The 138,122-nt window shown below is 36.9% G+C and overlaps 17 protein-coding genes and 1 pseudogene across 33 annotated transcripts in view; 11 read left to right on the top strand and 7 right to left on the bottom strand.

Annotated features, from left to right (window-relative positions):
• LOC113762414 overlaps positions 1 to 1,781 on the bottom strand; it is a 2,031-nt gene extending 250 nt beyond the window's left edge. Inside the window, exons 1-2 of the mRNA XM_027305863.1 lie at positions 1,712 to 1,781; positions 1 to 1,580 (exon numbers count right to left, since the gene is read on the bottom strand). The exon at positions 1 to 1,580 is cut by the window's left edge and continues 250 nt beyond it. Of these exons, the coding sequence (XP_027161664.1) occupies positions 63 to 1,577 (1,515 nt within the window). The 5' untranslated portion in view covers positions 1,578 to 1,580; positions 1,712 to 1,781 and the 3' untranslated portion in view covers positions 1 to 62. The remainder of the gene's footprint in view (positions 1,581 to 1,711) is intronic.
• Positions 1,782 to 2,527: 746 nt separating this feature from the next.
• On the bottom strand, positions 2,528 to 6,381 carry LOC113761773 (uricase). Its single transcript, XM_027304902.1, has 8 exons — positions 6,077 to 6,381; positions 5,904 to 5,996; positions 5,379 to 5,454; positions 4,468 to 4,577; positions 3,877 to 3,968; positions 3,528 to 3,701; positions 3,232 to 3,325; positions 2,528 to 2,845 (listed from the first exon to the last, which is right to left on the bottom strand). Exons 1-8 carry the CDS (start codon positions 6,284 to 6,286, stop codon positions 2,762 to 2,764), a joined length of 933 nt encoding a protein of 310 aa, XP_027160703.1. The 5' UTR covers positions 6,287 to 6,381; the 3' UTR covers positions 2,528 to 2,761.
• A 6,962-nt stretch (positions 6,382 to 13,343) lies between these two features.
• Positions 13,344 to 17,700, top strand: LOC113763871 (apoptosis-inducing factor 2-like). 3 transcript variants are annotated; one of them, XM_027307849.1, is made up of 4 exons: positions 13,344 to 13,820; positions 15,067 to 15,323; positions 16,210 to 16,655; positions 17,320 to 17,700. In XM_027307849.1, the coding sequence occupies exons 1-4, from the start codon at positions 13,702 to 13,704 to the stop codon at positions 17,587 to 17,589; spliced, it is 1,092 nt and encodes a 363-aa protein (XP_027163650.1). In that variant the 5' UTR covers positions 13,344 to 13,701; the 3' UTR covers positions 17,590 to 17,700. The 3 variants fall into 3 exon arrangements, with proteins under 3 accessions (XP_027163650.1, XP_027163651.1, XP_027163653.1); XM_027307850.1 differs by lacking the exon at positions 13,344 to 13,820 and adding an exon at positions 14,237 to 14,338; XM_027307852.1 differs by lacking the exon at positions 13,344 to 13,820 and adding an exon at positions 14,376 to 14,508.
• Positions 17,701 to 18,233: 533 nt separating this feature from the next.
• Positions 18,234 to 22,876, top strand: LOC113761566 (vacuolar protein sorting-associated protein 60.2). The gene is made up of 7 exons (XM_027304620.1): positions 18,234 to 18,617; positions 19,543 to 19,694; positions 20,513 to 20,606; positions 21,316 to 21,387; positions 21,524 to 21,635; positions 21,878 to 22,032; positions 22,564 to 22,876. Exons 1-7 carry the CDS (start codon positions 18,549 to 18,551, stop codon positions 22,615 to 22,617), a joined length of 708 nt encoding a protein of 235 aa, XP_027160421.1. The 5' UTR covers positions 18,234 to 18,548; the 3' UTR covers positions 22,618 to 22,876.
• Positions 22,877 to 23,027: 151 nt separating this feature from the next.
• LOC113761565 (basic leucine zipper 61) lies at positions 23,028 to 28,271 on the bottom strand. 3 transcript variants are annotated; one of them, XM_027304618.1, is made up of 5 exons: positions 28,001 to 28,271; positions 26,414 to 27,828; positions 24,418 to 24,493; positions 23,939 to 24,065; positions 23,028 to 23,553 (listed from the first exon to the last, which is right to left on the bottom strand). In XM_027304618.1, the coding sequence occupies exons 2-5, from the start codon at positions 26,959 to 26,961 to the stop codon at positions 23,387 to 23,389; spliced, it is 918 nt and encodes a 305-aa protein (XP_027160419.1). In that variant the 5' UTR covers positions 26,962 to 27,828; positions 28,001 to 28,271; the 3' UTR covers positions 23,028 to 23,386. The 3 variants fall into 3 exon arrangements, with proteins under 3 accessions (XP_027160419.1, XP_027160417.1, XP_027160420.1); XM_027304616.1 differs by having other exon boundaries at positions 26,414 to 27,090; XM_027304619.1 differs by having other exon boundaries at positions 26,414 to 27,086.
• Positions 28,272 to 36,420: 8,149 nt separating this feature from the next.
• Positions 36,421 to 37,135, top strand: LOC113763064 (probable caffeine synthase 3). Its single transcript, XM_027306755.1, has 2 exons — positions 36,421 to 36,513; positions 36,739 to 37,135. Exons 1-2 carry the CDS (start codon positions 36,436 to 36,438, stop codon positions 37,072 to 37,074), a joined length of 414 nt encoding a protein of 137 aa, XP_027162556.1. The 5' UTR covers positions 36,421 to 36,435; the 3' UTR covers positions 37,075 to 37,135.
• An 18,337-nt stretch (positions 37,136 to 55,472) lies between these two features.
• On the bottom strand, positions 55,473 to 56,876 carry LOC113755820. Its single transcript, XM_027299717.1, has one exon. The coding sequence runs from the start codon at positions 56,874 to 56,876 to the stop codon at positions 55,473 to 55,475; it is 1,404 nt and encodes a 467-aa protein (XP_027155518.1).
• Positions 56,877 to 59,302: 2,426 nt separating this feature from the next.
• LOC113754916 lies at positions 59,303 to 61,397 on the top strand (annotated as a pseudogene).
• A 7,218-nt stretch (positions 61,398 to 68,615) lies between these two features.
• On the top strand, positions 68,616 to 69,713 carry LOC113755809 (cytosolic sulfotransferase 5-like). The gene is made up of 2 exons (XM_027299713.1): positions 68,616 to 69,560; positions 69,693 to 69,713. The coding sequence occupies exons 1-2, from the start codon at positions 68,616 to 68,618 to the stop codon at positions 69,711 to 69,713; spliced, it is 966 nt and encodes a 321-aa protein (XP_027155514.1).
• A 3,452-nt stretch (positions 69,714 to 73,165) lies between these two features.
• LOC113761873 lies at positions 73,166 to 76,230 on the bottom strand. The gene is made up of 2 exons (XM_027305033.1): positions 74,745 to 76,230; positions 73,166 to 73,430 (listed from the first exon to the last, which is right to left on the bottom strand). The coding sequence occupies exon 1, from the start codon at positions 75,873 to 75,875 to the stop codon at positions 74,799 to 74,801; it is 1,077 nt and encodes a 358-aa protein (XP_027160834.1). The 5' UTR covers positions 75,876 to 76,230; the 3' UTR covers positions 73,166 to 73,430; positions 74,745 to 74,798.
• A 5,237-nt stretch (positions 76,231 to 81,467) lies between these two features.
• LOC113760639 (pentatricopeptide repeat-containing protein At2g26790, mitochondrial-like) lies at positions 81,468 to 86,981 on the top strand. 4 transcript variants are annotated; one of them, XM_027303293.1, is made up of 7 exons: positions 81,468 to 84,059; positions 84,194 to 84,426; positions 85,176 to 85,281; positions 85,379 to 85,459; positions 85,671 to 85,847; positions 86,230 to 86,422; positions 86,599 to 86,981. In XM_027303293.1, exons 1-2 carry the CDS (start codon positions 81,599 to 81,601, stop codon positions 84,205 to 84,207), a joined length of 2,475 nt encoding a protein of 824 aa, XP_027159094.1. In that variant the 5' UTR covers positions 81,468 to 81,598; the 3' UTR covers positions 84,208 to 84,426; positions 85,176 to 85,281; positions 85,379 to 85,459; positions 85,671 to 85,847; positions 86,230 to 86,422; positions 86,599 to 86,981. The 4 variants fall into 4 exon arrangements, with proteins under 4 accessions (XP_027159094.1, XP_027159097.1, XP_027159095.1 ...); XM_027303296.1 differs by having other exon boundaries at positions 85,671 to 85,860; XM_027303294.1 differs by having other exon boundaries at positions 85,176 to 85,285.
• A 944-nt stretch (positions 86,982 to 87,925) lies between these two features.
• On the top strand, positions 87,926 to 91,560 carry LOC113763022 (dnaJ protein homolog). Of its 8 annotated transcripts, XR_003467296.1 has the most exons (10): positions 87,927 to 88,089; positions 88,220 to 88,388; positions 89,046 to 89,211; positions 89,303 to 89,444; positions 89,535 to 89,811; positions 89,905 to 90,103; positions 90,433 to 90,828; positions 90,954 to 91,079; positions 91,176 to 91,251; positions 91,327 to 91,560. XR_003467296.1 is itself a non-coding variant. In XM_027306703.1 (7 exons), exons 2-7 carry the CDS (start codon positions 88,239 to 88,241, stop codon positions 90,747 to 90,749), a joined length of 1,251 nt encoding a protein of 416 aa, XP_027162504.1. In that variant the 5' UTR covers positions 87,926 to 88,085; positions 88,220 to 88,238; the 3' UTR covers positions 90,750 to 91,013. The 8 variants fall into 8 exon arrangements, 5 of the variants coding, with proteins under 5 accessions (XP_027162504.1, XP_027162503.1, XP_027162501.1 ...); XR_003467297.1 differs by having other exon boundaries at positions 91,022 to 91,079; positions 91,176 to 91,560; XR_003467295.1 differs by having other exon boundaries at positions 91,176 to 91,560.
• Positions 91,561 to 93,209: 1,649 nt separating this feature from the next.
• On the top strand, positions 93,210 to 94,144 carry LOC113763902 (RING-H2 finger protein ATL70-like). Its single transcript, XM_027307896.1, has 2 exons — positions 93,210 to 93,921; positions 94,020 to 94,144. Exons 1-2 carry the CDS (start codon positions 93,445 to 93,447, stop codon positions 94,023 to 94,025), a joined length of 483 nt encoding a protein of 160 aa, XP_027163697.1. The 5' UTR covers positions 93,210 to 93,444; the 3' UTR covers positions 94,026 to 94,144.
• Positions 94,145 to 95,767: 1,623 nt separating this feature from the next.
• LOC113755799 (cucumber peeling cupredoxin-like) lies at positions 95,768 to 97,651 on the bottom strand. The gene is made up of 5 exons (XM_027299703.1): positions 97,480 to 97,651; positions 97,214 to 97,342; positions 96,945 to 97,168; positions 95,944 to 95,997; positions 95,768 to 95,827 (listed from the first exon to the last, which is right to left on the bottom strand). The coding sequence occupies exons 1-5, from the start codon at positions 97,649 to 97,651 to the stop codon at positions 95,768 to 95,770; spliced, it is 639 nt and encodes a 212-aa protein (XP_027155504.1).
• Positions 97,652 to 99,839: 2,188 nt separating this feature from the next.
• On the top strand, positions 99,840 to 101,282 carry LOC113763214 (uncharacterized protein At3g28850-like). Its single transcript, XM_027306961.1, has one exon. It carries the CDS (start codon positions 99,989 to 99,991, stop codon positions 101,114 to 101,116), a length of 1,128 nt encoding a protein of 375 aa, XP_027162762.1. The 5' UTR covers positions 99,840 to 99,988; the 3' UTR covers positions 101,117 to 101,282.
• Positions 101,283 to 109,797: 8,515 nt separating this feature from the next.
• On the top strand, positions 109,798 to 114,843 carry LOC113760555 (7-methylguanosine phosphate-specific 5'-nucleotidase A-like). 2 transcript variants are annotated; one of them, XM_027303185.1, is made up of 10 exons: positions 109,798 to 110,018; positions 110,157 to 110,319; positions 111,022 to 111,082; positions 111,267 to 111,399; positions 111,619 to 111,742; positions 112,188 to 112,244; positions 112,339 to 112,435; positions 112,787 to 112,994; positions 113,458 to 113,518; positions 114,099 to 114,843. In XM_027303185.1, exons 1-10 carry the CDS (start codon positions 109,858 to 109,860, stop codon positions 114,153 to 114,155), a joined length of 1,122 nt encoding a protein of 373 aa, XP_027158986.1. In that variant the 5' UTR covers positions 109,798 to 109,857; the 3' UTR covers positions 114,156 to 114,843. The 2 variants fall into 2 exon arrangements, with proteins under 2 accessions (XP_027158986.1, XP_027158985.1); XM_027303184.1 differs by having other exon boundaries at positions 109,802 to 110,319.
• Positions 114,844 to 114,966: 123 nt separating this feature from the next.
• Positions 114,967 to 136,149, bottom strand: LOC113760553. Its single transcript, XM_027303181.1, has 5 exons — positions 135,499 to 136,149; positions 133,799 to 133,954; positions 132,942 to 133,622; positions 132,770 to 132,804; positions 114,967 to 116,250 (listed from the first exon to the last, which is right to left on the bottom strand). Exons 1-5 carry the CDS (start codon positions 135,826 to 135,828, stop codon positions 115,236 to 115,238), a joined length of 2,217 nt encoding a protein of 738 aa, XP_027158982.1. The 5' UTR covers positions 135,829 to 136,149; the 3' UTR covers positions 114,967 to 115,235.
• Positions 126,320 to 131,132, top strand: LOC113760554 (7-methylguanosine phosphate-specific 5'-nucleotidase A-like). Of its 2 annotated transcripts, XM_027303183.1 has the most exons (10): positions 126,320 to 126,538; positions 126,677 to 126,839; positions 127,542 to 127,602; positions 127,787 to 127,919; positions 128,139 to 128,262; positions 128,708 to 128,764; positions 128,859 to 128,955; positions 129,307 to 129,514; positions 129,978 to 130,038; positions 130,619 to 131,132. In XM_027303183.1, the coding sequence occupies exons 1-10, from the start codon at positions 126,378 to 126,380 to the stop codon at positions 130,673 to 130,675; spliced, it is 1,122 nt and encodes a 373-aa protein (XP_027158984.1). In that variant the 5' UTR covers positions 126,320 to 126,377; the 3' UTR covers positions 130,676 to 131,132. The 2 variants fall into 2 exon arrangements, with proteins under 2 accessions (XP_027158984.1, XP_027158983.1); XM_027303182.1 differs by having other exon boundaries at positions 126,325 to 126,839.
• Positions 136,150 to 138,122: the final 1,973 nt, after the last annotated feature.

Raw genomic sequence — 138,122 nt, 5'->3', positions numbered from 1 at the left:
CAATCATCTGCATAATATTGGGCAAAGGGAACTAAATAATTGTACAATATGTTGTCAAAACTCTAGAGCACGTTATCAACAATCTGCTGTATGCTTTCAGTAACAATCTGGGCAACAATGTCAGGGGAGAATCTACTGATCATGTCTTCCCTTGCCTGCATTCCTTTGGCTTTAGCTTTTTCAGGGTTGGTAATTACATGCCTCATCAGAACTTGCAGCAGCTGGACAGAGGGCTCAGACCATAAATGGCCTTTAAATGGGCCTTCTTTCACTTCACTCATTCGTTCCACAGGTAATGGGTAACTATTATCCTCTGTCAAGTACTCAGTTGGCCCCGACCAGTTTGTAGCAATCACCGGTAATGACATAGCCATGGCCTCCACTACAGGCCTACCCCAGCCTTCTCCTCTCGATGGCAGAACAAATGCATCAGCTGCCTTGTAGAGTCTTGGCAAATCAACCTGAGCTATATGTGCATCAATGACGTAAACTGGAGCCCAACCATTAACAGGTTTTTCCAAGTCTGAGTCCTCTACATATTCAACAATCTTATTACCAAAATCTCTATCAGAATGGTAAGGATTCGTTAACAAATACAAAGCAACATCATCAGCATTTGAAAATTCCTTCAAGTAAGACCTCAATAACACATCCCACCCTTTTCTATACTCCCATTTGAAAACGCTCAAGAACACAAAATTTCTCCCCATACTCAAGTTCTTAGTCTCTGACCCTAACACCAACGACCTTATTGAGGCAAGTTCCAAAGGCTCGTGCTTTACTGGATCAAAAAACTCCAAATCAACAGGCTGAACAATCTTGACAACCTTCGAAGGATCAACCCCACTTTGCACAAAACTCCTTACATGAAATTCAGTAGGAACCCAGACATAATCCATCTGATTACACCTCTTAACATGCTCAGCGTTCACCCTATCAGTCTCAAACATAGTCCTCCCAATCACAACCTTAACATCACCAAAACCGGTTGGTGGGCATGGAAGGGTCTGAAACAGTGGAGGATACCAAGCACCTGGCTCACTATGACAAATTACAATAGTCTCATTCAATCTACACTTACTTTGATAAAGCTCAATAGCCAAGTTCCTCATTCCGAACGGTAAACCCTCCCAAAATTCAAGATTTTCTAAATCACCGTGCTGCTCAATGCTCAATCTAAATTTAAATCTCGGGGGTTCATTCTTTTTCATGTAATTATTTAAGGATAAAATGTAAGACCAAGCTTCAGAGCTGTACCCACCTCCTGAAAGGAAAGGTGCCATCCACAGCAGACAGTAAGGGGAAGTGGGACTAATGCTCGAGGGATTTGGGGCATTTTGGTTTGCAATTGGGTGGAAGGATCTTAGGAGTTTGTTTAGGAAATTGGGGTGTGATGTGAGGGTTGATTTTAGTTGGTGCGATTTGTAGTGGTTCGTTTTGGGGATACTCAAAGAAATTGCCACAAAGAGCACCAAGACTGATAGTAGATAAAAGAGTTTCTGTTTAAAGATAAAGGGGTGAGCTTGGGGGCCTTGAGTTCTTGATTGATGGGATTCTTGGTTTGCCCCTGAATTCATAATCTGATTTCCCGGAGAATGGATAATAAAAGCCAAGTTCAAAAAATGTTGAAAAGAAAACGAAGAATCTAGTTCACAAAATCCAATTTAAGGAATTAACTAGCAAAACATATAGATAATTAGAGGGGGTTTACCGACTTAACAGGTGCTCTTCCTTCGGCGAGGCAAGAGAGACCCTTTGATCGAATTCGAAAGTGCTGCAGCCTTAGCTAGGCGGGGAGTTGTTGGAGGAAGTGTGTAGTGAGCTAAAACTATTGCAGAAGAAAACAAATTCCTTCCTCAATCAGTTCGCTGGCAATGAAGAAAAACAGTTAATGGAGCATCCCTACGAGGTCGTCAGGAAAGCAGTTAAACTTTATTTTCCTTTTTCTTTTTCTTTTAAAGCGAAAAGAAGTCACTAAAAGCGTGGAACATTTTTACCGGCTTTTGGTTGGCTTGCTTATCCTGATTCCATGACATGAAAAGTTAATGGAGCATTTTTTTTTATTTTTTTTTGTCGACACAAGGGGTGTCCGGATCAATCTTTACGGGGCCCGACTAATTCCCTGCGGTCCGAGCCCCGCGCCCCAACCCGACCAAGGCACGATAAGTGCACTGGCGTTTTCATAACGCAGTTTCGAACCTGAGACCTGAAAGTCCCAAGGGAACGTTGTTACCATGTGGCTAACCCCGTGGGGGCTTAATGGAGCATTTACGTTTGGTGAAAAAGCAAGCAAGCAAGCAACCATTCACTCCACTAAGTTGAAAAACTGATTAAGAGGAGATTGAATGCTTAGTGCCCGGTCATAAAGAACGAAGACATTGAAGTTATTATAACCTGAAGGAAACATGAGAATATAGCCAATAGTTGACAAACCTCGTTTCGGTGTCTTTTATTCAGGCACAAAATGCTGCAGAAGTTTGTGATGGAAAAAACAGTTAATTATCACTTCTGCTGTGAGTTGGGATGCTGAGGTTACAAACTGTTCTTTGTACCATTGCTGACCAAGTACTAAAAGCTGACACACACATTTACATAATCGTTAATAGAGAGCTTATTCCGGTGATGATTATTAGAGTCATGTACAATTGGATGGCTAATGAAAGCATCCTGTTGGAGTTCATGTACAACAGTCAGAATGACCATATCTACAAGCACAAGTCCTCAGCAACGTAGGGAAAACTTTTCCCCAGGCACTACACATTTACATCTTCGAACGAATGCGGCTTAGACTCGCTTCAATTGCTCCATGTGGTTCATCAGTTGGTAAATATACATCATCTTCAAACTGCAAAAGTCAATTACAAACAGCAGTTACAGCTTAGCATATCTGTAGATGAATCTAGCGTGCATACTATCAGTTCTCAACAGAATTTCTCATTTCTATCGTCTCATCCAGACTGCCACTGCAGTGTTACAAAGTTCAGAGGAAGCACTGAAGTTAAAAGTTGGACTTCAGCCAAAGATAACAGATGCATTTTAGTATAAGATTCATAAAACATGACCTCCTATACAACTTATGACTGCTTTTCACAACAACTGTCCAAGACTAGTTCCTCAGTCTCTTCACAAGCCTGCAATTTTGTTAATTTGCTTTATCACATAAACTATGTGCTCCCAAGTGCATGTCTGACAATAGTTATCGCAATCAGTATAGAAAGTCAGTGATCTTACTTTGACAATGACCGGATTATCTTTGCTCGACAGGTTAACTGGTAGGAAATGAATGTTTGGCATCTTCAAGTCAACTGATGATAAATCATGAAACCTGAGATCATGAATATCAAGTGTCACTCAACTCCAATAATAGCATGTAAAAACAAGTGTCATGCCAAATATGAGTGGAAGATTTTGTCTCAAGGTGGAGACACCCACCCATCCACCCAGACACACACACACACACACATAGAGAGAGAGAGAGAGATAGGGAGGGAGGGAGGGAGAGAGAGAGAGAGAGAGAGAGGGAGAACCTTCCCAGAACAGCCTTTGCCATCTCGTATAGAGTGTACTGAACAGATGGACTGTATACTCGCATTTTAGGAGTGCCAAAGAAAGTGTCGACCAAAACCTTTTTCACACCAGTATAGCTATTGAAAAAGTAAAGTGGCTGCACAGGGATATTTTCAAGAGAATCGAAAGCATATCTGCACAAAGCAATGTATTCAGGACCTTTAAGTACCACTATTAGGCAGAATTTAAGTACCAAACTCTGTAAAACAGAAAGAGATGAGAATCTTAGGGATTGCATAATACCCAGAAATTGGACAGTTCACATAATTCCTAGTGTCACATTTTTTAAGGTAAAAGGGCATGTTGTACCTCCATGATGCAGTGACCTCAGTTCCCAATAATCTCTCCTGTGTATCTGGCAGCATCGTGTATTTGTCCCTTATAAATCCTTCAAAGCCTGACTGTTAAGAAGGCAAATGAGAAGCCTGTTGCGCATGTGCTACATTTTATTGTACAACTGGCTGCTTTTATTTGAAATCAGATTTCTGAATAAAAAAAATCAAGAAGTTCACTTTGCATTTTTCCTTTTTTGCAGCATGAAAAGGAATTTCTATTTCCTATAAGTTTGAAAAAATAATATTATGCTTTGTTGTCCAACAATGCACACTAGGGACATGTGGAAGTGACCAAGACAGGTTTGAAACATCTATCATCAGCCTCACTGACCTTAGTCATTCTCTACTGAACATGCAAGGCAATTTGACTCGCAAAAGGAGAATAAAGGAAAAACTTTAAGCACAACCAGAAGAAAAAATCTGTAAGGAAACGCTTTCTTCCAATTTCAAGGTGTTTCAGACAATGATGCTTGTCAAAACCAAATATGTTGCTAATTAGAAGATGACAGAACACAGATAGAATAGACATACAGCAACAAATAGATTGATTCCATGAATGACTTACTTGAGTTGTCTTAAGCAATTTCAGTTTTCCAATACCAGAAGTCACCTGCAAAGCTCCGCATTTCTTTACTACAACTTCTGTCGTATGCTCCTCAGATCCAAACTTAAAACCTATCGGCAAAGAAGTAGCAATGAAAATTTTTATTCGCAGTAAATGCAAATTCAATTTTGTTATGATGATGAAATGAAAGCTAAATTTTGAAAGCAGACTGTAGCTTGAGCTCTCACCAGGGAAGGATAAGTAGATTTTACAGCACATGATAGGAAATTCATACATCATTTTCACAGTTGTTTGTGTATATGTGCACAAATATTGACATCATTTATGCTAATAAGTCTATCAATAACCATAGTTTGTGTGGGAAGAATTAAAGCAACTGTACGCTTGCTATTACTCACCAACACAGATTCTGAGATTAAGCAAGTAGTACCAAACTTAGATCTCAGCTCCAAAAATATGACAATAGGCTAAAGCTTGAAAAGGAAATAGTCAATACATAAAGCAGTTATTGCAACAGTACAAAACTGTTGAATAGCATCCTCAAATGAGCCAAGAATTAGTAGATGTTGCAGTTTGATCATCATGTCTTAAGTAATTCAATTAGTCATCAAGTGAGTACCAAAACGTGTAATTTTTGAAGCATGGCATCAGATAGGAACACCAGATCGGGTAATCTGCTTCTGATGTAGCAAGATTTTGATATATAATGCAGGAAACCAGCAAAAGAATATGATGCAAAGGAGAAGTTGAACACACAAACATAAGTATTAAGCCTTGCAGCACTTCCAAGTAAGAACAGGTCAAGGAATAGCTAATTGGTAAGTTCAGAAACAAGCAGAATTGTAATTAACCCGGAAAAAAAAAATCCTCAACTGCTTCGTGTGTTCTTTTAATTGATTCAAAAAACTTACCATGTTTATGGGATTGACCATCTACAGAGACACGCTCCCATTGCTTTTCCGCAATATTGACAATTGCAGTGGTGACCTACATTGGAAGATTGGAAGCAGAAATGGATGTCAGAACTACTACACAAATTCCTGTCAGTTAAGCAGCTTGGTCAACGCACTAAATTTGTTCTCACCCATAAACCCCACCTCCCCCAAAAAATTTTTTTTTTTTGCTTAACAAATTTATAGCCCTTCTGGAGAGGAAGAAACCGAAGCAGATCATATTGCTTAATGTTCCAGAAAATGCATATAAAAGTCAAAACCTTTAATAGTTCTTTGGATCCATAGCAAATAAGCAAAAGATGAACTGTTTTATTAAAGATGCATCATACGGCATGGTGACCATCAAAAAGTGCAGGGCAGAGCTATAAACATCAAAACTGAATTTTTTAACTATAACAATTTAAGATACAAGATTCATATAATATCATAATCGCATAATTGTATGAAAGATCAAAATTGATATATTTGATAGTATGAAATTACCGGGTCGTAGAAAGTAGAGAAGTGGTTGGCAAGTTTAATGGCAAAAACCTCCACTGGGATCCGTTCAGAACATTCCTTGGCTTTAACATACACCTGTTTCAAATGGTCCATGAATACCACAAAGAGATGATTGAAATACCGTCTCAAAAAATTTAGTTTTTTGACTTTCATACGGTGTTTTTCATGGTATCGGTGGCGACGATGTTAGAATTGTCGCCCGTGACATATGCAGGGATACAATCGGAGAGGAGGCGGATGCTGACGTTCCACTCGACGAAATGATGGGTGCCGTCAACATCTCTCCACACTCTCCCAACTCTCACTCTTTCCTTGCCGTGGCGCTGCTCTAGCTTCAGCCCTTCAACAACCGCCCCTTCTGCCATGCTACGCTGCAGATTCGTCCTCTGTTTTGGTGGAAGCGTTACCCTTTGCAGTTAGGAGTGGTGGAGTGACCTTTGCGTAGGCTTCATGTGCGTACTACATATAGGCAAGATCCTGTTTGGATTGCAATTATGGAGAATATATGTGTGGATTAAATATGGCTTTATCTAGATTTTTTTTCAAAAATGCTTTTGTTATATATTAAATACATTTTCTAATTACTTTCACTTTTGTTATTATATCCAAAAAGTACTACAAATTGGCTCTGTTTGGATTAGCTGTTTTGGAGGTGTTTTTCAAAAACTTTATTGTAGCTGTGTATATGAAAAACTTTTACTATAAATGTTTTTTGGATTGTTTTTAGAGGTATTTTTAAAATATATTTTTGAATATTTTTATAATTTACAATCTTTTTTGGAATTTTTTTAAAAAATTTTACACGACCCACCACTATCCCTTCCCTTTTCCTCCTCCTTTTTCCTTTCTCTTCCTCTCCTCCTCCTCCCTCTTTCCTCTCCCTTCTGCCTTCTCCCCTCTCCCCTCCTTCCCCCCAACCCCAAACCCCTCTCTCGCTCGCGGGTGGTGGCTGCGACTTTAGCCACTACTCTAACCACGACCGTCTTGGTTGCGGCTTCTAGTCCCGATCAGATTTGATCGTGACTAGGAAGGTTGCGGTCAGTCAAGGGGAAGGAAATTGAGGGGTGGGGAAAGGAAAAGAAGAAAGGAGGAAGGAGAAGGAGAGAGAGGAGGAGAAAAAATGGAGGAGGAGCGGAGAAAGGGAGAAAAGATGGGCGGAGAGAGAGAGGAGAGAGGGTCGTGGGTGTGGGGGTGGTGGCGGTAAGGTGGTGGCCGTGGTGGTGGAGAGTGATGGGTAGTTGTGTATTTTTTTATATATTTGGAGTTGTTTTTGATGTATTGTATGAATATAGTGTTTTTGGAGTTGTTTTTTGTTTGTGTATTACTATAGCATTGCAGATGAAAAAATTAGTTTTTAAAAAAAGTCTAAATCCAAAAAGAGCCATTTTTTTCTGTCAAGAGATAGAAATACACACCCAATTAGATTACCAAACAGAGTATATTTGTTTGGATAGTTGATTATTTGCCAAATTTTATTAGCTTGTATCATTAATACATTTTTCAATCACATTTTTATTTCACACACATCACATCCAAAAAGTGCCACAATAATTTTTTAAAATAATTATCCCAAAAAATCTGCTATCCAAACACACTTTATATTTTAATAATATGGTATAAGATAACAAATAATTAAATATATCAATAGAATATCTAAAAATAGTTTCAATGAAAAAACTAATGTTGAATACACAATTTTTTTTTAAACCAAATACTATATTTACTACGACTGAAATTGAAAACTAGTTTTGTATTAGTTGCAGTACATTTTAAGGTTTTTAGATAAAAAAAAAACTTTTTTCTATAATGTGAATATAAGTTTTTTTCTATAATAAATGCATATTACATGTAAACAAAAAATTAATAATTAAAAATTTTGTTGGAGATTAATGGTTATGCACTCATATCAGTTAGTATAAAAAAAATTCTCATAGGCTTTTTGAAAGAAAATTAAGACTTCAAATAACATACATACGAGGGATCACTTTTTTTTCTTTCTCAAAACTATACACAAGATCAAAATATTTGATTCCACGTATGTTTATGTAGAACATTTTGGTCAGGCATTAGGATTGAGAGATCCTGGGTTTTCATCTCTTTCTTTCTCCGCGCATCTGAAATTCTACCATATTAGAAAAAATTTATATAAAAATTTTTCTATATGAAAATATTTGGATAAATTCGACTCTAATTACGGCCACAGGTCAAAATAAGGTTCTAAAACCATAAGTTGCTTGAAGAAGCCCGAGACCGCAGATTGCTTGCAGAATTTCTGATAAATAGCCCACTAATACAATTCTCATGTTGACAAGGAATTTGAACTACAATTTTTTGTGAAGAAATACTTTTGTTCTTATCAATTCACCTAACTTGTTTTGACGAATGCTCAAGTGTTGTTGCCTGGATGAGACTTGAGAGGCACCAGGACTAGGAAAGTTCGCAGGACATCAACCTAAGATTGTGAAGCCACGTCACCCGAACAGAAAAAAGAAAGGTAATGTTTGCACTCACATTCACATATATTCCAATTTCCAACCTTCCTTAGATTCCATTGTCCACAGTAACGCTCATTCCTGTGGGCATTCCCCCAACTTAGACTTGTGGCCACGTTTGAAAGAAGCAAAGATTTGATTCTAATATTTGTATGTTGGTAGTGCGGTCCCATCATCTGGAAAAATTGGTAAGTCATTTTCCTCTTACGCTGGATTCATGCAAAGTCTGGAACTTGTACAGAGAAAACAGGTTATGTGCAAGCTAAAGAACAACAGGAAATGAGGAAAATCAGAGGCAACACAGAGAATAGCTCCAGCAGAAACAATGGGGATCCAGTGTATGGAAGCAGCTATGGAGTCTAGGCCAAAAAGCACAAGTTGAAACACTTCTTGTGGAAATGCTGTGAAGGAGCTACTCAGGTCCAGAACTGGTAATGGGGATGCTTTGTGCAAGTGCTGTGAGGACAAACTACAAAGTGGAAGCACTAGAACACGTATTGTTCCATTGCAGTAATGCAGAGCTAATGTGGAAAGCCTCCCCCATTCAATGGGATTGGTTTAAATGAACTGAGAAGGTAGGTTTTGTAATTGGTGGAGTGAACTGTTAAGAGGCATCGGAAAGAAAAGAAAAGGAATGTAAATGAGGTTGTATGGAAAGATTCCTTTCCTGCCTGGCTGTTGCAGGCAGCTAAGGATGACTTGTGAGCTGCAGTTGCTCAATGTTGTAGGAGTAACTGATTAATTACTAGTATCTTGCCGTTTGGGGGGAAAATGTTTCGAAAAAAAAGGTTGGCCAATAAAAGATAAGGCCCTTTTTCCTGCTAAATCTTCCCAAACGGAAACTATTCAATTGGAATGGATCGGAAGGGACAAGTGACAAAGTCGGGCTTTCAATAGTTTTGTTTCTGCAGTAATTTATTTACCCAAATGTGGTCAGATTTCTATTTCGGCAATCAAAAAAAAGGATTTTTATTTGTAGTAAATTTTTGGATTAATTGCATTTTGCACCCCTCCACTATGCGTAGATTGCATTTTGCATCTTCAGCTACGCGAACTCATTATTTTTGCATTTTGCATTGAGCTATGTGAAACTTGAAATTTTCTTTTTTTAAAAAAAAAAAAAAATCTCTAAGAATTTTATTTCAACATGAATAGATTAGTGTAATTGATGTAATACGACAGAACCATTTGTTCATTAACGCAAAATGGCTGAGCCTAGCCCCTTCCAAACCGGGCCCATTTTCAAGTCAATCTTAGCATTGATGAAGACCCGAATCATATAAAATCAGTTACATCTATTGGCGGGTCGAACAGGTTAAACTCACGATAAGTCTGAATTCTGAATACTGAAACAATTAATTTGCTGAATTTTAAGCACTGAAAAGAAATATATGAATGTCTGAATTTTAATACTAAACTTATTTATACTGTTTGATAAATATTTATAACTGAATGCTTAATAAGTTTAATTTGACAATTTAGCCCTTATATCTTTTCATTCAAAAAAGAAATAGAACCTATGATTTAATTAAGTTAAAATTATTAGGTATGAAAATGACAATATTTATTTTTAAATCAAATTAATATAAAAGATGAAATATATTATATGAGGAATATGGAAAAGATGTAAAAGTCATTAAAAAGAAAGAAAAGAGAAACAGAAAACCGTCAGATAGAGAATATCAGGTTATTTAATTAGATACGAATTTTGAACATAATTAACAAACAATGGTAGATTTGGTATATAAGATAAAGTAGTTGAAGTAATTCTATTGATTCTTATCAGAATTAAGCATTCAGTTAGGATTTTTGTGCTGAAAAAAATACACACAAGTTCAGCACTGTTTAACAAATTCAGCAGATGGATTTTCATTTATCAAACACGCAAAACATCTGAATGTCTGAAAAGATTCAGTTTCGGCACTTTTGTATGTTATCAAACAGACCCTTAGCTTAATCGAAAGCAACATTAACCAGGTAATTGTGAGATCTTTAATTCAATAATTAAGTTCTTCCATTTTCTCTTATAAGGTTCTCCTCTTCAACCACCAAAAAAAAAAGAGAAAAGAAAGAGAGAAAACCATAAATGTATTACAACAGAATTTATCCGCGATCAGTAGGTAAATAAATCTACTACAACTAAATAAATGTCGTCGGTGATGGATTTATCTTTTGACGGTCAAATTTATGAAGAATCGAAGTATAGCCAATTGTTAAAATAAATCCATTGCCACAGATATTAATGCACTGACTGTTTAAAACTCTTATTACGATTCGATGTAATTTGTATGTCCAATTACAACTTCAATTTGTGCAGAATACACTGTTTTTACTAGTAATACAATTTAAGAAGGCTTTTCTCACATTGGAAACTTAATTAACCCTGCCAAAATACTTCTCCAATAGTCACAAATTTGAAAATTTTGCATTGCATTGGAATTAAACTAAGTAGCTAATAACCTTTTTATATAAGGGATTAGTGTGTGTGTGTGTGTGTTTGAATAAGTCACCGAGAAATGGTGGGAGGTTAGGCGTAAACGGACTTGTTTTTTAAAAAATAGTGGAAGGTTGAGCGTGAACTCTAATTTGACCCGTTTTTCAAAAAGGAGCGGTACAATGGGACGTTTAATCATAGACCCAACTTATTTATTAAAAAAAAAAATTTTAAAGAGTACAAGATACGGAGGTTATACCTCCTTAATTTAGAGTAATTGAAAATGTCGTTGATTTATATTCTTTTGTCCAATGACTCCAATCTAGTCGAATAATGAAATTCTAGTGAAAAAGGTTTTGTAGCATGGAGCAAATAAACTTGTGCTTCTTTTTCCTTTTCCAATTGCGGTTGACTTGTGGAACACAAACAGATGTTTATTGGTGTATGCAACATTTATAAAAGTAGACATCTAAGCTAAAGACGAATTTTTTGTTGTTATTGCCAAACAAAAAAAAGGGGAAAAACGATGATGCTGCAACCAAATTCAAATCAAGAGACCCTAAAAAAAAAGAGAGAGAGAGAGATTAGTTTTTATTTCTTGCATGATTTACAGGTCTCTGGAATATCAGGGACATATTTGAAAAAGTTCACTAGAAGACGATCTGATAAAAGATCAAGATTGGGAATTTCTCCGGGAACTTCAACTTCTGATAGTGGTTGACAGCATGGACAATTTGACACCGGAGATTGATGATTAATTACCACCCGATCAACCGGTACAGGATGACCACATTGATGCAGGCAACGCGAAGAAAAATATCTCTTATTGGGTTTGGTGGAAACTTTAGTCCTAGGCTTCCTCCAAATTGGTTTTGTATTCTTCAAAACACCATTATCGCTACGAGGCCCAATCTCACGAACGTCACCCTCTTTTGGTGGCTTGGGAGGCCTTCCACCTCCACGGCCTCGACGATTATCGGAAACAGCTAGCGGAGGAGACATGGAGGAATTATCAAATCCTACTGGCTCTTGGAGCTGGAGGACGTGAATTGCTTTGTGAAAGGGATTGGTCTAATTATATATAATATATAGTACGAATTTGATTTGGTTTAGAGCAACAATAATAATATTTGGTAGTCTATTTTACTACATGTAATCGGATTAGTGTTGGTGTTCAGATGGTAACTCGGGAAGGAAGGGTTTTGTTAAGTTAACTATTAGGAATGTTAGACTATTGAGAATTTGGTATTATTTGGGGGAGGGATTCATTAGAAAGGCTAATGTGTATGTGCTTTTGGCCGCAAGTCCACTTCCTAATTGTGTACGGATCTTCTAAAATAGTGTACAAAATTACTTTCCTGGAAGGAAAAAATATATTTGGTGCAATTCTTCATTATGCAAGTTTAAATATTTGGTCTTCATTATACAAGTTTGATTCGTTTCAAGTCCCCAAGGGTACGTTGCTAGTTCGAACTCTACCTTAGTATTGCGATTGAATCCTTGGACAAGGCTCTATAAGCCAGGAGATGGAAGTAAAAAAAAAAAAAATTTTTTTTGATTTATTTCATAAAATAGTGTTGGTGTTGGTGTGCATCTCATAAATCTATTTACCAGAAATTAAAAAACACAAAATGAAAATGTCTGTCTGGCAATTCCGTCCATTTCATATTTGGTATAAAAACATGAAAAATGATTTGTAGTTAATATTTAAAGAGTATATAGCATCATGTGATCTGTCAGTTAATTTAGACGAACCTAGGGTCATTATTCATAAACTCCAAATAAGTATCACGTATCAATAATGTAAAGACTAATTAGCATACTGACAGTATGTACAAGATTAATTCATATATTATCATGAACTATGTAACTTTTTGCTCTGTAAATTATTGGAAAGGCATTTAATATATTTTATTCACAATTGATGAGATATTAAATGAGTAAAATCAAATACTATATGTATTTATACATTCGTAATAAGTTCTAACATATCGAACATAAACCTTAAGGCATATCAAATTAAGAACATTCAATGTAAAGATACCACATGAAAAAAAAGAACAAAATCAAGTTTCGATTAAATTTGAAATAGATAAATCAAATTTAATTTAATTCGATCAGAAATTCAATTAATTGATTTCTTACTCACTCCTAATTAAAGACATCTAGGGATAAATGGATGTGACAAATTAAATAAGTAGAAGATGGTGTCTATGGTGTGGAGGTAAATGGAAAAGACAAATTAAACAAGCATTGAAGGTGTCTTGGTTGAGTGTAAGACATTGTATTTCCTTTTGATAATACTCTTTTTTATTTCCTTTTGATAATAAGATGTTGTACGGTATTAGCATGAAAGTTTTCTATACCTTTTATCAATCAAGTTATAATTTTTCTTTTTAATAAATTCTGTAGAGTCCCGTTTAACCGTTTAAGTAACGGATTAAAATCTAGGTGTATGAAAGTTTACACGTACCACGCGGGGATTATTAAACACCCCGCCGCTACAGTCCCCATTTTCATAGGCGAAATGGCTCTTTTTTCTCAACCGGTCCCTGTTTGGGAAACGAGTTCTTGATTATGGTGGCGGTAGTAGAAACGTTGGATCCTTTGCTGCCTTATCCTTTGTGCTTTGTCCTGAGCTCTGCGTATCTCATGACAACAATTCATAAGCATATCATAGAAAATGACTCAACAGCTCATATGAATGAACGGAATAAGTTTATAGAATCTCTTTGCCAGCTTTGACACACTATTTCTTTGTCTTTTGAGTTACATATCTGTATTAATATCTGATGTGAGAGAGCCCAGTTGTTCAATTTGCTTGATTTTGGGGTTTTTATTCGATTTTTGGAAGATGGGTCTGGACGATTTGGCCGTTGAGAAGAAGAGAGTTGTGGTTATTGGTGGCGGAGCTGCGGGTTCTCTGGCAGCTAAGACCCTTCAAAACTATGCAGATGTTTACCTGATTGATACGTAAGCCACACCTGACATCACTCTCTCATTCCCTCGTAGATACTTAATTTTGGATCGGGGCAAGAGGCAAAATTGTTAACTTTTCTCCTCTTTTGTAGAAATATGGTGTTTTTTAATTGTAATTTCCTTTTGTTCTATGAGGACTTCCTCTATTGGATTTTAATTATGTTTCAGTAATATGCATCTGCTGCATGCTGTTTGATTAGTCAAATCGAGTTACATCTTTGGGTGGTATTGCATTAAGTGCTTAATTTACTTTCCAAAGGAATAAGCCTAGGAAGCTTTTGTTTTGTAGTGACATGGACGAACCGCTAATTGATTTCATTTGGAAGGTGATTTAAGGGTAAGCAAGGAAACTTTTTATAATTGACAAGAATTGTATAGTCATTTTTAAATAATTTGCTTAAGTTCTGGAGAAATGTCAGGTGGTTTTGTTAATTTCTTCTCGGTTGAAAAATGCAATTTCTCCTGCACATCCTCTCCATGTTCAGGAGCAATGTCAGGTTCACCAATACCAGGTTCAGAGCAGAGTTTAATTTCCTAAATGCAAATTATGCATGTTTACAGCTTAAGACACTGATCTTGATAATGGAGGTGCTAAATATGGCTCCATCTAATTTGGGTGGTTTTGTGCTTAGGATTGGGAACGGAGGCTAATTATTCTCAGTGTTCTATCTATCTTTGATAGGTATGGCTTAGAAAATTCAGGGATCAAATGCTTAATTACAACGATCATAGTCCTACTATTTGTAGTTGGTTGTCACTTTTATTAGCAATTTGCCAAAAATATATGAGCAAATAAAGTTTCTATCTTCTTTTTATATTCAGATATTATTGAATAGATGTTGGTTTCAGCCCTATAACCAAATTCCATTCTAATTTAGTAGTCTTTACTCAATGTTAACTCCAGAATGTGTAGTGAACTGGCTCTACTTCTTAAATGCCAAATCATTTTACATGTCTACAAGGGCATCGAAGTGTCTGAATTTTTGATCTTCTAAACTAAGGATGCTATGACAGTACTGGAGACAGGGAAAGGGGTAGGGCAAACGAACTGCAACATTAATCTAGTATTCAACCTTTATAGGTATCTAAGATACATAAAACTCGCATCTCTCAAGTTTGAGACTAGCATGAAGTGATCAGCTGTCAATCCATCCTCTACCTTGATAAAACCATTTTAATTCCTTTTGGTTCTATTTGCTTTATTGAAACTTCACTAATGAAAGCTGCAAAATATCAACAGGAAAGAGTATTTTGAAATCACCTGGGCAAGCTTGAGATCAATGGTTGAACCTTCATTTGCGAGAAGATCGTTAATTAATCATGTAGAATACCTGCCTAAAGCACACGTCGTCGCAACCACTGCAGTTGATCTCACAGACAGTGAAGTCCTGACCACAGAAGGACGCATGGTAGCTTATGATTATCTTGTAATTGCCACAGGCCACATGGGTGATGGCCCCAGCACAAAGGCTGAGAAGCTTAATTACTACCAAGCAGGTAAAACAATGGATGACTTAAATGTATAGCATTTGCATTGTCTCAGACTTCATAGTTAAATGATTGATCCATTTGCTTTTTCCCATTGCTACATTCTCTGTCTTTCTATAACTACAGTCCTCCTATAGTTGCTGGAAGGCTTAGTGTTACTTGGGTTGGGTGATACCTAACTTAAAAGTTTTATTTACCAGTCAAAACTCTTGCCCGTGTGCGAAATGAGAAACTGAGGATTAAAAATGTCTTTTAGCCATCAGAACGTGCATGCTGGTCTACACATTATTGAGGTTGAGGCAATTGGTTTCATAGTTTCTTTTACATTCTTGACTTTCTGTATTGCCCTACATTTATCTTCTACAAGATATTCTGATGCTTGCTTCTTCTGATGTTAACATTCATCTACTCTCTGTATCTTATTATATATACTTTGATGTACTTGAGATACATTTCCTCTAGCTCCTGAAAAGGACACTATATGAACTGGATTAATGATTCTGACAAGGCCTGTTGATTGGTTTAGTTTTTGAATCCTAGACTTTCATATGTTAATAGTATTCAAGGTATAAGACCTATCTCTATTGGAGCATAGAGAAATTGACTGCATGCTTATTTCAAATTTTGAATTTAGGAATGCAGATGAAAACTAGGAAACGGCTTAAATATAGACATGAATTAGTAGACTGTTGAAGCCTGCTGTTTGTTCCTAGCAGAAAAGTGATATTAATTGCTGTAAGTTAACTGTTGAATGCCGATTACCTAATATTTAAATGTTTAAAAATTTTCCTTTTTTTCTTTTTCTATACTATCGCTTGTTAAGTTTACAGTGACTCTAAAGAAACTTGCTGTTTTAGTTGCCGGTTGGTCATCAATTTACTTTTTCTTCTTACAGAACATGAGAAGATAAGTTCTGCAAACTCAATATTGATAATTGGCGGGGGGCCAACTGGTGTAGAACTTGCTGGTGAAATAGCTGTGGATTTTCCTGATAAGAAGGTGACACTGGTTCATCGGGGATCTAGGTTGTTAGAGTTTATTGGAGAAAGGGCAGGAAAAAAGGCACTTGATTGGTTGATCTCAAAGAATGTTGAAGTCATCCTGGGGCAGTCAGTTAACTTGAATGAAAGTTCAAATGGCGTTTATCAAACATCTGCCGGAGAAACCATCGAGGCTGATTGCCACTTTATCTGCATAGGCAAGCCAGTTGCTTCATCCTGGCTAAAGAAGACTACTTTTGGTGACAGGGTGGATGTCCATGGAAAGTTAATGGTGGATGCAAATTTGAGAGTCAAAGGTCACAAGAATGTGTTTGGTATTGGTGATGTCACTGATATTCCTGTAAGTATATCTACCTCTTTAAACAAACTATTCTTGTGGACGTGGGGTTACTCTCTATTGCCGTAGTTCTGTCAAAATTTATTTTTTCTGGTTGTAACAAATAGATGTTTCAATTCTGCTTGAAATTGATTTTTGAAACAGCGGCTAGAACTGCCCACAACCCATATGTCCCCACTTTCTACAAGCTTAGAAGAAGAGATTACCATGTGTCAACGGTTACTTTATCTCTCAAAAGAAAACTGGAATCGGCTTTGGAATGTCGTAGGTTTCACGTTAGGGTTAACAAAGAATTCCAGAATAGGTGACCTGAGAATAGCACCTTGTCAGCATTTATGGATTCTACTCGAGGAATGATGGAAATTTTCAATTTGAGTACTTCCATCGAACTGCATCTAGCTAGTTAACTCTAGATACTGATTTTCCACTGACAGTAATCATACAATACAAGAGCTTCTTTGCTCTGGGGAAACTTATCCTGCCATCAAGGCTTTAGTATTTCCTTTCATCTACTGCGGTTATCAAATGCAACAGAAGATGTAGTCATGCTCTCTAATTGACTTGTAGACTCATTTAAATCACTTACAATTTCTTTCTTGCACATATGTTTGCGAGCATTATCCTATCCTGTAGCAAGATGCCCTTACCGAACCGCATCTTCATTCAGGAACTCAAACAAGGCTACCTGGCTGAACAGCATGCTTTGGTGGCTGCTAAGAATGTGAAGCTGTTGATAAAAGGAGAAAACGAGAAGAGATTGGCAACGTATAAGCCTGCTTCATCAGCATTGGCAATCGTTTCACTGGGGAGAAGAGAAGCAGTGGCTCAAATTTTTTGTATAACCATTGTTGGGCGCCTGCCTGGCTTGATAAAATCTGGGGACTTATTTGTTGGGAAGACGAGAAAACAACTAGGCCTAAGCTCCAATGTTGACTAGGATGCTTACTTTTGTGTTCACGTGAATTTGTCAAAGTGCAATCTGTAAGTTTATAAAATGCTCACTGTATAATTATTGCTTTGGGAGAAGGCAAATTCTCCAATTCTGCAACCAGTTAGATCAATAAGCTCTCAAGAAACGCCATAAGTGGTATATTAGAAAGCCATTTTCCCTAAACAAATTTTTACGTTTTTCATAAACACATTTTTCAATTATATTAAATCATTACAGTGCATTTTTCTACAAAAATTTTAGAAAATAGCAATCCAAGCGGAGCCTAAACTACTTGCTATGGAAAAAAGAAAAAAAGAAACTTTTCTAGCAAATTAAATGGTAATGGTAATATTGGAATAATGGAATGTAAACATTTATTTTTTTTCCTCCTTTTATTCTGTATAATACTTGATTTGAAATTCCAAAAAAAAAAAAAAAAACTGGAATTTGTGCATGAGAGTACTATTTAAAGCTGCTTTCCGAATGCGGTGTGGTGTACAACCTGCGGATTGTTGTGTACATTGACACGTGCTGTGCACATGCAGAGGCCGGCAATGGCTTCAATCTGCAAAGGCAGTAGAGTCAAATTTATACTATTAGTATATACTATTAGTACCAGTGTATTTTCTTGGAAGTTCCCATTTGCTTCCTTCCATAACGAATCGTAAGAGTTAAGTCTTTAGATACGTACGTTTCCTTGGATTGACGAAGAAAATACTACAGAAAATTCCCAAAGGTCGTTATAGTAAAAAGCCGTAATCAAAATTCCCCTCAATTTCCCTCTCCGCTTATCTAACTTAACATTCTATCTCTTCCTTGTACGCTTTTAATTTGGGTATCATCTTCGATCTTCTCCTTCGAATTCGGATATTGCCTCAAATTTTTTTTTTTAAAAAAAACCCTAATTTTGTCTGCAAGTAAGAAAAGTTTCACCGGAAAGGAATTGCAGAGAGCCACAGGGGAAGATGAAGAGAGTCTTTGGTGTCAAGAAGGACAAAGAACCTCCACCCTCCATCAACGACGCCTCCGATCGGGTATCTTTTCTTCTCCTTACCCTCTTCTTCTCTTCTATTTAAAGTTTCTTTACACCTTAGTCAAAGTTTTGTTTACGTATATACCAGCATTTCTCCAATTTGTTTGTTAGAGGAGTTGCAGCTTTTGTTGTTCTTTCTTTACGATCCAATTTTACTTAATTAGGGGCGCGAATTGCTTGTTAGCCGATTTTAGCATGGTTGAAGTGGAAGATTTGTTGTTAATTCGAAATGGAATTGTGCAATGATTGTTAACTACTCTCGAATAGTTGTTCGATTCTATTCTGTAGTTAGTTTCATTAATAGATATTCTAGTGTGTGTTGGATGTTTTCATCTACTATTACATTTGGATGGCCGTGTTTTCTAAGGATTTTCTCAATTCTCAGTTTTCTGGAATGCTATAAACAGACTGCATTGATAGAAGATGTAAATCCATTGAAGTAAGGAAACGAAGAGCTTAAAGAAATCTGAATGTGAATGCACTACCTTGATATTTTGTTTTCATAGGATTCTTGTGCTTTGAGAGTTATTTATAGTTAGATCTGTCGTATATTAGCCAATTTAAACCCCAAAATTTTGTGATGCCAATCTTGAATCCGCCCTGGATGTTTGTCTTTGACATTATGAACTTAAAAGACATGAAGAATGACCGGGAGCCGAAGTTGCATCTCAATTTGTTTATATACACAATAAAGGTTAACTCACAAGTGCTTTTTATAATATAGCTAAGTTATATTTTTGGCGTTGGGTTGTGTATTAACTACATATTCTGACAACTTGTGTTGGTTCTCATGAGTGGGCCATTTAATAGCCTTGTTCTTTCATTTGTTCAATTTTATGTTTTAGTGGCTATCTGGCTTTTTGTCATAGCTTCTTATTTGTCCTCAGAGGCGACTTACTGTATATGCACTTGCATATTTTTTCCAGATAACTAAAAGGGGTGACACAGTTGAGGATAAGATTAAGAAGCTTGATGCTGAACTTGCAAGGTATAGAGAGCAGTTGAAGAAAACTCGACCTGGTCCAGCTCAAGAAGCCATCAAAGCACGTGCAATGAGGGTTCTTAAGCAGAAGAGAATGTCAGTGATCTTCTTGGCTTTTTAATTAAATAACAATTAGAATTTGAATTAGAAATCACAGGCTTTTCTGGGGTGTGTCTGTGTCGATGCATTAGTCTCTCACGGATAATCAGACCTTAGGAGAGTTGTTATGTTTTAATGAAATATACGTACAAGCTTTCGTGTTTTCCATGTTAAAATCTTCGTCATCAGTAACTGGGCCATTCAGTCTGCAGTGCAAGTGTTGCCTTTGTAGAACATAGAGGCAGCTTCTAGTGCTTGTTTTTCGATTTTTTAACAGGAAGACCTTTCTGCACTGAAGCATGTTTGAACTGTTTGAGATAAGCTAATCTTGAAACTTTCTGGTTTAAAACCTGTTTGAAGATGATTGCTTCTTCTTTTTTCCTGTTATATAGAATGTCATTAGCTGGATGAACTTCTTTTGGACGTAGCACCATCAGTATAGCTGTTTTAGTAAACCTTTCTCTTATTAAATGTTTAAAGAAGAAGTTTGTGTAGTATTTATTTTACAGAAACTTTGAAGATTTAACAACATGCATGTTATGTATTTCTAAGAGGACATAGTGCTACATTACTATATAAATGCTTTATCATTTTTCTAACTGATTAAAAGTGGCAAAGAAAATAAAGCTTTTAATAAGGCATGCATATGAAGTCTAAAAAGAAGTAGATTCTCAGTCAGTGGACCCTTGGGCACTTTTTGTTGCAGTTGTTTGTGCGACTTAAACTCATTTTATTCTCCACATCTTATATATGCCTGCATATCTTGAAATGATAGTTAAGTGATGCATCTGCAACTATTGACATTTTGTTGACAGGTATGAAGGTCAACGAGATATGCTGTATAACCAGACTTTTAACCTTGACCAAGTTGCCTTTGCAGCTGAGGGAATTAAAGATGCTCAACAAACAGTATGTCTTAGGAAGCTTTGATTTTATTTTATCATTTTCAACCAAATTGGGTCGATCATATCCTAGGTTGCTCTAGGCAGCTGTATAGAGTGCATGTTGGCTAGCATGTTTCTGACTTTGTGATGTTCTAAATTGAGCGGATTCATATGTCATCGTAAAGGATACATATATGAGCTTGTTCTTTTGTCTCTGTTTGTGATTGTTAAACAAAACTGCCACTTCATTGTGATGAATGAGAAGTTTTATATCCCTGCAACCATAAGATAGAGGGTAATGTAAAATTCAACTTGATATGTTTGTTAGCCTACAAGCACGTTAACATTAAGTTTGTGATTAGTGATAGTTTGTATTAGAAATTAAAGATTTATTCCATGTTTAATCAAGTTCATTCCTTTTAAGCTGCACTAAATTCACGTTAGAATGTCTTTTTCTTGGTAGCGCCCTAGCGGGCAGAGTTCAAGACTTGTCAGATGGAGCTTGTTTTCTAACCTGATTGGCACCTGCTGCCTACCTCCTTAGAGGTAGGGGAACCATTTATGTGGAGGAGGAGGTTTTTTAATATTAAATATGTGATTTTCCTTGGGTCAAGAGTTCCTTGTACATGTTTCCTTTGAGTTTGAGATGGGTCATTTCAGGAGCATATTTGGCATTTAATCCAATAATTTAAGGAGTTAAACTACCAATGACCCATGTTCTTTCATTGTTGCAGATGTCAGCTTTGAAGTCAGCTAACAAAGAATTGAAAGGGATGATGAAGACAGTGAAGATTCAAGACATAGATGTTCGTACTTACTAACTACTTTTTTTTGGTTTCATAACTATGCAATCTTCTTTCTTTCTTTCTTTTGTTTTTCTTCCTTTTTTTCCGGTTATCAATGGAACAAGTCTTTTTATCTCTAATGATCCTTTTTCTGCAGAACTTGCAAGATGAGATGATGGACTTGATGGATGTTAGTAATGAGATTCAAGAGACTCTTGGTAGGAGCTACAGTGTACCTGATGACATTGATGAGGAGGAACTGATGGGTGGTAAGATTTGCTCCCCTGGCTTCCTTCCCAAGCAGGAAAGAAGAAACGAAAACTGTTTCTTCTTTTCCCTCTTTTCCTTCTTGTCTGTTCCACTTTGGGTTATGATTTGTTACTTCTCTATGGAGCTCATAGGCTTGACAATTCACTTTTTATGCGAGTTTTAGTGAGAAAGCACCAGAAGTTTAAGTTATATGTAATTGGGAGAATGGTTACAAACAACATTTTGTCCATCTATCATGCAGAGCTCGATGCTCTGGAAGCAGACATGGGAATGGAGACTGAAAGTGATGGGGTGCCTGCGTATCTTCAACCCGACAAGGAACCTAATCTGGAAGAAGAGCTAAACCTACCACCTGCTCCAACTGGGCATGCACCCGTGCCACCTGGCAGAGCACAGGTAAATTGGGCTGAAGAGAAGCCTGGAAATTATTGTTTTCCTCCCTCTTTCCCCTTTATATCTGGGTGAGCACAGACACAGGAGGTATTTTGTCTCTATGAGCAATTTGTTGGAGGTGGTACTTTGTCAGAGAGGGAGAGAAGAAATGGAGAAAGGAATCTTTGTTAGTTAAATTGTAGTTTCTCAATTCGGTTAAGAGGGAAAAGTTCTATTCGCCAATTTCTCTACCAGATATTGTAAAATATATGCTATTACAGGATTAGAAAGGATATTTGTAAGATGCAGATAAGAGATGAGACAAAACAAGGCCAAATACAAGCATCACAGTACAAATAGTTTGAAATATATATATATATATATAGTGACATCTACTTTAACCTGGGTTGTTTTCAATAAAAAATCTAGTTGAGGGTTGAGGGTGGGAAATATTGCTTATGAAGTTAATATACTTGTGTTGGCTTGTGCAGTTTTCTTGTATGCTACGTGTCCTTTTTGTTTGACTCCAAATTTATCTTTAATTGTGCTGGACAGGATGAGGACGAGCTAGGTTTACCTGCTGTTCCTCATGCATCACTTCGTGGTTAGAGGCAGAGCTGGTTGTGGTTAAGAATTGTTGTCAGTGCTTTGACGGTGTCCAGGCAAGAGGTGTTCTTTGGGGGATGACTACTACTGTATACATATGTGCAGCTTTGATCTTTGATTGTCATTTTGCTATTCCAGCTTTGGGATGCTGATAATTCATTCTATTCTGAATAATGGACTCGTATTTGAGTATATTATTGTGTATCTCCTCACGTGCGGAGAAATTGCAGAAAAGAATGAAGATAATCCTTGGATGGCTGAATTTCTCTGTACATACTTTTTTTTTTTCTCAGATTTTTTCACGAGTCAAGTTGAATGCGCCTGACTCTTTCATGCATGTATGCCCTCTTTGGTGCGTGCCTTCCTTTCCTTGCTAATAATAATAATTCTTCGTTTTCCTCGGCTGTACGGTGACAGAGCAATGCAAAGACAATCACAAAAAGGTCAAAGTACAAAAAGCGTCAGCATGAATATGGAGTACAAAGATATTGAATGCATCCCATGATGTCGAACTCCATCAGTCAATGATTCTGGCAGTACATATCACGCGAAATTAGTGTAGACAAAGGCAAAATGTGATGCTCGCATAACAGGGCCATCTTTCGAAGGGGTCTTCTCGGTCACTAAATTCGTTATCCTAGCATAACTTCGAGACTCAAAATGCTGGATTTATGGGTTCTAGTTGGAGGTGAATCAATGACTAGAACAACTACTACATAAAATCCACGTTTGCTACAAAGTAAAGTGCAACTGTCAATTGTACTAACTTTCTCTAGCTAAGATCAAGTTTTCCCATGTCTAACATTTGCCAAGTTGCCTCTGCACTTGCTAACTCCGCAGGAGAGCTTAAACTGAAATTGGTGCTGACCTTGCTGCCATGGGCATGAGCTAAATAAGTTTTTAACCTCTCCATTTCTTTTCTTAGAGACTTGTACTGGCCTGCAGAAGGTAACAAGGTACTAAAATTTAAAAAAAAAAAAAAAAAAGAATTAAGTAAAATCATGCTAAGCCCTCCATCATAACATTTGTATCACCGACAATGATGGCTTGAAGGCAAACCATAGAATCATAGAACTTTTTACATTACAGCCATTTTTTAAGACTTCAAGAGAACTAAAACAAGAAAATGCGATAAATATGTGGGGAGTGCATTGGATGTGGCATCACGATGTACAATCAGAAGAAAACATCCCCCCAGAATTTGGGGTTTTTTGGGCCTCACTGTGTTTGTGTCCCCAAAGCAACCTCCCAACACCAACACCCCCCCCCCCCCCAACAAAAACCCCGGCCCTCCAAAACAAAGAAAAAGAAAAAGAAACCCTACCATCAACAATTTGTTTTTCATGTTGTAGTCTGAGTGCTCGTTGCTTTAGTTTGTTGTTTTCCAATGATAAGGCAAGACGCTGCTGAACCAGCGAGGCAACCTTGGAAGCCATATCCATCTCCACTTTCTGCAACATTAAATGCTTAATCTATTACCAGATGAAAATTTATAACAGCAGGCACATGAGCCTTAAGACAATAATAAATTCCATACAAGTAACGCCATAAGGTTAGGCATGTTGCTAACTGGTCCACCAATAGTGTTTGCCGCAGTTCAGAAACTTATTATCAACTAATAGTCTTTACTTGCTGATTCCACTTAATAAACAATCTTCTAAACAATTCACATTGAGAAACTAATGCTACCATAGATAACAGGAAATCGTTTGACCGTCCAAATATGCTCGGTAAAGACTATATAAGAGAACTAGATACAGCATGTAATATTTTTACAGCTATTTCTTTGCGGACAGAGAGTACCTGAAGAATGTTTACAGTTCTTTCCAGTTCAGCAATATATTGGAGTTTGCGGACCCGAGATCGCTGCCCAGGGTATCTGTACATACATCAATCAACATTGTTTAATCCTCAGGAAGTAGTGTGCCTTGAAATCAGAAAACTAATTCAGAAAATTTGAAGCGGGAATGGCAACTTGCAACAATTTCCACAGTTATGGATGGTTATGCTGCTGAAGAATTACTTACTTCGTGCTCATACAAGAGTGACCGAAAAACATAAGAAAGTTCAAAAAGACAAAAAAGGGGGAAAATTTAAGAATTAGTCTGCTCACAGAAATTGGGCCTTCCGTGTGCAACTTTTGCAGAAAGAAAGACATGACAAAATGCTGCTTTTACATTGGTCCGTTTCAATGGGGCAACCTTTTCTTTTTTTTTTTTGGGGGGGGGGGTGTTCAAGACCTCCTACTTACAATCCCTCCTACCTTACCACCCAACCTTCCCCCCCCCTTTCCAATGGAGTACCTTTATTACTGCCATATCAACAAACACAGAGATATTTTCTACATCACAATAGAAAATATTACAATCATTAGTTGAACAAATAATTCAAATTTTTGGAAAAGCTAAAAGAAAAGAGAAGCTTCCCAGGTAATCAACAGATGAATTAACAGAACTGAGAAGCATGACACTATTTCAGTGCATTAATTTGAAGACAAAGCAAGAGCCAAAACATGGTGGTCAAAATATTCGGGATCCAAATTTATAGTAAAAGTCTACTTTACAGAGTTCAAAGCCTTTGCTGATGATTTACACCCATGCCAAAGATATAGAGGTCACATCACATCTAGTAAAAAAGATCACAACATGAAGCGTGGGAAAATGAGAGTGTCAGATATTTACGAAGTATTAACAACAGTTAGTACTTTGATCATTCTTAAAGCGAGACTGGTTTTAGTCTCTGGTAGATTTAATAATTAAAAAAAGTTTGAGAACAATCAGTTCAACTCAACTAAGTCAACATTTAATCAATCAATTAGGTATACATCATTCTTAAAAATCCTGCCTTGACTCTTATCTGATGAAATTTGTATCACTCCTCCACGTTCTCTTTTCTTAGATGTCTCATGATTGTATGTAATAGCGATCTCACACTCTGTGAGCTTCAACAAAATTAACAAACTTTGATGCAACTTTTCTCATTGCAAAATATTCTAAAACTTCAGGTATGTAAAGAAGAATGAGAAGCTTAAGTTACTGCAAACAATCTCCAAAAGAAAGAATTATGTCATTCATTTGTTCTTAAACCTGCATTCTCCATTGAAGCGGACAGTTATGGATTCTTATCTTGGCTAATCTCAGGTTCTACATTTTAATTCATTGCAAACCATAGTTGGTGGCAGCTATGCATGATTGCAGACATTTTACTTGTCAGATGTTCCATTCATTGTATTAATAAAGATCTCCTCCATAAAATCCATATTCAACTTGAAAATATTTCAACATCCAAGATGCAACAATTTACCATACAAACAAATAGCCAGAAAAGGTATAGAAACTTGGCATATAAATTGCATAGCTGGAGCGGACAACATATAGTATATTATGTAAAACATGAAGTTAATTAAGCAAAAAGTCTAAGTTGCAGGACACGTAGCCCGGTCCATAGTTGACCAGTGACTTTTGCATAATAGGATTAAAGGCATTGCGACGATGTACATAACCATTAGATACAGTTAAACACCATTGCATACAGTAATCAAAATTTGTAACCACTTAGAACCATCGAAACTGCTCTTACGTTGATGGGAGCAAAACTTAGGTGAAAGGGCATAACCAAGTCTAGTGCTTACTCAAATGCAATATCAAAAATAAGTTATGTGATGTAAGTTCTACCAGATGGACAAGATTAAAATGCACCAAGCAGCTTATGTTAGATAATGGTTTGTGGGTGCTGGGGGACCATAATCATAATGGAATTTGTTTCTCTGAAAAAGGAGCGTGTTAGTCCAGAATCAAACCGTTTAACTGGCTTCGTCTCAGCAATCATCTCCCCAGCTGAACCACGAGTATCCTCCACTGACTCCAAATTAGCAGCTCCAGAGGCACAGATGCTGTCATTTAAATGCCACAAATGTTCGTGAGAGACATATTCTGACAATGCAGAAACTATTGCATTCTCAGGGAAGGATATTTTTCCTTTTGCACGAGGAGAATTTGGGCCATATATAGAAGCAGACTCCAAGCTTCCATCACTTTCACAAGAGGCAGGAGTATCACTTCCACTAAGCTGATTTATACTTGCTAACGGAACATGATCATCCAAAAGGGTCAAGGAATCACTAGCTGATCGGCGATGTAATATGTAGCCAGAATTTGAGTCTGAATCATCCAGTAGGTCATCAAGCCAGGCCGGCTTCTCCTCTCCAATGGAGCTTTGAGACACAGACTTGTGGTGCCGAGTATGCAAATAAATGTGATTATCCAAGGTTGGCAAAGCAGGGTCATGCCTGCTGATCGTTTTCTTTTGAAAAGGGCATCGAGGAGGAAGATGAGCTTGCCTTGACATGCTGAACTAAACTACCAGTTGAGCATCACAGTCTAATAGATATTATTCACATTTTAGCTTCTGTTTGCCTCTTAAACGGACTATACAGCATCCCTTAATCCTCTCTTTATGCCATCATCCTACACCTACCTAGTTGGTAAAAAGAATTACAAAAGCAAAAGAAAATTATGCAGCTATAAGAAAAGTGACAAACTGACTTACAAATCCCTAAAGAGTATAACTCTTGCATCTTTATGGTTATTCAAAATGCACGTAAACGACTTTCAAAACCTTAGTAGAATTGTTTTGAAGCTTAAATTTCAGAGATCTTTCTTGTTCAAATCTTTCAATTGAAGGAGGATTGTAGGATAGAAATGAGCTCAAGACAGCTTCAAAAGGTCCGACATCATTACTAAATAAAAAACCTTTGTTTATTAAAAAAAACCGAAAAAATACCTATATACCCCAAATGAAAATTATGTCGCTCGAGTATAACCGTTACAGAAACAAAAGAGATGAAAGAAGGAGCTATGCTCATCATATTTTGTGATTGAAAAATAGAGAAACGTGGGATTAGTTTTTTGGATGCAACAGTTAACGCAGACACCCAACAATTGCAGTGCAGAAAAGAATCTGAGAAAATCGCTAATACAAGTAAAATAAAACGTTAAAAGAAAGGAGAGAAAAGAAAATTGTGAAACCTAACTAGTCCCTCTGATAAAGGCCAACCAACACTCCCCTGGGGGAGGAATGAAAAGAAGAGGAATCAAAAACACCAAGATAATCACTCAATTGGAGGTGAACCCTTTTTCTTTCATGCCAGTAAATTACGAGAAACACTAAAGACCACAACTTTTCGGTTTTCCTTCCCATTATCAAAAGTTCTCTCTGCAATTAAACACCAAATTATAAGAAACAAGAAACCAACAGCAATGATAGAGTCCAAAAAGGAAGAGAACAAAAAAAAATCCACACTAAAGATCTCATTTTTGTTTCATTGCAAAAACATTTTTTTTAAGTTCTACAAAATTGCAAAACTGAGGATTCTTAAACGACGTACCTCTTTAATGGGTTTCTCTGAATTATGGCCCAATAGTGGGATACAGTGACATGTAGGGGGCAAAAGAAAAATTGATGTGGTTGGCTTTACAGAGTAAAGATTGAAACTTGGAAATGCACAAAACAGGCTGGAAGTGTTGGTAGCAAATGTGAGGGAGGGAGTGAGTCCAGTGGCATTGGAGGAGTGTACGGAGTGAATGGTGATTGAGTTGTAAACAGCTCAGCTGAGCTTTCACTTTTTTGGATGCTATGTACGATATTCTACATCTACTACTGGCTATAAGTGTTGCTGAGGGAGGAAGAAAAGAGAGAAAATGTGTGGGGGGCAATTGTGCATGGCGGGCTTTGATTTGATTAATTACTGCAACTAGGATCTTGGAATTGACTATTCAGGCCTACAGTCTCATTCCAACAAGTTTAGGACTAATGATCTCATGAGTCATGTCCTTAGATATTTACCAACTCGTTTTCAAATCATGAGAAATTTGTCCCACTTCGGCGTTCCTTCTAATTTTTTTGTTTCTACTGGTCATCATTATTGGCTGCGAGCCCTGCGACAACAAATTTTCTTGATCATCTGATCTTGACTTTTCCCACATGACATTCTATTGCTCTCATTTTTTATGGTTGTTAAACTTTTACCCTTTGTTTTATTTTTGGATAAAATACGAAGAATGAATTACATATCAGGAGAAGAAAAGGTTACATGGATAAACAGTTATTAACAGTAAAGGTTGAAGAGGAGGAGGAGCTCAAACTCCAGCAACTTTCATCAGTTATGAACAAATGTTGACAGTCTATGATCGGGTGAAACTCTAGCACGTATGTGCTTTTATCCGAGCAGTGTTGCCAAAGATTTCGATGACTCGTTCTTTTCTTTTTCTTGGAAGGCGAATTTATCTTTTGTCATAATTCTCTGACGAGGCTTAGCACCTAAACTTACAGTTCAAATAGTAGTCTGTCTCTCTTTGTTCTTTTTTTTTTTTTTCTCATGAACACATTTTTTTAATAATTTTTTTATATTTTTCGACAAAAAATCTTAAAAATAGCAAGCAAAACACGGATTGACTCCTTTTTTATTTTTTTTAAGCAAATGATAGATGAGATTTAAGAAAAATAATAAGAAAGGGAGTTTAAGAAGCATGGAGAAGACATAGGAGATTTAACACAAAACTTAAGAAATAGGGAGAAAAAAGGGAATTTAAGAAGCAGGGAAAACAAACGGGACTTTCTAAGGAAATGTTTAGAGCTATAGTACTTTTGAAATATAAAATAATTTTAAAGAAAAAGATATTTTAAGAAAGAGACAGATGAGTTTTGCATGAATACTTGAGATTAGCGGGTCTGCAACTTTGGATCACTGGGACCACAAAACTACATATAATATTTAAAAAATCCCACTCACTTTTCTGCGCGAGGATAAGTTCTTGTTCATTTTTTAATTCCTAGGACAAGTAGATGAGAGGTTGCGGTCGTGGTTTTTACCTTTTTCAAGACAGAAGAAAATTGGTGTAATAGAACATAAATCGGCAATTTTTAGATCAGAAATTGTTCAAGAGATGGATATTTGGTTTAATAGCTCCAATTAGTATTCAGTATGACAAAACAATCCAATTAAATTTTATTGATTTTGGACTTTTTTGAGTTGATAAATCCGCCCTCCAAATTAATAGGGAATAAATTGACTCATAATGAAATATGGATCCCAAGAATCGTCATGGACTATATGTTTATGATTTTGTGCCATATTCACTAAAATTATCTGGCATGATTTATTTTTCTCTTTAAAAAAAAGCTACAACACTTTTCAATATGATATATATAAAATAAAAAGATATGTAAAAATATACATTTACAATACAAACAGATAAATTTATATAAATAATTTGCGATCCAAACACACTTATTATCGATCGAGAGCCCCGTCACCATGAGTAATGCAGAAACAATTGTTTGGATAGTGTATTATTTGAAATATTATTTGAAATAATTACTGTAACACTTTTTGTGATGTGATGTATGTGAGATAAAAAGTAGGTGGGAATATAAAAAAGTAGGTTGGAAAATATGTTTGTGATGCAAGCGAAATATTATTTGAGATAATTTTGGTATCCAAACACTCCCGAACATTGACAAGTCGAGCATGCATGGGCGTGGGCAGACCTTTCACCACTCGGCCTTGATAGAGTCTTTGCAAACTTTTGTCTTGTCAACTTAAAAAAGATCAATGCTCCATGCATGTATGTTTTGATGAATCCCGCCATCTTTCCTTTTTCGTCTCAATCTTTGGTTTGTCTTCGTAGGCCAATGCATTTATCTCTATTTCCTAATACTCAATGGCAATAGTTAAATTGTGGGCTATAAATTCATCAATTCATCTGAACCATACCTATAAAACTCGATTTGACCTAGCGGTTGAACCAATCGATCCGATGATCTGGACGTGAGACCGGATCGGATTTTTAGTTGGATCGGATAAGCAATTAACCCAGTCAAATCCGGTTGATCTGGTCGTTCAACTGGAAATCCTCTCGATTTTTCAATTGATCCGATTAACCCTTTTTTTAATTGTGGGTCTTTATTTTTGAGACAAAAATGTATCTATGCTTTTAATAATATTTGTACATTAGATATTCATTTAAATATGTATAGACTTTACCACTTGCTTAGTTTTTATTTGATAACTAAATAATTTTTTATTATACAATTAATCCTTTTAACTTTTAAATTGACAATTATATTTGATTAGTTAGAAAATTATTTTTTAAATAAAAAATAAAATAATGCTATATTTTTAAAACAAGCGATATAAATTTTGTTTTTATACTTGACTATACTATTTATTTATTTAAAAGTATGATAAAATGAAATTAAATCGTCTATTAATATCTATATATTTATTATATATCTTTCTAAGTATGATAATTAGTATTTAAAAGCACTTTATTATATATTTTATGTATATTAAAATTACTATTTTATATTTATAAATATTGAATTAATACTCATCGGTTCAACCAGTGACCCAGTCCCTGTGTCGAGTTCCTTATCGAGCCGAATTTAATAACTTTAATATGAACGGTGTAAAAAATAGCGGTTGCGGGTTACTCCTCCTCCGAAGAGCTCCCACATCTTTTAGTAGTTCCTCACTCAACCACCGCAGGACAATCCCAAACAGCTATCTCCACCGGTGCCACCACGACGACGACGACCACCACCACCACCATGCAATCCATAATCCAGCTAGGACAAGGTCGAGTTAGGAGTAAGGACTACTCCGCTGTAATTAGAGTGTAAATTTGACCTAGTCTTGGATTGCAATTGTTATGGTGTGATTGGGAACAGGTTTTGAAGGAGAAAAGCAATTGGTTTTTTTTTTTTTTTTTTTTGGTTTTAAATGAAGGATTGTTGGTGGGGTTTAATTGATAATTGGCGAGGTTAATGGGGAAACTTGTCTTTTAATTGAAATTTTGCTCCGGCAGCTAATATTCTGCTCTGACAATATTGTCACCAGACACCAGCGAATGCTGTTGTACTCTTTGTTTGCGTGGTTGCTAAATCTATAGGCAACTAAACTCCAATTTTGTCATATCGTGTCATGTCATGTTTGTTGGTTGGTGAGTTAATTAATGCAAGTTGGTGATTATGGATGATTTTATCCTAAGCAACTTGTCATATTTATGCCAACTTGTTACAGAAGTGTTAGCCCCCCCCCCCCCCCGGGGGGGCTCTTTTTTTTTTTTTTTTTTAACTTTTCTATAAAGTTGTTTTTGTTCTGGCAAACGAACTACTTTATCTGCAAATGGCTTTGAAGTTGCAACCACTGTAACATTGAACATCACGAGGGTCAGCATCGTTTACCATGAACGAACAGCATTTCTTTCTTTTTTTAAAAAAAAAATTGTTTGCTTTTTATCTCACGAAGATACGTTTTTGCATCTGAAATCACTGATAACTAGTACTTTAGCTCGTGCATTCGCACATGATTTTTTTTCTTTGATTAATTATAAATCAATGCAAAGCTTGAATAATTTGAGAAAAAAATTATTAGTAATATTCCTACATATTTATTCTAAAAAATTTATCATAATCTAAATTTTAATTTTGAAAAATTTGTATGCAATCAATGTATCATAATGTAGTAATATTCATCAAATAGTACAATCCACGCAAAAGAAGTTAACAGTTTTTTTTTAACAAAACAGTTGGAGTTCTACAATGATTGTACATCTTTGAACTAGAAAAGATACGAATAAAACACACAAAATGCAACAATTCATTTTTTTCATGAACAAATCTTTGATTTTTAGCAATTAAAAATTCGTACGTAACAAATTAAACCGTACTAAGTATTATTCTTTTTAAAGGAAAAAAATTTTGTTAGAAGAGAGACAATTGAGAAGGGTTTGATACAAAAAAATGAGTAAAATCTAAATATCCTAATGACTCATCAATTCTCTTCACTTGCCTGCAAATCTTACTTCATCAAGGTGATGAGATGCTGAAAGGAGAAGGAGACAGTTTGGAAGCAACAATTAAAAGGGTTTCTTGAATGCAGATGGACATCAAAATCCCTATTGTATTGTGTGTATTCCAGTGATGGTGGAAATTTTGATTCATAGAAGGGCTGATAAGGCCCGTCCATATATTACTTCACAAAGTTCAGAAGTTACAGGACATGTTAAGATGAAAACAATTGGGCAACGATTTCTTGTTTTTCTTTTGGGATCCGGAAATAGTACGTGAAGAACGGGACGTCAAATTAGCTGGTTTACTCCATCCCTGCTGCATAAGTGAGCCTAGGGCTTTAAACGAGTCGAGTCGAGTCGAATTTTGGACTTATCTAGCCGAGCTCGACTTAATAACAGGTAAGTTCGAATTCGAGCTTGAGCTCGACGAGTCAAGAAAATTGAGCTCGAGTTCAATTCAACTAAGGAAAAGCCAGGCTCGAAGTCGAGTCAATAAGCCTCGCGAGCTGTAGCTCGATTTCTGACTCGCGAGCAGCTCGAATTGTCAGCTCGCAATGTAACTTAAATTTCTGACTCATAAGCAGTTCATTAGCTCGAGTTCGTTAGTTCGTAATGCAATATTTTGAGCTCGAGTTCGAACTCGAATTCAGTTTGGCCAACTCAAGCTTGACTCGAGTTCGATATTGATCGAAGCGAGCGGGTTGATTCGTTTGCGACCCTAAGTGAGCCTGACAATGACACAAGGAAAAGCCTCAATTCTTATGTCCCTGTCCAGACTGGAGCTGGGATATCTTATTTGCTTTGAAGAAATAATTTGTATGTCGTTATAAATTAGAGGTTGTGTTGGACATAAGCTATTTATGAGCATTATGAATCTTGATCTAAATGACTGTGGATTATTAAAGTACTATGTCATCTTGATAGTTTTGATTTTTTTTATAAGGAAAACTAGCTAATTTTATTAAAAGAATAAATTTAACTTACCATTTTTTGAAATACCCTTACAATTGTTGTGGGACTTGTGGCTTTTGATATGCCAATACATCTCACTAAATTAAATGTTACATCTCATCCAACGCTGGCAATGTATTACTGTTAGGGTAGAAAAGATTAATCCTATAATTAAATAAGATAGTTATATTCATTGATAACAACATACATTACATAAGGGGTGTATTTTAGAGATTTAAAAGTTAAGTATATTCTTTAATGAAAAAGGGACTATAATTTGGGTAAGATGAAAGACAAATATCAAATTTTTTTTAAATAATATTTTACTTGCATCATAAATAAATTTCTCAATCTATCTTTTTATATTTTTAACTACATTTTTTATCTCACATACATCATATTATAAAGAATGTTACCGTAATTATTTCAAGGGATAATATCAGAAACCTCCCCTGAGGTTTCTTGAAATATCACTAAGCTCCCTCCACATTTTGGAAATCTCTCTTACCACCCCTCAAGTGATTGTGGGGTCAGAAGTCACTAGTTGACTTCATCAGTTGCCAATAATACCCTTGTTTCTGCTGTTACCTTATTCAGCTTATAAAAGGAAAAAAATTTAAAGTAAAGAAATTAAAACAATTAAATATTTTACGCTTAAAGCTTTTTGGGGATATTTTACTCTCAAACATTCAATTTATAATAAATATATAAATGTTTTTAAGTAAAATTCAAAAAGTGTTACAGTAATTTCTTACGAAAAAAACTAGTAGGTTATCTATTTAATATAAATTAAATATTTTTTAAAAAAGAAATATCCCATAAAGTACCAACTCTTTATGGCTTTTCTCTATTACATGAACCAAGTATCAGGTTTTAATGGGCATTTTATTCTGAATCATTTAAGTTATGTTAAATATATAAATATTTGCAAATAAAATTCAAAAATCATTACACAAATATTTTTACAGAAATAGCAGTAACCTCCCTTAAATATAAATGAAGTATTTGAAAGTAAAAAAAAATTGTCCATAACATACCAGTTCTTTACGAGTTTCTTCTATTAAATGAATAAAGTACTAGCTATTTATGAGCATTTTACTTTGAATCATTTAATTTATATTAAATACATAAATGTTTATAAGTGAAATTCAAAAAGTGTTACACTAATATTATTACGAAAGGAAAACTAGTAGGTTTTGTATTTAACATAAATTAAATACGTGAAAGTAAAAAAAGAAATTAACCACTTTTTACTAGCTCTTTACGGGTTTCTTCTATTATATGAATAAAGTACTAGTTATTTATAGGCATTTTACTCTGAATCATATAATTTATATTAAATACATAAATGTTTGTAAGTAAAATTTAAAAAGTGATATACTAATATTTTTACGAAAGGAAACTAGTAGGTTTTGTATTTAGCATAAATTAAATACGTGAAAGTAAAAATAATAAAAAAAGAAATTGCCCATAACATATCAGCTCTTTATAGGTTTCCTCTATTACACGAACAAAGTAATAGCTATTTATGAGCATTTTATTCTGAATCATTTAATTTATATTAAATATACAAATGGTTGTAAGTAAAATTCAAAAAGTATTACACTCATATTTTTACGAAAGGGAAACTGATAGGTTTTGTATTTAATATAAATTAATTATGTGAAAGTAATACTCGTAGGTAATTTAATTAGTTACTTAATTAAATGCATCCATTTCATAAACCCTAAAGGATGAGTTTAATTAGTTTAATTGTATGAGTGTCCTAATTAAAGGATGAACTAGCCATTTCTTTGCCCAGTTACCTCTCCATCTGCGCAGCTATTTCAAGCGGTAGTTTCACCTTTTAAAGGAGAAACTGGAAGCACTCAAAGTACTCGTTGCATGTCCAACGGTCAGTGCTCATGCCAGAAAAATACTCTCCAATTCACATTTTCCACCTACTGCAACTTTCTTATGTCACTGTATCAGTCAACCTAAGGGTATGAAGGGAACTAAAATACTCTCCCTCCTCCAAAATGCATTTTCTATTGTTACTTTTGCTTAGAGGGGCTGACATTGTTAAGAAAATGTCAATTCAAAGGGTGGTAAGAGAGATTTCCAAAATGTGGGGGGAGCTTAGTGATATTTCAAGAAACCTCAGGGGAGGTTTATGATATTATCCCTTATTTCAAATAATACTTTATCCAAACAAACGTGGGATGGAGGGAGTATGTAAATTTGTGATTGAAAAAAAGCACTTAGATTATGTTTAACAAATTTGCCAAAAAAGGCAATACATGCTGATTATATTCGAACATTCCACCTTTTTGGACCGGAAAGAGAAGGGATATGGGCATTTATTGAGGATCGTTTGGAGGATGAGCAGTAATGACATCTCTGAAAGCTGTCCAATACTGACACTTGGATTGATTATTTGTTGAAGATGATGATGATGATACCGATACTTGGACACTTGGATTGATGATGATAAGGAAAGGATAAATACTCCTATACAAGATTGTCGAAAATTCGATTAAGTAAGAGATCAGAAATGGAACTCCAACGAGTCCTGCATATGAGTGGAGGCGAAGGCGATACAAGCTACGCCAAAAATTCATCCTACCAGGTCTGTCTGTCCCTCTTTGACAAACACACACACAAACGCGCAGTCACAGGAGTGGTAACACAAGACTGTGATACGCTGATCTCTAACATAGTGTACCCTTTTTTTTGCTTAACTTTAACTTTTTTTTTTTTTTTTGAGTGGTGTATGTAGAAGTTGGTACTGACCAAGGTGAAGCCAGTACTTGAACAATGCATACAAGAATTGTTGCGGACCAACTTACCCTACAACAAGAAGTGCATTAGAGTTGCTGATTTGGGATGCTCTTCAGGACCAAACACACTATTAACAGTTTCGGACATCATACAAAGTATTGACAAAGTTAGCCAGGAAATGGACAATGAATTTGCACTGCCCACGATTCAGGTTTTTCTAAATGATCTTTTCGAAAATGATTTCAATACTGTTATCATGTGTAAAGGAGACGAATTCGACGGCCCAAGTATCTTAGACTTACTTGAGATGGCAATAAACGACTTGGTTGTCGAGGTCTTAATTTCTCTTTCCCTTTGATCATCAGATGCTTGTGATAGGAAATAAACTACTAATAAATAGCTATCTAGCTTGCTTATTCAGAGTTCCTACCTTAGCTAATAATAATAATAAAAAAAAAGGGGGATGCAAATTTATTCTCTGTAACCTCGATAGATAAACTTTGTGTAGACAAAGTTCCACTCTATATCTGAATTGACTTGATGATTGGCATATCCACAGGGACGTCTGGAGGAAGAAAAACTGGACAGTTTCAATGTTCCAATCTATACGCCTTCAGTAGAAGAAGTCAGGCACATAATTGAGGAGGAAGGTTCTTTTGAAATTGTATGCCTGGAGACGTTTAAGCTCCGTCATGATGCTGGCTTCTCCATTGATGATAACCAGTTAGGATCCCATTCCCAGGTACACTTCTGCGATGAACATGTTAGAGCAGCCCATGTGGCATCAATGGTTAGAGCAGTTTCCGAACCTATCCTAGCAAGCCATTTTGGAGAAGCTATTATACCCGACTTATTCCACAGGTTTGCCAAGAATGCAGCAAAGCTTCTCCCATAGGCAAAGGCTTCTTTAATAATCTCATCATTTCTCTCGCCAAGAAACCACACAAGTCAGACATGTAAATATTTGTTTTTAGATATGTAGTACCAAGATGATTTCAAATGTGGCTGTCATTACAGTTTAGCTCGTAAAGTTTTTTTGAAGCAAAAGTTCGCAGATTTAATCTTTTCAAGTGGATACGTATCACAGGATCATCCTGACAACGAAGCACGAGCTAATTGATAAAATGTTTCATCTACAATCGTGAGATCATTAGACTAATGTTTGCTGATTCAAGTCAAACTGACATATTACGTGATACATATAAAAATATCACATTTTTTATGCCACTTAATAAATTAATGAACATGTATATGGAAAATTCTTCACTATACTTGATATGTTTACGTCTCTTTTGAATTTTGTGGTCAATCAAGCGTCGAGGGCATCATTGTAATATTATATTACATCACATTTTTTTTAATTGTTAATGTCATTTAATATTATAATGATGATTTGGATTTTGAACACTTGAAGGATCACAAGGGTAACATGCCAGCCTATGAACCAGATCCATCGAGGAATTTGCAAAATATGAGCCACACTTTTGGACTTTGGACGTTATGGGCATCGGTTCAGCATAATTGTTATGTAATTGGGCTCTAGAAAAACCGAGTTGGGTTTGTCGGCCTCAGGATTTAGATGTCGGAACCCAAACATGACCAGTTAAAGCTCAACCCAACTGTTTGGGCCCCGTACATTCAAGATAACATGCACGAATCAGGATGTGCTCCGACTTGAAGCCCGTCCAAGCTCACTTAACGCTGAAATCCAAATTACGAGAACTACAACATCGTAATTATATGTAAATGTAGAAAGCGAAATAAATAGGGAAATTACAAATGACATGTAATAGATCGTTCAATTGAGAATTGCCTTCTCTTTATGGTAAATTGGTAATAGGTTATCACTGGAGTAGCATCTTATTATTTTCGTCACTTCTCAACTCTCACCATGCTCTTTCCATCCAATTGTCAAGTTCAAAATTCAAACCTTGAATTTGACAGTAGTGAAAACGTTCTCTTTTGATTATTGAACCAACTCTGACGATAAATATATATGTGAGAACCCTGAAAATATATATACAAATATCATTGCATATTTTATTTGCACTTCTAATTCTTTAATAAATTTTAGCATTTAATCTAATTGTTTTTAAATAAGTGCGTAAAAATAATTTTTTATGTGCAAAATAATATAATTTGTGCTAAACTATTAAATTCCTTGGCTTTATTATATTAAATTAATATTTCGAAGGTAAAATTATTTCGTTTAGTTAATAATTAATTCTTCCAAATTTCGATAGCTAAACTTTAATCGTTAATAATGATAAAGGTTAATAGAAACCTTAGTATTAAGATGCAATCAACAAATTATAGATAAACATGACACAAATTACTAAACATACTTAAGACATGAAATTACGATAATTGAAGCCTTGCAAGATTAGTGTATTATTAGGAGCTTAATTTATATTCGAAATAAATTTTTGGAGTTAAGTTAGAATTAAGGACTTAAGTGGGTATCAGGAAGAGAAGTGCAAAGACTAAACTACCCTCACAACCTCACAAAAACTACCATGCAAAACAAGAACCAATTTCCGGACAACATCATTCCTCACCACTCTTTCGGCCAATGCACAACTTCACCATCTAAACACTCAACCCTCACAAACACTCAACCTCCCTCTCAAAACCGCGGCATCCATCCTTCTTCCTCTTCATTTCTTTATCACAAACCACCACCGCATTCCACCTTCACCCGTGAGTATCGACAGAGAGAGAGAGTGTGAGCGGGAGGGTGAGCAGCAGCTTCATCCGAGAGCTGCAATCCGAGAGCTGCAGCGACTCTGCTGCTGTCCGTAAGTCTGAGGAAGGAAAGGAAAAGCTGTGCGTAAGTCCCACCCATTCTGCACTTCCATTTCTACCAGCTGCAATCAATTTTCCAGCCGCGACAACCACCAGTTCCACCGTCTGCCACAGCCAAGCGAACCAACACCCTAGTCGCGCGCGAGCCGAGGGCGAAAATTTCAGTTCCATTGTACGTAAGCTAAGCCTGCTGTTGAGGTAAATTTCGGATCTAGAACACCTGATTAGAGGTTGATTGAGCTAATTAGGAGCATGCATGTTGAATTTATGCGTTGGATGATGATCTAGAAAAGAAAAGAAACCTGATGTGTGCTGAATGTGGGTTTGCCGAGACTGTTTTGGATTAATGCCGAGCTAATCTGTATAACTCTGGATAATCTGAGTTTGCATTGTTGATTAAGTAACTAATCACTAACTAATTAAACTGTTTAAAGCTTTGCATATTGACCTTAGACCATCGGATGCTGAATTTAGAGAAGAAGAAAAAAAATTTTCTGATGTGCGCACATTTGGACTGCCGAGACTGATTAAGAAATGCTGTGCTTAATTTGTTTAATTTCGACAATCTGAGGTTATAATCCTAATTATCCAAGTGAAGATAAAATGTTCAAGGACATGCATGTTGAGTTATGCGATTGGACGATGGAATTAGGAACTTGGGAAAATTCTGATTTAGTGAAATGGAATTTTTGTGAACCAGAAATCTGAAATGCAGTTGTAATCTGCTTAAATTTGATAATCTGAGCATGTATTGGTGATTATCCGACTAATCACTAGGTGATTAACCTGGCTATGGCTTGCATGTTAGTTTTGAGTACAAAATACAAAGATTTAGCCGAGGAAAAATCCAGATTAATGACCAACCAAGTGCTAGAATTTTGAATATACAAATTTTGATAAGAGGTTGCTGGAAATTTCTCGGCTTCATCCGAGAACAATAAATGAAGAACTACCAGCTTCCTATTGTGAATTTTAGTTCTAAAATTCTGTATTAAGCTGTAAAATATTGTATAATGTCTTGATTTCATCCTGCATGAAAGACTTGTATTTAATCTGAGGGGATTATTGGAGAAAAGTTGTGTTTTAAAACTGGTTGCTGTTAGAGTTGAAAACATGGCTGAGGAAGAGGATTAGAACCTGGACCAGCTTTGCCCTTCGACTTCCTTGGCCGTAAACTTTATATATCACTGCTAAAGATACTCTGTAGCTTAATAACCATCCTCTGCATGTCAAGTCAGTGTTAACAAAGGAGAAATTAAGGAAGTAATCGTACGTTGAATTGCCAATTGATGACCGTCATACTTAGCTGATGACAGATTAGTATATATATGATTTCTTGGCTGAACCATTTACTGGAATTAAGCGTTATTTGCCTTGGTAGATGCTGGTATGAATGTCATACTTAGAGATATGGATGGTTTGAATTAAAGTTTTATGGTTCAAAAGAGAAAAAGGAGTTTTTCACAATTGAAAAATGAGTTTCCAGATTTTCGGAGTTCACTGACCAGTCTCAGCAAAATGCTTATATCTTGGTGTAGAAAAATCCGATTGAGGTGCCGTCAGTGGCATTTGAAACTAGAATCATGGGCCTTTGTTCTGTAAAAATTTCATATTTTTCCTCCATGTGTACTGCTGTCCGTGACTCCTCAAAGTAGGCTGTCTTGCTTGAATATCCTGTTTCTTCAGGGAAATGAATTTTGACTTGGAGCGAATATTTGGCCTATTTGTGATTTGAATTTCTGAATTTCAAGTGAAGCCTACATGCTAAAATTGTCTTGTGTGTGAATGACATTGAGCCTAGTGAAAGGCTATTGTGGTAATTTGAATTTCTAGAGTTATTTAAGAGTTAAGTTAGCCGTGACTTTCCTCTTTGTTTTGAGTTGAATTTCTGGTTGAATTGTGGTTGAAAGTGATTGATTGTTGTCAAGAGCTAATGATTGATGAAGCTCTTGGCCATTTGAGTAATTTTTGCAAGGGTTAAATTCTTGGTGGAATTGTTTAAGTGGTTTGGCCAAAATGCATTTGGAAGGTCCACGATTTGTGATTTGGAATTGTTTAAATACTTTGGACTTCCTTTGGTTGATTTTGATTAGAATTGAATCTGTTGAGACCTAGGGCTAATGATTGATGAAGCCCTAGTGAAACTGATGTTTGAATTGTGTTTTTACTATATTGGCAACTTGGAATATAATGTGCAAATGAATTGGAATCGTGAAGTCCGTTTTGGTCCCTTGAATGCGAATACTTTTAAATCAAGCTTTGTGGGAATATTTTGCTTTAATATCAAGTTATATACATTGAGTATAGTACATTAATATTAAAATCTAGATATCGGGACTGTTAAAACCTTGCCGATTAGTTAATTCTTTTCTTTATTTAAACTAGTGTTTCACCTTTAATAAATAATTGCATTAACTTCCAAACTTTAATTTTTTTTCACAAAATTATCCTTGACCAATTGTTTTAAAGGAAATTTGTTAAAAACATTAGATTTGAATAATTTCAAATAAAAGACAAAGGGAACTTGTTCGGCAAGAAAACTTGTTTGAATTAATTTGGTTCTAGTTTGCCCTCTAGAAGGGAAATACCTTTAAAGAAACCATACGAAATATTTTATTTCTTTACTAGCCTTAATTCCAAGGGAACTATTGATTTGTTTCGAGAAATTAAATTAGTTTTATACAAGATAACCTTTTATATATAAAACAAGGGTTTGTTGAGTAAAACTTATAGTTTTAAAACTTGGATTTCTAGGGTGTAGCGAGGACGTGGACTTCGATTCCCAGCTTGACTGGTGACTTCACTCTTGGTGAGTGTCCCTGCTTGTTTTATGACTATTTGGTTAAAGTGCTTTATCGACTCGTTATGTGATAATTGCCAAAAATGGCTGCTGATCCATCGAAGTGAGCAGTGTGTACTTTATCACACTATCCGTTCGAGTGGTAACTTGCGTGAAGTGTTTTTGTGAATATCTTGCTCGCGCTTGTTAAGTGTTAAGTTACTAGGCAGGGGAATGTACCACACCTTAAGGGTGGGAGGGTCTCTTATCCTGATCTGGTAATCAAGTATTGGACGTAAAGTCGTTGGGTGAATCTCTCGACCAGTCTATAAGTGTTGGACGTAAAGTCGTTGGGTGAACCCCTCGACCAGTCTATATCCAAAGGGTATATTCGAATATTACTGCTTTCTTATTTCGTGACGTCGTTGGGTGAATCCCTCGACTAATTAGCCAAAGGGTATATTCGAATATTACTACTTTCTTATTTCGTGACGTCGTTGGGTGAATCTCTCGACTAGTTTATCCAGGGAGTATACTCGAGTACTACCGCTCTCATCTATTTTGTCGTGCGGGCCCGGAGTTGAGGTATGATCGGTGGCCGGAGTTAAGTAAAATAAGGAGTTCTACATGGACCGTAAGTAGTGAGAGTTGACGGAGGGTCAACTACGGTAAATTTTGATCAAGCGCGGAAAATGGCTCCTGAGAGCCCCGTATCCTACTTTGTACTGTTATGCACTTTCCTAATTGTTTACTTCAGTTGAAATCAATACGTGTTAGTTGTTTTATTTAATTGCATGTTTTGGGGCACCACTGAGTTTTAGCTCACCCCACGTTTATTTGTTTTCCTTGACAGGACATGGCACTTGAGCAAGACTTGAAATCTAATTTCACTTTTATGCATGTAGTTTGAGTTAAACATTGTATTTTCTATTTTGGTTTGCCACTTGAAGCTGGAAAATGTGTAAACCCTAATTTTGTCATTTGGCTGGTGTGTATATATTTTTGTTGTGTAAAATTATATGTTTTTGGGATGGTATGACTTTAATCCTTGTAAGTAACGCGTGAAGTGTTTAAGAGCCGTCGATTGGCTATCTTATAAATGTTGTTATCTTTGAAATTAATGAGGATTTAGTTATCAGTCTATCTGGAAGGAAACGGTGTTGTAACAGCTTAGTTTATTCTTCGGAAGGATTTAGGCTAGATTGCTTGCGTGAGTCCTGGCGAGAGTTAGGCAGACGGCCCGCCAACCCTCCGGTTCGCCTTAGGGGAAAGTGGGGTCGCCACAATATAGTTCATTTTTTCCACCCATACTATTTAGTTTAACCAACTTCCTTTATTTATTTGTTTCAAAATTTTTCGCTTGTGTGCCAAGCATTCAAACCTAATGATCTTTTACTCCTCATCAATACCCGTGTAGAATTTCTCCCAGTTTCAATGGCCCATAGCTACAATTATGAGATTCTTCTGTCCGAAGCATATAATAACAGAGTGAGATTCTCTTTTTTCTTCTGAACAATAATTAGAGATTATCTAATTAGACCAGCATGATTACAGAGCTCAAATGGCCAATCAGAGATAGAACAACCATATGAAAGTGATCAGACACGTTTGTCACGGGGACGGTTTACGTGGGGCGAAAGGAATTATTGAAAGTTGCAATCGGGGGTCGAGGGACCACTGAATTCATAATAATTGTAGCAAACAATTTGAATAAAAATCTTTCGATTGCTTTTGTTTATAGTGTGGATTGAAACTACAGCGTGAATGTGATCATGTCACTTTTCCATTTTTTGTTGGCGGATTGAATCCAATGGTCTGTTTGTATTTTATTGACTAATAATGATCGGGTGGTGTGTTTTCCACTTTCTATTGGTGGATTGAATCCAATGGTTTGTTTGCTACATTTTCTATGTACACATTTTTCAACCACCTTTCTATATAACGTATATCAAATTGTTATAGTAATTTTTTTTTTATAAAAAATTTAGAAACATACAATCGAAACAAAACTGATATTTGCATTGTAAGATAATTTTTGACATATAATCAAAATATTAGAGTAAAGTGTTGGAAACTATTTTTAAAATACAAATATTACTTACCTATTTCTTTTTCAGTTTTTCAGATTCATGCTTATTTTTTTTCAAGAAAAGAAATTTGGACGGATTCAATATTGGTTATCAGCATGAGCCAGACCATTGAGACTGCTGATACCAGGCCCTGCTTATCGTACAAAGCATGAATGATTGCAAAAAGACAATTAATCTTATTGAAAACTTAAAAATCAGAATTTACTCAATCACTGACTAGGGCTCCTTTTGATAACGCTGAATCTGAATTCTGAATTTTGAATACTGAAATAATTAATTTGCTGAATTTTAAGCACTGAAAAGAGATATATTTATGTCTGAATCTTAATGCTGAATCTATTTATACTGTTTGATAAATATTCATAATTTAATGCTTAATAAGCTAGATTGTACAATTTTGCCCTTCTATATTTTAATCCAAAAAGGAAATAAAACCTATGATTTAATTAACTTAAAATTGTTAGGTATGAAAATGACAATGATTGTGAAGAGCAATGCATACAATGACAATGTTTCTTTGGGTGGAAAAAGGGTATGGTTTCATCGTTTTGAGAATAGGAAAACGAGTTTTTAATACTCTAAAAGCACGTTCAATTACATTTCTCAATCTTGCATGTGCTTGGTTAAAACGTTCTTCTTTTGATCTTGGACAAGAAGCAGTTTAAAAATCAGACAACTAATATCTAATATTTCGATATGGTGTCATAAAGCCACGTGTGTGTGGATAAGCTGCATCACATAAATAATATTTATCTGTACAAAAAATATATATATCAAAATATAAATGTTTGTGGATGAAAATTACTGCAAAAAAATACTATTGTTAAAAAAAAAATTTGAATAGAGAATATCAGGTTGTTTTGTTTAATTAGATAAGGATTTTATTTTTTTTTTTAGCTTAACGGCACATCTAGCCTAGCCTAACCTACTCCTACTCCTAAGGGGAGGGGAAACCTACTCTATGAGGTGGTCCAACTGAGCCAGGGGGAACCTGATGGGGACTGAACCACCATCAGACCAGACGTGTGCACCACACACTCGTATAGATTTAGAACAAACCTCATATTGAGGGACATTGAATAGGAATTTTGAATAGGGAATATTAGGTTGTTTAATTAGATAAGAATTTTGAATGTAATTAACAAACAGGGATATATTTGGTAGATAAGATAAACTAGTTGAAGTAAATCTCTTGATTCTTATCAAATTAAGCATTCAGTTACGATTCTTGAGCTGAAAAAAATACATACAAATCAGCACCACTTAATAAGTTCAGCAGGTGAATTTTTATTTATCAAACACCCACAACATCTAAATGTATGAATGAATTCAGTTTCAGCACTTTTTTATGTTATCAAACAAGCACTAGATTCTCGACTACGTAGTGCCTGTAACAGCTGAAAACAATCTGATAAACTGGGTAGGCGAAGTCGCGTTCCGAGTCTCACCCTGTGTTTTTAAATTCGGACCAGATCGGCCGGTCCGACCGGTCGAATCGGGAACCGGCCAAGTGCCCGGTCCGAGTTGCTCTAAAAAATCGGATGTTTAAAACTCGGTCAAACCCGATCAAAAACTGGATTTGACCGGCAAACCGGATGAACCGGTTTGATACAAAGCCTTCTCTTTTTTGCTCTTCTTTTTTACAAACCAGCGATGGGATCTTGGTGGGCCCGAAGGAAAGATATAATGGGGCCTTCTTAATTGAAGCAGAGATCTGACATGACATGCGCAGTAGAGTTGGAGACCTCAGCCACTAAGTCCTGTCGCCCAAATTTTTTTTTTGAAAGGTCAAAGCAATTTGAATATTATGTTTTGGCTCCTAAGTTGTTAAAAATTATTAAGATATCTCAAATATTTCATACTTTATAAATGTGGTCCTAAAGTTTGGTGTTATTTTTTAATCAAATTCATAATTTTAATTATAAACTTGTTAATGTTCATTGAATAATATAAATTGCTATTTAATTATTCTATTTTTTTTATATTTTCTTATTAAATATATTTGAATCATCAAATATATATATGAATATACATGTATTAATATTAACATGTTCTTAAGTATTTTACATATAATATTTTAATTTTTAAATAATTTTTATTTATGATGCCATCCGATTCAACCCCGATCGAATCCGGTCGAATCCATTGACCCCTGAACCCTGAGGATGACCGAGTCGATACCCAGTCTGAGTCTGAAAACATTGGTCTCACCAAGATTCTCGACTCAATAGTGCATCCAACAGCTGAAAACAACCTTTTGTACTGAAATTATTTGCAATGTCGCTGGGCTATTGGACGGATTAGCCTGATTCCTGCCAGACGAATCACATGGACCACGAGAAAGAAGGAATTGCACAACATTTTGTACTGATCCAATCAAATTTTAAAGAGATGGGTAGTCCGTCATGGTCAAAATAATTTTAAAACTCGTAAGGCAACGGCGTAGATCAAGAGGTGGCGGTTTAGTCAATTTTGATTTTTTTTTGAATCTTTTAAGTTGCTTTTCCTCTAATACAAAGTAAATGTAAGCCTATTGTATTAAAAAAAATAAAGGAAACAATAAAAAAAAGGAAAAAACAGTCCAAATGATTAATCCACTTCTAATTCAAAGGATCTTGGACTCATAGAGACTTTGTTTAGAACTTAACACAGTAGTAATTTATCTCAAAGGACATCCAAAATCATGAGTCATGAAAATATTATTATCTACGTGGTATATCAGGTGTAAAGAAATAAGAAGGATTTGTCTAACAGTGGTACACTTGTTAACATATGCTCTGGGTGTTAAATTTCTTAAAAGGTAAAATTAATTATGAAAAATATATTAATACAATGAAAGATAATAATTATTAGTGCACGAATATACACGATAAGTTCATGTGATCCAAGTGTCTTAGTAATATCCATTGGACACTCTGTTAAAAAACTTACGAAAAAAGATAAAAAAAAGTGTTTAACAACTGTTAACGGAAAGGATGTCTCGTGACTATACAGAAGCAATAAATGTAAAAATCAAAAGTTGGGAAAAAAAAACAAAAAAAAAAACACGAGAAATTTTGTTTATATTATTCATAACATAATCACAGCGTCCTCCCACTTCAAAACGATCTATAGCTGGATTTTCTTGATCTGGAAATAAGTATTTAGTAAATGTGAGAACAGAATACGAATATTTTCTTCATATAGCTACGTGACATGTAGGAAGGCTGACTGAACAGGTTCCAAATGATCCAAAGAGGAGACTTTTTATTGTAAGAAAAATGTTAATTGTACTTCATTTTTTTTTACGATAGCACTTCCGCTATTGTTTTTATTATATAATTTTTATTTTATTAGGCTATATTAAAAAAAAGATAGTAAGAGTGTTATTATAAAAATTTAGAATTTATTTAATATTTTATTTTTAATTGAATGAAAAACTCTGAACTTTACAAGAAAGATCGAATCAGAATCTCACCATTTGGCTAATGTCCCCTAAGTTGGGTCTTGAGACAGATCCAAAAGGCATGCACATTTGACAAATCAATTATTTTCTGTAGTCGGACTCATGCTCTTCCTTTTCTTTCTTCTTTTTTTTTCCCATTTTTCTCCTAATTTTTCTTAATTATACACAAGTTTCTCTCTTTTTTTTGTTAGGGTTTTTTTTGGTGGGGGAGGGGGGGAGGGGATGAGCTGCATTAATTATGCATAAGTTGTAACAGCTGGCCTCGTCTTTACCCTAAGTTTAAATATTTGTCATTGATACTTTTAAAATACTTCCTTTGTCCTATTTTTATGGTTCTGGTTTTTTTCCCACGCAGTTAAAGAAAAATTAATTGAATATACTAGAAGAGTAAATTTAGTCTGCTATTTTTCTAAAATGCTCGAATATTAACATTAGGAATATGATTAATCGTTATACCTTTATAATAATTATAACAACAATACTGATAGAATCTATACCATTCAAGGTGTCAATCAAAGCAAGTTAGGTCATATTCACTGATAACAAAATACATTAAATAAGGATATTTTAAATAAGTTAAAAGTTAATTACGTTATTCAATTAAAAAGTGGCTGTAATTTGGAATGGATAAAAAAAATTATCAAAGTGGGACGGAGGGAGTACAAATTACTAGTCAATGTCTAGATATCTTGTTGATAGGATTTATACCTTTCAAGGTGTCAATCAAAACAATTATTAAATAAGGGTTAGGTCGTATTCAATTATAACAAAGTACATTAAATAAGGGTATTTTAAATAAGTTGAAAGTTAATTACATTATTCAATTGGAAAGTGAACTATAATTTAGAACAAATGAAAATAAAAAAAAAAGAATAATAAAGTGGGACGAAGGTACTACAAATTACTAGTCAAGATCTATATATCTTCTTTGAAATTTCCATCGTATAGAAATTTTTGAATAGGCAGGATGGACTTTAATAAATGTGATTTCTTAACGAGTGTTCAATAAGAACTTGTTAACATACCTTAAATTACACTTAATTTACTGTGCGAATTCACACATTAACAATTATTATTTTTTCTTGTATTTATAAATATTTCCTAATTAACTTTACTTTTTCTAATATTTAACATTTGAACTACAATTTAATGAATGTTTTGAACTATTTTTAGACTGATCCTTAATATATTAATAAAGTAATTTATCTCAATGGGCATCCAAATTGATAGTAAAACATAGAATTTCCATGTTATATTTTGGAGTTTTTGTAGAAAAATATGTTGTAATGATTTGACGAATGTAAGGTTAAAAGGTAAGTGGGAGATGCATTTATGGAAAAACATAAAAAAAATTTGGAACAAAAATACCTTTCCAAACAAGTGTGTAACATGTGACAAATATGTCTCAACAATAACACCTCAAGCTTGTGATTCTTACAATCACATTTGTTGGGATCCCAACTACAGCGTTTGAAATAAGTGAAGGTTGGTGAGATGTCACAATCGTGACGAAGAGGACGCAGAGGAGTGTAGAAATAGACTCCCCAATAATCTATTATCTTCTCCACTGAGTAGTGGGCATCGGCATTAGATTTCCATTGCATAAATTCTTGGTAGTTAGGAATCTGCGTGTCACCAGTTGTTCTCCTTCAGGCTTAGATAATTAAAACTTCCACGGTTACTTCTAACATATTCTTGGCAGTTGGGGCTGTCTTTCTTTATAAAATGGGAGAATTTGCTAAAGGGGAAAAATCCAAAAAGCAAACCGTCTCTCAGACCAGTTGTGTTAGGGTTGCAATGAGTTACCCCTTCACAATTATGGTTGTACCTGTATATCACAGTTGAATAGATTATTATTTGAAATATTATTTGTAATATTACTGTTGTATTTTTTGTGATGTGATTTATATGAAATAAAAAGTAATTGAGAATATAAAAAAATGGATTGAGAAATTTGTTTATGATGTAAGCGAAATATTATTTGAGATAATTTAGCAATCCAAACACAATCATATATTATACTCTTATTGCACCCTTTTTCTTGATCCTTTGGTAGAGGACCATTTGATTGGAAGTTTATCAATGGCTAATCACTGCTGGCTGTTGAAGGTTAAGGTTTAACAGTCAATGCAAATTTGTTCAAAAATTTATTTAGCACAAAATACTTACTTTGTCCTTTAAAGAAGTTATCTTTAAGAGCATTAGTTATTTTAATTGACAACTCATATAGTTATTGTGAAAGGCATAGTCAGCAATTTCTAGTTATTGATGATGACAATGTTTTAAAACCCGGACCATCAAGCAAACCGGTGAAGTGAAAGGGTCGAGATTCAACCGGTCGGACCGGTTCAACCCCGATTCAATAAATAAATAAATAAATAATATGTATATATATCGTAATTTGCATCTCCTGTTAGTGTACTATCTACATGACTCTCCACGAACAGCCGAATTAGAGTTGAATGTAAATGCAAGTTTCCTATATTAGGAAACACATACACACACACCTATGCACAGAATAAGATATAAATGCTAAACTACAATTAACATAAAACTATAAAAGCAATATCCAACAATTAACACACACAATTAACATAGTTATCCAACTTACATGTTCAATTGTCTAAATATTAGAATTAACAAAAAACAATACAAGTCTAGAAAACAATCAAAAAGTCCAAACAAGTCCAATTTCCGAGGCTTCTATAATCTTCTTTGTCATTCTAGGACAACAAAGCTTCAAAAAAAGCCATCTTGATAAGTCGTCATCATCATCCAAAACCATTATATTAATCACTGACAAGTGATAAAGTATAAAATCATATTAGTTTAATCACACCAACTGATACAAATCTTAAAAATAAAAATAAAAGAGTACAAATAATTCTATACCAATTACCATTTGAACATTTAATGCCAATCTTCATCTTCATCATTAAAAAAGTTTCGACGCTGAAATGTTTCTAAATCAACATCTTCTGCTTCATCTTCATTATCTAAAAAATCAACATATTTAATTATATTCATATTCAACAATTGAATATCATATCATACTAGCTTTATTTTTGCATCAAACTAATGATTTATGTCAAACTAACCTTCAAGTTGTTCAGAATTTGAACATTGACCATGAATTGGAAGTTCTTCAAGCTCTTCCTCTTACTCCTCATAATCAAGCTCCCCTTCTCGTTCTTTTTCAACCACCCAAAATTTTGTTTTATCAATTGACTCATAATCAACGGGATCATACGATCTCTTTTGCTGATTATGCCTACAACATATATATACACACAACATATACACTTAGTTAGTACTAAAATATTTTCTTAAAAAGAATGAAATGTCATTTATAAAAATAAATCATTTACATATACCTATACTGCAAACGCAAATTGTAATGCACATATACAAGATCATTGAGCCTTTGATGCTCCAACCTATTCCTTTTCTTAGTATGAATACGTTCAAAAACACTCTAATTACGCTCACATCCTGAAGAAGAAGCTGTTTGACTCAAAACCCGAATAGCAAGTTTTTGTAAGTTAGGAGCATCACAACCAAAGAGCTTCCACCAATTCTCTGTCATATTCAAAATTTAAATATAAACAAAATATTTATAAATTAGATATATATATTAGAGAGATTTAAATGCTAGAAAAATATAAATTACCTGGTCTATCTTTCTTGCTAGTAAGAATAGCAAGTTTTCTGCCAAAACTTCCCTCCCGCTCTTGATAGGGGTGGGCACGGGTCGGGTACCCTCCCGAACGTCAAATGGCTGACCCGACCCTAACATGTCGGGTCACTACTTTTTTGACCCTAATCCGCTCCGCTTGCCCTCGGGTACCCGATCTTCGGATACCCGAAAAATAGGGGCGGGTCATAGGGTACCCGCCCCTATTAAAGAATGCAAATTCCTGAATGAATGCAAAGACAAAGACAATAGCAAAAACAAACAAATTTGCAATTTCATATTAGAAGATGAACCTGCCGTACGTCCAGCCCAAAACAGAGACAAAGACAATAGCAGTATTCAAACTATTTAGTTCCACACCAAGCCATAAAGTTAGAAATACAACAAAATTTCCCAATTCCAGCTACAATCACCTTAACCTTCTACAACACATTAAGGAGTACAATCTTCAAGAATCATCAATCTTCAATATTAATAATAGAATGCTCCTCTGTCAAACCTAAAAAAAAAATTTCAAAAAATAAAAACAACCAAGAAACATATTAGCACAAGTTGAAGCTCAAATGAATAAGAAAATTTTGAATGCAATGATAACAAGATATGAATAGTATTACCCGATTCCATTTCCTCAAGCTCAGTTATACTTTCTTCCAAATCAATTGGTTGAATACCCTTGCGAAGCCAATCTTGTCCACAAATTATAGCCTCCACCATTCTTGGAGTTAAAGAGCTTCAGAAAGAATCCAACACACGGCCTCCCGTACTAAAAGCAAACTCCGAGGCAACAATAGACACTGGAATAGCTAATACATCTCTAGCAATTGCAGCAAGAACTTGGAACCTATGAGCATTATTTTTCCACCAATCCAATATATGAAAGTTTGGACAGTGAAAATCTTCCTTCATTTCCATCAAATAGATGTCCAATTCCGTTTTATTGTGAGTGCTATCCAATGTATCAGCTTTTTGAGAATACTTTGCATGCATGTAATCTGATGCCCCTTTAACTGTAATTGTATCAACATCCATTTTATCCATTTCCCTAAACTGATTTTGACTTATCACTTCCTTATAAGGTGATTTTTCAGCAGAATAAAAGTCAAATAGAGAATGTAACACCTTTTCCACCTTAACTTTTAAAATTTCAGCATTCTTAGGATCATATCCTCATCAATAGCCCATTGAACATAACTTAGTTTATGCCGGGGATCAAGAACAACAGCAATCAGAATCAATATGTTAATCCTTTCAACATTACCCCAATATTTGTCATATTTTTTCTTCATATTTCCAGCCATAGTTGACAAACCAAAGTCATCACTTTCTTGAAATGAATTAAGAAGACCACCAATGCCAAAAATTTCATTCATATATACATTTCCTGTCACATAACGTGAACCCGACATTTTCACAGTAGAATCATAAAAAATTTGAAGAAAAGGCAACAAATCTTTTGCATACTCCCAATCCATCTCAGTTGGCACACCCCTCATCTTAGAACTCTTACGAGTATCATTCTCACTTTGGGGAGTCAACTCTTCGACATATTTGCTATCCACAGTTTCTAGCAACTCAAATGCCTTTTGAAATTTTAGAGCAGCCTCTAACATTAAAAATGTGGAATTCCACCTAGTTTCAACATCAAGGCATACAAGGTTTTTACTTTCGATTCTTTCTTTTTCTATGCAAGATTTGAATCTTTGAGCTCTAGCAGGTGAAGACCTAACATATCTCACAGCTGATCGAATCCTAACAATAGAGTCTTCCAAGTCTTTCAATCCCTCCCTAACCGTCAAATTCAAAACATGGGCAGCACATCTCATATGCAAGTATTCTCCATTTAAGACAATACATTTCCAATTAATAAGCCTTCTTCTCAAATATTGCAAACAAGTGTCATTTGAGCTAGCATTGTCTACCGTAACAGTCAAAACTTTACTAATTTTCCAATCAAGCAAGCATTTTTCTACTGTCCGACCAATAACTTCACCCGCATGACTTGTAATAGGACAGAAACTTAAAATCTTTTTGTGCAATTTCCATTTATCATCAATGAAGTGAGCTGTCAAACACAAATAATTCAGATTTTGAATGGATGTCCAAGCATCAGTGGTGAGACAAATGCGGGAGGATAAAGTTTCAAAGTATGCCTTCAAACTTTTCTTCTCATATAAAAAAAGCTTATGACAGTCTCTAGTTACAGTTCTACGTGATGGCATTTCAAACCGTGGCTGCATAACTAGACAAAAATCCAGAAATCCCTCCCTTTCCACAAATTTAAAAGGCAGTTCATCTATAATCACCATCCTAGCCAACATTCTCCTACATGCTTCTTGATCAAACATATGGGTTGTTAATGCTTTTCCCCCTCCCTCTTTTGGTTTAAACTCCAGCGTCTTTTGCCTCTTATCCGTGCTATTATACGGATATTTTTTACACCTATGAAGGTGATTACTCAAAGAAGTAGTACCATTTTTGCTTGCACAAGCAATCAGTTGTTCACAATATTTACAAGTAGCTTTCTTGTCTTTTGTTTCCGTACCTGTAACAACTACGTAATGCTCCCAAACCCAAGACCTATTACTCTTGCTAGACACTTTTGTCTCGGATGTTGGAAGAGGTGGTACTTGACATGTATCAGTTTCAGAGGCTTTAGCAACAATTTTTGGATCTGATGATGAATGATCAACACTTGGGCTTGTAGCTGTTGTAGCTGTATTATCCCCTGTACTTGACATCTGAAAAATTCAAGCAAAGCAAGCAGAAGTCAAAGTCTCAAATAATGGCTTGAGAAGCTAAAGCAAGATTGGTCAATGCCATGCATCCACCCCTGATTCTTGAACTAAAATTGCAAGCCCATTTTTTCAAAGCAAATTAAAAGCAATCCAATCAAATCCCAACTAAAAAGATTTTCTAGTGAGTTGCAGAGCTATGCATAATAATAATACTCCTACATTTGTTTAGTGCATATCAGCACTGATGCTCCATTAAATTGTAGCCATTCAACGCAAAAAACCAATTCCAATTCCAATTCCAATTTTCTTGTGCTAGTTCTAAAGAATTAAGAAAGCATGACAGTAGAGAATCAAGTAAAAATGATATCACTACTCTATAAAGAATGACATTTTGAAGGCAGTAATTTACTCCCTATTTGAGTGCAGGGATCCTTTCTTTTCGCACCCAATCAAATACAGAGGAGGCACTGATACATATATTAGATGTCCACCGGCTGCTTTAGCTTTTAACCAAACAAATTTATTCAAATAAAAGTTGTTCCTAATCAATATCCACACATTCCTCAAGAAAAATTCCAACTCCACATCGTTGCCAAAATCAGAAACCTATCAAAACATGAGTTAACAGCTCCAGATCACTTCCTCAGAGCCATCGCATGAGTTGCAGAAAGGGCAATCGTGAAATTCAAAGCATGAGAATCAAGCAACATTTTCACTTTTAAGTATCTGAGTCTTAATTTTTGTTTTGCATTTCCAGTGTCTGTTTTTTGGTATCTCTTTAACACTAGTTTCCTTTTATTAGTGAATGTAAATTATGTAATAGTGATGATATGAAGCTTTTCCGTGACAAATGTAGGTGCAATCATGTTAACACTTCCCAAAATAAAAATTACTTCCCAAAATTTTTACTAAAATTTACTTTTGGTCATTTCTTCAAACAATTTGAGAGCATAAAAAAGATTAGCAGGTCCAAGTTCAATTTGAGTCATGGTTGACCCAAAAATTTTCAACAGATGAAACAAAATTTTAACCATTCATAATGACAAAATGATAAAAGCAAATAAGCATGCTAATCAAGAGCAACGAAAAGCAATTGGCATGTGATTCATATAAACATTTGAAATTATTAAAAGGAAATTTGGGATAGAAGGCAGAAAGACCTTTATAGGGCTATTCTGATAATGGTTCGGCAGATAGTGGTGGATTCCAACGACGACCAGCGGCAACTCTTGCATTTCAGCTCTTCCTTTTCCTCTCGTCCTTTTTTTATTTTGGCTTTTTTTCCTAGTTTTTCTTTTCTTGATTTTTCCTTTTTGAATTTGGATGGAATATAAGAGTTTAAAGCTAAGATTGGAGGACTTTTGGAGGTTGGATTAGATAAAGATTGAAAAGATGGAAATGGTCTATAGATTTTTGTGGCTGAAGTTTAAGGGAAGGTGCAAAATGGAAGCTGAGGTCTCTGGTTTAGTTTGATTAAGGCTGTTGATAATGAAGGTGAAGAAGTTGCGGCGGCGCTGAAGTGAAGACTGAAGGCTGGAGTGTCGAGTGTCGACTGAGATATGTTAGGAACTTAGGGTTAATAACTTTAAAATATTATAAATTTGACCCTATATTTTTTAATATTTGTAAAATATACCCCCGGGTCGGGTACCCGCGGGTTTTAGATTTTGTGATCCGTATCCGTATCCGAATTTTATGGGTACCCGACCCTATCTGCTCCGCTGATAAAAATAGGGTCGGATACCCTAATTTTCGGGGCGGGTCGGAGCGGGTCGATCGGGTTTTCGGATTTTCAGATTTTTTTTGCCCACCCCTAGCTCTCGATACATTCCAATTTCTCTTGTTAAATTTTCCACACTACACCAATCCACCTTTGATTCTATGTAATCCAACAAACCATTTGTAATTTCTGGATGTGTAGAGAATGTGGCAGTGTCATATTGAAAAGCGGGATTTAAAAAATATGCCGTAGCATGCAAATTTTTCCTCAACATCCTATCCCATCGGTCATTGATGATATCAATGTAAGGCTTATATAGTCTTTCACTACTCCTGAACAACTTCTTGATTCCAGTAATTGCTCTAAACATACCTTCATACACATACCCCAAAGAAGGCCTTTCATCAGTGTCACAAACTCTCAACAACCGAATAATAGGACCCATTATTCTCACCGTAATCAAACAATTATTCCAAAATCTATCATCCAAAACAATTTGTTTGACCTCTTTTCCTTTGTTCATTTTCAAGAACTTTTTGTAATCTCCGCTAGTGACTAAAGCTTGTAAGCTGTCTTTGTGATCATGTAAGCTCTTTAGTGCAATAAAAGTGGTGGCAAATCGAGTCTCCCCCGGACGAATAATCTCCCTCCACCCATTAGTTTTTCTCAGCCAATTTAGAACATATTTATGATTATACACAAAAACAGTTACTGTAGCAGCAAGAGCCACTAGAGATTTAACAGTACCCATTTCACCAATATCCTTCAAAATCAAATTGATACAATGGGCAGCACATGGAGACCAGCAAATAGTTGGATATCTTTCATTTAATAAAGTTCCAGCAGCCTTATAATTGCTAGCATTATCAGTGACTAAATGCACCACATTTTTTGAACCAACCATTTCAACAATTTCAACAAACAGATTGCACAAATTTTCTGCATTTGTCACAATGTCCGATGCATCTATAGACTTGATAAAAGATATACCCTTAGGACAATAAACCAGAAAATTAATCAATGGTCTTTGTCTACTATCTTTCCATCCATCACCCATTATAGTGCATCCAGTTTCAGCCCAAGTATTTCGAAATGAATCAACAACTAACTGCACATCTTTCTTAGCATCTCGCAACAAAGTGACTCGCAAAGAATGATAAGATGGAGCTTTATAACCATGACCCATTGATGCAATTTGATCGATAGCTTTTTGAAAAAATGGAGAATTAACAGCATTAATGGGAATACATGCATCATAGAACCAAAGAGCAATGGCCATATCAGTATTTTGCCATTTATCCTTACTTTGCAAACAAGCTTTGATAGTAGGTTGAGCACTATCACGTCCACCCTTAAAGAAAGCATGAATACCTGTAGGGGCAGTGGTTTTTCTCTTTCCTTTACCTAATGATGTACCAGCCTCATTCATTGAAATTTCCCTTATTCGAGGAGGTGGAACCTCTTGCACTTCATCACCGACAAATTCGTGCACTGGTTGACCAAAAGGACTTTCAACTCCAAAATCTCCTCTTTTTTCTTTAGATTTTTTATCATTCTCTTGCAAACATGTTAATATTGCAAGCCTCACTGCTGGATCAACATTTGGACATGAAGTAACACTGCCCGTTACTCCTGCCAAGTGTTGCTTCATTCGGTGGATGCCACCCCCATGAAACACTTTAAAACAATAAGTGCATGTCATGGTTTTTCTTCCTTGTGCATTTCTGCCCTCAGAAACATATCCCCATGCTATATCTGTCTTTTGCCTATGACCTTGGGGCTGACTTGCAGATCCCTCACTATTGAATGGTCCCCCCGGTGAACATTGTGAGTTACTACCGCTACCAGCCTCCATCCTAAAATGAGATATTTAAAAATAACTAGTCTTAACAAATAATTAATATACATAAACTGAAACAAATTATTAAAGCTATTCGTATTTGGGAACTGAAACTGTCACCAAAAGATCTAAAGGGGTTAATGGAGACAATGAAACAACCGTTTAGCACGAGTGAAGTTAATTCCCTAAGCCTTGTGCATTTCTTGAGGGTGTTAAGTATCTTCACGATAACTGGGTTTTGCACAGAGATTTAAAGACATCAAATATACTTTTAAATAATAGCACAGAGATTTAAAGACATCAAATAATTTTTAAATAATAGCACAGAGATTTAAAGACATCAAATAACTTTCATCTGTCATGTTACTGTAGATTTTTGTATGGATTTCAAGCTAATTTTCTTCTCTGTGGCCTTAAAGATCATTGTCGTTTTGTTTTGCAGATATTCAAAATTTTTCGTACGCCTAATGACACAATCTGGTCTGGGTTTTCGAAGCTTCCAGGGGTCAGGGTTAACTTTGTCAAGCATCAGTATGTATTAGACTTTTATTAGAATCATGTTTCAGTTCCCAAATAAATGAAGCTTAAGACTATTAGACTATTATTAGAATCATGTTTCGCATGCAAATTTCATTACCGAATATCAGTACCGTAAACCAATTCGTATTGAAAAAATAAGATAGAAGCGCAGTAGGTGTATGAAGTAAAATACCTGAGACAGGGTTGCGAGAAAAGCTGATGAAGATGGTGTGAAGTGTGAACGAGTTTGGACTTCCACTATTAGTAGATAAGCTTGAATTCCACAATTTTTTTTGGCTTAGAATCGGAGCAGCAGGCGGAAAAACTTCAGGCTTCGGTGCTTCCTTTTTGCTGATTGCTATGGATCAAGATTGGAGTTTGGACTTAGTAACATCAAAACATAGAAGCAGAAATCAGCACATTCATAGCACTTTCAAAGTCCATACACCTTTTACCATTTGGCTTCTCTCTGTTGTCTTTTCTTTCTTCCTAGTTCCCTCTACAAATTACTCCAATCGATCGCTCGATAAATCTTCCATCACCATGGATCCACAGGATTTTTCCACCGGCGGCAGGCCGTCTCCGAGGAGAGAACTACAGGGCCCAAGTCCAGCTCCACTTAAAGTAAGCAAAGACTCCCACAAAATCAAGAAACCACCAGTTGCACCGCAGCTGCACTATCCCAATCACCCTGCTCAGCCGCACCTTCAGCCCACAGTCGACAACGAGCACCGCCAACCAGTGGTCATCTACGCCGTTTCCCCAAAAGTGATCCACACCACACTTTGGAGAAGGGATTAGAGTTAAGCCATTAAGGGGAGAAGGAAATAGAGATGGCAGGCAAGGCAATTTCGGCAATTGTAGAGAGAGGAACCAGGAAGATCGAAGCGGCGAAGCGAAGTGTGAAGAGGAAGACTGAAGCGAACTAGCGAAGTGAAGAATGAAGATTAGATTTAGGGTTCGGTCAAAATTGAAGTTTTTGTCAATTTTGACTAAAAAATTGGAAAACCGCGGTTCACGGTCCGACCCGATTTTGAAGGTTTGAACGATTTTTTACGATTTTGACCGGTTTCTTATAAAAGTCAACATAAGCTATAGACCGGACCGGACACATGTCTGGGTCCCGGTCGACCCGGCCGGTCTGGTCCGGGTTTGAGAACATTTTTGATGAAAGGCATAGTCATATAGCATTATAGTTATTGATGATGATAAGGAAAGCTGTCCAATACTGACACTTGGATTGATTATTTGTTGAAGATAAAACTGACACATGGAAGATGATGATTGGTGATGATGATGATAATACTGACACTTGGACACTTGGAATGATGATGATAAGGAAAGCTGTCCAATAGTGACACTTGGATTGATTATTTGTTGAAGATGATGATTGGTGATGATGATGATGATCATGCTACCAACACTTGGATTGATGATGATAAGGAAAGGATAAATACTCCTATACAGGATTGTCGAAAATTCGATTAAGTAAGAGATCAGAAATGGAACTCCAACAAGTCCTGCACATGAGCGGAGGCGAAGGCGATACAAGCTACGCCAAAAATTCATCCTACCAAGTCTGTCTGTCCCTCTTTGACAAACACACACACACACACGCGCAGTCACAGGAGTGGTAACACAAGACTGTGATACGTTGATCTCTATCATAGCGTACCCTTTTTTTGGCTTAACTTTTTTTTTTTTTTTTTTTTTTTGATTGGTGTATGTAGAAGTTGGTACTGACCAAGGTGAAGCCAGTACTTGAACAATGCATACAAGAATTGTTGCGGACCAACTTACCCTACAACAAGAAGTGCATTAGAGTTGCTGATTTGGGATGCTCTTCAGGACCAAACACATTATTAACAGTTTCGGACATCATACAAAGCATTGACAAAGTTAGCCAGGAAATGGACAATGAATTTGCACTACCCACGATTCAGGTTTTTCTGAATGATCTTTTCAAAAATGATTTCAATACGGTTATCAAGTCGCTGCCAAGCTTCTACCGCAAACTTGAAAAAGAAAATGGACGCAAAATAGGATCGTGCCTGATAGCAGCAATGCCTGGCTCTTTCTACGGCAGACTCTTCCCCGAGCAGTCCGTCCATTTTTTACACTCTTCTTACAGTCTCCATTGGTTATCTCAGGTTTTTGAATCAATCCCTTTAATCATTTTCCATTTTCTTGCAGCAAAGATAGTTCATGCATGATTTTCATTCAACACATTAGTAACTATGCATGGAAGGCTTCTTTAATAATTCTCAAGACATCCCCAAGAACCCAACCCAAGAAAAGATTTCTCAAGAAATCAACAACCTTTTTTTTCTTTTTTCTTTTTTTTTTTTTGGTGTGGTCGCGGCTCATGATTTGTAGTATTCCCACATGCAATTGACCCTAACAAAATGCTCCAACAATGTAACAAGTTACCAGCTTGAGACGTCACGTTGACAGGTTCCCAGTGGTTTGGTGACTGAATCGGGGATCACTGCGAATAAAGGGAGCATTTACTCTTCCAAAGCAAGTCCTCCGGCCATCCAGAAGGCATATTTGGATCAATTTACGAAAGATTTTACCACATTTCTCAGGATGCATTCGGAAGAGTTGGTTTCACATGGCCGAATCCTCCTCACTTTCCTGTGTGAAGGAGATGAATTCGACGGCCCAAATATCTTAGACTTACTTGAGGTGGCAATAAACGACTTGGTTGTCGAGGTCTTAATTTCTGTTTCCCTTTAATCAGCAGATGCTTTTGATCGGAAATAAACTAGTAATAAATAGCTATCTAGCTTGCTTATTCAGAGTTCCTACCTTAGCTAATAATAATAAATAAATAAAAAAGGATGCAAATTTATTCTCTGTAACCTCGATAGAGAAACATTGTGTAGACAAAGTTCCACTCTATATCTGAATTGACTTGATGATTGGCATATCCACAGGGAAGTCTGGAGGAGAAAAACTGGACAGTTTCAATGTTCCAATCTATACGCCTTCAGTAGAAGAAGTCAGGCACATAATTGAGGAGGAAAGTTCTTTTGAAATTGTATACCTGGAGACGTTTAAGCTCCGTCATGATGCTGGCTTCTCCATTGATGATAACCAGTTAGGATCCCATTCCCAGGTACACTTCTGCGATGAACATGTTAGAGCAGCCCATGTGGCATCATTCTTTAGAGCAGCTTGGGAACCTATCCTAGCAAGCCATTTTGGAGAAGCTATTATACCCGACTTATCCACAGGTTTGCCAAGAATGCAGCAACGCCTCTCCGCATGGGCAAAGGCTTCTTTAATCATCTCATCATATCTCTCGCCAAGAAACCACACAAGTCAGACATGTAAATGTTTGTTTTTAGATGTGTAGTACCAAGATGATTTCAAATGTGGCTGTCATTACAGTTTAGCTCGTAAAGTTTTTTTGAAGCAAAAGTTCGCAGATTTAATCTTTTCAAGTGGATACGTGTCACAGGATCACCCTGACAAGTGACAACGAAGCAGGAACTAATTGATAAAATGTTTCATCTACAATCGTGAGATCATTAGACTAATGTTTGCTGATTCAAGTCAAACTGACATATTACATGATATGAAAAATATCACATTTTTATGCCACTTAATAAATTGATGAACATCTATATGGAAAATTCTTCACTATACTTGATATGTTTACCTCTCTTCTGAATTCTGTGGTGAATCAAGAAAAAAAAATGAAGAAGAAGAAGAATTTTGTGGTCAATCAAGCGTCGAGGTCATCATTGTAATATCATATAACATCAGCATTTTTTTTAAATTGTAAATGTCATTTAATATTATAACGATGATTTTGGATTTTGAATACTGATTTTGGATTTTGAACACTTGAACGATCACAAGGGTAACCTGCCAGCCTGTGAAGCAGATCCATGGAAGAATTTGCAAAATATGAGCCACGCTTTTGGACTTTGGACGTTTTGGGCATCGGTTCAGTATTATTGTTATGTAATTGGGCTCTAGAAAAACCGAGTTGGGTTTGTCTGCCTTAGGATTTAGATGTCGGAACCCAAACATGACCAGTTGAAGCTCAACTCAACTGTTTGGGCCCCGTACCTTCAAGATAACATGAATGAATCAGGATGTGCCCCGACTTGAAGCCTGTCCAACCTCACTTAACCTTGAAATCTAAGGCCCTGTTTGGCAAATGAGTATTTTGAATGTTTGTTTAAAATTTTACTGTAATTTACTGTAAAAGTTTTTAAAAAAATTTTGAAATATGTAAATTTTTGAATATTTTGAAGTGTATAGTTTAAAAATTTTGAGAAATTTTTTGAGGTTACTGTAGCTAAAGTTTTTAAAAAACTTGTAGCAGACAAACTTGGTAAAAAATTCAAGTGCCAAACAGGGCATTGAATTACGAGAACCACAACATTGTAATTATATGTAAATGTAGAACGCGAAATAAATAGGGAAATTACAAATGACATGTAATAGATCGTTCAATTGAGAATTGCCTTTTCTTTATGGTAAATGGGTAATAGGTTATCACTGGAGCAGCATCTTATTATTTTCGTCACTTCTCAACTCTCACCATGCTCTTTCCATCCAATTGTCAAATTCAAAATTCAAACCTTGAATCTGACAGTAGTGAAAACGTTATCTTTTGATCATTGAACCAACTCTGACGATAAATATATAGTTCATTTTTTCCACCCATACTATTTAGTTTAACCAACTTCCTTTATTTATTTGTTTCAAAATTTTTCGCTTCTGTGCCAAGCATTCAAACCTAATGATCTTTTACTCCTCATCAATACCCGTGTAGAATTTCTCCCAGTTTCAATGGCCCATAGCTACAATCATGAGATTCTTCTGTCCGAAGCATAAAATAACAGCGTGAGATTCTCTTTTTTCTTCTGAGCAATAATTCGAGATTATCTAATTAGACCAGCATGATTACAGAGCTAAAATGGCCAATCAGAGATAGAACAACCATATGAAAGTGATCAGACACTGTTGTCACGGGGACGGTCTACGTGGGGCGAAAGGAATTATTGAAAGTTGCAATCGGCCGTCGAGGGACCACTGAATTCATAATAATAGTAGTAAACAATTCGAATTAAAATCTTTCGATTGCTTTTGTTTATAGTGTGGATTGAAACTACAGCGTGAATGTGATCATGTCGCTTTTCCATTCTCTGTTGGCGGATTGAATCCAATGGTCTGTTTGTATTTTATTGACTAATAATGATCGGGTGTGTTTTCCATTTTCTATTGGTGGATTGAATCCAATGATTTGTTTGCTACGTCTTATATGTACACATTTTTTAACCATCTTCCTATATATAACGTATATCAAATTGTTACAGTAATTTTTTTTTTTATAAAAAATTTATAAACATACAATCCAAACAAAACTGATATTTGCGTTGTAAGATAATTTTTGACATATAATCAAAATATTAGAGTAAAGTGTTGGAAACTATTTTTAAAATACAAATATTACTTACCTATTTCTTTTTCAGTTTTTCAGATTCATGCTTATTTTTTTTCAAGAAACAAAATTTGGACGGATTCGATCTTGGTTATCAGCATGAGCCAGACCATTGAGACAGCTGATACCAGGCCTTGCTTATCGTGCAAAGCATGAATGATTGCAAAAAGACAATCTTATTGAAAACTTAAAAATCAGAATTTACTCCATCACTGACTAGATTCTCGACTACGTAGCGCCTGCAACAGCTGAAAACAATCTGATAAACTGCGTAGGCGAAGTCGCGTTCCGAGTCTCACCAAGATTCTCGACTCAATAGTGCATCCAACAGCTGAAAACAACCTTTTGTACTGAAATTATTTGCAATGTCGCTGGGCTATTGGACGGATTAGCCTGATTCCTGCCAGACGAATCACATGGACCACGAGAAAGAAGGAATTGCACAACATTTTGTACTGATCCAATCAAATTTTAAAGAGATGGGTAGTCCGTCATGGTCAAAATAATTTTAAAACTCGCAAGGCAACCCGTTGTGCGGCCTAAGGCTCACCGCCTAGTCATGGGAGGCACCGTCGTGCATTTTTCTCATCGTTGGTGTAGCATCGTGCCCATGTCTTAGCCAATACATGGCAACGGCCGTCATACGGCCTATGGCTCACCGCCTAGCCATGAGGAGCACCGTCGACTTTGACGACGGCGTAGATCAAGGGGTGGTGATTTAGTCCATTTTGAATTTTTTTTTTTAATCTTTTAAGTTGCTCTTCCTCTAATACAAAGTAAGTGTAAGTCTATTGTTTTTAAAAAAATAAAGGAAACAATAAAAAAAAGGGGGAAAACAGTCCAAATGATTAATCCACTTCTAATTCAAAGGATCTTGGACTCATAGAGACTTTGTTTAGAACTTAACAGAGTAGTAATTTATCTCAAAGGACATCCAAAATCATGAGTCATGAAAATATTATTATCTACGTGGTATATCAGGTGTAAAGAAATAAGAAGGATTTGTCTAACAGTGGTACACTTGTTAACATATGCTCTGGGTGTTAAATTTCTTAAAAGGTAAAATTAATTATGAAAAATATATTAATACAAAGAAAGATAATAATTATTAGTGCATGAATATACACGATAAGTTCATGTGATCCAAGTGTCTTAGTAATATCCATTGGACACCCTGAAGCAATAAATGTAAGAACCAAAAGTTGGGAAAAAAAACAAAAAAAAAAAAACACGAGAAATTTTGGATAGTTCTGTTTTGTCCTAGTGAAACGAGGTCTGATACTATCTTGATCTATATCATGGGCTATCAAGAAAAAACTTCAGCTAATAATCCCAGAGTAAGATTTATGTATGCTGATCTCCATTTTCTGGATTAACGTTCTTGGGAATATGAATGTATTCAAACTTTGTTAGCATTGTAAATTCTTTAAATAGAAAAAAAAAAACCCGACATGAAATGGAAGAAATGACTAGTGATTAAGAAAGAAGATCGTAAATTTTGGTTATATTATTCATAACATAATCACAGCGTCCTCCCACTTCAAAACGATCTATAGCTGGATTTTCTTGTTCTGGAAATAAGTATTCAGTAAATGTGAGAACAGAATACGAATATTTTCTTCATATAGCTACGTGACATGTAGGAAGGCTGACTGAACAGGTTCCAAATGATCCAAAGAGGAGACTTTTTATTGTAAGAAAAATGTTAATTAATTGTACTTCATTTTTTTTTACGATAGCACTTCCGCTATTGTTTTTATTATATAATTTTTATTTTATTAGGCTATATTAAAAAAAAGATAGTAAGAGTGTTATTATAAAAATTTAGAATTTGTTTAATATTTTATTTTTAATTGAATGAAAAACTCTGAACTTTACAAGAAAGATCGAATCAGAATCTCACCGTTTGGCTAATGTACCCTAAGTTGGGTCTTGAGACAGATCCAAAAGGCATGCACATTTGACAAATCAATTATTTTCTGTAGTCGGACTCATGCTCTTCCTTTTCTTTCTTCTTTTTTTTTTCCCTTTTTTCTCCTAATTTTTCTTAATTATACACAAGTTTCTCTCTTTTTTTTGTTGGGGTTTTTTTTGGTGGTGGTGGGGGCGGGGGGAGGGGGTGAGCTGCATTAATTATGCATAAGTTGTAACAGCTGGCCTCGTCTTTACCCTAACTTTAAATATTTGTCATTGATACTTTTAAAATACTTCCTTTGTCCTATTTTTATGGTTCTAGTTTTTTTCCCACGCAGTTACAGAAAAATTAATTGAATATACTAGAAGAGTAAATTTAGTCTGCTATTTTTCTAAAATGCTCGAATATTAACATTAGGAATATGATTAATCGTTATACCTTTATAATAATTATAACAACAATACTGATAGAATCTATACCATTCAAGGTGTCAATCAAAGCAAGTTAGGTCATATTCACTGATAACAAAATACATTAAATAAGGATATTTTAAATAAGTTAAAAGTTAATTACGTTATTCAATTAAAAAGTGGACTGTAATTTGGAATGGATAAAAAAAATATCAAAGTGGGACGGAGGGAGTACAAATTACTAGTCAATGTCTAGATATCTTGTTGATAGGATTTATACCTTTCAAGGTGTCAATCAAAACAATTATTAAATAAGGTTAGGTCGTATTCAATTATAACAAAGTACATTAAATAAGGGTATTTTAAATAAGTTGAAAGTTAATTACATTATTCAATTGGAAAGTGAACTATAATTTAAAACAAATGAAAACAAAAAAAAATAAAGTGGGACGGAGGTACTACAAATTACTAGTCAAGATCTATATATCTTCTTTGAAATTTCCATCGTATAGAAATTTTTGAATAGGCAGGATGGACTTTAATAAATGTGATTTCTTAACGAGTGTTCAATAAGAACTTGTTAACATACCTTAAATTACACTTAATTTACTGTGCGAATTCACACATTAACAATTATTATTTTTTCTTGTATTTATAAATATTTCCTAATTAACTTTACTTTTTCTAATATTTAACATTTGAACTACAATTTAATGAATGTTTTGCACTCTTGTTAGACTGATCCTTAATATATTAATAAAGTAATTTATCTCAATGGACATCCAAATATATAGTAAAACATAGAATTTCCATGTTATATTTTGGAGTTTTTGTAGAAAAATATGTTGTAACGATTTGACGAATGTAAGGTTAAAAGGTAAGTGGGAGATGCATTTATGGAAAAACGTAAAAAATTTTTGGGAAAAAAATACCTTTCCAAACAAGTGTGTAACATGTGACAAATATGTCTCAACAATAGCACCTCAAGCTTGTGATTCTTACAATCACATTTCTTGGGAGATCAGTTACATAAAGGAACATATGTGTAATATTCATCCTTTTCTTGTATTTATTGTCGACATTTTTTTTTAAAAGTTTTTGAAGTTGAATACTGATTTTTGTTACTACTACGTACGTACAATTTTGATGTTGTGGTCTGCAGGATTCGTGCACCCCAACCACAGCGTTTGAAATAAGTGAAGGTTGGTGAGATGTCACAATCGTGACAAAGAGGACGCAGAGGAGTGTAGAAATAGAGTCCCCAATAATCTATTATCTTCTCCACTGAGTAGTGGGCATTGGCATTAGATTTCCATTGCATAAATTCTTGGTAGTTAGGAATCTGCGTGTCACCAGCTGTTCTCCTTCAGGCTTAGATAATTAAAACTTCCACGGTTACTTCTAACATATTCTTGGCAGTTGGGGCTGTCTTTCTTCATAAAATGGGAGAATTTGCTAAAGGGGAAAAATCCAAAAGGCAAACCGTCTCTCAGACCATTTGTGTTAGGGGTGCAATGAGTTGCCCCTTCACAATTGTGGTCGTACCTGTACGTCACAGTTGGATAGATTATTATTTGAAATATTATTTGTAATAATTGCTGTTATATTTTTTGTGATGTGATATATGTGAGATAAAAAGTAATTGAAAATTTAAAAAAGTGGATTGAGAAATGTATTTATGATGTAAGCGAAATATTATTAGAAATAATTTAGCAATCCAAATACAATCATATATTATTCTCTTATTGCACCCTTTTTCTTGATCCTTTGGTAGAGGACTATTTGATTGGAAGTTTATCAATGGCTAATTACTGCTGGCTGTTGAAGGTTAAGGTTTAACAGTCAATGCAAATTTGTTCAAAAATTTATTTGGGACAAAATACTTACTTTGCCCTTTAAAGAAGTTATCTTTAAGAGCATTAGTTATTTTAATTGACAACTCATATGGTTATTGTGAAAGGCATAGTCAGCAATTTCTAGATACAACAACTGTTGGAAACATTCCATGGTCGATATAACATCGTCGTTGAATTTTGTCTATTGACAAATGGAACTTAGCAAAATTTTTTTGGAATAAGAAGGGATCCGTGGGTGATGAGTGCATCACACATGCACAAGTATCGATTTGATTTCTATATCTGTCGTAATTAGGTTTACATTTGGACAACACAAATGCTTTAGTTTTGAAGGTTACAGATATGCATAAAATACAGCGGTGTTTAAAATCCTTTGCCCCCTTTTTGCTTCTTAAATCCCATCCATTTCTTGTTAGGGAAAAAAAATTCTCAAGAGGTAAAAATACTTACAAATTTGAGAAAATTAGTGACCAACTTTTCAAAATTACAGCGTATTTAAGTGTCGTTATATTTATTGCATTGTTTTTATATTCTTCATGGAATTAGAAGCATTTATTGCTCATCTAATTCAAATTAGTTGAAATAACATGAAATCTAAAAATAGTTCAAGGAGATATATATATATATTTTTTATATCAGTTGTATAACGTATATTATCCTAATCTACAGAAGATGAGGAGTCTAAGAAAACTTAAACGTTAGGAATTAATAAATATGCAGACCTAACAAAATCAAAAGATACTACGGCACCACCTTTAATTTTTTTTTTTTTGTTGTAAATGAAATTTGAACCCTCACACCAACACGGACACTAAGCTTGGCGCAGTTGCTGTTCACGGAGATGCAAACCCCCCAGTTTTATTACCTTTAAACATTTCTTGGATTCTCTGTCCCCCCCGGTGGACAAACTCCATGGAAGGAAGGACCACTATTGTGAAGTGTGACTCACGAGACGTCTCGAAATTTGCTTTCTGTGTTACTGTTATTTAAGTCCGAAACTTCCCACAATCATTCATTAACTGAGTCCGAAACTTCCTACTGTCTATCATTCGTTAACCGACACTTCCTTTAGCGGGTGGCTCACTTGAAAAGTAAAAACTACTAGTGTAGTAGTTCTTATACATATACTTGCAGCGCACCCATTTTTCCTTGATTGTCTTTACCATGGCAACCCCTGATACTGAATCATCAGCGGCGCATTATTCTGATTCCTTGAAGCCTTTACTCGATCAACTACCCAAAATAAGCTATGGAGATACCTTTACTCTGTACCAGTGGGAAGGATTTTGGTATGCACCTCGCCATTTGGAAGCTGCAAAATCAGTTCAATCAAATTTTGAAGCAAGGGACGACGATATCATCTTGGCTTCCTCTCTAAAAACAGGTACCATTTGGCTCAAGGCACTCCTTTTTTGCATCATGGGGCCTAAAATTAGCGACATCAATGAAGACCCTTTACTCAAAAACCATCCTGCTGTCTATGTACAGACCCTGGAGACCCAAACTTACCTAGCAAATCCTAATCCTGATCTCTCTAGCATGCCGACACCAAGGCTCTTTCACACTCACATGCCCTATAACGTCTTGCCTGACTCCATAAAAAATTCCAAGTGTAAAATGGTTTATATAGTCCGCAATCCCAAAGATACCTTGGTCTCCATGTGGCATTTTTTTAGTACTGTCAAGCAATATCCTATTCAGGTGTTATTTGAGGGATTCTGTAACGGAGTACATCCATTTGGTCCATTTTTTGATCATGTGTTACAATTTTGGAATGAGAGCTTAAGGGCACCAGAAAAGGTGCTTTTCCTCAAGTATGAAGAGCTGAAAAGTGACCCGAAAGGGCAAGTCAAGAAACTGGCTGCTTTCCTCGGACGACCATTCGAAAATGAGGAGCAAGTTGATCAAGTGTTATGGAGGAGCAGCTTGGAAAGGCTTAAGAACTTGGAGGTGAATAAGACTGGGTTCGACCCCTGGGCTCAAATGCCTAATAGCTCTTTTTTCAGGCGCGGTGTGGTTGGGGACTGGAAGAACGCCCTTACCCCTGAGATGGAAGAAAGGCTTGACCAAATTACAAAGACGAAGTTGGCAGGATCGGGTCTTGATCTGGTGATATGATATGATCCTCGACCTTATCCTTCCCTCTGCATAGCCATCTCAATTCCCAAATGTGTTGAATTAGTAGTCTTCATCCTTTACCAGTTGTTGAAGACCTGATGACATCTTTCCTTGAATTCCCAGGTCTTTGTTGTCCCCTGTTGAGTGTGAAAAATAATTTGTGTCTGCTTGATTTACAAAATGTATCAACCAACACTGGTGATTCTGCAACCATTTATTGTTATTTCCTTACAATCCCTCTTTGTCTGTCTAATAAAGCATAGTTAGCATTATTGCTAGCCAACAATTATTGACCATATATTCTTGGACATATGTTTTACGTCCATTTCGACGTGCGCGTGATGAACATAGCTAAATTTTATATATACATTACGTGTACTTGTGCAGAAACAAGATTATGAGTTTCTATACAAGTTCTTGTACAAGTAAATGTGTGCAAATTCGGATGCAGGAAAGCAAAGAAAAAAAAGAATGTGTGCAAGCAGTATAGAGGGCTTCACATTATCATCAAATTTTGATTTTTTCTTTGGGCAAACTGATTTTTCTGTATCGCGTACAAGTATTGATGATCGTTTACCAATAGGCAATAATCCTTGGCTCAGGTTGCCTACTCGAAATTCTAGGCATGATTCCATCGTGGTCACGATATATGATAGTCATTACTCTCTCCGTCCCATTTTGATAGTTCTGTTTTCCTTTTTTTGTCCTAAATTGTAATCCACTTTTCAATTGAAGAATATAGTTATCTTTTAATTTCTCTAAAATACCCTTATTTAATGTAAATTGTTATTATTATAAACTATCTTATTTAATAGAGATTGTTAGTATTGAATATAACCTATCCCATTTAATGCATTTAAATTTTTCAAAACATATTGATATATGAAAAGCCAACTTTATTTAGTGTAAGGGTATTTTAGAAAAATAGCAATTTAAATTTGTTTTTTTAACAAAGTTAAATACTTTTTCTTAAACTGTGTGAAAAAAAAAATTAGAATTATCAAAATGGGACAGAAGAAGTAATTGATAGGGGGGGCCTATTCCTCTCGCGGTGCCAACCAAAAGGATTCTTGATAAAGAAATTTCCAGGTTTTGTTTGCCACGCCCCCGCCGGTCTCCACATAGCATACCCTTCGCATTCGGCAGTGTAATAAAAGCTGTGAATCCAAGAATCTAACACTCCCGCTTGAATTTGATAGGCCATTGAGTTGCCTTTTAAAGCAATTACGTTTCACATCATCAAAGCCACACATATGCTCATTTTCTTCGAAGAATCCAGAGAAGGGTTAAGTGTACCGGCGATATAAAGACCACTATGCTTCAGTAGCCAACAACGTCCGTATATAAGCATGATGACTCTGATTAAATTCACAACTATCAGCTATATACGTCTGGAAGACGGCAGCAAAGTTTCTTGCCTTCTTTATCCCATCTGAATTCGCAAACAAACCTAGTCGTCCTCAAAAGGTTCGTCTTAAAGCGAAAATGGAAATCACCATTTACTGCAATATCATGGAACCCCAGATCATCCTCTGAAGAAAAACAATGAAATTTTAAGTGATTTGAGTGTTGTCCAGAGCATGGTTCAAACTTCAAAGTCGCGGTGATGGGCTGGATCATTCCACATCGATCTCAACATATCGGGCATGGTTTCGGTGAGACGTAAATTTTGAAACATTTAATATTCTAAAAATTATGAATAATATTCAAAAACATGCTAAACAAAAATAATTAAAAAAATTAAAAGAATATCTGTAAAATATAAATTTGCGAGTTGACTCGAGATGACTCAAACCAACTCAGTCAAGACTATCCGTATAGGAGATTTCTTGGCTGAGTCCTTGATGAGTCAAGTATTTCGGAATCATCTCGTTTCGATATCGAATCAGAGGGATCCGTTTCAAAAACGACTCAGCCGAGACTTTGAACCATGGTCCAGAGACCATTCACAACATGAAACTTCGTATATTTCACCAATACCATGTGTGGTTTGAAGAAAATACCATTGGTTCATCGGGAGACTGTAGGACTGATGGCCACGGTTATCAATTTTGGAAGATTAGAGGACTTCCCAGAAAATAAACTACTGAAAGAGTGTCGACCAAAAAATAAAAAATAAATAAAAATATGATTTGTAAAGATATTACATTAGCCAGTGGGAAGAGAAGCCCTTAAGAGTCCTCTCTGTTATTAAATTCATGATTTGAATCCTGAATTTGATAGTTGCACATGGAAAGAGCATGAGAAAAGGTGGGAGGCTAAAAAGGAATAAAAAAAAAAGGAATTATATCCCTGTTCTCTTCAATTTTAGTCATATGACTGCAAAGGAAAGATTATTGGGAGAAGTCAATGAAGTGATGGTTCTTTCTTTTTTTCCTGTCTTGCAACTGATGAGTAGCCTTCAATCAATTTCATTTTCGAGTTCATTGAAGTTGATATTAGATTTGTTGCGTTCGGTATGACATCAATTAGACTAATGCAGGATGATCAGCATTGGATGCATCAAGCTGTTAAAGTTAACAATAATATTCCAGAGTGGGCTTATTGGATTTCCAGAGAGTAATGGATTGAAGGTGGCCTTATAAAGATCCGGCCCACAAGAACATGGAGGCGCAGTCTGGAATATGAAAGGTACATTGAAACGCCAGCTGTCGATTGTTTACTTTTTCTTTCCTTTTCTTTTCTTTTTTTCTTTGTCACAAAAATGGTTGTGCCGGAGTCAATCCAAACACAATATTGCATGGACCTCAATCCCACACGTGGATGTTCTTTTGTTCCCTGTGGCAATTTAATGTTCGTTTCTTCAACTAAAACAAATGACCAATCAAGAGGCAGAAAATAAAAATGGTTTGTCTTTCCTTAGCACAGACTATATTGTTTTGGTTCATCGTTTATTTAGCTATAAATGCAAGTACGAGAAGGAGAAGACAAAACATGGGAGGAAGAAAATAAGCACTCTTAATTTGATAGTTTAGTAATTTTAATTTCTAAAGTGTCTTTTCTATATTTATTCCCCGACCCCTATTGGCTGGCAGAGTCCAATGCCAACAAGAATTGTAAACAAAATTAAATACTACTTACTTACTTATCAAGCCACATCTTGGGATGGGATGACCTGTTTTAGAAATTAAATTAAGTCATATTCTCTCTCACTCTCACACACTAGTCATTTGTTTGTCCCCTTGCCAACAAGCATCTCAAAAGAAATGTTGACGAGGAATTGATAAGCCTGATGTCCACCCCTATAATTATGATTCTTAAACTGTGAATTTACAAGCAACGGAGAACATAAAGAAAGACAGCAAGAAGACAGAACTTTTGCATCCCCCAATCGCCGACTAACTACATATAAAGTGAAGAAAATTGATGCATTGGCACAACACACGCACCACCGTTGCCCTACTCAGAACAAGAAGCAAGAACAGTAGTTTAAACTAGAAAAGCAAAAACAAAATGCGGCAGAGCAAATGGGAGGTTTTTTTTTTTTTTTTTTTCCCTCTCTCTCAAAACATTTTTCATACAACAAAGGAAAAAAGAAGCAATGAGCCCTTTGCCACTTTTTGCCCTTTTTATCCTTTTACTTTTTTAACTCCACTCTAAGCTCAGAAAGCCGCTCCCTAATGAGCACATTCCATACTCTCTTCCCCAGCCCAGCGTGGGAAACTCTTTACTACCGAGTACATTGCACTAGAAAGCATTCCATTCCACCACATCTGTACAGCCACACCAGAAACCAACTCCCCCAATCCAATCCGGACGCCTTGTCTGGATTAGGTCTTTGGTCGGCACTCGGTGTTTATTTTTACATTTCCCCAACACAAAAAAAAAAAAAAAAAAAAAAATTACTCCACCACTTGCCACCTGAAAAATGTTTCGGAGATCAGATCTATGGTCAGAGTTCACACAACCACTACTACTCCGTCGATACGACGCACATTTATCAATAATAATAATCAATCGTCAACCAATAGTTTATCCATCCATTAATCGACCAATGTACAGTATGCAAGCAAAATGACTACACGTACAAGCAAAATGTCTATTTGTAACTCTCTCTACTATAGAACTGGTGAGCATCTATTATCACAAGAAACAAAAGGGTAATTATGCAGAGTAATTATCACAAGAAACTATTCAACACACACAACTAAGTATCAGAGTAATTATGCAGCATAGAGATACAAAAGGCCTATAGATTATTGGAACATCAGCCACTGTCCGCTCGCTAACACATAGGAAAGAGAAACGAGACCCTTGGCTGCTAAAAATAGGGCCAATAGAATACAATGGGTTAATCCCAAATCCTATCTCTTCCTACTTTGTCGCATCAATTTAACAAACCGCGAAACAAATGCATTTGAATGCACATATCTTCTTCAAAACAGACGAGTATATCAAGTTTCTAATTTCCCAAGTAAAAAAAAATGCTTTGTTTGAAATTGCATTTTTCTGGACCTTTTATAAAAAAAAAATTATCATAGCGATTTGATGTAGATGAGATAAAAAGGTGAAAAATTGCAATCCAAACACACCCAATCTTCTAGTAAAAACCTTGGAAGACAGCTAAAAACTCTCATAATTTTTTTCCCCCTTAGGCTTGATGAAGCAACAAAATCAGCACAAAAATGGGAAGTCCAGTAATTGACCAATAAATCAGGAAACCGAGCCAATGAAGATTTGCCACGCCATGCGTACACAACGGGTGTGGGAGTGAGTGTATTCTTTACATTCAACGTAATTTAAGGCAACATTATTCATTTTAGAATGTTGTAACAGTTTGGACCAAAATCTGACATTTTCTTGAATTATACTCCATGGTAAGTGTAATTGGGATAAAAAAAAATTTTTTTAAAGTATTGTGATCATTTTTTAACGTGATGTATATGAGATAAAAAGATATTTGAAAAACATGTTAACAATGCAAAGCAAGCAAGTTAGTGTGTATAAATAATATTCAAACCAAACACAGTAATTAAGCCAAAATAATGAATACGTCATCAGCATTGATGATAATTATCTAATCTAAGCAAATAAAGTCCCCGAGTCAACTCACCCCAACTCAACCATATTCAACCAAACACTAATAAATATGGATTTACTGGAATATTGCAAAATGGGTTAAATTTTGAATTAAAACTAATAAAAATAAAAATAAATAAATAAAAGAATGCTTACCCGACTGGAACTAGTCACGAAAGATGACCTTCTCCGCCATGTCCAACAATGGTTTCAAGCAATCCGGAGAAAATTTCCTCGCAAACATAAACGAATAAGTAGAATTTGAAACCCGGAGCTCCTGAATAAGCTGCGGTGACACCTCAACGGGTCGGTAGGTATGCGGGTGCCCATCCGTACTCCCGGTCCAGTTGACCCGAGTAAGAGTATAATACTATAATGTGTGGCCCCATCCGGATCCTCCATGGACAAAAGGGTCGGAAAGTAATGCTCCTCCGGGTAGCAAGAATGTATATTCAAGCAAGGCAACCTAAACTTTCTCCATAACCTCCTCTCCCTGATAACCAACAATGCATGTTCCCGGTTCAAGATAAAGAACTGAGACCCGATCCGGAACCGATCAAAAGGCACTTCCGGATGCATCACGTCTTCCCCTCTGGCGACGTACCTGTCCCATAACTGCGGCTCGTCCGATAATATCTCGATATAACTGCGGTAGATGAGGGACAGAGTCGGTGCCGACTCGGATGACCGAGATGACTCGGAGAGTGGCTTGGTGAAGAGCGAGTGGTACACAAAGTCGAAGGAGTGGAGCGGGATGCAATGCTGGGAGATTAAGGCGAAGTAGAAGTTCAAAGGGTCGTCGAGGAGGGCGGTGGCGAGGAGGCGACGGGCGGCGGCGATGAGGGTGGGGGAAGCGCGTTCGGTTTTCTTAGCGGGGATGAATCGGCCTTCGAAGACGCCTCCGGGAGGATTTATTTTCACGGATGGATCGGCGTGGATGTAGATATTGTAGAGGTTGGAGGAGTGGTTGGCAAAGAATTTCTCCCAGAGAGGGGCGAAATGGAGGTCGGAGTTGGTGAGGAAAAGGAAGGCGATCTTGGGCTTGGCTAAGGACGGGTTGGTGGAGCCAAGGCGGATGTGGTGGCGGGGAAGGCGAGGATAGTGGTGGTTGTCGTTGGCGAGGTGCAAGGAGGCGAGAGAGGCGCGGCGGAAGAGAGCGAGGTCGTCGAGCTCGTCGGGGAGGGAGATTTGAACGTGTTTGGGAGGAAGAATGCGAGGGGCGAGGAGGAAGAGGAGAGGAAAAGAAAGGAGGAGAGCAAATGAGAGGACGAATGGCGTGTTAAACATAGCCACAACTCTTTGTATTTCCTTCTACAACTAAATCTGAAAATATGGAAAGCAGAATCTCTAACTCTGTCCCCTAATTAACATACACTACAAGATAACAGGGATATATCCCTTGAAATTATTGAGATCTGATTGATCTTTTTTCCTGGGTTCGGCTTAATATGTACAGGGGATTTGGAGAAGGGAAGGGGGTTGAGGAGGATATGGTTGCGGAGGAGGGTGTATTGGAATAGTGGAGATGGTTTTATGACAATTGAATATACAGAAACGATAGCAATAAAGGCAGTTAGGATAGAAGATTGGCGAGGGAAGTGGGCTGCGGTGGGGAAAGCGGAGGCTGAATCAGGGAGGTCTTATCTCATGGTGAGGAATGGGAAGTGGGTGCTCTTCTTTCTTTTACTGTTGTATTCTCTAATTTTTTTTTAAAATTTTATTTCTGTTCATTTTTTATTTATTGACTGGGGAAGAAGACAGAAAATGGTCGCTTTTGGGCTAGGAACATTAGCCACAAGGTCATATAGGAATTTGGAACCTAGTTAACAATTAATGGCTTATTATTGACAAAAAGAAAAAAAATAAATAAATGACGTGTGCTTAACTTTGACTGATTTTGGGAAAGTCTAATCTTGAATTGCTATTTACGGTAAGTGTGATTGCCAAGTTTATTAGCTCTTCCACAAATTCTCCAGGTGAAATAGGATCGGAAATTATCATATTAATAATGAATGGCTAGTCTATTAACTTTTACTAGTATTACATATTATTGTAATTTTATTTCTTAAGAGACTCGCGCAAAGAAAAAAGAATTCGAGTGGTGGGCGGGGAGCAGTAAATAAGAAATCTTAAATTCAAAATCTATCACTTATAAAAAAAATAAAAATATCAAAACTTCTGAATTATACCTAAAACTATGAAGGAAAAAATATCACAATTTAATCTTTTTGTAGTCAATTATCAATATTTCAAAAAAAAAAAAACAAAGGGAGAGAAGAGGAAATTAAGGGATTTTTTGTCCATTCTAATTGCTTTTGGCTAAATGTCGATATATTTGCTTAACTAAAGCTAATTTGTTAACAAGTAGAACTGTTTCATACAAAGAATGTGATTAAAACGCTAGAAAGATACACGCCGAGATTGAGTCATGGATGCAAGAAAAAGAAATTCAATAAAAACACAAAAAGATAATATATAATGCAGATATGTTCTAAAACCTTTGCTCAGGACTAATTCGACTTTAGTTTGTGGAGGTAATTAAGGCTTTTTTTTTTTTTTTTTTTTAAAAAAAGGTCCTTTGCTCAAGACTTTGACATGGTAACTTCTGTTAGTACTATATTTGCTTGTATTCCAAAAGTCGGATAACAAGATAAGTATTCTGTTTGGATTGTAAGTTATTTGGGATTATTTGGAATATTTTTACTGTATCACTTTTTGTGATGTGTTGTATGTGAGATAAAAAGATATTGGAAAGATAAAAAGGTGTACTGGAAATTGTAAAGATGATGTAAGCAAATAAAATTGGGGAAATATAAAGCAATCCAAACAAACCTGGTTGGCATAAAATAAAATACAGAGAGCGAAAGTGAATAGAGAGAAGTGAAGGGTCAACAGAAGTTGCTTGCCTACTCACCAGAATTAATTTTAAATCTGTGGCTTATTATGCAACCCATTCAGCCTTATCTTATGTGAACTCAAACTCCAGTCTCAGTAGTGACACTTGCATCGTCACCAAAGGAGGCGTGGCAGAAAGCATCAGATTTCCCCAATGTTGAATAGATGCTTAGCTTTGCTTCGAGGGAATTGTGCTCCAATACTTTTACCAGAAAATTAAAGAAACAAGATAGTCTTCTTGCTTTCACTTCGATTTGATACAATCGTTCCATAAAAAAAAAAAAGAAAGAAAAAAGGGTTCACTTTGAAACCAAACTCACATTCATATATGTGATCAGTATAAAATGTTAAAGTCTACAGAATCCAATTTCTCCATTTTCCAATCATTAGTACTAGTTTTAAGTGACTAGAAGCTTTAGCCAGCAACCCTTTTGGTTAGGTGCTAATCAGGATTAATGTGCACTAGCTCCTGCGAAAATATGCTAGGGGCACTTCCGCATGGTATTTGTTAAACAAGATTGTACAGACCCCGTCTGGACAGTCATTTTTCATCGAAAAATTGGGTCATTTTTCGTGATCACATTTCTCTATTACATTTTTTCTTCACATACATCAAATCGCTACAGTAATTTTTCTACAAAAAAATCCAAGAAAATACAATCCAAACAAGGCAGTACTATTGGGAAATCATTGTGTCTAATATCAAGATTTAAATCTAATTAAAGCTTGTAGCCTTTAGTTTGAGGAACATGCAGTTTAGCCTTTTAGTTTTAATTCTGTAGTTAGGTCAGCGAGCGCATTTCAATAGTCTAAACACTAGTTTAACTAGTGGGAAAAGCACACCTTACGAGTATGTAAATCAAGAAAAAAATTCGTTATTTCATTAAAATAAAAAAAAAATTACTATTAGAAGATTTTCCTTTTGTTACCAAAAAAAAAAAAGAAGTTATGGATTTTTTTTTTCTTAGGCAAACGGAATTAATAAAAAAGAAGTTATTGGAGTCAGAAATTACTAGAAGTTACTAGTTATCTTTGCTACATCTTTACTTTTACGACGAGGATAAAATTAAAACAACTCATAGATGGCACAAAAATTAGCACCAACTCATAGACGACAAGCCTTTTTAGCTTCCCCTCCCATGTGAATTAGGATAGAATAGGTTATATAATTGTAATCGTAAAAAAAAAAAAAAAGACAAAGCGAAGATCGAAAGCAATCAAATCTAACCTATAAACCACCGACATGATTATAAAAATTGTTGTTGACCATCTTGTCCCGTGATTTCTATCCAATGTTTACTAAACAAGTGACAAAAGCCATCCTTAAAAAATTTCAAATCAGATCTAAATCATGAAACTTGTTCAAATTGTTGTCGTTGTAGCCTGGACGAAAGATCGTAGAATAGTCCTAGAATCTCGTCTAACTAATGTCTGAACAAACGCACTTGTGCCAAAAACGTGGGGCTTAGAAAAAACCACCGTCACGAAGGTTTTTGTGGTGGAGTGTGCCCTCTCAAAGTTATGAGGGTTTTTAGACTTGGATAACCTCTTGCTTGTATTTTTCATCCAAGATTTTTTAGAATATTTTTGAGAGTAGTTTTAGTTCTCTCCCAATTTTCAACAGTTTAGTTGAATCCATTTTCAATAGTTTAGTTTAGCAATAGATTATATATTGTGTATACCTCTCTGACATTAAGATTCAATTACAAAATAGAAAAGCTTCCAATTATTATTATTATTTTTAATTGGAATCTAAATATAATTATTTTTTCTCTGAAATAGAAAAACTTCCAAATATTATGTTTGAGATACAAAATTTTTCTAATTATTATTTCACTTACATTATAAACACATTTTTTAATACGCTTTTCATATTTTCAATCAATTTTTATCTCATATATAACAAATCATAAAAAGTGCTATACTAATTATCCCAAATAATAATATTTCAAATAATAACAATGTCCATACACACTCATCGATATCATCTGCCATTTCTTCATCTGTGATATATCCATACAAAGCGAAGGCTGTACAAACCAAGAAATTTCTTTATACTCCCACTCAAGACTGTTGGGCATCTTGATCTTGCTTGCATGATGTCCAAGATAACAACTAACATCAACTGAAGACTGACGAGTACAACCTAAATAGAAACCTACCAGTACTAAAAAATGTAATGCCCTACCAATTAATGTTCCTTTGACATGGGAATGCTTTACCTTTTAAAGGGCATGATCAGGACAATTAATGATTTATTACTCCTTGAGTGGCTTTAGCTGCCTGGCACAGACAAAATTTGCATGAAACGCGTTAGGGTCTGGGACCTCATCTGATATGTTTAATTCCGACAGCACACACGCGCGGCCTCTTCTCTGTTTCGTTGATACTTGATAGATATGCGCCCTTGAAGTCATGTTCTGTATCAGCAGTTTAGTACTTCGCCTTTTGAGTTTATTATCAAAATAACTCTTATTCCATGACATATATCGAAAGTAATCTAATTTTAAAATTTATTATTTTCATGAATTTTTTTTTTCCCACTTAGGTTGCATATATGCCAGGATGAAGATAGAGACACTTTCCATTTCTCATTCCCATCTAATATCTTTTCCAATTTTCTCTCTAAACCTTTTTACATTTTTATCTTTCCCTTGTCAAACTTAATTCTAAGGAGTCAATATTTATATTGACAGCATCTAAAAAATATTCTTTTCGAATCGATAATCACAAGACAAATGAATATTATTCTCTTGCCTTTTCAAGGAATAGGAAGAATGACATAAACAAATATGATAGCCTTGAAGTTTTTGTAATTGCTTACAATTTTCGTTGCAATTTTTGTATTTTTAAAATTTATATTTTGAAAAATATATGCAATAGGTCTGATACATTTAGAAAAATTCAGAGACCAATAATAGCAAGGCCAGTAATGGTAGAATTTATTTTAAATAATTATAAGGAAATTATAAAAGTTATGCAATTTTCTTGTGCCTTTATAATAAAAAAATTTAAATTTTTAGTTCATGTCGGAAACTATAAACTAAATAAGAACTTTTCTTTTTATTGTTATCCTACATGACAATCAAAATAACTAGATGGCAACAATAACATCATTATGAAAATAAAATTTGAAAATATTTTTTAGCAACAGTACTAGTGTTATTTTGACAAAAAAACTCCCGGCCCTTCGTGGAAGCTGCAGGTTTCCAAGTCCCAGTCACCCATGCGAGCTCTGTACACAGCCGTAGGACCATGCGACAATAATTTATGTGTTTTGCTACAAGTGGTGAAAGTGAAGAGACTATCTAATGAGTGAAGAGTATAGCAATTATGGGCCTCAGTCCGTCGTGGTTTCAACAGCTCAAACACAAAAGAATTGGTGGGCCTCGTGGAGCTACAAGTTCCAAGCGCAGTTTGCAATGGATAACACACCAACGGCTGTTGACAAAGGATAACTAGTTAAGTATTTATTTTTCTTTTAAAAAATTTCTTTTTTTTCTTTTAAGGGAGAGAACTTGAACCTAAAACTTATTATTTACGATGTAGATTATACTTAAGTGCTAGTTATTTCTTGTGTTTATTCATAAATTCAAATTTTTTAGGTAACTAACATAAAAATTGGAGCTTGATACTGATATTTGTGAATCTGCTTGAAAGGTGTATTTTTTTTTGAATATTTATATAATTTATTTTACGGTAGCTCCCTTTTTTCAAAACGCACATCCCCGCACGCCCCACTCACACGCACGAAGAATGTTGACGGGGGAAAAAAATATAGCGACCAGCAAAGTAGCAATTATTGCGAGGAAATGACGGGTTAAAGGGGAAAAAAAAAAGGAAGAAAAAAACAAGGGAGTCGCCCGAGCATAGGATCCATTGTAACCGGGTTATCCGGAACATAGCCCATGAAAGGGCTTTACAAAAATTCAAAGCTCTGAAGTCTGGCTCTCTTGTAGGGTTTAAGACACTTCCATGCCTGCCTGCCACAGCTTAAACTTTAATCCCAACTCTCCAGAAACGCTTCAGTTCCTTTTCCATCGCAGATAGAAGCTTATGGGAGCACAGAAATTTCCAGTTTTGTTCCTCTATGTGGCTTATTAACTGCCAATTCCATGTGGTGTGCTTCTACATTCAGGTCAGTTTCCCAAAGAAAACTCTTCGGAAACAGTCAATTTATACGGTCTCGGGCAGTTTCAGCGCTAGCTCAGTTGACCCCATGTTACTCGGACTCAAGTGCTGATGAATCAATTTCAATCCCTGATAAAAGTGGCACTAAAATCGATGATCCTGTTTGGGAGCTAAATTCATGTGGGGTCATTGAAATCCTCAATAATTTGAAAAAAGAACCCATTTCTGCATTGCAAATATTTAGGCAATTGAAGGAGCGAGGTTTTAAGCATGATGTTGGGACCCATGTTGCTATTATTAGGATATTATGTTATTGGGGTATGGATATGAAGTTAGATTCTGTACTGTTGGAGGTGATTAAGTCGAGAAAAGAGCATTTGGGTTTTGATATTTCGGATTTGTTTGAAGCGTTGGTGGAAGGACTAAATGTTGAGGGGTCGAATTTGTTGGCTCGGGCTCTTGAAGCCATGGTTAAGGCGTTTGTTAGTGTGGGTATGTTTGATGAGGCTATTGATACTTTGTTCCAGACGACAAGGCGTGGTTTTGGGGTGTCTTTGTTGGCGTGTAATTATCTGTTGAACCGGTTGGTTGAGTGTGGAAAGGTGGATATGGCAGTGGCTATGTATAAGCAGTTGACGAGGTTAGGTTTGAGTCCAAATGTTTACACTTACGGTATTGTGATTAAGGCATTCTGTAGGAAGGGTACTCTGGAGGAAGCTGTTGATGTGTTTGAGAAGATGGAGGAAGCTGGTGTGACCCCAAATAATTTTACTTATTCCACATATCTGGAAGGGCTTTGCTCACATGGACGATCAGATTTGGGTTATCAAGTGTTGATAGCCTGGAGTAGAGAAAGTGTGCCTATGGATGCATATGCTTATACGGCTGTGCTGCGTGGTTTTGTTAATGAAAATAAACTAAAAGAAGCAGAGGAGGTATTGCTTAAGATGGAGGAGCATGGACTAATGCCTGATCAATTTTGTTATGGTGCCTTGATTCGAGGCTATTGCGAGGTTGGAAATATAATTAAGGCTCTGGCTTTCCATAACGAAATGGCAGCTAAAAATATCAGAACTAATTGTGTAATTGTCAGCTCAATTCTTCAATGCCTGTGTCAGATAGGCATGTTTGGTGAGGCAGTCGATCAGTTCAAGAGCTTTAACGATCTAGGAATTTACCTTGATGAGATTGCATATAATGTTGCAATTGATGCTTTATGCAAACTTGGAAAAGTGGAAGAAGCTGTGAGATTGCTAGATGAGATGAGGTGTAAGAAAATGGTTCCAGATGTTGTGAACTACACCACATTGATTAATGGGTGCTGTCTTGCAGGAAGAGTTTCCTGTGCATTAGACTTACTTGAGGAGATGGAGCAGAATGGTCTGATGCCTGATATTGTTACCTATAATGTTCTTGCCGGTGGGTTTTCTAGAAACGGACGTGTTAAAGAGGCATTGGACCTTGTAAAATTCATGAAAGAGCAAGGTGTGGCCCCAAACACCACAACATACAACATGATCATCGAAGGCTTATGTATTGGCGGGAAGGTAAAGGAAGCTGAAAAGTTTTTTACTAGTTTGGAAGATAAGTGTTTAGAAAATTATGCTGCTTTGATTGATGGCTATTGTGAATCAAATCACACAGAAGCGGCCTTTAAACTATTCCTTAGGCTTGCAAAGCATAGAGCTGTGGTAAAAAGAAGTTCTTGTCTAAAACTTCTCAGTTGCCTTTGCACAGAAGGCGAATATAACAAAGCTATAAAGTTATTTGATTTAGTGCTGTCTTCTGTTGAAGGCCCTTGTGAGAAAATGTGTACTAAAGTTATTGCTGCTCTCTGTGGTTCTGGAGATATGAAGAAGGCACGGTGGGTGTTTGATAATATGGTTGCCAAGGGGTTAACTCCAGATGTTATTACCTACACAATAATGTTGAATGGTTATTGTAGGGTGAATTGCTTAAATGAGGCTTGTGATCTTTTTAATGATATGAAGGAGAGAGGTATAACTCCTGATATCATCACTTACACTGTTTTGCTGGATGGATATTCAAAGATTAATTTTAGAAGGGAAAAAAGATTTGGAAAGGAAGGCCAAAAGAAAGACATTTCTCCTTTATTGGTTGAAATGAAGGAGATGAATTTGAAAGCTGATGCCATCTGTTATACTGCTTTAATTGACACTCATTGTAAATCGAACAATCTTCAAGATGCTATTGACCTTTTTAATGAAATGATTGATATTGGTCTAGAACCTGATACTGTAACTTATAGTGCCCTGCTATGTGGGTATTGTAAGAGGAGAGATGTGGATAGGGCTGTAAGTCTAGTCAATGAGATGTCATTAAAGGGAATAGAACCAGATAGCCACACCATGTCAACATTATACCATGGTATCTTAAAGGCCAAGAAAGTACAGTTCCGGCATAAGAAATCTGCTGACTTTACTGGTATGTTGTTTGAAGTTGGTTAATTGTGTTGCTGATAGCAGTTACCAGTTATTTTAACGAATGTTCTATCTTTTTTTTTTCCGTATTTGGTTATGGCTAAGTAGCCAGAGAAATTTAGCTTGAGGTTGCTGCAGATATGGGAGATTGAAGGAGCAGATAGCGTATTTGTGGGAAATGGGAATAGCACTGTCTTTGAGGCCTTCTCAAGTCTTACACTGCCTGATACAGTTGATTTGGCAAGAGGAACAAGCACCACGAAGTTTAGATCACACTTTGCCCAGGAACATTAGAATGTAAAACCAGGAGATCAAGGAGTTCAGATTGCTTACATTCTTGAGATTCAGTGAGCAGGTCAAAAGCAAATTAGGTTAGTTGCTTCTATTTTAATTCAGAGTTTATGCTCCCTTAACTATCTTAAGATATAAACTGAGGATTCTTGTCTAGTCCCATACTTCTATATATAACTTGCATTTGAATGTGTTTCATGGTTGACAATTATGCTCACAGTTGGAAATTCTTTTGGTATGGGAAAGTATTATTTGTTTTACAGCTTGTCTGTGTGTGTTTATTAATTTATTTGTTGGTTTGTTATCTTTCTTCCTTCAGAGCTCTCGTTGTTGTCCCTTCCTGCATGATGTTTTCCACCATTTGAGTACTTAAACAGGTTAAGTTCAATTGCTGAATGTTCTACATTATGGTCATTAAACATAAGGCTGATAAGAGCATTTCCTAACCGTCTTCTGCAATAGCTTATTCCCTGCATGCTAATGTGGTAGTAAATATAATTTGGTTAGTAATGTCCAATATGTCAAAGGAGGAAATAGTTTGGCTAACGAATTTGCAAATTGATGCTACAGCGCAATTGATTAACTACTTTTCCATTAAATTTTGGATAATATTGGGCCTTTCTGATCTTTAGGGGAGCTTAATTATATCGAACTGACCAGTTAGGTTCTGTTTCAGTTATCTTTTTTTTTTTTTTTTTTCAGTTATACATTAGATTACCTGTGAAGCAAAATATATGAAAATCTGAGTTTCAACTTCTGCCTAGCCAGTAATACAACAACATTTGCCTCCCATTCTCTTGTGTCACTAGCCTTGTCTTTCATTTAGCAGGTTATTAGATCACAGTGGTTTATGTTGATCAGCAATCCTTGGTAAATTGATAAGAATGCTGATGAGTGTCCCATGCAGCTATTCTGTGTAGATTCCATCTTTCAAAGTAGGTAAATTTTCTGCTATTGACAGTTATGTTTCAGCTCATTTAGAATAATAATGGCATGAATGCCAAATATAACCAAACCAGGGTTCTTGTGCAGTTGAATTGCTTTTGTCAATCATGGCATGCTGATGAGAAACGTGAAGTGAGAAATTCATCTGTTTGAAATCATTTTTTCAGGGTGAGAACATTCGTTGCCTTCTTGTGCTTTTTTATTGATTATGTTTGAACCTAAACATGAATATTAGCTATTCAATTCATGATGCCATTTATGAGTATTCTTGTTGCTTAATATTGACAAGTTGTAAGGGGAACAACTTTGTAGCGGATTAGATGAAAGCCCTGTCAGACATAGCTGACCGAATTGATGAAGTTAATATTTCCTATTGCAGGAAAATAAGTAGGCTGCAATTATGGCCTTTCTGGAGAGAAATTTCTTTTAATGATGGAGTCAATAGAGAGAAGCATAACTTCGAAATGTTATAACCATCCCTAATTTATCCATGAAGGTTTTTTTTCTTATCTGAAAAAGATCAAACTGCAATAGAAGTTGGAAGGTGCAAGAGAAGGTATGCCTTTCAGGTTTGTTGTTGAAAATTAGTTATATTACATCGGTAACAACATTGCCTTATGCCAAGTGATTTTGCGTGTTCTTTTAGAATCTAAAAGGAGAAATGCCAAGTCAAGTCAATTGTAAACCCAAGAGTCTAAGGGAGAGACAGTTACGGCTCTTTTCATACATTGTAGTGAAAAATGTAAAGCTTCCTTTTTAAAAAAAAAAAAAAATAGATGGTGTATATGGTTGTGGAGGTCTTTTTGTTTTTTCCTTCTTATCTTTTGTGATTTTCTGTAACCTTTTGCCGATCAGGGTATATTAGTCTGAACAGTTCATTTAGTGAAAAAGGTTTATGCTCCCTATAATCTGACTAACGTCCTTGTGTTGCCCCGCAGATTCTTATTGGCATTTGATAATAGGCTAGGAGCCTAATACATTGGTTCATTGCATCTTAGATGTGAAATACTGATGAATGACCCAGAATATACACAAGATCATGCCAATCAGAAGCTTGTAAAAACAAATGCATCCACAAGGTTAATCAAGAGACTTGCAAAGCTCTTACCTGGTTTCTGTGTATGACCGCAGGTAAATTAATCTGACTCAAAATAATGCTGTCACAAAACGTTTGACCTTTTTTCTTCCTAATCTGTATCATCAGCCTGATATTCTGAATTTAAAGGCTTTCGCTGCATAATTTCATGACTCGAGGATTGTAAGTGCCCTGATCAATCCTAACCCGGAATCTTCATACTGTTGCTCAGATATTGGAGCATCATGTTTCTGATATTTCTGGCTGGCGGATGCAAATATTTTGTGCTTCTGCTGGAGGATTAAAGTAGTATTTTAAAGACTTCGGCTATCATTTGGCCAAGCTGAAGCTTGGATATCCGTCAGCAATCTGCTAGTCCTCCGTCCTAGTTATGTTGTTATTTGTGCATAGCGATGGCTGACATCGGTAGAAGCTCAAAACCTTGCACATACTGCATCAACTTCCCTCACAAGTTAGTATAGAAGTCCATTGTACCTTGCAATACGAAAAAACAGGAAGCAAAATGAGTTTGAGAAAGATAACAGGATTCTCGTGTTGTTGATTCTGTTTGTTAATGTATGGGGATTGTACTTTCAAGGCATCAAATAAAAGAGTTTCCGATCTTCTATAGCTCTCTGTCGAACTTCCCCCAACTCTCCCGGTACAGGACATTGGAGTTCAAGGTGTGGATGGAAAAAGTATCTCTGTATTTGGACTCCCCGTGAGCTTCTTGAAACAAATGCGTAAAGGTTGTCGATTGCCAGTCGAAAACGAAACCTGTTTGGGACCTCAGTTTTTGGTGAGTTTTTTTTTTCTACGAGTTTTTTAACAATTTTAATTACACAAAATTTCAAATAACTCTCCAAAATTTTTAAAATAAACATCTCAAAATATTCAAAACTCTTCTTTCGTTTCTTCTTCTTACTCCCCTCACTTCATTGCCGTCACCACCACCACCATTGTAGGAGCTGGCTGCCAGTTGCTTCTCTTTTTTTTTTTTTGCACTTCATCCTCTCTCTCTTTCTCCTCTCCCCTCCTCCTCCTTTTCTGTCTTCTCCCTCACCTTGCCCCCTTAATTGGAGTAATGGCAGTGGCAAAGGAGGAAGAAGAGGACAGGAAAGAAAAAGAAAGGAAAAGATGAAAAAAATAAAAAAGTTTCTCAATTCCTTCACGAAAGTGTTTTTATAAATTCTACAATATGTTATATAAAAGTTTTACATAAATACCTACGAAATACACTTTTCAAAAGGGTTCAAAATCAAAATAGTAAACACTTCTCTTCGCGTTAGTATTTGTAACACATCAGAAGTATTTGCACGAGCGTGATGATACCTCTCGTAAATGGAGGAATACCTGAGACTTCTTCATTTTTACTAGTGTGGAGCTTGTCCATGACCAATTATATTTTCATTTATTTTTACACTTTAAAACTAAAAAAAAGGGATAACATTATATTATATATAGGTACTATAGATTTCAAAGTTCATATCAGAAGGTCGTAATAGAAGATTCTAGACGCTTGAGAGTTAGCCAGCAGACAGCAAATCTGGACCGTCAAATTCTTCGCCTCAAAATAAAGCCACAAATCTCACCTTCAACGAACCCTCTCGGCTCTCTCTCTCCCTCGCTCTCGATCGTCGTGGCTCGCTAGGCCGCTAATTTTACTCCGTCCGCCAGCTCCCAAGTCAACACTCGACCGTCAATCCCTCTAGGGTTTCCGTCCGTACGCTCTTTTCTTCTCCTCTGTCTTGGACATTTTCACGATTGGTGTGTTAATCGACCAATAGATCGGTAAAATTCGGGGAATCTTTCTTGATTTCTATCTAATTTTGTGAAATTGTTCGTGATTGAAGGAGTAGATCGAAGAACAAGATGTTTGGGAGGGCGCCGAAAAGGAGCGATAACACAAAGTACTATGAGGTATTGGGGGTTTCCAAGAACGCCTCCCAAGATGATCTCAAGAAGGCTTATCGTAAAGCTGCCATCAAGAATCACCCTGATAAGGGAGGAGATCCAGAAAAGGTATAATCTTGTTGCCTGGTATTTTTCCCATTTTCTTTTCATTCTTTATGCTGTTCTTGGGTGGAGTGGGTGGGAGGGTGGGGTTATTTGTTATTTCTAAATGGGCCCTTTTTTCATTTATGCCTCAGTTTTGCTGGTACATGTGAACATATATTGGCTTTAGGAACTCTTTAATTTTTTGGTCATTAACAGAAAGGTCGTAACTTTGCCTATTCAAAGTCTGGACATAGTAATTGAACACGATTTCCTTGCTGGTTTTATGGTTTAGAGCATACTTTTTTGGTCCTTTATTATTTTGGTTTGCTCTATAATGATTCTGGATGACTCTGAATATGCTGTTGTTTCTGTAACAATACATCAAATATTGTTCACTTACTAATTGCTTGCCTTTCACTAAATTATTGTATTTCATTTCCATGTTACTTATTACCATTTCGTTCGTTTCTGCAAACCATCTCTGGAAGTGCATAAGCTGCTTAAGTATTTCTTCTTGAAAAGGTTAAATTCACGTCATTTTGGTTTCTAATAGGTGTGTCAAAGTACGAATTTTTTGTGCCCGAATGTGAAACAGTATATCAATAATTTTCTGCTATAGGTGGTCACTTCTCACAGCATTGGGTGATGGTAGCTTTAACAAGAAGTATTTTGTGGTTTCAGTTTAAAGAGCTAGCTCAAGCCTACGAGGTACTTAGTGACCCAGAGAAGCGTGAGATCTATGATCAGTATGGTGAGGACGCATTGAAGGAAGGAATGGGTGGTGGAGGTGGTGTCCATGATCCATTTGACATCTTCCAGTCATTCTTTGGTGGTAGCCCTTTTGGTGGTAAGTGGCTGATTGGGGATGACATTGGACATCCTAATTGACTGGCACTTGTGATGCATGATGACAATCTCTTGAATTTTCTCATATCCAGGAGGTGGAAGCAGCAGAGGCAGAAGGCAAAGAAGGGGAGAGGATGTCATTCATCCTCTTAAAGTTTCTTTGGAGGACCTGTACAATGGAACCTCTAAGAAGTTGTCCCTCTCACGAAACGTGTTGTGCCCAAAGTGCAAGGGGTGAGTAATACAACTGGTCACCATTGTATTTTGCTGCTTAATGATGGTTTACCCAGTTATTCTGATATGGTGTAATTTACTGAGTTTCAGCAAAGGTTCTAAATCAGGTGCTTCAATGAAATGTTCGGGCTGTCAGGGGTCTGGGATGAAAGTTTCTATTAGACAGCTTGGTCCGTCGATGATACAGCAGATGCAGCATCCTTGTAATGAGTGTAAAGGTACTGGTGAAACTATTAACGACAAGGATCGCTGCCCACAGTGCAAGGGTGAGAAGGTTGTGCAGGAAAAGAAGGTTTTGGAAGTTATCGTAGAGAAGGGTATGCAAAATGGGCAAAAAATTACATTCCCTGGTGAAGCTGATGAAGCAGTATGCTCTTTCTGACAATTTTTTGCTTTATTGTCTATATCAATACTGAATGACTATCTGCTTGTGTAGATTTAACTGGATTTTACTTTGCAGCCGGACACAGTTACTGGGGATATTGTCTTTGTCCTGCAACAGAAAGAGCATCCAAAATTCAAGCGCAAGCATGATGACCTGTTCTATGTGCACACTCTCTCCCTGACTGAGGCTCTTTGCGGCTTCCAATTTATTTTGACTCACCTGGATGGCAGGCAACTTCTTATTAAATCCCAGCCCGGAGAAGTGGTCAAGCCTGGTAGGTCCCGAATAGTTTACTGACCATTTTAGTCTGAACCAATTGTCTGAAGAAACAACTCCTTAATTCATCTGTACTTCCTTTTTACTAAATAGTGACTGAACATTCGAAGTTCTTGATGTATGTCAGCTTTTCACCTTTTTGATTGTTTCATTGGTAAATGCTCATGCTGATGCTACTCTCCTTGTTTGTTGAACTCTTGGTAATAAGTGGATTCGTTAAGATGCTGATGGTGACAAGTAATCCTTTAATTGTATGAATGGAAGAAATCCACATATATACTAGATGCTTTAGCCCATTAACCCATCCTTGTTTTGGTGTTACTATAGATCAATTCAAGGCAATAAATGATGAGGGGATGGTGGTGTACCAGAGGCCATTTATGAGAGGTAAATTGTATATTCAGTTTAATGTGGAATTCCCGGACTATCTGGACCCTGAGCAGTGCAAGTCTCTGGAGGCTGTGTTGCCACCAAAGACCACAAAACAAATTACTGACATGGAGTTGGATGAGTGTGAGGAGACCACACTACATGACGTGAACATTGAGGATGAGATGCGTAGGAAACAACAAGCGCAAGAAGCATACGAGGAAGATGAAGATATGCATGGTGGTGCTCAGAGAGTGCAGTGTGCCCAGCAGTGAGTTGGGAGGAAAGTGGTAGAAAAAGGAGCCAAATCCAGGAGATGAGCGAGGAATCAGTATTTTATTAAAGCTTTAATAGGTTTGTTGAGGCAATGACATTTTGTACAATGTTTGTCCTCAATTTTATTAGAATTAGATTTGCTAGTTAACTATTTGTAACTTTTGCATTTCTTTGCAAACTGATACTGTATCCAATGTTCACAGTGGACTATTGTGATTCAAAACGCGAGTTTGATATGCGGTTTACATGCTTTTGTTTTATTCTATCGCAGCAGCGGGTGTTAGGAATGTGGATATTTAACATCGTGCATTGTGTGGTAGTAAAGCCAGGTAGGTCCTTGTTAAACCAGGGGAAGATCCAAATTTATTCTGTTGCTGCTGTGGCTTTACTCCATTAGTTTTGTTCTTTCCTTGTTGTTGTTGTAGGAGTATGAACGGTACTCTGCTTTAAATCCGATGAACAAGAACGGTTGCAGCGAGGCATTGGGTGTGGTGAATAAAGGTAGCAGTTTGAGGTTTGGGCCCCACAAATTCAGGTGCAATTAACCTCACTCACAGCCATGTTTATATTCTGAAGGTACACTGCAGGCATGGGGGCTGTGAAATCGCGTCTGATGTGCTGCCGAACTTGCGGTCCAGTGGCTTCACTTTCTAGTCTCAGGGTCATCCATCCTTGTGACAACATGGGCGTTTTTTTCTTTTTTTTGGGCCGCGATTTATCATTGTTTATTTGCTCGCCTATACTCTTTCCTCTTTTTTATGGTGGTTTAAATGAAAAATCAAAATTGAAAAGCATATTCATGGTGGTTAATCTTTCTGGCTGAGGAGCACCTTCTGAATCTCTCTGTCCCTGGACTGCGACCTTCCCCCGGTGTGGTGTTGTGTTGTTTGCATGACAAATCTTGATCCTTTGTCCTTTAGAAGCCCAACTACATGTCACGTTCTGATGTTCAACTGGCAATGCCATCCGCTAAACCTTCTGCTAATGCAAAGCAGCTTCGCGAGTCTATTATGAGCTCTCACGGAAATCTCGGCTTTAGGTAGGTGGCTTTTCCTTTCCACAGAAATTTAAGTCATAAGCGTAGTATTGGGACGTGGCGATTTTTTAGTATTTTTGGTTTGAGCTGATTGAAAACACACACGTGTTCCACATGCATGCATGCTTTTTTCTTCAGTGATACAGACGACGTCGGAACATAATCGTATATTGCGTAATCAATCAAAATTTGGGGTTAAGCTAGTTGGTTGGATGAAAGTGGCTGAATTAATTGTTTGAATCAGTTGGAATCTAGCCCTTGTTCAAAGTGCTTTCCCCTTCCCCAGTTTATATTAATTGTACAGATTAGTATGAAATATAGTAGTAGTAGTTGTTGTGTATGACGAATGCAGCTTATATAGTGCATGTGCAAACGTTGACGAAGCCAATGCCAATCCAACTCATCGGCTGTTATTCACTCACTATAGTACATGTGCATTGTTTAGGGAATGGAGTACTGTACTGCTAATTCTATAGACACGGATACATTATTGATTTGGGTGCTTGTGGAGATAAAATTCATAGGAGGAGAATTGTGACTCAAAATGAGAGATCACATTCATGCATGTGGGGGAAGGGGCTATCTGGTTTTGGATATATGCTGCCTTAAATTTATTCACGCCAAGATAACACACACACAAAGGGGGTACATGCCATCAATCAAGAACCAGGACTCATTATTCTACTGTTTGCTTACAAGAAATGCAACTAATAAACGCTAAAATATAAGTAACTATATATGGTAATGAATACCCACTATTCACTTGTTAATTCTGCTTCACAAGTCATATTCTATATTTGTTGCAGTAGCAAGGGCTAGATATGATAGTTTACTTTAGAAGCCTGACAAGAATGAATGAGGTCTTTCCTTTTAATGGTTTAAAGCTGTCTAGTTGCCTCGTCGCCTGCTTGGCTTGGAACAGAAGTCGTTTGGCAGGATGTCACCGGTTTAGTCTACAATTGTTTTGCTTCTTAATTCTCTCTTGACTTGGTTGTGATCGAGCAATATGTGCAAATAATAGAAGCAAAGTGCTATTTTTTGCATATTGCGTTTTAGAATCTAGATGTGGACTTCCATTGCATTATGGGCCATTCAATTCCAGAAAAGTAACTAGTAGTAAATTTGGTTAATCGCCAGAAGAGTGAGTCAAATGCCTAATTGTATGTATCCAGATAATGTAAAATTTGTGATTGCAATTAGAAATACCAAGGTTTGTTTTTAGAAATACTATACAACCTAAGCACCAAATTCCATTAGAATGCATGAGAAAAGGAGTCGCTTTCAGTTCATTGACTTTGAACAGTCGGGAACATTGCAAATTAGATCTGATGGAATATACGTATATTATATATACAAGCGCACTTGCCACTTAAACACGCAAAATATTGACCCTTCATCTCCATCCAATCAAAAGCTACAAGCTTGTGCAAAATACATCCAGTGACGGTGATCGTCTTCTTTTTCTTTCACAAACACAAACACCTCCCTCTATCCTTAATTTCTCCTCTTCCAAGAATCTTAATTTCCCTCCATTACCAAACAAGTCTGCCTGATTTATCCTTTCCATCATCTACCCTTTTTTTCTTATATATGTATATATTTTAGTAAACGTGTTACTTTTTCATCTCGAAAGGCAGGCTTAGGTTTCAGAGAAGAAAATGATGGACAACTCTAGTAGTCGTCGTTCAAATAGCATCAATTTCAGCAAGGGTGCTATTGATGATGTAGCCTACAGCATCGGATTTTCACTTCTACTCCTTGTTGTATTAGTGATCATATCCTACATCTCCTACAAATGCAACCGGCTGTCTTCTTATTCCAGCACCACCAACTCCTCCTTCTACCGAACCCATGATGATGATTCAATCACCGCGCAGCAGCTAGGCGGCCTGGATAAGGCGACCCTTGTGAATTACCCAAAATTGTTATATTCTCAGGCTAAGCCTCACAAAGGAGATGATCCCGCTGCTTCAGCCTGCTCAATCTGTTTGTCTGATTATAAAGAAACTGACATGCTCAGGCTGTTGCCCGACTGCGGCCACATCTTCCACCTCAAGTGTATTGATCCTTGGTTAATGCTTCATCCCACTTGCCCAATCTGTCGCAGCTCGCCGCTGCCAACTCCTCTTGCAGAGGTTGTTCCCATGTCTATGCATCAAAATTGAAATTTTTTTTTTTTAAATTACTATTCTTTTGACATCTCCTTCCCTTCTTTCTTCTGTACATACGACAGAATTAAGGGAAATACTCCTTTAGGACCCAATTTTGGGTTTGCTCACAAGTCTCAGCCCAGATTCTGCAGAGTAATTGTGTACGATTACTACAAGAAATAAATTGAGTATAGTAATCTCAGTGAGCATGGGGCAAAGAACAATGTTTTTTTTTCCCCGTTACATAAATTCAATAGTTGCTTAATTGTGTTTTAAAGAATCACATAACACCATGCTGCTGTTGGCTACCCGGCACTTGCTTTTTTTGCCGGCAACTGTCGAATGGCGTAAACAGTTTCAAAGAATGTTTTTGCGATCTCAAAGAATGCGTTTGGCAGTACAAGCTAAAGGAGGGCTGTAGCAATCATTTAGCGAAGCCTAACATTTGGAATAGGAAATTCGACAGCAGGCCTAATTTGCAAGAAACGACTTGATGAAAACGCATGAGAGTTAATGATAAAACGTCCTTCTCATGACTTGTTGGTTAGTGGCATAATTGAGTTCTAAATAATGATGGTAAGTTGTAACCACTCTGGGATCAGGGACCCCTAATTCTTGGGCATGACATAGATGTGGTGAGATACATATTATATTAGGCAAGCAACAAAAAAAAAAAAAAAAAAAAAGGTACAAGGTTAATCTGTCGTTGGACTCTTGGTTATTCACCTTGCAGCGTTGTTTCGACTCTTGGTTATTGGGAATTGGCTGAATAAGCAAGGATCCACAGGCCATTTGGCTGTTGGCGCATGAAAAATCCGACCAGCAGAAGAAGACGTGCATTGTCTGAAAAAACTCTGTTTAAGGGCAGTCTCCAAAAGTATATCGTGATATGCATGCGTTTTAAAAACTGCCATATCATATGGTTGGCAGCCACAGGATGGGAGACTTTTCTCAAAATTGCATAGCAGACTTGAATATCGAAACTTAGTACAAAATCATCATATAAATTGTAATGAATCCGACATTTTAGGAAAATGTCGACAAAGAATTCGATATTTCTGTCAGCAAATATATGAGATGGAATATGTATTGAGTATCCTTGTTCAGAAAACGGTGGTTTGACTTCTGCAAATACTGACTAAGCTGGAAGCAACTAGCCCGAAGCTATCTTCTGTTTTGTCCACCATCCAGGGAAAAAAAAAAGGCAGATTAAGAACACACCCGCCCCGATTATACGCTGATGAACCCTGTTTTTTTTTTTTATATATAATTTCATTAAGAAAATTATGCAGTACTCCTTAGCTGTTTCTGGACAACAAATGCTGATTTAAATCGTTTCTACAAGTCAAACTCTATATCAATTCTCTAAATCAATTTCTTGTGAAATGCGCCATACGAAATCATCATCCTTTTTTTTTACTATTACATACGAGAATCCCAACGAAGCCATTCTCCCTTTTTTCTCTCTTCTTCATCCTCACAATCTCACGTACAACTCCTGAAAAAAATCTCTCCATTCTTGTAAAATGAATAGCACATCAGAGGCAACCAAAGATGTACCCAGTGATAATCAAGGTCCAGAAACCGTTGGACCCTATGGCTATAGCATTGGAATTTCTTTTGGGATCCTTCTAGCTCTCATAATCATCACATATTGTTATTACATCTACACTCGCTTCCGTTCCAATACTAACAACAGAAACCACCCCTTCCTTCGCAGAAACTCCATGAATACTACAGCAGCCTCTTTCTCTGTCAATGATGATTCAGCGAGCATCCCACAAGGCTTAGATGAAGCCACCATACTTTCATATCCAAAACTCCTCTATTCTCAAGCTAAGAATCCTGAAGGTGCCAGCACAGCTTCAGGCTGCTCAATTTGCTTGCAGGACTACAAAGATACGGATATGCTCAGACTGTTACCTGAATGTGGGCATTTTTTCCACCTCAAGTGCGTTGATCCTTGGTTAAAGCTTAACCCCACTTGTCCAGTCTGTCGAAATTCACCAATGCCATCTCCCCTGGAACATCCTCTCGCTGTGGAGAATATGGTCCCCTTATCTACAAGATAGATGGGTAGATAGAGATAGAAAGAGGCATAGGATTATCAGGTTTGTGTTTAGAATTTATGGTTAAGATTATCAGGTTTGTGTTTAGAATTTATGGTTAAGTGATATATATACAAGAAAAATTGAATATGTAAGATATATGGTTCCCTTATCTACAAGATAGATAGATAGATAGAGATAGAAAGATGCATAGGATTATCAGGTTTGTGTTTAGAATTTATGGTTAAGATTATCAGGTTTGTGTTTAGAATTTAGGGTTAAGTGATATATATTCAAGAAAAATTGAATATCTAAGTTTCAATCGCAATCAAGATTTTTATCATTCCTTCGTCTTTTTTGGTCCTTTCGATTTCTCCTTGCATGCTATACTAAATACTGTTTTTGCACTGTTTAAGGGTTAAGTGCATGAGACAGACCTCACAGTGATAGATACTTGAAATTTGCATCAGATCATTTAGGTCTATACGTTTCACTAATCCAACTTACATTGCTGTGCTTAAGGTACAAGTTGTACCGAAGTTTGAATCTTTGGTGCAGGCAGTAGCAGCAAAGAACTTGTACTAATTTGAACATCAGAATTTCTGAGAGTGTAGATTGATGCAATTAAAAAGATGAAAAAGAAAACCTAATTAACAATGGCCAAAGTTTGCTTTTATGAAGAAATTAGCAGAGAGGACAAGAAGCAATTGCCACCTAATTAAGTAACGGAAACAAGAAACTGCTTCCCTGAATAATTGCAAATTATGGGCCACCAATAAGGTCACACCAACCAGATGAACTTGCCTGATGTATTTACTAAAAGTGTTTCTGCCCTTCCAAAGTATACACAGAGTCCAAAATCTCCAATTCATAATTTTTTGGCTTGTCCAACGTCCGTAAAAGCTATCCTCAGATAAAATGAAAAAGTAAGCCAAACAAAGAAAGCCAGCCCAAACAGACTGCATCATTGCAACATTGATCGCCAGCACTTTTCACCGTGACTAATGAGACAGACAAATCCGTCATACTTGTAGGCGCCTGAGATGAATATGGTGTCATAGCAGGTGGTGGCATTTTAGATGCATCCGGTGAAGGCTGGGAAGACTTTGGCGGTCTTTGAGATGAAGTTGGCGCAGAATGTGGGGAATTTTTCTCACTATGGACGGCAACACTAAGCTTTTGGCCTAATGCACAATAATTTGCAATACTGCATACGAAATAAAACACACCTTCCTCCATCAATGCAACACTTGCTGGGCCATCCCATAAAACCTTAAAGGGATTGTCTGCACTGCAACTCTCGTACTCTCTTCTTGACACTTCCATCACATTATGAAGCCCTGAATCAAAGTCAAAATCTGCATAACCCCAAAAAAAAGAAAAACAAAACAAAAAAAGCCGCGTATCAGTGCCAAGATTAAAGTGTTGTAACCTCAAATTGAAATGATTGATTCTCGAATCTCAATCTGTACAAGTGACAAGTCATTGCATTTACAAAGAGTGTCTCCTGTCTGGAAAAAGTGGGAAGAAGACCAGTTAGTATAGAAGTCATTGGTTGTGGGGATGGACCAAAAGGAGTCTCCCACAATGTATTCTAGGCCAAAAGACTGAATCAACAGTGAAGGAAGAATGATGAATGCTGGTGAAATTAAAAGGCGGGTAGGCATTTTTCGATCTTGGATAAGAATTTTATTTGTTCTTTGCCAAGAGAACTAGTGAAGCGGTTAAGTAGTTCGTCAGATTTGGAGAATACGAAAACGAAAAGTCGGGATAGTAAATGCCAAGGGATGTAACGGCTAATCAAGACCGTGCCATCTAATGGAAGAACTGTATCTATATGCATCCCCATTTACCCTTGCCGGAATAAAATCCAACATGAAAATTTGCAGGGCTTTTGTCTCCTCTAAACAAAATTGACATAAACGTTGAGGATGGGGTAACCTGAAAATGTATCGCTAGTCTAACCGGCCATTACGATGAATAGGTGCAGATTTAAATTAGAGTGAACCAGAGTTAAATGGGGTTATGGGCCAATTAATGCAGATGATTGGATAACAAACTCTAAAGAAGTGGAGACAAATTAAGCATAAATGGTTGGGCAAGAATTTCCCCTCTGCGAATGGTTAGACGAGAGCTATTTTATTCTTTAGCCAGACCTGTATTCATTCGCATAAAGAGTTCTTACTCAAAACTATTTTCATGAATAAACATAAAAGTTCGATTCATATTAATTGCCTGCTTGAACTGTAGAAAGTTGTACGCAATAATGCCTAGTATATAATCTAACAACAAATAGTCTAAAACTTCATTACGAGATTGGGTTACTGTGTTGTGTTCCCTCCATAGTTTTCTCCGAAACAGCAGTGATAGCCCATAACCTTGCAAGCACAAGTATAATCGATAACAAATATTCTAATATGAAGACCTAAATTTCTAATAAGCTCAAATTTTAGTCACAACCCCGACACCAGTGCCCTACTATACCCATGGTTTTCTTTCAAATTCGTTTTTGGGGTGGGGGGGGGGGGGGGGGGGGGAAGAGAGGTGTCTTTCTTTCTTTCATTATTTCCCTGTAATCTGTAATGAAAGAGCTTTTCATTAATTCCAGGCATTTCTTAACGTACGTGCACAAGCAAAGGTCAGAGGAAAAGGTGACGAATGATTAAAGTATGATGACTGACTCTCAACTTTAAAGAAGAGAATGATGGTGACTTCCGGCAAGGGAAGGGAGGCCAAGTGAATCAGAATGTTCTCCACATGTATCACATTGACAATCATGAATTGACTCTAATTCTTCCCATAAGCCATGAATGATTTCTGCTGCTTTCACTTTTCTCCTCTTTAAATCTTGATATTTTCGGTTGCTGCAAATTTATGATTTCCAAGTATATCAGTCAAGTATAGTACTAGACAACCAGAACACATGCCAATATTTAATTCCATCAATTTTTACTTAACTCACGAAATGCTTCCTGTTTTGATGTTTTCCTTTTTGGATTACATTTCATCTCCTCTGCAGGCTGCAGCTTAAATTGTAAAGCATATCTGAATTAGGTGAGACTCAAGAAGTGGGAAGGGAAAATGAAGGATGTGAATCTAGAACTTCTAAATCTTGGAATTTTGATGTTTGTCAGTAAGCTAAAACCTTCTTGAATTATGTAAATCTTACAAAAAAGGTTTTAAGAAAAATGAGACAAAGACGTGTTCCCAGAAATTTTTTTTAATAAATAAAGAAGATTTATTAATGAGGGTGTTAGAAATTATCCAGCATGATTTGTTTAACAAAGTCCATAGAAGATCGCTAGATTTTGCATAAGAAGCCAATTTATTAGCTTCTCTTAGAATCCAATTTCCACTGGCATAGTTTCGGTCCAACAATGACGTACGAACATCACCAATTTCAGGGCCTATAATAGAAAAACATCGTCTTTATCTCTAATTTGCTGGAAAATCGATGATGCATCACCATCCTTCAGGGACAGAATAGAGCCACGGAAATTGATCATCGGTATTCCTAGAAGTTAATCCGTTCAAAGGAAACCCATACATTTAGAAATTTACCGCAGCATTAGAAGGTTTTGGACCAAACTCAGAAGAGACCTGTAAGCGCTGGAAACCCCACACATAGTATAGTACCCATACAAGGCTCTCTAGCCCATGGTACAAGTATATGGGCCTAGTACCTAGTAGCAGAAACCTACTTTCAGTGGAGCCCAATCGGAGATCGAACCAGGTCCAGCTATCGTTGGCAACACCTTCTCCCACCTAATCATTTTGAAATTTTAAATTGCCAGAAGAAATTTTAGCCGTTAAACAGCTTTCCTTTCTCATCTCTCTCCTTCTCCCAGTCTGCAACGCCTGAAAGAATCAAATTACAGTTATAACTCCTGCTCCTAATCTTTCTCTCATCCTTTTTACAGACGCATTTTTCCACCTTTAAAATTTATCCAATTCACTTTATTCTACAAAGGATTCTGCAAACAACAATTTAGAGGGGAGAAAAGATGAAGTCAATGAAAGGAAAGCTGCTCAAGAAATTGAAGACCATTAAAACAATTGGTTACCCGAAGCCAGATAGGATCCTTCAGGTCAGTGCAGCAGATGGGTACGTTCCTGATTCACCTCCCAATTCAGCTATCAAAGCTCAGAATCAGTCTGTGCTGCTTCAAGAAGAGACCAAGAAGATTATTCAGAGAACTGTTCGAGATCAAGAACCTGAGATTATTGATGTTTCGGATCTAATGAAAGATCTTGAGGATCACGAGATGGAGATTGATGACGACGACATCAATGATAAAGAGAACATTAGGCCTCAATCAAGCGCAAAAAATCCATTCTTTAACACGGAGAACCTGGAGAGCTTGAGCCCTTTAAAGCAAAAGAACGACTCTTCGGTGCGGAAAGAGTTGAGGGGTGAAGATACAAAAGCTGCGCCCCTAGCTGAGATCAATGGGTCTAATTTCAGGAGGCCGAATTTGGATTCTGGAACCCTCTTTGATCCCAATCTTCTTGAAGCATTTGAGCAAGCAGTCATGGAAGTTAAAGCACAAGAAGCAGAGAGAAGGGCTAAAATAGAGGAAAAAATTTGGCAAGGTATCGAGGAAGAACCGCCTCTAAAAGCTCGAAAAATTGAGGAAACTGCTGATCCTTTATTAAATTTTGAAGAGAAGTGTCCACCAGGTGGTTCTGATTCGGTGATTCTGTACACGACAGGGCTTAGAGGGATTCGAAAGACGTTTGAAGACTGTCACACTATTCGATTTTTGTTGGAAAATTTCCGAATTTTGTTCTTTGAGAGGGATACATCAATGCATTCAGAGTTTAGGGAAGAGTTATGGCAGATATTTGGTGGAAAAGTGGTGCCTCCCAGGCTGTTTATTAAGGGGAGGTACGTTGGTGGAGCAGAGGAGGTTTTGGGACTGCATGAACAGGGAAGGCTTAGGCCATTGCTCGAAGGAATTCCTATTGACTCCTCTAACGGGCACTGCGAAGGATGTGCTGGTGTAAGGTTTATCATGTGTTTCAACTGCAACGGAAGCCAGAAAATCACACCGGAAGATGGGGGTGGTGAGTCCATCAACTGTCCACAATGTAATGAGAACGGATTGCTCATATGCCCCATGTGTTGTTGAATTATTGCATGGTCTTATTCTTTGATTGGCTTTGGACTTCTTAGTGCAAGTCGGAAGTTAAAAGATGGGGGTCCTCTGGTTCATGTAAACTGTAAGGGATCAGAAGTGAATCCACTTTCATTATATGCAAAGAGAAGAAATAAAGTGCCATCCTTGCTTTGAGGTGCTAAATGTTTTTCAGTTCAGAAATGCATCTATCCTTAGAAAGGAAACTGCATCTGCCAAAGAGGATCTAGTGAATCTACTATTCCGGAAACTTTACAGAGAATGTTTTAGGCTTGATCTGGGAGAATTTTATGGCGCTTTTACTTTTTCTTTGTCAATCAATTTTTCATGGTAACAAGCTTCAAAAGTATTTGTAAAGTACGAAGCAAATAGAGTGCTCCGAGTTGTTATACATCTCGTCTTCACCTTTAAGTTCCCATTCTTTAATCTAAAGAAAAGCATTTTTGCCATGAAAAAGATGGGACAAATCAATGAAGGGCAATTGCTCGTTTTGCAGGCATCAAAAGGATTTTAATATACCCAATGCCTAGTGATCATAAGGTTGTTTGCAGGGTAATTAAGTTGAACGATTTGAAATGAAAAGGGGGGAAAAGGATAATTGGTAAAGTATTTTGGTGCATGACACTAGCATACTTGAATTACTGGAGAGGTGCGAGAAAAGATAAAAATAAAAATAAAAATAAAAAAAACGACAAACTTCGCTTGTCAGCCTTACTCAAAAAAAGGGGATTTCAGCTCCAGTTCAATCGAGGATAAATGTGGCACACGCATACGAAGTTTTTCAGCCATAAATCAAAGCGATACTTAAGACACAGCCATAATGGCATGGTACCACAGCCAGGACAAACGACAGGGGGCTGCTGATCTGGTCATCTCATGACAAGTCATTTTCTTCCATCATTTTTCTCTATTTACGGTTTTACAGACTTTCCATTTGATATCTAGTTTTCGAAAAGTTTGAGTTCACATGTTAATTGAGATAGAAAAGAAAAGGTGACTAAAGGTACCGCTAGACATGCCAGATTTACCATTTTGTATGTATTTCTTGGATAGTTAAGAGGAGAATACCAAGATGAGATAGATTTTTTTTTTTTTTGGTAATAAAAAGTTTGAATGGATTCGATTTCAGTCATATTTTCAGGATAGAGGTTTGTATAAATCATCCACCAACACAGCCCTCACATCGAGGACGATAGTGGAATTCATATACACGATGTTTTGTATGAAAGTGATTCATTTTTATCAACTGACTCAACTTGTGTTGACAAGGTGAGATATATAATATCCTAACAATTTGTAGACATTCCTAGAAGATGACTTGGATTAAAAGAACAGCGGCAATTCAAGGGCTATTACTGGAGTTTTGGGCCTGTAATTACTAGTATACATCGTCGATCCTGGTGACCCAAATAAAAACGCCTCCAAGATAGGCCTTCAAAAACTTGGCCAGAGCCTGTTATGACCAAGTAGAGAAGAATATTGACAGCTCTTTTTATTCATTTTATATTTCTTTTTGTCCTTTTTTTAATTTCCTTTTTATGTTGTGTAACAAAGCAAGTAGTATGTTTTTTTTTCCCAACAAGCAAGTAGTTAGGAATGGCAGCGGAGCAGGTTTGGGGTGGGAGACCCCTCCCCTGCTGCCCAATACTTCCTCCCATCCCGTCCCGCTTCTCCCGTGAGTGCTCTCGCGGGACTAATAAAAATTTGTCATTTAATTTTATTGGAGCCAAATTTTAGTAAATAATTAAGTACTAAAATATCAATATATTACCAAATCATTATCCATTGTAATTTCGCGATTGAAATTTATAAAAACAATCAAATAAAAACTATTTGAATATAATCCAACATGATGAAACAAATACAACTAAAGTAGTCAAATATTTGCTTTTGAAATAAATACAATCACTAAATTATTATTGTATTTTTTTAAGAAAAAATGTGTTATTGTGTTAAGTATAATTAGGAATTTAGTATAAATGCATTAGTAAATTTAGTATAAATAATTAATAATTTCTATTAGTAGGCATGTATAATTATTCGTATAATTGATAATATCAATTATATTACATATACTAATATACATTATATAAAACTTACAACTAATAATAATATTATTAGAAGTTTGTAATTAATTAAATTAAATATTAAATATACATATAAATATATATATATTCTAACGGGTGGTGTCCCCCGCCCCGTTTCTTAACGGGGAAAAAAATTCCCTCCCGTCCTGCCTCACCCCTCAACCCTCGCGGGGTGGGTGCTCCCAATTGTTATCTGTCAGGGTCGTGAGCTAATTTCTGGAATTGGAATTGGGTTCAGAGGGCATGAAGGTAAGAAGAACAAGAAGGGATCAGAGAGAACAAGAAGAAAGAGAGAGAAAAGCTAATAGAAAGGAAAGAGAAAGAGATTCTGTGCATTTACTCATCATAACCGTATTACAAATGCAGAGGGACTATTTATGCAATTTTATCCCAACAGAAATGTGCGCTAATTACATTCACCGCCATTCTTTAAGTAGAACGGTGCCGTATTACTACTTATTGGCTAAACACAAGAATCGCTACACTAAACGACCAGGTGATAGTGTATTTGGTCCTGACAGTCCCACCCTCTTAGCAAAAGCTTGTCCTCAAGCTTGGAAGTCTGGGAATTGACTGTCTATGAAGCTTCTATCCTCCCAGGATGACTCCGACTTTGGTAAATTGTTCCATTTTATCAAATATTGGACGACTGGTTGAGCAGCTCTCATTACTGCCCTTCTCTGGAGAACCTTCTCTGGCCTTAATAAGCATTGGTCTGTCGCATCCAATTCTGGCAGGTTGGAATCCACACTCTGTGCAAGTCCTATCTTCTTCTTGAGTAATGAAACGTGAAATACTGGATGAATCCGGGCTCCCTCTGGTAAGTTGAGTTTATAGGCTACTGTTCCCACCTTTGCACTAATCTGGAAGGGTCCAAAATATTTAGCAGCTAGTTTTAAGTTTCTACGAATAGCAACTGACTGCTGCCTATATGGTTGTAGCTTGAGAAATACCCAATCCCCTTCCTGGAATACTCTCTCTGAACGATGTTTATCAGCAAAAACCTTCATGCGATTTTGAGCTTTGGCCAAGTTCTCTTTGATGAGAGCTATGACCTGAAGCCTTGACTGGACCATATTGCTGGCAGCAGGTATGATACTATCATGGAAAGGTCCTAGGGGTATGTGACTAGGTTTATATCCATACAACGCCTCAAAGGGTGTTATCTGCAAGCTGGTATGGAAGTTAGAATTGTACCATAGTTTAGCTGTAGGTAGTTAGCTACTCCAGTGGGAAGGGTGGTCACTGTACATACATCTGAGGTAGTTTTCCAAGCACTGATTGACCCTTTCAGTTTGTCCGTCCGACTGGGGATGATATGCTGAACTATAGTGTAGATTCACCCCCAGTAAACTGAACAGTTCCTGCTAGAAGTTACTAAGGAAGATCCTGTCCCTGTCAGATATGATTGTTTCTGGTAGGCCATGTAGCCTGTACATATTATCAAGAAAAATCTGAGCCACCTGCTGTGCAGAATAAGGATGAGTGAGCTTGATAAAGTGACTGAATTTGATGAATCGATCCACCACTACCAGTATGGTGTCAAATCCATGAGATGGTGGCAGTTGCTCAATAAAGTCCATGGTGAGGTGTGACCACGCTTGTTGAGGCACTGGAATAGGCTGCAGTAGACCAGGATAAGGGACATTTTCGTGTTTGTTCCTCTGTCAAACATCACAGGATCTGACATATTGGATAACATCCCTTTTTAACCCAGGCCAATGGAACAAAGCCTGTATTCTGTGCAGACATCTCCTTTGACCTGAGTGCCCCCAATTGCTGAGTCATGCAAGAGCCTGATCAACTTGACCCTGATGTCATTAGCTGAGCCTACATACAGTTTCCCTTTGAACTTGAGTATTCCTCCTTCCACCTGGTAATCTGGATCTGCCTGGGGATCCAGTAGTAACTCAGCTAGCTTCTGTTGCACCTCTGTGTCTCCAGTATAACTTTCTAACAACTCCTGCATCCACCCAGGTTGGACTGTGGAAATGGCACTTACCTGATGCTCAGCTTGTTCACTGCCCATGTTAGTTCCCTCCATTCTCCTTCTGGACAGGGCATCAGCTACCCCATTTTCCGAGCCCCTCTTGTATTGTATTTCATAATCCAATCCAAGTAGTTTGGTCAGCCACTTGTGTTGCAGAGGATAAGTAAGTCTTTGTTCTAACAGATGTTTAAGGGCTTGGTGGTCAGTCTTGATGATAAAATGATGGCCAACTAAGTAATGCTTCCATTTGCTCACAGCTAATACTAATGCAAAAAGCTCATTCTCATAGACCGACAGCCCCAAATTCTGAGCTGATAAAGCTTTGCTAAGGAAGGCCAAGGGATGTCCCTGTTGCATTAATACTGCCCCAATGCCAACCCCACAGGCATCAGTTTCGATCACAAAAGGAAGTTCAAAGTTTGGCATACGCAGCACTGGGGCTGTGGTCATGGCCCTTTTTAAATCTTCAAAAGCCATCTGAGCATTGTGGTTCCATGTGAATCCCTCTTTCTTAAGCAGGAGTGTGAGTGGTTTACTGATCACCCCGTACCCCTTTATGAACCTTCTGTAGTAACCAGTTAATCCCAAAAAGTCCCTTAATTCCTTTACTGTTTTGGGAACAGGCCATGATTTGATGCACTCTATCTTAGTAGAGTCCATGCTCACTCCTGCTTCAGATATTATATGCCCCAGGTACTCAATTGAAGTTTGAGCAAAAGAACACTTTGACCTTTTGCAATATAACTGATTTTCTGCTAGTACATTGAGTACAATTTGCAGGTGCTGTGCATGCGACTCCAAAGTTGAACTGTACACCAGAATGTCATCGAAGAAAACCAAAACGAACTTCCTCAGGTATGGCTGGAAAATTCTGTTCATCAATGCCTGAAATGTGGCTGGAGCGTTTGTCAGCCCAAAAGGCATCACCAAGAATTCAAAGTGGCCATGGTGTGTCTGGAAAGCTGTTTTGGGGATGTCAATTGCTTTAACTCTTAGCTGATGGTAGCCAGCTCTGAGGTCTAGCTTAGACATATATTTCATGCCATGTAACTCATCTAACAGCTCATCTATATTTGGGATAGGAATTTTGTCCTTTACGGTTAATTCATTCAGTCTCCTATAGTCTATACAGAGCCTCCAAGAATTATCCTTCTTTTTAACTAATAATACTGGGGAAGCAAAAGGACTAGTGCTGTGCTCAATGATTCCATTAGTGAGCATCTCAGCAACCTGCTTTTCGATTTCTGCTTTGTGGGAGTGGGGGTACCTGTATGGCTTGAGTTTAAAAGGCTCAGCACCAGGTTTGAGGTTGATCTGGTGATCCAGCTCCCTCTCTGGGGATAAGCCCTTTGGAGTGGAGAACACCTCTGAATGCTGTTGCAGGATTCTTCCTATGGGATCTGGAAGCTGATCTTCTGACCCCCTTGTTACTTCTGTCTCCAATGCTACACAGCTTGTTTGTTTCTCCTGTATGAATGTCCTGAGGTCCTTGCCCCTCACTAGCCCCATTGCAGGTTGATTCACAAAACCTTGCAAGTGCAGTAAACTCCCTCTGTCACTGAGTGTAATACTGAGGGAATGGAAATCAAATGTAATGGGACTGAATTGGCACATCCAGTCTACCCCCAGTATTATATCCCATCCCTCTAACTCCATTATCTTCAGATCAAATTGGAATTGATAGTCCTGTATCACCTAGCTTATATTGGGGCTAATGGCACCACTAGTGATGTCAGTCCCATCTGCTAAGGTCACAGTAAAAGGATTGACTGAGTGGTATGGCAAATGCAGCAGATTGACAACTTTATGGTGGATAAAGCTGTCAGAGCTTCCTGTGTCTACCAAGATCTTGACTGGAAGTCCCCCTAAGTTGCCTATCAGCAGGATAGACTTCCTTTTTATGGCTCCAGATAATGCATTTAGGGACACTTCTGCTAATTCTCCAACCCTTCCAGTGAATTCATCTTGCTCTCCCTCAGCATCCTCGAATTCAACCTCCTCCTCCTCTTCAGTATTCAAGCAGTTCAGATTTCCTTTCTTGCACTGGTGTCCTACTCCAAATTTTTCCCCACACCTGTAGCACAGGCCATGCTTACGCCTATACTGCATTTCCTCAGCTGATATCTTACTGAGGTCTTGATGGATTGAATCAGTTTTCCTAGCGGCAGGGATGATTGCTGGTAACTTGTATGAGTGTTGGCGAACCTGGTCATGTGTGGAATTCTTATACATTCCAAATCTTGGTTCTACTGCCCCCCTTCCTGCGGCCTTACTTTGTTTGGTCTGGATTTCCAGGGAACATTCTTGGAGTTCTGCAACTTCGAAAGCCTTCATTAATGTCTGTGGTCTGAACATCTTCACCATAGGTTTAATTTCGTCTTTGAGTCCACTAATAAAACTGGAAACAAAGTACGACTCATCTAACCTAGGATTTTTCATTAGCATAAGCGTCTTCAATTCCTCAAATCTCTCCTCATAATCTTCAACAGTGCCCTTCTGATGTAACTTATTAAACTCCTCCACTATGTCACGGGAGTTGCTTCCAAAAAACCTCTCGCACAGTAGCTCACTAAATTCTCCCCAAGACAGTCCAGGTTTCACAAGTTTTACCCCTTGAAACCAGTTGTCAGCCTTCCCTTCCAAAAATATTTCTGCTACATCTACTTTCTGACATTCTACTATCTGATAGTTCAGGAAATACTTTTGACATTTCCTTACCCACTCCCTAGGTTTCCCAGAACTAAACATTGGCAACTCCATACGAGACACATTAGGAATGAACTGCCTACCTCTTAACTCAGGTTGGCTCTTTGGCCCTTCGTTTGGAGGTGTCAATCTTAGATGCAATGGAGGCGTCGGCAAGATTGGTTCAGTTCCTCCTCCGTCCAAGTCAGAGATGCCTTTCTCCTTCATCAGCAACCTCATCATCGTACTGAACCTCTGCTCCATCTTATTGAATTTCTGGTCCAGATTCCCCACCATTGCCTCCAACTTCGCCTTGTTTTGATCCATTTCGACATGAAGATTCTGCTGCAGCTCTCCGACACTTGCGTTCTGCATGGTCGCCACCGATTCCATCAATTCCTGCAGCTTACTATCCTGTTTCTTGAGTTGATCTTCCAAACTTCTAAATCGAGTGCTCTCCGCCATATTAGATATCTTCGCGGCCAAGAATCGACCGCTCTGATACCAAATGTCAGGGTCGTGAGCTAATTTCTGGAATTGGAATTGGGTTCAGAGGGCATGAAGGTAAGAAGAACAAGAAGGGATCAGAGAGAACAAGAAGAAAGAGAGAGAAAAGCTAACAGAAAGGAAAGAGAAAGAGATTCTGTGCATTTACTCATCATAACCGTATTACAAATGCAGAGGGACTATTTATGCAATTTTATCCCAACAGAAATGCGCGCTAATTACATTCACCGCCATTCTTTAAGTAGAACGGTGCCGTATTACTACTTATTGGCTAAACGCAAGAATCGCTACACTAAACGACCAGGTGATAGTGTATTTGGTCCTGACATCATCCTTACAAATAGTATGTTTGAGACCAGAAAGTCTTGGGCAAATAGGGGTTGACTCTAGTGATAAAGTCATTTAAAAGTATTCTTGGTTTGAATCTCATTTGCAGCTATTCTTTGTCAATATACAATCTATAAACACCATTGTAACTCTTCTTATTATGCAATTTCTGATAATATTTTGAGCCTTTATTGGGCTGCAACCTTCTAGTGTCATAGGTTGTTTGTTTTCCTACAAGCCAACACTCCGTGCGGCACTAGCTATCGTTCATGACTTGAGTTATGAACGGTTGGCTAGTTCAACCTAAACACTAAGTGTGCTGAAGTTTTGCGGAAGCATAAAAATAGTAAGCAAAGAAAGAGAGTATGGGAGGCAAAGGAAAGCTTTATTGCACTTAAAAATTCTTGTACAAAGGTTGCCACAAATGGAAAGGATTTTACCTATTTATAGGCAAGTTAAGAAACTATACACAACTCTAGAGAATTCTACACAAAGTGTACATACAATTGGACTCTAGAAGCATTTACACAAGTCCCTTCTTATCTACAAGGCTCTAAACCATTCCATAAGACTCTTGAATAGCCTAGAACGTTCCGAAAGCTTCTAACATATACTACCTACGAGAATGAGATATGGGTCTACTAACGGTCTCAATTTTTTCTGCCAAGACACTATGTACAATGTGCATGACTTGGTTGGCCAGGCACTGTCGCGCTCACGGACAAGTACGATCCGTGTCACTGAGATGGACCAAAGGTAAATTTTTTATATAAACACCATTAGAAGTTTTTGTTGTTAGATGCGGGGAAAGCTTTGATGAATTGTATATACAAATTTCTCGACCATGGATTTCGAAACATACACTTCGACTTCTAATAGTGATTAGAATCGAATTTATCCAAATTTTTATATATTAAAAAAAAACTAGAATAACCCTTAGCTCATGGAGTTACTCTTAAATCAAGAAAAGAGGGGACAATAATGTTTCTTTTTTCCTTAAAAAAGCCCCGTACTAGATACTAGATAGGAGATGGAAACATGACAGGTGGCGCAAGGAAAAACAGAAAATTCCTATTCCTGCAGTAATGGCGTAGAAGAAATACAAGTAGAACATCTCAGTATCTCACGTTTCCGACTTCATGGGCACTTCTCACCACTATTGTAGACTCCAATTCCTTCCTAACATCAACCTCGGTGCTACTAACATACTGTTTAGGAACACTAGCACTGCTCTAGCCCGCCTTCTCATACCCATCACCTCATCTCAACACAACCCCACCACCATCACCAGTAGCAGGAGGTTAGCACTTGAAATCCCACTACTTCATCCATTTTTTTGGCTGTACTTCTCACCCCACCGATCCCACATACGCTCTTTTTATTCTGGTACATTCTCCTCATATACAAAGCGATTATGTAATAAATTCTTAATTTTCAGACAGAAAAGTGTACGTAGCAGAAGCTACAGCAGTGATCACCAAAAAGAAACCCAAACAATGGAGCACGTAGTTGTCGATGGCTCTGAGGTTGTAGTCAAGGACCCTCAATCCCTTCGCCACAAGATTTCTTCTATTCGCCTTGCGGGTCCCGAAAAGCTCCAGGTTTTTTCTTTCTTTTTTTGAATGATTTTTTCTTGATATAAATAGTTCTGCATTGTGCTACTATTACATAAACCAAGAATTTCCTACTTAGGTAGCTTTACCTACAAATTATGATCTAGATTCAGTAATTGTGTATAATTCTGCGTTGGTTACATGATTCTGGAACGGAAGAGTATGCTCAAAATTGTGGAAAGATATTAGTTGTTTAATTTCCAAAGTGATCATGCAATGTAACTGCGGGTTATTCGTTATCATATTGATCTTTTTTATTCTAAATTGGGGAAAAAACAAAACCATGGATAGTTGTAATTGGTTTCCTTATAACCCCATTTTGTGGTGCGATGAGCTATGTCCGTCTTAGATTATCCTGATTTCCATTTGATCGGATTATGCTTCAAAAGCATTTATGAGCTATGTAACATGTTATCTCCATGAAGTACCATGTCCCATATACTACTGAAAAAGGCTAGCAGCGTAAAGATAAATGTATGTATAGGCTTCTTTTCCATGCTTTGTCAAGTACAATGTCAAAGACTTAGCCAAAAAAAGGTACAATGTCAAGGTACATTAGACCTCATTTTTGAAAGGTCAGATCTTTGCCCGTAATTGTTAGAGTTCCCAAAATGTTTATTGTTTGAATTCCTGTCTTTACATATTTTCTCTTCATGTAAGGCTCCTGTCCTTAACTATTTTTGTTTGTAGGTAATTGCAGATTTTGATGCTACGTTAACGAAGTACTGGATCGATGGACGTCGAGGGCAAAGTAAGTTCTCTTTTATTCCCTGCTTATTAAAAAGTTGTGCCTTTTTCTTAATTTCCATCAGAGTTTTAAATTGTAAGTAATAAATCCAGACAGAAATAGAGAAATTGATTGTGTTTTGTACTGAACACTTATAATTATGTTTTGGCAACAAAAGACTGACTTGGGTGAAAAACAACAAATGTAGGTAGCCACGGTCTTTTGCGGCAAGGGAGTCCTGAATATGATGAGAAGAGGCAGAAGTTATATGAATACTACCATCCTTTGGAATTTGATCCAACAATTCCACTCGATCAAAAAGCAAAACTCATGGAAGAGTGGTATGTGAACTGAGTACTAGTAGAAGCTAGTTGTTGCATTTTATGTGAGCCTTATGACAGCTCGAAATAGAGAGCTTCAAGTACCTTGATAGAAAACAGTTTATCTAAGAATGACAGCTGCATACAACATGACAATCAAATTTCAACTTAGTAAATTATGGACTACTCAAAAAATTCTAATTGTGTCGGAAGCATCTGAAGCCCTGCCATTTCATGCAGGTGGGGAAAAAGTCATGCTCTCCTTGTTGAGGGAGGCCTTACCTATGATGCAATTAAGAAATCTGTGACTAATTCTACAATTGCATTTAGGGAGGGTGTAGTTGAACTATTCAAGTTTTTGGAGGTAAAGTGGATTCATAATTTTTGTTTAGGTATGCTATACTTTTGATGATGTATTATGGAAGTTAAATAAATACTCCAAAACATACTTAATTTATGTGTTTTGTTAGCATAATGTAGAGGTGGAAGCTTGTGGCTTCTGTTGAGCTGATCTTTAATTCTATTGCTTCAGGATGAAATGACAGAAAATTTGAAACTCTAGTACATGCTATTTTACCTTCACCAAGAGCACATGAAATATTTATTTTTGCAACTTTAATTTTTGGTATGTGGGTACCTTTTCGTCATTGTGACAAATTTGGCTTTGATTTAAGCTGCAATGAACGATAACAGCATATCAATATCTTCAAGTTAGACTGAAATGAATCTGATATTCTGGGCGTGAATTCACTGAACTAGAGCATGTTTCAGGATGAGTGCTGCCTTAATTGCTTCTTCATGATATGCAGGAAAAAGATGTTCCAGTTCTTGTATTTTCTGCTGGTCTTGCCGATATAATAGAGGAGGTCAGGTGTTTTTGTTGGTTAGTGGAACATGAATACGTTGGCATGCACTAATTTGCTACTGAAATGTGCTGCCTTCCCTGCTCACATCATCCAGGTATTCAGGCAGAAACTTCATAGATCCTTCAAAAATGTCAGGGTTGTATCCAACCAGATGATATTTGACCAGAATGGCCAGCTAGTGTCTTTCAAAGGTAGTATTCTACTATCTTATTTTGACAGAAAACTTTTCTTGCTTCTTCAGAGAATTAGGTTTCAACATCAGCTATAATGTCTACCCATTTTTAGTGTTAATTAACTAATTGTTTCTTAGCTCAAAAACAAGTTGGGCTTTTTGAAAAACAGCCAGAACAAGTACAATGCAATTTCAGTAATGTAAACATTTGAATTTTCACTTTCCTTCTTGAATATCTTAATGAATTGTTCTGGGACATGCATTCTTCTACATTTATAATTGTAGCCAAGCTTGTGTTCTAGTCTGCAAAGGCGGATAGTGGTGATATTTTAAACATTAGGTCCATGGTTTAACTTAAAATTTGCTGCAGGAAAGACAATTCATGTTCTGAATAAGAATGAGCATGCGCTTGATATGGCTGCACCTGTTCATGATAGAATTGACAATGTCAATGGGCTAAATGAAGACAATTCCTTTGTAAAGAAGATAACTAATGTGCTGCTACTTGGTGATCACATTGGAGACCTGGGAATGTCTGATGGTCTCAACTATGAAACGCGGATCTCTGTTGGATTTCTGTAAGTGTACAACAGTTGACTCAAGTTTTTCAATAGCATTTAAGAAAGTGAATCACTATACTACTGGCTACCTAGCAATCTGTACTGCAGCTACCTTTTCTAAGAACAATCATTTTGCTGGGAAAAAAGTTAAAGAGAAAGTGAAATATCTTGGAGCTTTTAAAGCAGTTTTGTCTCATTTACTGATGAATTCCGTTGCATTGAATTGACAAAATGTCAGTTCCACTGAGTAGAAAGAATGAAACGCATTAAGAATTTGAAATTCCAAATTTGTTCAAATAATCTTCCTGCTAAACTCCATAGAACATGTCATTTACCAGACTATGAAAAAGAATGTTATACAAATCTGCTTCACTTGCCTAAATGTGCTTTGTTATTAAGCTTCTCTCTCTCTCTCTCTCTCTCTTTTAAATCATGGTTTACAATATATTTGTTTTTTGACTTCATAAAATTCTTATTTTAGGAATGACAATGTGGAAAACTCTCTTGAGAGCTATCAGAAGGCCTTTGATGTAGTTTATCTGGTAAGTTGAAATGTTATAGAACAAGTCAAGCTTCGTTCTCCTGTTCTCTGCTTTTAATAAAGAGGGGTCCCGAGACACTTCCAGAATACAGAAATAGTTACTGTCCATAAGATATACTGTTATATGGCCTTCATTTTTTATTTAGAAAAAAGAATAAAGTTATATGGTCTTCTTATGTTTCTAAAGTGAATGTCTTGATCGAACAGATCTTGATTTCATTTGGAACATGCCAGAAGCTTGTTGAGTTCTTTCATGATTGGATGCTTGAGCAAAATTAAGTCTTGTGCTTCTTTTGTTATAGAAATGCCTGTTTCCTAGGACACTAACTTTCCCAATAGGCAAAAAGTTCTTCTTTCATGATTGGATGCTTGAGCTAAATTAAGTCTTGTGCTTCTTTTGTTACAACAATGCCTGTTTACTAGGACTGTAAGCTGCACTTTCTTGCTAGAGTTTCGTTTTCTTTTTTATAGATACAGGTTGCATGTTTTTGGCTTCTTTTGCTCTCTCTCTCTGAAGTACGAAATGGAGGGAAATGCAGTTTCTTAATGCTAATTGATTTGTCTCTTTATCATTTTGACAGAACGACACATCCATGCAGGGAGTGGTAAAGCTTGCCTCCCAGCTATGCCAGACTTGAAAGCGCTTAAGCTGTAGCACCTCCAATCACTATGTCCAGCATCTCAAATTACAAAAGAAATTTCAAGATGAAGGTTTAAATTGTTTGCATAGATTTCCCAATAGGATTGTTGTCTCAACTATTCCTAGTTGTGGTTATTGGTGCCCCATAAGTTTTTGGTAGGACTATGAGTAATGCTTGTGATTTTTTAAATTAAGCTTAGTGCTGTCAGAACATAGGTTATTGGATGAACTAAATTATGTGTTATATCAAGTTGCATGCTGACTGCCATGGCAGAATCCTATTTTGACAAATTAGCTAGAGAAAATTAGGCCTGGCGGAATCTGATGAATTGGATATCATTTGAGTCTTGTTTCTCTTATTAGCTTCTGCTTGGCCACATGTAGATGTAGCCTTTGTTCTGCCTGGCTTTGGTCTGCTTTTGTACATTCAGGCATGATGCATATCCTTGCTGGTATACGGGTACTCTTTTCCATCTTGGGGAGGAAATTCCTTCATGAATTGTTCATAAGTCCGGCTTAGCTGTCTGACTAGCAACTTGGGGATGGAGTTCAATTGTTTTCTGTGCTTCTAAATGTATCCTGGAGGTCGAGGACAAAGAAACAATGTCGCAGCACGCTGCTTTTGCTAAGTTTTCATATCCTGTATTTGAAATCCGGTTGCACCCCAGTTTCATGTTCCTTTTTTAGTTTGAAGATCTCACTTTCTGGAGTAAAACAGAGCAAGATGCTAATGTCATGACCTTATTAATCCATCAATTAGTTGAGGGGCACAGCCCTTGCTCCCAGCCATACGATGATGGACCAGTAAATTTTTCCAAATTTCTAGCGAATACATTAAAAGCAACTGCAACAAAGTTACAAGTACTCTAGATTTATGGTCATTTACAGCATCAACCTCTTAAGGTTCTAGAAAATGCTGCATAAAGGTAACAAGGTGCACCTTTACATTTAGAAGGTAGAAAAGATAATTGCCTGTACAAGAGCAGTCCTCGTAAAAAGGGCATTCTCAAGGGGAAAATCTTAAAACGCAAATCGCACAACAAAATGATTGAGTTAGACGGCCCAAAAACACCACATTCTATGCTGCCAAAGGTAGAACTTCCTCCGTATGACCAATTGCTTGCATGCAATCAGGGACCAGCACAGGTCGTGAGCACTTGGTATAGTGGAATTCAATTTGTAGCCGGTGGTGAAGAGGGGTTGAAGCCATCAGGCCCTTTTTGATGTCAACTTGTAGTTCCCTTATGGGAATTGCAGCCAAAAAGCTCTTAATGTACTCTTTGCAGGAACCTTTGCCTTGGCAGACGGGATCTGATTCTTCTTCATTCTCAACAGCAATTTGTTCTTCAGCAACAACAGCCTCCTTCAGGTCATTTTGCTCCACTTTATTACAAGCAGCTTTATCATCCGATTTTTGAGTGTCATTAGGTACCTGATAAATTGTTGTATCTCTGTCAAATTTGAGGATAAATGCTTGGTTGCAGCCTTCAAAAAGCCTCTCCCCCAATGTGTCAATTATATAGTATGCATCCTGTTCAACCTTGAGGATGAAAAAGTGATCATTCCAGCTTACAATATAGACTACAGGGTCAGCATCAGCAGTGCAATCTTGTCCGGATTGAGAGATCTCGTCCCAAATGTTGTCAAAGGACATGGCACCTTGAAGAAAATCGAAACCTTCATCCTCTATTCCTTCTGGATGGAAAAAGCCAATGAAGAACTTCTCTGGAACTACAGAAAGTGAACGAACTTTAGCCTGAAGGATAGTCTCAAGGTCAAAATGCTTGTCTGGGAACCGCTCCCTGTAGGTCTCATTTTCACAGAGATTTCTCCATTCCAGTGAACCTTCTCGGATCAGGCTGTCGAGTTGGGACTTGATGGGCATTTCATCAGGATTGGCTTGGAACCAAACAGCAATAACAGCAACCAGAGCTGTACATGCGCCTTCACCTGCAGCTCGTTCACTCCTCTGATCAATTGAAGCAAAGAAAACTTTGGTTTGCAACTTCATTTGCCCATCGCGACTAAAAATTTCTTTTTGTTCCCAACTACCCACTGCAAAATTGTCGTCTCCAAATTCAGAAACTGAAGATCTAGTTGTTAGGAACCTTATGGGAATAATTAATAATTTCTATTAATAGGCATGTATAATTATTCATATAATTGATAATATCAATTATATTATATATACTAATATATATTATATAAAACTTACAGCTAATAATAATATTATTAGAAGTTTATAATTAATTAAATTAAATATTAAATATACATATAAATATATATATATATATTCCAACGGGTGGTGTTCCCAGTCCCGTTTCTTAACAGGGAAAAAAATTTCCCCCCGCCCTACCCCACCCCTCAACCCTCGCTGGGTGGGTGCTCCCAATTGTCATCCCTACAAGTAGTATGTTTGAGACCGGAAAGTCTTGGGCAAACAGGGTTGACTCTAGTGATAAAGTCATTTAAAAGTATTCTTGGTTTGAATCTCATTTGCAGCTATTCTTTGTCATTATACAATCTATAAACACCGTTGTAACTCTTCTTATTATGCAATTTCTGATAGTATTTTGAGCCTTTATTGGGCTGCAACCTTCTAGTGTCACGGGTTGTTTGTTTTCCTACAAGCCAACACTCCGTGCGGCACTGGCTATCGTTCATGACTTGAGTTATGAACGGTTGGCTAGTTCAACCTAAACACTAAGTGCGCTGAAGTTGTGTGGAAGCATAAAAATAGTAAGCAAAGAAAGAGAGTATGGGAGGCAAAGGAAAGCTTTATTGCACTTAAAAATTCTTGTACAAAGGTTGCCACAAATGGAAAGGATTTTGCCTATTTATAGGCAAGTTAAGAAACTATACACAACTCTAGAGAATTCTACACAAAATGTACATACAATTGGACTCTAGAAGCATTTACACAAGTCCCTTCTTATCTTCAAGGCTCTAAACCATTTCATAAGACTCTTGAATAGTCTAGAACGTTCCGAAAGCTTCTAGCATATACTACATACGAGAATGAGATGTGGGTCTACTAACCGTCTCAATTTTTTCTGCCAAGACACTATGTACAATGTGCATGACTTGGTTGGCCAGACACTGTCGCGCTCACAGACAAGTATGATCCGTGTCACTAAGATGGACCAAAGATAAATTTTTAATATAAACACCATTAGAAGCTTTTGTTGTTAGATGCGAGGAAAGCTTTGATGAATTGTATATACAAATTTCTCGACCATGGATTTCGAAACATACACTTCGACTTCTAATAGTGATTAGAATCGAATTTGTCCAAATTTTTATATATTAAAAAAAAACTAGAATAACCCTTAACTCATGGAGTTCCTCTTAAATCAAGAAAAGAGGGGACAATAATGAACGTGTTTGGATAGGCCATTATTTGGGTTATTTCAAATAATGGTACATAAAAGTGTTTGGATACTACTTCAAATAATGCAAATAATTGAGGTTCTCTCGCATGACTTCTGCTCACACGTGGAGTCCTCTTTTCAACGCTGGTGCTGAAGCATGCATCTACGTGGAAATTCCTTGGGACCCCTGGCTGGCCCACGCACGTGGTCTTCAGTATGCAAAAGACGGGAATTCTGAGAACACTGTGCATTTTTTACCGTTGGTGCTATTGAAGGAGAAGAGTAAAGGTAAAGCTGCGATTAAAGCTTCCAAACCTGCACAGAATTTATTCTCTTAGCTTTGCTCCTCCATTTCATAGCTCACTGTCTTTCCCTTCCAATAGTTATCAGATAGGACTGCCTTTATCTTTTCCCACGGCCAGATAGCTCGCAAATTCATCACTTGGATTCGATTCGCAAGCTGACAATCTAGCTGAAAGTGGGCAAGTAACTTTCTGAATCACGGGTTTGAAAGCTCGCTAACACGATACAGTAGCTCTGTGTAAACGTACTTTTCTCACGAAGACCGAGCTGCAGCTACCGTGTTGGTGCAATAAAGCTGGTGCCAGGTTGCGGCTTGCAAATCACCTCAATCTTCAGCAATTTTTCCGGATCATCAGCGGCATTCGAGCCTGAGCACATAGTGTGCATGAAGTCCTGTTTGGAAAGGAGCTGTGAGAAATTGAATTCGGTAAGAACGCATCCTCCTTACCGAGTGCAATTTCTGTTTGAGGTGTCTTTCTATTTGGAAGTCTGGACAGGTTATTGCATGTTGTAATTAAAATTTTTCTGTTGATGGAGCTCGTTTCTGATGAATTTTAATTGGACTGTTCTAGGGTTTTGTCGATTTGTTCGTTGGTGCATTTCTTTCAAATTATCTTCTGGGTCGCATATTTTTCAAGTTCAGTGACTGATTATAAGCACCCCTACTCGTTTGCCTTGTTGAATATTCTTGCAATTAGTCCTCCCTATAAGGCCTAAGCAAATATTCCTGCAAATGCCTTGAAGGTGTTAGGCTTTGTGAGGTGGCTTGCGTGGCCTGATACTCGTTTTCAAAAACATAATGTGCATGCTGTTCAATAAATTGTTGTTTTGCCTCTTCATTTGTTCAATACAGAATGGTTTGATCTATGAGAATGTTGCATTGTGAAGTCTTTCCTCACCTGATTATGCTCTAGATATAGACCAGTCAACTGTAGACAATCCAGTATAACTTTAAATACTGCAGGATATAATTTTAGCATAAACTGGCTTTCTGAATTTATACATTGCCATACAATAAGATGGTAAAATAAACACGTTTTTTGCATCCTTGTGAACGAGCTTACTGTTATCGTGGTTGCAGACATTTTAAGTAACCCAAAATAATCATTCACCCCATCGAGGCTTTGTTTGTATCTGGTAGTTGGAGGAATCCATTGAAGGCTCTTATCCAAGTAGGAGAGTGCTTTATTCCAGTGTAGGCATTTCTTCAGTCATTAGGTTTAAGAATGTACACCTGATATATCGAGTTTCCTTGCTTGTACTTTCATCTCGCCAAGCTGTTTTCTTATATATTGATAGGCTCTGAGACTTTGATTTCTTTGAGTTTTGTCAAAGCAGCTGTCTTGTCTTCAAGTGATTTTATGGGTACTAAACTGGAGGTTGCTAAAGTTGCGTTTACTCTTTCTTGATTTTATCATAGATGTCCCATTCATGTGATTCTTTTCAATAAAAAGCTGAAAATGGTTGGAAGAACTCAACCTAGAATTGAAATGGACAAGTCAGCATTTCTGGGTTAAAAGGATCCTCTGTGTGGCCTACAGATTTGTATGGTAACCAAACTTTGTGGCCTTTCAATATGGGTAAGAGCTAAAGGGTAGAGTTATCAAGTGATTCATGGCATTGAAATTTTACCAGATACATAACAAGTGGTATTGAGTTGTCTTCTATCCAATGTTCAGGAAGCAAAATGTACATCCATGTTGTATCAGATGTTTAGGTTGAAAGTAAAGTGGTATAAAATCCAGTCCATTCTTTAGGATTTAAAAGCCAATTCTGAAGGCCATGCATTCTTTGGTGTTCAAGTGGTTTTTAGCAACATATTCAGATTCAATAACACAATACATAACTATATGTTGTATCGATGAACATTCATTACTTATATATAAGGTGTAAAAGTATACGAAAAAAACTGGATGACTTTGCACTCCTTTGGTGATGAGGTTCCGGATTAGTGGGTTGGGCGTCTTAACTTTATATAACTACAACAGGTTCCCAGGAAATTTGAACAACTATAACACAGACCTTACTGTATAGAATTGATTAATTGCTTGTTTTCAATTATAAACCTTAGTTCAGCACTAGAATCCTAGAAAATTGTTTGATCTACTGTTCCCGTTTGTTCTGCCTTGAGATCATGTTCTATTCTTATTTGACCATCTTCACGTGTTTCTGTCAGGCAGCTTGCTTATTTTCCTTCGAATTATGATATATGTCACAATTTTTTCAGAGCTGAAACTATAAAGGTAGTGGAAATTCAACTCAAATGAACGTGTTAATGCCCACTGCAAAAAGGATAAAATTAAGTTCAAGTCCAGGTAAGCCATGCATTGTGACTTAACCATCCTTAACTGTATTTATCTTCCGTTTAGAAGCTCTGTAGTTAACTCTTCTTAAACGCTTGTTCCGTTCCTTATTTCCCTAGAATCCCTCTCAAGTTTGACTAGTTCGGTCAGTGCACAGTCTTGTTGCGACTCAAACGACTTTGAAGAAAGCCTAATCAACTATTTTGAGGTATGACCATAAATTCTCGCCTGACCTGAATACTAAAAATAACAGCTACGTTGTTGTTTTCTCTTTATTTTGCATCGAAACCTGCTATTGAGTTTCCTTTTCTTGTTTTTAATCATAGATGTCTGAAAAGAAGCACTGGAAAGACTGGAAAACTGAGCTATACATCCGAACGTATGTTGAATGGCATAAGGATGGAAGGTGGAGGCAACTCGGACCACTTTCGCAAACCACACTGCAATGGCTGCCTACTTGACTCAAGAAGTGGGGGTTATTTGCACTGGAGCTCAATCTCAGTCCAAGTTCTATCGTGTGGTCGATAAGTGGAGACTTTTCACACACCTACGAGGTGATTCTGCCAAGCCAGAGACCGGGATAGGATGGGATGAGGAACGCAGATGCTTTTTAGCCGAAAAAGAGCAATGGGCATATTTGTACAACGTATGTTGTTCGAGCTCTGGATTCCACTATATTTACTGCTTAAATTTGTTCCGTTGTGCTTCGAAAAAGCTGAAATGCCTTACTTGCATACACACAAAATCCAGTTGAAGTGTGTGTTTGTTCGTGATTTTGTTCATATCAGATTAAGGTTGCTGGTCCTGTCTTAATGGTTCTTGTGTCATTAACACTGAGCAATTGTGGAGAGTGTGTATGTGGTTCGAAATACTACGCCGTTTGTCATACTATGGTCTTATCTTTCGAGTGATCTGTCATACTATGGGCTTTTCTACAACCCTTTGTGCTTAGGAACCACTACATAGTTCAATTTCCTTTAAGTGTTTGTGGACTGCTGTTTGCTTCTGTTAAGAGTGCAGTGTGTGAAGGCATTCTAATAAACTGTCTTTTCTTTCTTGTGTGCCTAATAGCTGGACAAAAGCTATACAGACTTCCAGCACCCAAATAGTGCTGATTTGATGATCCTATGGGATGAGGTGATGGACGGCAAACATGCCACAGGCACCCGTGCTCAATCTTCCGCCCAACACCCACCCCAATTTGTGCCTCCTCGTGCCGGTAGACGTAGGGGTGATTCAACCCTCAAAGGCAAAGGAGTTGCTTCTAGTTCTGTCATCAACCCAGTAGATTCTAAGGGAACTTCGGATGATGATGGCAGCCCAAGTATGAGAAATCCCGGCAAGCGACCGTTGGGTAGTGCTCCACACAGTTCGGAGAATGAGGGCTCAAGAGGAACCAAGTCCCGAAGGTCGGGTTCGGAGAACTACCAAGAGGCACTGAGCAACTTCAATAGATATTCCTCAATTGTTTGTAGCGAAAGAGAAGCGCAGGAGCAGTATTCAATTGAGGTTGCCAAACAAGCAGTTCTCGCGCTGAAGTTGGAGAAAACTGTACGCATGTATCTCTTGAAAGAATTGTTGGACAAGGAATTTCGGGCTTTATTTCTTAGCTTGGATGAGAGTGAGCAGATGGCATGGATTGAGTTATTCATCGTACCGAATATCGTCGTGAAGGAGGGGACCTCAAGGGCCTAACTGTTACTCTGATTTAGTGATGTTGTTTCTCTGTAATTGCTAATTCCGGATAGCTTGTTTCCCTGTGTAATTTGATTATATGTTGCTGTAACAAGTGGTGAAATTTTTATGCTCATCTTTTACCACCAGAATAATTAAGTGGCCATTTGTGTCATTTCGATTGACTGCTCCCAGGTGTTGTACCTTAAGTACTTGTCTTATATTCAGGATGTATGAGATGCCCCTTTTTCTTAAATGTTGTTAGCAGCTTAAAATCAATCATAATACATACACATCCAATCATCATGCATATGGAGGTTATGGGGAGGAGGGTTAACTGGCTAAGGCATGGCATCTTCTCTGTAGGGTCTGAATTTTTTATTAAATGAGGTGATTTCCTTTTACTGCATTTGAAAATCGAGGCAGTTTGAAAGGTGAATACGATAGGCCCTTGTTTGTTTCTTTGAGCCTCGTGCTCCTTCCTTGATTTGGAGATATATTCAAGGAAACATGAATATAACTACAATACGATATTTGACCCAACTTTCTTGTTATCAGTTTTTTAAAAAATTCCATTTCGTAAGTATTGGCTTTCAGATTTTACGTGAAAGTTTATTCAGGCCATCATGTTATTCAGGCCATGTTATTCTTTACGTGAAAGCTTATAAGCTTGTTAGTACTGCCGTTCCCAGGAGAAACCGGATCAGTGTAGTGAGTATGATCAAGGTTCCTGCATGAACAAATCTGAACTGCGATCGTGATCAAGGAAATTTGATTTGCTTGTTCCATTTGGCCGTTTTTAAGAAAGGAAAATAAATTTGAAAAAGAGTTAAACAAAGCAAAGAAAAAGAGGTTGCTTCATGCAAGGACACCAGATCATGCTTGGGTACTAAAGTCACGCGTGCTATCTCAACATCTATACACACAAAATCCAAAATAAAAAAGTAGATACCTTGGGTCCTACTACACACATAGTCCTACGTTTGTCGAATTATAAAATGGCATGAGAGGTTCTCACATCCGTTGGCCATTCGATATTAGGATGATTTTACCTCATGCATGTATATGCAGTAATAAAGACAACCGTTGTCTCAAATCACAGAAAGTGGGCAATCCCACTAACATGCCTGAAATGATTTTCGCAGAAGGAAATAGTTAGAGCAAATATACAGGGGAATCCAAGAAAGGCACATGCATGAACAGCTTAGGCATCTCTTTCCCTAGGACAACGTCACAGCACCGTGAAAAGTGGATGCAGGCATCCTATAAAATTCCTCAACGTCAGCTAACTCAACCCTATATATATAACCTAACACTAGCCCATATATTTTGTACATGCATGAACAGATTAAGTATCTTTTTCTCTGTTCGACATGTGAAACTAGTACAACGTTACGGCACCGTTTTAGTGGATTAAACCAATTCATTCCAAATTCCCCAACATCAGCTAACTCAACCCCATATATATATATAGCCTACTAGTCCATATATTCACGCCACCTTTAGTTCTCAACATCAACGGCAAAACCTTGGGAATTTGTCTTCTTTGTTATTTTCTACCTTTTCTTCATAAGTGCAGAAGCATTGACGACCACCGGCACCGAAACCACATAAGGATTGGCTCCATCAGCTTTTGCCTTCCCCACCAAACTTCCAACTTCTGCTACTACAGCTACCATAAAGCTTTGTCCTGGAGAGACGCTCCCCCTCCCACCGTCCGCCCCTCGGTTTCATCTTTCATTCATATGCTTTAGCACCACAGTCCTGCTACTTTTAAGACTTCACTCTGCATTTAATTAACAATTACTTTATTTTACCATTGCAGGCTTCTAGCTATTTCTCATTCATGGCAAACTTCAATCCGTACTTCGCTTCCTCCTCTTCTGCCTCACGCTCTGAAGAAGATGAAGAGATTATTCTCAATGCTGCAGCCATGCTTCTTTTTTCACCGAAAGCAGAACGTTACGATGGGCTTCTAATAAAAATACCTTGCCGCAATTCTGACATGCCTGGTTGGAAGTGGGTTTAAGAACTAATAACAGGTTACCCACTACGTATTTTGAAGAATTGCCGAATCACTGTAGATAATTTTTTGCGACTTTGTGAAGTTCTAGTAGGCAATAACTACGTACCTCAGAATCCACACAAGTATGTCTCGATCGAGAAATCGCTAACCATGACTTTAGTTATGCTAAGCCATAGCACGCGAACTCGTGTCGTAGCCGAAAGATTTCAACATTTAACGGAAACCATCCATAGAAATGTAGCGGAAGTGCTGTTGGGGTTATGTCGATTTGCACAAAGAATTATTAAACCAAAACAAAGTGACGAAGTGCATCCAAAAATAAGATATAGCACCAAGTATTATCCTTGGTTCAAGGTAGGGAAATTTTTTTCTTGTCGTATAACTTTTTTTCTTGTCGAAAGCAAAAAATTTTTTTGAAAATATCCACCGTTATTTTTAGGACAAATGCTAAGTCTGGAAAAAGAGTCTTGCAAATTTCAAGTAAATTCATCATTCAAACCCATGTTTCAGCATTTTCCATTGATTGAGGTAAAGCGAGGACTCAAAAGAAGAAACTCCCATTAGTTCCTCTTGGTGTAACCCCACATCAGATGCTATGATGATTCAAGGCATCTTCTTAATAGTGGTGTCCCAACTAATTTATTGGTTACCTCTTTTGGAACCTACTGGATTTAACATTCATTTGATGAAACTTTGACATTTCATTGTAGGATTGTATAGGTGCTTTGGACGGCACACATATCCCAGATACAGTTCCGGCACACGAGCAGATGGCCTACACAAATAGGCATGGGACTCAAAGCCAGAACGTGTTAGCTGTATGTGACCATGATATGCGGTTCATTTATGTCTATACCGGATGGGAAGGCAGCGCACACGATGCACGGGTGTTAGAACATGCAATGAGAATGCACACCGATTTTCCATTTCCCCCCCAAGGTTATTCATAATTTGGCTATTAAAAATAAGATGGCAAAATTCAACATATATAATCGGGTTTGACTCCCTAAGTGACAAACATTTTTTTTTAAGCGCAGAATTATTTGCTCATTAATTGGGTACTAAACTTCTTTTCTTGAATATAGGCAAGTTCTATCTCGTTGACGCAGCTTATAAGATGGTGCCGGATTTTTTAGCACCGTTCAAGGGAGGACGTAACGTAAGAGTTGGACAAGGACGTGGTCGAGGACAAGGGCCGAAAGAGCTATTTAATACTCGTCACTCCCAACTTCGTAATGTAATTGAACGATCCTTTGGTGTCCTGAAACAACGATTTGCCTATTTAAGGGGTCCGGTTCCATATTCATATATGCAAACGCAAATCAATGTCGTTATTGCATGTTGTGCACTTCACAATTTTCTTAGGGAAACTCAGCCTTCGGATGATCACTTCATGATGTACGAGCAAGAGGACATGCAATTCGAAGGCGAATGTGGAGCTCTTCCGTATCCACAAATTCAACCATTGAGGTCCCCGCAAGAAATAGAAGAATGGAAGGGAATGAGAGATGAAATGGCTAATCAAATGCATGCCGCATCACGAAGGCGGAGACATTAGGTGAGTGAGAATAAAAAAATCTAATACCCACAGTGGTATTAGACGATGTGAGGGTACATCTGTATGGAAAACTTCAATAACAAGGCGTCCGGTGGAAATAAACTATTGAATGCGTGCTACTTTTAACTCTTTGTAATCACATGGTGATAATTAGTACAAGTACTATGCAAGTCTTCGTATCTCTTGTGAAGCTCCTCTTTGCAATAAATGAAATTTTCAGTTGAGAATTGAGGACTTAAATTGGCATTTATAAACACATTCATTTGGAATAAAGCTCCTGTTCACAGAACTTAAATTGCAATAAAACTCAGAACTTAAATTGCAATAAAGCTCCTGTTTACAGAACATATAAACTAAAATGAAGCTTCTGGAATAAAGCTCCTGTTCGGACAACTTAAATAGGCAATTATAAGCAAATTCCAGAAGTCCTATGCAATAACAGATAGCCATGTTCAGCTTGCAAATTTGGAGACATCTCAGATTACTTTATGGTACAATCCCACGCTAGTGCTTATTTCTCCCTGCAGGACTAGTGGGCCTAGAGCAAATTTTAGGAATCCCAGCCTTTATAAACGATACAATCGAAGTTCACAGCGGGTTGCTTCACGAGAGAATAGCTGAAAGTTCATTCGGGTAGTCTCACGTGGCAGTCGGAATTCCTCCCTAGTCGTGAGCAAAATGTCCTCGTCAGCAATTCTCACCTGGCCCACGCTGAATAGGATTATTTCATGGTCCAAACAATTATTTTAGCTATGTCTCCTAATTTGACAGAAAGGCCAATATTATTTGAAATATTATTCCAAATATCACCTATCCAAACACCTCCAATGTTTCTTTTTTCCTTAAAAAAGCCCCGTACTAGATACTAGATAGGAGATGGAAACATGACAGGTGGCGCAAGGAAAAACAGAAAATTCCTATTCCTGCAGTAATGGCGTAGAAGAAATACAAGTAGAACATCTCAGTATCTCACGTTTCCGACTTCATGGGCACTTCTCACCACTATTGTAGACTCCAATTCCTTCCTAACATCAACCTCGGTGCTACTAACATACTGTTTAGGAACACTAGCACTGCTCTAGCCCGCCTTCTCATACCCATCACCTCATCTCAACACAACCCCACCACCATCACCAGTAGCAGGAGGTTAGCACTTGAAATCCCACTACTTCATCCATTTTTTTGGCTGTACTTCTCACCCCACCGATCCCACATACGCTCTTTTTATTCTGGTACATTCTCCTCATATACAAAGCGATTATGTAATAAATTCTTAATTTTCAGACAGAAAAGTGTACGTAGCAGAAGCTACAGCAGTGATCACCAAAAAGAAACCCAAACAATGGAGCACGTAGTTGTCGATGGCTCTGAGGTTGTAGTCAAGGACCCTCAATCCCTTCGCCACAAGATTTCTTCTATTCGCCTTGCGGGTCCCGAAAAGCTCCAGGTTTTTTCTTTCTTTTTTTGAATGATTTTTTCTTGATATAAATAGTTCTGCATTGTGCTACTATTACATAAACCAAGAATTTCCTACTTAGGTAGCTTTACCTACAAATTATGATCTAGATTCAGTAATTGTGTATAATTCTGCGTTGGTTACATGATTCTGGAACGGAAGAGTATGCTCAAAATTGTGGAAAGATATTAGTTGTTTAATTTCCAAAGTGATCATGCAATGTAACTGCGGGTTATTCGTTATCATATTGATCTTTTTTATTCTAAATTGGGGAAAAAACAAAACCATGGATAGTTGTAATTGGTTTCCTTATAACCCCATTTTGTGGTGCGATGAGCTATGTCCGTCTTAGATTATCCTGATTTCCATTTGATCGGATTATGCTTCAAAAGCATTTATGAGCTATGTAACATGTTATCTCCATGAAGTACCATGTCCCATATACTACTGAAAAAGGCTAGCAGCGTAAAGATAAATGTATGTATAGGCTTCTTTTCCATGCTTTGTCAAGTACAATGTCAAAGACTTAGCCAAAAAAAGGTACAATGTCAAGGTACATTAGACCTCATTTTTGAAAGGTCAGATCTTTGCCCGTAATTGTTAGAGTTCCCAAAATGTTTATTGTTTGAATTCCTGTCTTTACATATTTTCTCTTCATGTAAGGCTCCTGTCCTTAACTATTTTTGTTTGTAGGTAATTGCAGATTTTGATGCTACGTTAACGAAGTACTGGATCGATGGACGTCGAGGGCAAAGTAAGTTCTCTTTTATTCCCTGCTTATTAAAAAGTTGTGCCTTTTTCTTAATTTCCATCAGAGTTTTAAATTGTAAGTAATAAATCCAGACAGAAATAGAGAAATTGATTGTGTTTTGTACTGAACACTTATAATTATGTTTTGGCAACAAAAGACTGACTTGGGTGAAAAACAACAAATGTAGGTAGCCACGGTCTTTTGCGGCAAGGGAGTCCTGAATATGATGAGAAGAGGCAGAAGTTATATGAATACTACCATCCTTTGGAATTTGATCCAACAATTCCACTCGATCAAAAAGCAAAACTCATGGAAGAGTGGTATGTGAACTGAGTACTAGTAGAAGCTAGTTGTTGCATTTTATGTGAGCCTTATGACAGCTCGAAATAGAGAGCTTCAAGTACCTTGATAGAAAACAGTTTATCTAAGAATGACAGCTGCATACAACATGACAATCAAATTTCAACTTAGTAAATTATGGACTACTCAAAAAATTCTAATTGTGTCGGAAGCATCTGAAGCCCTGCCATTTCATGCAGGTGGGGAAAAAGTCATGCTCTCCTTGTTGAGGGAGGCCTTACCTATGATGCAATTAAGAAATCTGTGACTAATTCTACAATTGCATTTAGGGAGGGTGTAGTTGAACTATTCAAGTTTTTGGAGGTAAAGTGGATTCATAATTTTTGTTTAGGTATGCTATACTTTTGATGATGTATTATGGAAGTTAAATAAATACTCCAAAACATACTTAATTTATGTGTTTTGTTAGCATAATGTAGAGGTGGAAGCTTGTGGCTTCTGTTGAGCTGATCTTTAATTCTATTGCTTCAGGATGAAATGACAGAAAATTTGAAACTCTAGTACATGCTATTTTACCTTCACCAAGAGCACATGAAATATTTATTTTTGCAACTTTAATTTTTGGTATGTGGGTACCTTTTCGTCATTGTGACAAATTTGGCTTTGATTTAAGCTGCAATGAACGATAACAGCATATCAATATCTTCAAGTTAGACTGAAATGAATCTGATATTCTGGGCGTGAATTCACTGAACTAGAGCATGTTTCAGGATGAGTGCTGCCTTAATTGCTTCTTCATGATATGCAGGAAAAAGATGTTCCAGTTCTTGTATTTTCTGCTGGTCTTGCCGATATAATAGAGGAGGTCAGGTGTTTTTGTTGGTTAGTGGAACATGAATACGTTGGCATGCACTAATTTGCTACTGAAATGTGCTGCCTTCCCTGCTCACATCATCCAGGTATTCAGGCAGAAACTTCATAGATCCTTCAAAAATGTCAGGGTTGTATCCAACCAGATGATATTTGACCAGAATGGCCAGCTAGTGTCTTTCAAAGGTAGTATTCTACTATCTTATTTTGACAGAAAACTTTTCTTGCTTCTTCAGAGAATTAGGTTTCAACATCAGCTATAATGTCTACCCATTTTTAGTGTTAATTAACTAATTGTTTCTTAGCTCAAAAACAAGTTGGGCTTTTTGAAAAACAGCCAGAACAAGTACAATGCAATTTCAGTAATGTAAACATTTGAATTTTCACTTTCCTTCTTGAATATCTTAATGAATTGTTCTGGGACATGCATTCTTCTACATTTATAATTGTAGCCAAGCTTGTGTTCTAGTCTGCAAAGGCGGATAGTGGTGATATTTTAAACATTAGGTCCATGGTTTAACTTAAAATTTGCTGCAGGAAAGACAATTCATGTTCTGAATAAGAATGAGCATGCGCTTGATATGGCTGCACCTGTTCATGATAGAATTGACAATGTCAATGGGCTAAATGAAGACAATTCCTTTGTAAAGAAGATAACTAATGTGCTGCTACTTGGTGATCACATTGGAGACCTGGGAATGTCTGATGGTCTCAACTATGAAACGCGGATCTCTGTTGGATTTCTGTAAGTGTACAACAGTTGACTCAAGTTTTTCAATAGCATTTAAGAAAGTGAATCACTATACTACTGGCTACCTAGCAATCTGTACTGCAGCTACCTTTTCTAAGAACAATCATTTTGCTGGGAAAAAAGTTAAAGAGAAAGTGAAATATCTTGGAGCTTTTAAAGCAGTTTTGTCTCATTTACTGATGAATTCCGTTGCATTGAATTGACAAAATGTCAGTTCCACTGAGTAGAAAGAATGAAACGCATTAAGAATTTGAAATTCCAAATTTGTTCAAATAATCTTCCTGCTAAACTCCATAGAACATGTCATTTACCAGACTATGAAAAAGAATGTTATACAAATCTGCTTCACTTGCCTAAATGTGCTTTGTTATTAAGCTTCTCTCTCTCTCTCTCTCTCTCTTTTAAATCATGGTTTACAATATATTTGTTTTTTGACTTCATAAAATTCTTATTTTAGGAATGACAATGTGGAAAACTCTCTTGAGAGCTATCAGAAGGCCTTTGATGTAGTTTATCTGGTAAGTTGAAATGTTATAGAACAAGTCAAGCTTCGTTCTCCTGTTCTCTGCTTTTAATAAAGAGGGGTCCCGAGACACTTCCAGAATACAGAAATAGTTACTGTCCATAAGATATACTGTTATATGGCCTTCATTTTTTATTTAGAAAAAAGAATAAAGTTATATGGTCTTCTTATGTTTCTAAAGTGAATGTCTTGATCGAACAGATCTTGATTTCATTTGGAACATGCCAGAAGCTTGTTGAGTTCTTTCATGATTGGATGCTTGAGCAAAATTAAGTCTTGTGCTTCTTTTGTTATAGAAATGCCTGTTTCCTAGGACACTAACTTTCCCAATAGGCAAAAAGTTCTTCTTTCATGATTGGATGCTTGAGCTAAATTAAGTCTTGTGCTTCTTTTGTTACAACAATGCCTGTTTACTAGGACTGTAAGCTGCACTTTCTTGCTAGAGTTTCGTTTTCTTTTTTATAGATACAGGTTGCATGTTTTTGGCTTCTTTTGCTCTCTCTCTCTGAAGTACGAAATGGAGGGAAATGCAGTTTCTTAATGCTAATTGATTTGTCTCTTTATCATTTTGACAGAACGACACATCCATGCAGGGAGTGGTAAAGCTTGCCTCCCAGCTATGCCAGACTTGAAAGCGCTTAAGCTGTAGCACCTCCAATCACTATGTCCAGCATCTCAAATTACAAAAGAAATTTCAAGATGAAGGTTTAAATTGTTTGCATAGATTTCCCAATAGGATTGTTGTCTCAACTATTCCTAGTTGTGGTTATTGGTGCCCCATAAGTTTTTGGTAGGACTATGAGTAATGCTTGTGATTTTTTAAATTAAGCTTAGTGCTGTCAGAACATAGGTTATTGGATGAACTAAATTATGTGTTATATCAAGTTGCATGCTGACTGCCATGGCAGAATCCTATTTTGACAAATTAGCTAGAGAAATTTAGGCCTGGCGGAATCTGATGAATTGGATATCATTTGAGTCTTGTTTCTCTTATTAGCTTCTGCTTGGCCACATGTAGATGTAGCCTTTGTTCTGCCTGGCTTTGGTCTGCTTTTGTACATTCAGGCATGATGCATATCCTTGCTGGTATACGGGTACTCTTTTCCATCTTGGGGAGGAAATTCCTTCATGAATTGTTCATAAGTCCGGCTTAGCTGTCTGACTAGCAACTTGGGGATGGAGTTCAATTGTTTTCTGTGCTTCTAAATGTATCCTGGAGGTCGAGAACAAAGAAACAATGTCGCAGCACGCTGCTTTTGCTAAGTTTTCATATCCTGTATTGAAATCCGGTTGCACCCAGTTTCATGTTCCTTTTTTAGTTTGAAGATCTCACTTTCTGGAGTAAAACAGAGCAAGATGCTAATGTCATGACCTTATTAATCCATCGATTAGTTGAGGGGCACAGCCCTTGCTCCCAGCCATACGATGATGGACCAGTTAATTTTTCCAAATTTCTAGAGAATACAATAAAAGCAACTGCAACAAAGTTACAAGTACTCTAGATTTATGGTCATTTACAGCATCAACCTCTTAAGGTTCTAGAAAATGCTGCAGAAAGGTAACAAGGTGCACCTTTACATTTAGAAGGTAGAAAAGATAATTGCCTGTACAAGAGCAGTCCTCGTAAAAAGGGCATTCTCAAGGGGAAAATCTTAAAACGCAAATCGCACAACAAAATGATTGAGTTTAGACGGCCCAAAAACACCACATTCTATGCTGCCAAAGGTAGAACTTCCTCCGTATGACCAATTGCTTGCATGCAATCAGAGACCAGCTCAGGTCGTGAGCACTTGGTATAGTGGAATTCAATTTGTAGCCGGTGGTGAAGAGGGGTTGAAGCCATCAGGCCCTTTTTGATGTCAACTTGTAGTTCCCTTATGGGAATTGCAGCCAAAAAGCTCTTAATGTACTCTTTGCAGGAACCTTTGCCTTGGCAGACGGGATCTGATTCTTCTTCATTCTCAACGGCAATTTGTTCTTCAGCAACAACAGCCTCCTTCAGGTCATTTTGCTCCACTTTATTACAAGCAGCTTTATCATCCGATTTTTGAGTGTCATTAGGTACCTGATTAATTGTTGTATCTCTGTCAAATTTGAGGATAAATGCTTGGTTGCAGCCTTCAAAAAGCCTCTCCCCCAATGTGTCAATTATATAGTATGCATCCTGTTCAACCTTGAGGATGAAAAAGTGATCATTCCAGCTTACAATATAGACTACAGGGTCAGCATCAGCAGTGCAATCTTGTCCGGATTGAGAGATCTCGTCCCAAATGTTGTCGAAGGACATGGCACCTTGAAGAAAATCGAAACCTTCACCCTCTATTCCTTCTGGATGGAAAAAGCCAATGAAGGACTTCTCTGGAACTACAGAAAGTGAACGAACTTTAGCCTGAAGGATAGTCTCAAGGTCAAAATGCTTGTCTGGGAACCGCTCCCTGTAGGTCTCATTTTCACAGAGATTTCTCCATTCCAATGAACCTTCTCGGATCAGGCTGTCGAGTTGGGACTTGATGGGCATTTCATCAGGATTGGCTTGGAACCAATCAGCAATAACAGCAACCAGAGCTGTACATGCTCCTTCACCTGCAGCTCGTTCACTCCTCTGATCAATTGAAGCAAAGAAAACTTTGGTGTGCAACTTCATTTGCCCATCACGACTAAAAATCTCTTTTTGTTCCCAACTACCCACTGCAAAATTGTCGTCTCCAAATTCAGAAACTGAAGATCTAGTTGTTATTGCATCTTCCTCAGTTTTGAGCAGCTGCAATAGTAAACGTAGTAAAGCTTGATCAATTTCTGAGGAGATAAATAGGAGTCATGTTACCACTTCCATTAAATTATCATCATGAGAGTTGGAAAGAATCATTTAGCAACATAGCAGGAAAAGATAATGCTTACTGCAAAGCTTGATTCATCAGAAGAACTAAGTTGACGGCGATCATAATCAATATCATCCCCACCCTCATCTCCGTAGTGTTTTTTCAGTAGTGGCTCTCCTTTGGCTTTCGAAGATTTGAAACTCATCTTCCTTTTCCTCCATGGAAGAATTCTGCGCATTGAACTATTCAGGGACTGATCAGTTATAGAGACTGACGCAATTGGGTCATCATGAGACAAGTTTCCTGCATCTACTTTATCACAGCTATAGAAGATCCAATCCTCATCTTCACTACTGCTTGTGCTGGAGTAAAACAATCTTCCGGCATGGTTTGCAGATTTCAATGTTTCATAGCTCAATGACTTCCTGATATGGGTATCCTTTCCTTCTTTAGCATCCTCTTCTTCATCGGAAACATCTAGTGAATCCGTGTCCAATGGGTAGATGCATGGAGCATCGTCACTTCTGACTGAGCTCTTTCCATCACTTCCTTCATCCTCACGAGATTCCTTCTTAGGTTTCTTAGTAGATAGTCCCTTGAAAAGATTTACCTTTCTTAAACTGGCTTTTAGGGTGGAAACCTCATCTTTCTCTGTTGACAGAACTTCACGGTAGGGTGAGAGTGGTAGACAGGCAAATGGTCTTTGAATTAATTCCGAAGGCTCCTGAGAAGTTCTCATTTCTTGAAGTCTAAGAGATAGCTGTAACCAAGATGAGATGTGCTTTCAGAAAATGGACGCAAGTGACAACAAGAAACGATAACCATCTCTGTTTTGAGATTTAAGAACAAAAAACATTAAAAAGAAGAATAAGCGTGGAACTGAGGCGCTTTAAAAATAAAAGTGTAAAACGGCCGAGCAATTTTTAATTAGCTTACATGGAGTGATGCATTGCTCTCATTGTTGGAGTTGGATACTTGCAGAGGAATGCTAACTTCAACGTCTTTTTTTTCGGCTGTAGAGGTGAAGTCTGCAAGGTTCAATGATGCTGTAGCAACAAGGAGGACCTTGTCAAGCTCTCCTCCGTTTGAACCCTGTTACGCAGCAGAAGGTCATACAGGTTTCCAAACAAATTCAATTGATGTAATTGTACGGCATCACCATTGGTAAAATCTAATAAGATGAAACTAGAAATGATTAGTTCCAAGTAACCAAACACACACACACACACACACAGAAAAAAAGGAAAAAAAAAAAAGGATTCTTGGATTACAAAGTCATATAGCTCAATAGGACAATCGGTGCAAGTTAAGGGAGCAGCTTTCGCTCTCCTGTTTCACAAATATGCCATAACTGTGTTCCTTGGTATAATAATTATCATTCTTTTTTCTTCATCCGTTGCTTCCTCTTTTCAGCCAATAAGCAACAGGACAAGAATGGGCATTAGTGTGGATCATAAAATTGCCATAACACGAGTGCACGCGACCTTTGCAAAGAAAAAGAAGCACGAAATGGTGTAAGCTCTACATCAGGTTTACGTCACGTCCACAATGAGATAAAAATATAAGCGGCTCCACTTAGCCACACAAAATCATTAGTTATTAGAAAGTTGATAGCCTCTGAGGACCAGTTCACATGGAGAACAGCCTTATAAGGTGGTCAACACTTGAGGGGTTGAGTGCTTGACATATTCCAAGAAATTTGTGGCTGGATAATAAACAAGATAGATATTTGCTACCATAAAAATTGCCACTACTTTTAAAAGTGCATGCCTAACAGGAAATGACAAAAGAGTTGGCGACCATTTTTGATGGAAGATCTTTTCTTCTTCAACCAACAACGAAAAACACCCACCCAACATATTGGTCAAGAAATACAATACTAGTAGTATTACTCAAATTTCTTTTTGAGGAAAAATATGTTACATTTTCGCAAAAAAATGAAAAAAAGGAAGGAACAGAGACAATAATAAAAAAAAAAAACTTTGAAAAAGAAAGGCCGAATAAGTAGTTTTTATTTATTTCAGCCTTAAGAAAAAGAAAGCTTTTTTGTTTTGGGAGATTAATTATGCAATTCAACGAAGTAATCCAGCAAGAAAAGGACAAGACTGCCGCATAGCATAAGCAATCAAATTGAAGAACGGAAATTACCATAAAATAGATACTGACAACATTCCGCATTCCCAGAAAACCAAGAAAGGGATAATTTATTAGTGAATTTCAGACCGATCAATCAGTGGAAATTTATTAACAACGGAGCAAGGATAATTCCATCTCAGTCCTCACTAATCAAAGGTCAAAGTTTCGTCCTAACCCAGAAATTTCAACTGAAGACACTACCACTATGCAGTTTTATAACAATAAAAGATTTTGCATAATTAAAGCAAATAAACATATTTGATTGTAATTAGCCTACCTAAAACTATGCCTCGTTTGACATTTTCATATAGCTTCACACTAGTAACACAGAATCAACTTGTTAAATCCCAACAGAGCATGGCAAAAAGTCAAAGCATCTGCTATCATCAATATACAGCATCCAAGAAACCCAATAATGTAGAATAAAAAATCTCCACCAGAAAAGGGAAAAAGTCAATGAACAAGAATCAAAAGCAAAGCAATCCCAATTGAGAACTCACATTGAAGACGGTGAGAAACACCTCCCAAGGGTAAAAAACACCATCTTTATAAACAGCGAAATTGCATAAACTGTGAAACTCCTCATTCCATTCAACAACTCCATCTGCTCTTAAAGACTCTTCCTTTGTGATATTCCTCTTGACAATTCTTCTCAAAGAACTCAAAGCATTGCCCTTTGATCCTTTCCACTTAATCTCCACAGCCAGTCTTGAAAAATCTTGAACAACCATTGACATCTCTGGCGAAAACTTGAAGCCTTTTAGCTGATTTATCATGATTTTAGCCTCAAATTTCTTGGACGGCCTCCACTTCATCATCTTCACCACCATTTCAGACTAAAGAAGAACTATGCGAAAAGGTTCAGTTTTTATTCGCCTCTGCCTCAATATATATAGTTCGAGAAGCGTATGGTTCACTCAAGAACCGAGTTTTTTAAGTTTGGAAAGATAAAGGAGAGATTATATGTTCATCAAAAATAACAGTTTTAAAAATTAGTTTAGAACTGGCGAGGAAGAATAACACTCAAGAGGGCGTGATTTGATTGGATTTTTTTATACAGAGTGCCGAGACAATTTGTTGTTTTTGTGGGTGTGATTATGATGATGAAGCAGAAGAGAGGAGAAAAAGAGAGGGAGGAGGGGCCGGCAATAAAAGGGCACCTAAGAACCAACGTCTCTATTTCTACTAAGACGAAGGACAGCATTAATATTGCTTAGAGGCCCTCACAATTTATTGAAAATTTTGGGGGCCCATGATTATGTGGAAAATAGTTTCTTGGATTTTTTTTTTTTTTGGGGATAATAGAAAACTATTAATTGGTGGTCAGAGGTGATGCTCTTCTTTTCTTTTCTTTTTTTCAATTGTCATCTCTACTGCTACTCTATCTACGGGAAAGCTCAACTGAGCCTATAGGGACCGATGAGAACAGAACCACCACCGGACCAAACGGGTGGACCAGACGGGTGCACTACGCACTCGTCTGGATTTGAAGCTCCAATTTAGTGACTCCAAAATCAGGTACAACAGTGACACTAAAGTCTGTAGCCTGTACCATGTTTGCGGTTTGCCTTCCAGTTACCAATTGGCTGGATAGGTAAGCTTTGTGGGTCCCCCTTAGGTTACCTCTTAGCTTTAACCCTCAGTCAAATTTAATTAGTTGGGTGTGTGTGTCTTATGTTGTATTCGATAAAAAAGAAACAACCGTTCAAGTGGTGAGATCTGCTGGGGGGATGGGCATCCGTCCCACATCGCTAGGATGTGAGTTCTTTAACCTGGGCTTAAGGTCCACAGGTTTACCTTCCAGTTACCAATTGGCTGGATAGGTAAGCTTTGTAGGTCCCTCTTAGGTTACCTCTTAGGTCCTCTTAGCTTTAACCCTCAGTCTTATGTCGTATTCGATAAAAAAAAAAAAAACTGTACCATGTTTGCGTTGAAATGTTCATAATCGGTGCCAAGATTTAATGAGATCAAAAGCGCACCAGTAAAGATGGATTAGTCTTCAAGTTTTATTATAATTTATTTCATCAACCCAAAAAAAAAAAAGAGTGAAGTTTTGTAATTTTGGATCGTTTCACGACATTAGAAGTTCTTAGACGTAGCAATAAATTACCTTGAATTTTTTTTTCATATCTTTTGAAGTATTTACTGTTTTATGCTTTTGGCAACTGAATTGCTAGAAAATAGAAGATAATTCATAGCCATATGTGGCTGAACTCATAAACATGTAAAACTATGGTTGGATAAATTCTTAGGATTTAAAGAGATTTCCACGTCTGAGAATAAGATATTGATCGTGGATGCATGTAACTACTAATTATTTTGAAGTTAAATTGTCTTTAATAAGATAACGTTGTTTAAAAGAGAGGATAACTTGAAACAGTTGAGCTCAGAAAAGGAAAATATTATACTTGGATTTGATTGGACGAGTTAATAGTTATCTTCAAATGGTATGCCATTTTGTACAGAGAATTATCCAATTTGTACGCAAACAGATATTGGTTTGCATGTTCCAAGTAAGTGATACATACTGGTCAGAATCTCAGCTCTTCGAGGCTAGAAGAATTTATGCGTAAACCTTTTCGTACTTTTAGTTTCAAATCTTGGAGCAAATGAGCAATGTACATAGAATTGCATGAAATAGCATGTTGTTATATATATACTAATGGCATAAATGAGTTTAATCAAATCGAATACACTAGTGCTCAAGTGAATTTGATTATTTTAACGAATTTGAATTTTTTTTAAATTTAACTTATTTATTTACCTAATCGAACTTGAACGAAATTCTGTATCGAGTTTGAATGTTATTCATTATAAAATATTATTTAAATTTGACTTGACTAATTAGCAAATTAAATTTGAACGAAATTTTACCAAACTAAGTTCCATTCGAGTATCGAATAGTCTGTTTCATCTTTTCTATCCTATATACTATTTATATGAATCTCAATTAACGGATTATGTTCAGGATCTTAGTATGTAGTTTACATGATGACATCCCAGAACTTATTGCTGAAAGAAAGGGAAGAGAACAACAAAGGAACAAAAGAAGCGTGCATTTATTTAGCTTAAAATTCCTGTCGCCAAAGGATAACATCTAAAAGAATAGATGGTGGTTTAGGTC

Source organism: Coffea eugenioides, chromosome 2 (assembly GCF_003713205.1).
Source record: "Coffea eugenioides isolate CCC68of chromosome 2, Ceug_1.0, whole genome shotgun sequence".
NCBI lineage: Eukaryota > Viridiplantae > Streptophyta > Magnoliopsida > Gentianales > Rubiaceae > Coffea > Coffea eugenioides.
The sequence above is the reverse complement of the archived record's forward strand: the minus strand, read 5'-3'. Positions and strand labels throughout refer to the sequence as shown.

What these genes read in the sequence shown, in the direction of transcription:
- LOC113761773 (XM_027304902.1), bottom strand. Translation starts at nt 6,286, where the DNA reads ATGGCAGAAGGGGCGGTTGTTGAAGGGCTGAAGCTAGAGCAGCGCCAC. An exon ending in TCTCTACTTTCTACGACCCG is followed by an intron (nt 5,455 to 5,903) that starts GTAATTTCATAC and finishes CTTCCAATGTAG; the next exon opens with GTCACCACTGCAATTGTCAA. An exon ending in TGGTCAATCCCATAAACATG is followed by an intron (nt 4,578 to 5,378) that starts GTAAGTTTTTTG and finishes CTTTGCCGATAG; the next exon opens with GTTTTAAGTTTGGATCTGAG.
- LOC113763871 (XM_027307849.1), top strand. Translation starts at nt 13,702, where the DNA reads ATGGGTCTGGACGATTTGGCCGTTGAGAAGAAGAGAGTTGTGGTTATT. An exon ending in GATGTTTACCTGATTGATAC is followed by an intron (nt 13,821 to 15,066) that starts GTAAGCCACACC and finishes AAATATCAACAG; the next exon opens with GAAAGAGTATTTTGAAATCA. An exon ending in GTGATGTCACTGATATTCCT is followed by an intron (nt 16,656 to 17,319) that starts GTAAGTATATCT and finishes ATCTTCATTCAG; the next exon opens with GAACTCAAACAAGGCTACCT.
- LOC113761566 (XM_027304620.1), top strand. Translation starts at nt 18,549, where the DNA reads ATGAAGAGAGTCTTTGGTGTCAAGAAGGACAAAGAACCTCCACCCTCC. An exon ending in GTTCTTAAGCAGAAGAGAAT is followed by an intron (nt 19,695 to 20,512) that starts GTCAGTGATCTT and finishes TTTTGTTGACAG; the next exon opens with GTATGAAGGTCAACGAGATA. An exon ending in TGAGGAGGAACTGATGGGTG is followed by an intron (nt 21,636 to 21,877) that starts GTAAGATTTGCT and finishes TCTATCATGCAG; the next exon opens with AGCTCGATGCTCTGGAAGCA.
- LOC113761565 (XM_027304618.1), bottom strand. Translation starts at nt 26,961, where the DNA reads ATGTCAAGGCAAGCTCATCTTCCTCCTCGATGCCCTTTTCAAAAGAAA. An exon ending in GAGACGAAGCCAGTTAAACG is followed by an intron (nt 24,494 to 26,413) that starts GTTTGATTCTGG and finishes ATGTATGTACAG; the next exon opens with ATACCCTGGGCAGCGATCTC. An exon ending in TGAAAAACAAATTGTTGATG is followed by an intron (nt 23,554 to 23,938) that starts GTAGGGTTTCTT and finishes TACCTTCTGCAG; the next exon opens with GCCAGTACAAGTCTCTAAGA.
- LOC113763064 (XM_027306755.1), top strand. Translation starts at nt 36,436, where the DNA reads ATGTGTAAAGGAGACGAATTCGACGGCCCAAGTATCTTAGACTTACTT. An exon ending in TAAACGACTTGGTTGTCGAG is followed by an intron (nt 36,514 to 36,738) that starts GTCTTAATTTCT and finishes GCATATCCACAG; the next exon opens with GGACGTCTGGAGGAAGAAAA.
- LOC113755820 (XM_027299717.1), bottom strand. Translation starts at nt 56,876, where the DNA reads ATGAATGAGGCTGGTACATCATTAGGTAAAGGAAAGAGAAAAACCACT.
- LOC113755809 (XM_027299713.1), top strand. Translation starts at nt 68,616, where the DNA reads ATGGCAACCCCTGATACTGAATCATCAGCGGCGCATTATTCTGATTCC. An exon ending in CAGGATCGGGTCTTGATCTG is followed by an intron (nt 69,561 to 69,692) that starts GTGATATGATAT and finishes TTGAATTCCCAG; the next exon opens with GTCTTTGTTGTCCCCTGTTG.
- LOC113761873 (XM_027305033.1), bottom strand. Translation starts at nt 75,875, where the DNA reads ATGTTTAACACGCCATTCGTCCTCTCATTTGCTCTCCTCCTTTCTTTT.
- LOC113760639 (XM_027303293.1), top strand. Translation starts at nt 81,599, where the DNA reads ATGTGGTGTGCTTCTACATTCAGGTCAGTTTCCCAAAGAAAACTCTTC.
- LOC113763022 (XM_027306703.1), top strand. Translation starts at nt 88,239, where the DNA reads ATGTTTGGGAGGGCGCCGAAAAGGAGCGATAACACAAAGTACTATGAG. An exon ending in TGGTGGTAGCCCTTTTGGTG is followed by an intron (nt 89,212 to 89,302) that starts GTAAGTGGCTGA and finishes TCTCATATCCAG; the next exon opens with GAGGTGGAAGCAGCAGAGGC. An exon ending in CGGAGAAGTGGTCAAGCCTG is followed by an intron (nt 90,104 to 90,432) that starts GTAGGTCCCGAA and finishes GTGTTACTATAG; the next exon opens with ATCAATTCAAGGCAATAAAT.
- LOC113763902 (XM_027307896.1), top strand. Translation starts at nt 93,445, where the DNA reads ATGATGGACAACTCTAGTAGTCGTCGTTCAAATAGCATCAATTTCAGC.
- LOC113755799 (XM_027299703.1), bottom strand. Translation starts at nt 97,651, where the DNA reads ATGCCTACCCGCCTTTTAATTTCACCAGCATTCATCATTCTTCCTTCA. An exon ending in TGTTGCATTGATGGAGGAAG is followed by an intron (nt 97,169 to 97,213) that starts GTGTGTTTTATT and finishes ATTGTGCATTAG; the next exon opens with GCCAAAAGCTTAGTGTTGCC. An exon ending in TTCCAGGGGAGATGGCATTG is followed by an intron (nt 95,828 to 95,943) that starts GTGAATTTCGAC and finishes GTATCTTTGTAG; the next exon opens with TCCTGCAAGCAAATTGAGCA.
- LOC113763214 (XM_027306961.1), top strand. Translation starts at nt 99,989, where the DNA reads ATGAAGTCAATGAAAGGAAAGCTGCTCAAGAAATTGAAGACCATTAAA.
- LOC113760555 (XM_027303184.1), top strand. Translation starts at nt 109,858, where the DNA reads ATGGGCACTTCTCACCACTATTGTAGACTCCAATTCCTTCCTAACATC. An exon ending in CGATGGACGTCGAGGGCAAA is followed by an intron (nt 111,083 to 111,266) that starts GTAAGTTCTCTT and finishes CAACAAATGTAG; the next exon opens with GTAGCCACGGTCTTTTGCGG. An exon ending in CCAGCTAGTGTCTTTCAAAG is followed by an intron (nt 112,436 to 112,786) that starts GTAGTATTCTAC and finishes AATTTGCTGCAG; the next exon opens with GAAAGACAATTCATGTTCTG.
- LOC113760554 (XM_027303182.1), top strand. Translation starts at nt 126,378, where the DNA reads ATGGGCACTTCTCACCACTATTGTAGACTCCAATTCCTTCCTAACATC. An exon ending in CGGATCTCTGTTGGATTTCT is followed by an intron (nt 129,515 to 129,977) that starts GTAAGTGTACAA and finishes TTCTTATTTTAG; the next exon opens with GAATGACAATGTGGAAAACT. An exon ending in CCTTTGATGTAGTTTATCTG is followed by an intron (nt 130,039 to 130,618) that starts GTAAGTTGAAAT and finishes TCATTTTGACAG; the next exon opens with AACGACACATCCATGCAGGG.
- LOC113760553 (XM_027303181.1), bottom strand. Translation starts at nt 135,828, where the DNA reads ATGGTGGTGAAGATGATGAAGTGGAGGCCGTCCAAGAAATTTGAGGCT. An exon ending in AGAGCAATGCATCACTCCAT is followed by an intron (nt 133,623 to 133,798) that starts GTAAGCTAATTA and finishes TCTTGGTTACAG; the next exon opens with CTATCTCTTAGACTTCAAGA. An exon ending in GAAGATGCAATAACAACTAG is followed by an intron (nt 116,251 to 132,769) that starts ATCTTCAGTTTC and finishes CCTAACAACTAG; the next exon opens with ATCTTCAGTTTCTGAATTTG.